General features: G+C 44.8%; 1 protein-coding gene across 2 annotated transcripts; it reads right to left on the bottom strand.

Moving 5' to 3' along the window:
* Nucleotides 1-8,442: 8,442 nt before the first annotated feature.
* On the bottom strand, nt 8,443-102,286 carry MAP3K14 (mitogen-activated protein kinase kinase kinase 14). Of its 2 annotated transcripts, none has more exons than XM_033919124.1 (16): nt 102,101-102,286; nt 89,412-89,682; nt 87,223-87,295; nt 76,208-76,427; nt 75,318-75,887; nt 72,071-72,205; nt 71,717-71,846; nt 69,983-70,114; nt 58,413-58,517; nt 57,874-58,037; nt 43,448-43,598; nt 36,130-36,390; nt 35,508-35,614; nt 25,346-25,481; nt 10,753-10,853; nt 8,443-8,797 (listed from the first exon to the last, which is right to left on the bottom strand). In XM_033919124.1, the coding sequence occupies exons 2-16, from the start codon at nt 89,656-89,658 to the stop codon at nt 8,609-8,611; spliced, it is 2,721 nt and encodes a 906-aa protein (XP_033775015.1). In that variant the 5' UTR covers nt 89,659-89,682; nt 102,101-102,286; the 3' UTR covers nt 8,443-8,608. The 2 variants fall into 2 exon arrangements, with proteins under 2 accessions (XP_033775015.1, XP_033775016.1); XM_033919125.1 differs by lacking the exon at nt 102,101-102,286 and adding an exon at nt 101,419-101,950.
* Nucleotides 102,287-103,437: the final 1,151 nt, after the last annotated feature.

Below are 103,437 nucleotides of genomic sequence, written 5' to 3'. Positions count from 1 at the left end.
GCATTTTAAATTAACCCTTTTACCAATAGCATATGTATTGTAAACCCGTTCTGGGCTCTCTTGGGAGGACGTAGGATCAGCCTGGCAGGAGTTAAAGCTATTTTTTGTTATAGTTGGAAATTTAAAGATATTTGGACCAAAAAAAAGGCTACATATGATTTGGTTTTGTATGGTATGGGTTATTTACTTTATGTAAAAAATTTGTAAGGTTAAGTGATCAGAAAACCTAGCTTGATAACGGACTGGGCTTCTAACATAAATTATCCCAGGACAAGCAGGCAACCTATTCTCACATATGGGTGACGTCACCAACGGAGCCCGGATGTGGAAACATCACAAGCAGACTTGCTTGAAGAAACTAGAAGTTTAGAGTAGACCGCACCGCTCATGTGCGAGTGCCTTCCGCCCAGTGTAGGGCGCGTCTCCTCAGTTCTCAGTTTTCCGCAGAGCCGAGAAGTCTGTCTTTGACTCTCTGAGTTTAATTTTGTTACTTTGTGCCTTTGCTGACCCGCGGTTTGTATTTTTTTCTTCACGAATCGCTGTTCTTACTTTATTTATTTTATTTCTAGTTTAAAAAAAAAAAAAAAAATTTTTCATTCTTCCGTCCATCTGCTGGGGCAGGCCGCTCGGCTACAGCCCAAGGACTTTGATCTTGCGGTGGCTATTTTTCCTTCTATGTCCCGGCCTGTCACGGGTTTCAAGAAGTGTAGCCTGTGCCAGCATGCGATTTCTCTTACGGACCCACACCGTCGGTGCCTCAAGTGCCTTGGACTGAAACATCAACCGAAGTTGTGTGAGCGCTGTGCTACTCTTCAACCTCGAGCCATTAAACGTCGTCATCTTTTGGTAGAGAAGCTGTTTGGCATGGATTCTTCCTCCGATCCCTCAACATCGAAGGCGTCCTCAGCCTCACCTTCGACTGAGACTCCTCCTGCTTCTACTGCTTCCACCTCGAACCTTATCAGACCTTCGTCATTTGCAGCGGCTCTTTTTTAGACGACACCTGCTGTATTTTCCCCTGTTTCCTCAGGTCAGATAGCTCAACAGAAAGTTCCAGCGGTGGTGCTTAAAGTGCCTAAGACTTCCAAGTCGAAGCACATTTACACTGCCTCGGTGGAACCTCCAGCCCCAGCAGGTGGTCCAGTTTCAGATGCAGATCCATCCTTGCTGGCTTCCTTCCAAACCATGTTGGAGAAACAATTCATTCAGTTCCTTACTAATATGGGACCGAAGCTGCTTCCTCTCATCCAGCCTGGGCATTCAGCAGACTCCCGCGAGATCGAGCCGCTTCCTCTGCCTCAGTCTGAGGTTACACACTCTTTGCAGGGAGCAGAGTCTTTGCAAGTGCCTCGGCAGGAATCCTCACACTCTATAAAAGGAGCAGAGTCTTTGGGAGTGCATCAAAGTTCCTCCATCAAGCCTCTGGAGCTTCGATCTACAGCCTCCAGCAGTCCTATCCATTCTTTGGTAGCATCGGCTGCTTCTGTCTCCGAGGCGAAGTCTCCTCGATCTTCGAGATCTGCTTCCAAGCACAGTTCTCACCGACGATCGAGGCCTTCATCGAGACATACTTCCAGGCATAGTTCTTCTTCTAAAGAACGACCCTCTTCAACTAAGCCTCGCTCTACTCCTACTTTGACTAGACCGCCGACTCCTCGTTCGAAGTCTCCACTTCCGAACCTCGAGGATGCAGCAATTTCGATTGCTTCGTCCAAGTCTCTTTTGATGCCTTTTTTCCTGCCGAAGCTTCATCTTCGACCCAGGCTGCCTCAACATCCTCGAGGCAAAGCATCTTTCTCATCTTTTCTTCATCACATGGCTGTTGACTTGGATCTTCAATTAGATCAGGAGTGCCCACACTTTTTTGACTCGCGAACTACTTTTAAAATGACCAAGTCAAAATGATCTACCAACAATAAAATTTTTAAAAAACACAACGCACACTATACGAATAGAATTGTTAATTATCATTCCTATTCCGGGGTTTTTTCAAAGAGGTCAAAGCAGATGACTCTATGCACTGTCACCTCAGTAACAACCATACAAAAATAGACAAATACCCACCCCTCCCTTTTTACTAAACCACAATAGCCTTTGTTATTGCAGGGAGCTGCGCTGAATGCTCAGCGCTGCTCTTGACGCTCATAGGCTCCCTGCACTAAAAACCACTATTGCGGTTTAGTAAAAGGGGACCATATTGTAAAATATAGACAGCAGATATAAATTCAGACACATTTTGATTACTAAATTTAAAATAAAATCATTTTTCCTACCTTGTCTGGTGATTTCATGAGTCTCTGGTTGCACTTTCTTCTTCTGACTGTGCATCCAATCTTTCTTTCAGCCTGTATGCTTCCTCTCCTCCACACCTCATTCCCTCCCCCAACTTTTTCTTCCTCTCTCCCTGACCTTCCTTTCTTTCTTTCTCTCTTCATGCCCCCTTTCTTTTTTTCTGTTTCTCTTCTTTCCTTCTGTCTCCCTGCCCTTCCCCAAGCCACTGCCATCGGGGAACAGGACCAAACGCCACCAATGGATAACAGACGCCGACGACGCCCCATGCTCTCTCTGCTTCGGGCCGATCAATCTTCCTCTCCCCGACGTCAATTCTGCCGTCGGAGAGGAAGTTCCGCCCAGCCAGGCAGCGATTGGCTGGCCCGAACTTCCTCTCCGACGGCAGAATTGATGTCGGGGAGAGGAAGATTGATCGGCCCGATAGATCGCCAAGGCAAAGTGAGTCCTGGATGATCGACTCACTTTGCCTTGGCGAGCTACCGGTCGATCGCGATCGACCTATTGGCACCCCTGAATTAGATGCTGGTTCCAAATACTCTAAGGAGTACCTCGAAGTCATGCATCTCCCTCAATCTCCTGCAAAGTCACTTAAGCTTCCTCTTCACAAGCTTTTGTCTCAGCCTTTTGGTCGATGCCTGGAGACACCTTATACCATACCGGCTGTTCCAGGAAAATTGGACTCTAGGTATAAAACTGTTCATCGCAAAGGGCTTGACAACTCACAGTTATCTCATCAGTCCCCATTAGTCGAGTCCATCCTTCCAAGGTTTATGCCACCGTTCCTCCTGGAAGGGAAGGAAACTATGGACAAATTCAACATCGCATCTATCAAAATGCCATGATGTCCTCTAAAGCACAGTTCTTCAACCGCCGGTCCGCAGACCGGTGCCGGTCTGCAAAAAAATCGTGCCAGTCCGCGAAGGATTCAGGACCCCGCCGCAGCAGCAAAAGGTGCCAGCATCAGCTGACGTGCAACTTCCTGTTGCCGTCGCTATGCCAGCACTCCTGCCTGCCACCACGGACTCCTGCCGCGTTTGTCTCCGCACCCCCAGAAAAGCAGCGGCAGGTCTGTGTGCTTTTAACTTCGGCACACAGCTGCCCCTAGGCAGTATTTTAGTGCGGTTCCATGAGGCAGCCTCGGGGCCTTTGGTAGGCCGGCCCACATCGCATCATCAAAGTGGGCCGACCTACCAAAGGCCCCGAGGCTGCCTCATGAAACCGCGCTAAAATACTGCTTAGGGGCAGCTGTGTGCCGAAGTTAAAAGCACACAGAGCTGCTGCTAGCCTACATAGAGGGAACATTTTCTGGAGAGGGAAGGGAGAAGGGGTACTCCTGGACAAGGTAGGGGAAGAGGCTACTGCTGACAGGGGAGAAGGGAAAGGGAAGGGATGAGAATTACTGTTGGATAAGGGGAGGAGGAAAGGGAGAAGGGGTACTCCTGGACAAGGGAGGAGAAGGGGCTACTGCTGACAGGGGAGAAGGGGAAGGGAAAGAGAAGAGAGTTACTGTTGGATAAGGGGAGGAAGAAAGGGAGAAGGGGTACTCCTGGACAAGGGAGGGGAAGGGGCTACTTCTGACAGGGGAGAAGGGAAAAGGTAGGGACGAGAATTACTGTTGGATAAGGGGAGGAAGAAAGGGAGAAGGTACTGCTGGACAGGGGAGGAGGAACATTGGAATGAAACAGCTGGCAGGGAGATTAGAGGAGGGGAAGGAGTCAGGATGGAATGGAGAGATCAGATGAGGGAAAGGAGAGAGACAGAGGAATGACAAGGTAGAGAGATATTGATGCTGGGAAGGGGAATCAGATGAAAAATAAGGAAAGAGGGACAAAGATGCTAGATCTGGTGTAGGAGAGAGGGGCATAGAAAGAATGCAGATACCATATGGGAGGGGGAGGGGTGAGGGCAGACAGTGGATGGAAGAGGCAGATGCTGGATTGAAGAGACAGAGGGCAGACACTGGATGGAAGAGAGTGAAAAGACGATGAAAGCAGAAACCAGAGATGACAAAAGGTAGAAAAAAATAATTTTATTTCTATCTTGTGATTAGAATATATCAGATTTAATGGATTTTAAGATTTATTCTCTAAATGTAAATGGCCTTAATCATCCGATAAAAAGGAAAAAAACATTACTTTATTTTAAACAGCAAAATGCGGATGTTTATTTCATACAGGAGACTCACCTTAATGGAGATGAATCAAAGAAATTAATTGGTAATTGGGTGAAGGACTGTTTTTTTGCACCTGCGGTGGGTAAGAAAAGTGGGGTAGCGATTTTGATTAACAAGAAGTGTTCTGCAGGATTTAATATGGGGTCTGCAGATTCATTAGGAAGATGGGTGTATGTGAACATGAGTATGGGCAATCATACTGTGGCGCTTTTTAATGTGTACGTTCCTAATTCGAATCAAATTGAATATTTTAAAACTCTACAACCAATAGTATTACCACCGGCTGCTAATAAATTGATAGTGGCAGGAGATTTTAATGCTGTTATGGACCCTTTTTGGATAAAAAACCTTGTAAAATTTTGAAATCATTAGGGTTGGATAATTTTGTAAATTCTTGTAATTTAAAGGATATTTGGCGCATTCTTCATTTTAATGATCGAGAATTTTCATTTTATTCGCATGTTCATAAATCTTTTTCTAGAATTGATTATATTTTTATTTCTGATGGATTAGTACAAGATGTTACTCATGCTTCTATAGATCCAATAATTTTATCAGATCATGGGGGTGTGTGGATTAATTTAAATCTGATCGACCAAGATAATGTTAGACCCGTATGGAGATTTAATAATGCATTGCTTGCATATCCAAAATTTTGTGAAGAATTTCAATCAAAAATTGATGAATATTTTCAAATTAATAATACAGAGGATGTATCTAAAGAAATATTATGGGATGCTTTTAAGGCAACAATGAGAGGACAGATTATATCATTCTCAGCCTATTCTAAAAAAAACAATTAATAAAGCAATTTATTGAGATAGAAAGAGAAATAAAATTTTTGGAGTCAAAGTTGATTAAAAAATGGGAGAATTCTACGTTACAAGCTTTGTTAAAAGTTAAATACAAATATGAGATTTCTTCTAATTTGGCTAGGAAAAATATTCTTTGTCAGCAAGCTTTGTATTATGGTAGTGCAAATAAGGCGGGAAGATTATTGGCTAATTATCTAAAGTGAAAAAAAGAAAGATGAAAATGAATACAATTAAAGATGACAACGGAGTTATTCACTTTCAAATTGGATCTATTTTAAAACAGTTTTTAACATATTATAAAAACCTGTATTCTTCTGAGTCTTATGAAGATAAAGAAAAGAATAGAATGGAGTTTTTAAATTTTATTGAAGGTCCGAAGGTTCCTGATCATATAAAAAGAAGTTTGGAAGATCCAATATCGCTAAAAGAATTACAAACAGCATTGAAATCTCTTAGAGTAGGGACCGCTCCAGGTGGTGATGGTTTTACGGTGGAGTTTTATAAAGCATTTCAAAATACCCTTTTACCTCATTTGTTAAATTTATATCAGAATCAACTTAAGAAAGGTTGCATATCAGGCACTATGGCAGAGTCATTGACCATTGTTTTGCCAAAGCCAAATAAAGATCCCATGTTGGTTTCAAATTACAGGCCTATTTCTTTGATAAATGTAGATGGTAAATTATTAGCCAAACATTTGGCCATGCGTTTGGCAAAAGCTCTTCCTTATATAATTGGTATGCACCAAACAGGGTTCGTTGCTCAGAGACACTCTTCTAATAATACTAGATTGGCCTTGCAAATGTTATATTTAACAAAAGAAATTGGAGATCCGGCTTTTTCTGTGTCCCTAGATGCAGAGAAAGCTTTTGATCGTGTGGAATGGACATTTATGTATCAAGCCATAGACCTGGGAGAGACACAGACACAAAGAATGACAGACAGACAGCGTCCAGGGAGAGAGACAAATAAAAAAAACAACAACACACCATACATACAGACATCTACTCTAGCACCCGTTAATGTAACGGGCTTAAAGACTAGTTAATAATAATTTTTCTGATTGTTTTAAGTTGCAAAGGGGAGTTAGACAGGGTTGTCCTCTGTCTCCTTTGCTTTTTGATATAGTGCTTGAACCCTTATTGTTAGCTATTCAACAAGTAAAGGAGATACAGGGTATACCGCGTTCTGGTAGAGAGTATAAAGTATCTGCATATGCGGATTATATATTACTCCATTTGAGAAATCCTGAAACAACCATTCCAAGTTTACTTGATTTGATTGAAAAATTTGGAAAGTTCTCAGGATATAAAATAAATTGGTCTAAATCAGAAGTTCTTCCTTTAAATGTGCATTGCACAAAAGGATTATTTGAATCATTTCCTTTTATATGGAAAGAAGGAGGAATAAAATATTTAGATATATGGATAAAAAACACACTTGATGAAACAATTATAATGAATGAAAAAAGTTTATTGCAAAAAGTAACAGAGTTATGTGAGCAATGGAATCCTTTACATTTATCTTGGTGGGGAAGAGTCCAAACTATCAAAATGATGATTTTGCCTGTTTGTTATCAAATGGGAATGATACCAGTTTTCTTTCAGGGGTCTTTTTATAAAAAATTGAATAGTATTCTTAGTAAATTTATTTGGCTGGGTAAAACTTCAAGAATTGCTTTAGTGACATTACAAAAGCCAATTGAGGAGGGAGGGGTAAATTTTCCAAATTTTTATAGGTTTTATCAATCCTATATCTTGCGCCAAGGTATGTATTGGGTCCTCCCAGATCTCATGGAGAAGCTTCCAGACTGGTTGTGGTTGGAATGGCAACTCATGTTCCCTATCAGGCTTCGTCATCTGCTTAGTATAAAAATGCCTAAAATAAGGAGAAGTAACAGGATGTAAAGTATCCATGTCTGTTTTATCATGTTCTCTGTGAGGAAGTCCCTAACTCCTATTTGTCCTGTTAGTCTGTTTTAGATTATAAGCTCTATCAAGCAGGCATCGTCTCTTACATGTTTAATGTGCAGCTCTATAGAAATGATAAGTAGTAGTGGCATAAAAGACTACAAAGAAGGGTTAAATGTTCTTGTGCTATAATTAACATAATATACCACTGAGCATGATTCACTGTTCCCAGATACTTGATTAAGAATATAAGAGTTGCCATACTGGGACAGACCAAAGGTCCACCAAGCCCAGTATCCTGTTTCTAACAGTGACCAAACCATGTCACAAATACTTGGCAAGACACCTTTGTACTTTTAACGTCTCATAAAGATTTCTCATTCAGTATTGATAGGGAGGGAGGAAGGGAGGGGAAATTATTATATTCAATAATAATTATATTAATTTAAATTTCTTACATAATATTATAACTTTATAAAATATTGATTTTCTAAAGAAATTTTAAATTTGATATTAATCTGTAAGTTAATCAAGTGTGATTATTCAAGTTTATAATGAATTTATTTAAAACACTTGTTGTAACATAAGAAAATGAATAAAGATTTATAAAACAAAAAAAATCATTTCTGGAGGGCATCCAGGTGCTTTTTGCTCAGTGCCTCCATGTCAGATGCATCTGAACTATTCCCAGTTAAGAGAAGACATGGCATTACACCATCAGCTGACCCACATACAGAAAGGCATTTGATTATCAGGCGGTGGCTGATTTATACTTTACAATATAAAACAGTTAAAAAAGCAGGTTTACAAAAAGAGAGAGCTTAAAATAAAGCAAGCAGACATCTTTCTTTGTGCTGATAAGAATAAACTAGCATGGTATTCCATTTACACTCCTGAAGCTCAAAATGCAAAACAATTGAATGCTACATTATTAAAAGATAACAATTAGTTTCTGTTACAAAGTCAAGGAGAGCCACCTCCAGGTTCTTAAAAACACATTGATGCGACACCTAGGTAAAAGGAAAGTAGACCAGCAACTATAGGGATGTGTATGTCAAAAGTCTAAATCCAGCAACTGAGCAAGTCATAGGTAATTATTAAGCTCCAGCACAGCCTCTCACCATGCATGCTATTTGCTATAACAGTGTGTCACGAGTGGGTTATCTCATGAAGCCTCCAGTGCAGAAGTGCTATTTTTAATATCTATTACATCATTAAGTATGCAGATATTCAAAATCAGTTGTTCTTCATCCCCCCCCCCCCCCAATCTTTCATTTTATCCTAGAGAAGATGATCAGTGTTTGTTTTATATTTTTAAAAGCTCTTTGCAAGACTTTGACCATCCTTCCTCTATTCAACATAGGCAGGAACTAAAATCTTGTATCCGGTTTACATGTAGATTACATTTTCACAAAATTTCATAAGTTGGACATGATAGAAGAAGGTGATCGCCGCTGCAGTCGACCATGCTTGACCCTCCAGGTCCAATCAGGACAGCTGTCAGTGGCCAGGATGCACTGTAGCTCAATCCCAGAGTCAGGGACTTCCATAGAGAATGGCACAAGCGGACCATCTTTCATTGCAAGGCTGAAAGCCGAGACTGGAACCTGCAAAATGAAAGAACACCAATCACGTCAATAGCAATAGCAAACTAGCACTTTAGGCCAGACCTTGACTGGTGTGGAAAAACAAAACTGTAGCTCTAGTATTAAGCTAAGATTCTTCTGGAACTAGTAAGATCATTAACTGTATGTACTACCGTGTTTCCCCGAAAATAAGACACTGTCATATTAATTTGGGCCCAAAAAAGGCACTAGGTCTTATTTTTGGGAAGGTCTTATTTTTTTTCATGTACAATAATCATCTCCCTTCCTCTCCTGCACCCTAATTCTTCCTATTTCCTTTCCCCCACATGTGCAGCATCTTTCTATCCCTCCCTCCCATCCCCCTGTGTAGCAGAACCCTTGCAGCTTCTATCCCCCATCCCTTGTGCAGCAGAACCCTTGAAGCTTCTATCCCTCCCCCTGCTGACCCTTCCATCTCTCCCTCCCATGTGAACCCCGACCGTGAGCTGAAATACCTGGAAACAAACGGCAGTGTCGGCAGCACAGGCTGGATTGCAGCCTGCCCTTCTCATGTCTGGGCGTTCCTCTGCCGCATCACTAATGATGTCATCAGCAACAAGGCACGGAATGGCCGGGTGTGAGAAGGGCAGGCCGCAATCCAGCCTGTGCTGCCGATACTGCTGTTTTTTTCCAGGTATTTCGGCTCGCGGTCGGGGTTTGCATGGGAGGGAACAATGGAAGGGTCGTCGGGACTGCTGATGGTGACTAGGGCTTATTTTCAGAGGTAGGTCTTATTTTCAGGGAAACACGGTATGTATGACCCTTTGGTGAGCATGCATTACCTTATTGCCATTCTGGAAAGGAAAACATTGCAATTTAATTATATTTGAATAGTGACCAAATTATGGCTCCAAATTCATATTAAGCATATCAAGGGGTAAAGGAAAGTATCATGGAAAAGTAAATTAACCTATTCTCCAGGGATTCAAGACAAAGTTAGACAAGTTCCTGCTGAACCAGAACGTATGCAGGTAAGGCAATTAGGGCACTGGTCTTTGACCTAAGGGCTGCTGCGGGAGCGGACTGCTGGGCACGATGGACTACTGATCTGGACCCAGCAGCGGCAATTCTTATGTTATTTTTATGTATCCAAGTGATCTTTGTGTTTAAGATACCAAATTCTCTATATAAGGACTGGCTTCTGACCAGAATTTAGAACATACCTCAATAATTAAGATGTTTATGTCCTCATATATCGATATATTAATAAACAATTGTTAATTTAGAGCACAAGCTAGCGGGTTTTTTTATTGCTTCCACACTGGGACCTTGGACTGGGCCGACTGACTTTATGCAGGGGTATTTATGAAGATGGAGCTCAAAAAAGGGGTCTCCAATTAAGTGGCACATAACTACTATACACTGCACTAGTGGACTGCTGCTGCTTGCCTTTTGTTCCTGCAACACCCTCTATATAAGTCAATGGTTAAGTAGTTTTCTTTGAGGCATTTTAAAGCCAAAGGCAATCTCCAATAAAAGCTGAAAGTCTCGTGAGTCTGATCAAATTCCTAGTTACCAATACTGTTGTGCTTACCAATCTGCACTACCACTAAGTCAATCCTGTGAAGCCACAAAGCAGTGTCAACACCTTCATTGCTCACATCCTAGACCAAGCTCACTGTCTGTATATCTTTGTTAGTACTAATGAGCCTTAAGAACACAACCTTAAAACACGCCTCAAGAACAGAGCAGTAAATAACTTATTTTAACTGAACAGGTAACTGGAAGAAATAGCCTAAGGCGTATGCCGATACTGCAATAGTACCTGCAGCCTGGTTTTAACATATTGAGTTAAAGAGGTACAACGTTTTATCTTACTAACACTGCAATTGTGTTTCATAAAAGGAAAAGACATGAAAAGTATATATAGATTGTATTTGCTGGTGCTGAAGCACCCTGTTGCATGAAGATGTCTTATTAGGTTTTCTGGTCCTCACCTGATTGCTGATGCCCTCGGCAACATTCTTCACCTTCACCTTGCGGAACTCACGAATATGCAGGCTTTCCCCATTAGGCAAACGCACCTGGATTTTCACTCCTGGAACAAAGATTGTTTAGGAATCAGGGCTGACTTCAGTCTCTCATCTTTCAGGATTTGGTTCACTTTTCTCAGCAGTGTCTATCCTACCCCCTACTTCTCTAGACTTTTCTGACCCTTGCAATATTATAACATGCAGTCCAGTCTTATGTACCTGCTTCATAAAAAGCTGTTGCCATATAGCAGCCAGGGTTTGGATCTATTTGAAAGTTAGGCTTTTAAACTTATGTAAACTGTTGGATAGAGAATGAAACAGGGAAAAAATTTGTCCCCGTCCCCACCAACCATCTGATCCCATCCACACAAGCCTTTAATAAAATAAGTTCAGTATAAAACTATTCCAAGTATAAAAAGAAACAATATTCTGTACAATTGTCATTTTATAAATCACAAATAATACAAAGCAAGGATCAACAAAACCCTTGTCTCCCATCTCCTCCCCTTCACAAATAATCCCTTCCACTATCGAGAAAACTGAAGTCAAATTACCGTATTTTCGCGGATATAACGCGCGCGTTATATGCGATTTTACCTACCGCGCATACCCCTCGCGCGTTATATGCCTGAGCGCAGTATAGAAAAGTTTTTAAACATAGTTCCCACCCCGCCCGACGCCCGATTCACCCCCCCAGCAGGACCGCTCGCACCCCCACCCCGAACGACCGCTCGCACGCGCTCGCACCCGCATCCACGATCGGAGCAAGAGGGAGCCCAAGCCCTCTTGCCCGGCCGACTCCCCGACGTCCGATACATCCCCCCCCCCCCCCCGAAGGACCGCCGACTTCCCGACAATATCGGGCCAGGAGGGAGCCCAAACCCTCCTGGCCACGGCGACCCCCTACCCCCACCCCGCACTACATTACGGGCAGGAGGGATCCCAGGCCCTCCTGCCCTCGACGCAAACCCCCTCCCCCCAACGACCGCCCCCCCCAAGAACCTCCGCCCGTCCCCCAGCCGACCCGCGACCCCCCTGGCCGACCCCCACGACACCCCCACCCGCCTTCCCCGTACCTTTGTGTAGTTGGGCCAGAAGGGAGCCCAAACCCTCCTGGCCACGGCGACCCCCTAACCCCACCCCGCACTACATTACGGGCAGGAGGGATCCCAGGCCCTCCTGCCCTCGACGCAAACCCCCCTCCCTCCAACGACCGCCCCCCCCCAAGAACCTCCGACCGCCCCCCCAGCCGACCCGCGACCCCCCTGGCCGACCCCCACGACCCCCCCACCCCCCTTCCCCGTACCTTTGGAAGTTGGCCGGACAGACGGGAGCCAAACCCGCCTGTCCGGCAGGCAGCCAACGAAGGAATGAGGCCGGATTGGCCCATCCGTCCTAAAGCTCCGCCTACTGGTGGGGCCTAAGGCGCGTGGGCCAATCAGAATAGGCCCTGGAGCCTTAGGTCCCACCTGGGGGCGCGGCCTGAGACACATGGTCGGGTTTGGCCCATGTGCCTCAGGCCGCGCCCCCAGGCGGGACCTAAGGCTCCAGGGCCTATTCTGATTGGCCCACGTGCCTTAGGCCCCACCAGTAGGCGGAGCTTTAGGACGGATGGGCCAATCCGGCCTCATTCCTTCGTTGGCTGCCTGCCGGACAGGCGGGTTTGGCTCCCGTCTGTCCGGCCAACTTCCAAAGGTACGGGGAAGGGGGGTGGGGGGGTCGTGGGGGTCGGCCAGGGGGGTCGCGGGTCGGCTGGGGGACGGGCGGAGGTTCTTGGGGGGGGGGCGGTCGTTGGGGGGGAGGGGGGTTTGCGTCGAGGGCAGGAGGGCCTGGGATCCCTCCTGCCCGTAATGTAGTGCGGGGTGGGGTTAGGGGGTCGCCGTGGCCAGGAGGGTTTGGGCTCCCTTCTGGCCCAACTACACAAAGGTACGGGAAAGGCGGGTGGGGGTGTCGTGGGGGTCGGCCAGGGGGGTCGCGGGTCGGCTGGGGGACGGGCGGAGGTTCTTGGGGGGGGCGGTCGTGGGGGGGGGGGGGGGGTTTGCGTCGAGGGCAGGAGGGCCTGGGATCCCTCCTGCCCGTAATGTAGTGCGGGGTGGGGTTAGGGGGTCGCCGTGGCCAGGAGGGTTTGGGCTCCCTCCTGGCCCGATATTGTTGGGGAGTCGGCGGTCCTTCGGGGTGAGGGTGCGAGTGGTCCTACCGGGGGGGGGGGGGATGTATCGGACGTCGGGGGGGGGCATCAGGCTTTCAGGATGGGGACAGACCTTCAAGGGGGGACAGGACTTCAAGGGGGGACAGTGCACGGAAAGTCAGGGGGGGTGAACGGAGAGTCAGGACAGCGCACGGAAAGTCAGGGCAGTGCACGGAAGTCAGGGGGGGTGAACGGAGAGTCGGGACAGCGCACGGAAAGTCAGGGCGGGCGAAAGGAGCGTCGGGCATCATGCGCGTTATATGCCTGAGCGCGGTATAGAAAAGTTTTGGTACATATCATCGTGATTTCTGCGCGCTATACCCCTGTGCGCGTTTTACACAGGTGCGCGTTATATCCGCGAAAATACGGTACTACAGAATGCTACATAGAAAAGGAGAAATTAAGTTCTTACCTGCTAATTTACTTTCTTTTAGCCTCTTCAGACCAGCATTGGGTTAATTTACAAGCGGGTATATATCTCATCAGGACCAGCAGGTGGAGACTGAGACAAAGCTTTGGAACTGTACATATCATGTGACCCCTCCCTAATTATCTCAGGCTGCCGAATAGCCAAGCAAAACTAAGAACTATATACAGAAAACAAACAGGACTCCAAACAGGAGTATCAACAAATAAAAACAGGAATGCTGAACATGGAAAGGAACAAATGCAAATAGCAAAGGTCCCCACAGCTCGCCAGCCAAGTCACAGCTGCTGTTCTTAATCTCCCCGGCCCTTGAAAAACACTAGAAACCAACTGAAAAATGAAAATCTGCACGCAAAAACACGACAATAGACAGGGCAGGGCCCTATGCTGATCTGGAGAGGCTAAAAGAAAGTAAATTAGAAAGTAAGAACCTAATTTCTCTTTCTTTACTCTCCAGACCAGCATAGGATTAATCTTACAAGCAGGACATACCAAAACAGTCCCCATCATGGGTAGGACCCGCGAAGGGCCGACATTAGAACACGTTCACCAAACACCGCGTCCTGGCGCATCTGAACGTCCACACGGTAGTGTCTGACAAAGGAATGTAGAGAAGACCAGACCGTCGCCTTACAAATATCCACAGGAGGCACCAGCGACGACTTAGCCCAAGAAGCTGCCTGACCCCAAGTAGAATGAGCATTGAGAAAATCTGGAACAGTCTTTCTGAAGAAGATAAGCGGATGCAATAAGAACATAAGAATTGCCCTGTTGGGTCAGACCAGTGGTCCATCGTGCCCAGCAGTCCCCTCACGTGGCAGCCCTTTGGTCAAAGACCAACGCCCTAACTGAGACTTACCCTACCTGTTCTGGTTCAGCAGGAACTTGTCTAACTTTGTCATGAATCCCTGGAGGGTGTTTCCCCCTACGACAGACTCCAGAAGAGCATTCCAGTTTTCTACCACTCTCAGATAAAACAGCAGGAGAGAGAAGCAGAGGCAGGAGACCAAGAGGGAAATCGGTGAGAGTTAGCTCCACCCCCCCCGACATCCACCACCGAAGCTCCGCCTTAAAAGGGGAGGGGCCAACGGAGCAGAGTTGATCTGAGCAGGAGAAGCCGCGTGGTGGGCAGCACAAGCCATGTGGTGGAGTTGGAGCAGGCAGCGGCGGAAGCTGAGAGGTAGCCGGGAGGAGGAAGGAGGGCAGAGATCGGAGGAAGGAGGGCAGAGATCGGAGAGGGAAGTGGTGGCAAGGGCAGGCAGCGGTGATAGTAAGATCCGCCCACCCGCACCGCGTCACCAGCAGAGTCAGCGGCCGTACTCCCCCTTAAGAGGAGGGGAGCCAACGGCACGCAGCCGTTCGCCGCGTGGCGAAGGCGAGCGGCAAAGGCAGTCGCCTTAGCGAGAGCGCCTTTGCGAAGGAGCCTTGAGAAGGAGCCTGGAGCCCCGGCCGCCCAGCAGATACATCTAAAACAGAGGCAAAGGGGAGAAAGCCGGGTCTGAAAGGAGAGACAGAGGGGCAGTGAGCCAGAGGGCGGAAGCCAGCAAGGAGGGGCGGAAGCCTGATCGGGCTGCCCAGCAGCAAATTCAATTCAAACTACTAAAAAAAAAAAAAAGGTACTTTTCTTCTGTTCTCATTCATTCATTCATTCTTTTCTTCTCTCTCTTCTCTTTCAAACTAGCTGCACGCAGGGCACACTCCAACACAGAGGAACTTTAGGTACGAGAAAAGAGAAATGGAGGCAGCAGAAACCCAACGAAGCTTCCCACTCGATGTGTGCATCGAGTGTCATATGCATGACTACCTCCCCTCCGGGAGGCAGGCGTATATATGCGGTCGATGTCAGGAACTGGATAGCCTGAAGAAGGAGGTCGGGAGACTGCAGGTCAGGATCCAGGAGCTGGAGGGACTCCGCACCATGGAGGAACCGTGGGCAATTGCGGCAACTGAGGATACCACCAAAGAGAGCCACATCAACGAGCAGGTTAGAGAGCTCGAGAGATTCATCGAGGAGGCCTGCAAGATGGTGGAGGCACAGGAGCACCAGCAATCCAGAAGGGAACCAACAGAGGGAGGACAGAATTCACCAGACCCCAGGGGGGAAGGACCGTGCGGAGGAACTGAGCGGGCAGAGGGGGCAGAGACCCATCTGAACCCGAGGAAGGATTGGAGGATCGAGTCACTGATACGGACCTGAGACCCAAGAAGAAGCTGAGGAAAGGCAAATCTGCAATCGTAGTGGGAGACTCAATCCTGAGAGAAGTGGACAGTCAAGTAGCAGGAGGCAGAGAGGACCGACTAGTGACATGTCTCTCGGGGGCGAGGACAAAGGACATCTCCGACAGAATCGAGAGAATCCTGGAGGGAGCTGAGACGGAGGAGACAGCAGTGATAATCCACGTTGGAACCAACGACGTCAGCAGAAGGAACTACAACAGGACTACACTGACCGAGTACTTTAAGATCTTGGGGAGGAAATTGAAGCTGAGGACAAGGAAGAAAGCCTTCTCAGAGATCCTGCCAGTACCGAGGGCGGATGCAAGGAGGCAGACCGAGCTGCAAGCAATAAACAGTTGGCTGAGGAGATGGTGTGATGAGGAGGGTTGCAGGCAAAAATTTATTGTACCAAAATTAAAATGCAAATAAGTAAAATAAAACCCTTTTACCAATCAAGGGACCCGACACGGTCCGTGTTTCGGACAAATCTTCGTTAGGGGTCCATGGTGAAAAAGGTTGGGACATACCATAAAAAATGAAGATAAGTAACAAAGTACCTGTATATTGTGTTCGCCGAACACTTTGTTACTTATCTTCATTTTTTATGGTATGTCCCAACCTTTTTCACCATGGACCCCTGACAAAGGTTTGTCCGAAACACGGACCGTGTCGGGTTCCTTGATTGGTAAAAGGGTTTTATTTTACTTATTTGCATTTTAATTTTGGTACAATAAATTTTTGCCTGCATCTTGTACACACACAGTCTGCAGTTTTGTTTGTTTCTCCTGCTTGGTTTTTTCTGCAGACAAAGTTGGACTTTCTCCTTTGTTTTGTTGCGATGAGGAGGGTTTCCACTTTGTACGGAACTGGACAACCTTCCTGGGGAAAAGCAAGTTCTACAGGAGAGACGGACTGCACCTGAGCACGGCTGGGACGAGGATGCTGGCACGCAACCTCCAGAATGGCATAGACATGGCTTTAAACTGAGGACAGGGGGAAAGCCGATAGTTGATCCGACATCGACACATCGGACTAGAGTATCAAACAAGGATACTGAATCGGGAAAAGGCGATAGAGGACTTGAGACGGAGTGGACATTTTTTTTTTTTTAAACCAAAGACGCGATGCAGGGGCCCAAGGAACTAATGAAACTAAAGAGCGCAAAAAGGAGGAAACAGCCGGAGCCAGAGGGACGTCCAAAAATGGGGAAGCAGGCTGAGGACGAGATAGACGCACCACAGGAGAGGGATGAGGACGAAACAGACACACCGCAGGAGGAGGATGGACGGAATGAGGCTCGGGGACTGGCAGCCCATGAAGGGGTCGGCAGGAGCACCAAACCACGAGGAAAACAAACAGAGAAGGTAAACAACAGGGACTTAAATTGCCTATACACTAATGCTAGGAGCCTAAGAACCAAAATGGGGGAGCTAGAAGTTATAGCCAGTAAGGAGGACCTAGACATAATTGGAGTCAAAGAGACATGGTGGTCCGAGGACAATAAATGGGATGTTGTCCTACCAGGGTACAAAATCTATAGGAGGGACAGGACACATAAGAAGGGTGGAGGAATAGCGCTATATATAAGGGAATCCATTCCTTCAACCAGGATGGAAACAACAGTAAGGGCAGACGGCTTGGAATCACTATGGGTAAAGCTGACAGGAGGAAATGGAGCAGACATAAAATTGGGGCTGTATTATCGCCCACCAGGACAACTGGAGGCAAACGACCAGGACCTGGAGGCTGAATTGAGGCAGGTATGTAAAAGCAGAAGTGTGGTGGTGATGGGGGATTTCAACTACCCTGGGATAGAGCAGCTGGTCACGGAACCAACAAGAGGAGATGCCACCCTTGACCTAATCCTCAACGGGCTAGGGGGACCCGCAAAGGAGGTGGTAGTACTACAGCCACTAGGAAACAGCGATCACAACATGATCCAGTGCAAGCTAGAAATGGGAACATCAAAAGTGAAAAGAACTACAACAACAGCACTCAATTTTAGAAAAGGAAATTACGAGGCCATGAGGAAAATTGTGGGAAAGAAACTCAGCAATAGCTCAGGGAAGATGGAGACCATAGAGGAAGCCTGGGCCCTATTTAAGGGCACGGTGCACGAAGCACAAAACCTTTATGTCCCCAGGTTAAGGAAAGGGTGCAAAAAAAAAAAAAAAAAATATATCGAACCAAAAACCTGGCGTGGATAACAAATGCAGTGAGAAAGGCGATAAGTGACAAGAAAACATCATTTAGAAAATGGAAAAAGGACCAAACTAAGGACAACCTGAAGGAGCACAAAAGGCACCAAAAGGACTGTCACCGAGTGGTTAGGAAAGCAAAAAGAAAATATGAGGAGAGACTGGCGGGGGAAGCAAAAAACTTCAAACCATTCTTCAGGTATGTGAAGGGGAAACAACCAGCCAGGGAGGAAGTGGGACCTTTGGACGATGGAGACAGGAAGAGAGTGGTTAAGGAGGAAAAAAATAGATAGCTGACAGGTTAAACAAGTTCTTCTCGTCAGTCTTTTTTTTTTTTTTTTTTCATTGAAATCCAAAATAGAGAGTTGCGCGGGGACAGAAATCCCACCCGTCCCCACCCGTCCCCGCCAAAATCCCACCCATCCCCACCCGTCCCCGTGAGGAATCCCTCCGTCCCCACCCGTCCCCGTGAGGAATCCCTCCGTCCCCACCCGTCCCCGCGAGGAATCCCCTCCGTCCCCACCCGTCCCCGCGAGGAATCCCCTCCGTCCCCACCCGTCCCCGCGAGGAATCCCCTCCGTCACCATCCTTCCCTATAAACTTCAGAAATAGTTATTTTATTTAATTATGCTACTGAATTAAAGGCTCTGGTAGAGACCCATTTACAAATAAGCAAAGAGACTATTAATTTGGAAATATTAATTGGGAAGAATACATACTTTGTAAATGGGTTTCTACCAGAACCTCTAATGTAAATATAAAATATAAATACTCAGCTGATGAGAACCCACAAACTGTCAGCTGAGGACTTCCTTTGCAGTTGGCCTGGGGTCCCTTTTGCCAAGCTTGGCAGGCAGCAGTAGCGTCCCTGAGTCACAGATGCTGGCACCTCAGTGGCTCATGGATGCTGCCAGCGACTGCTGCGCTTGGTGGAGGGGAGTTCTGACCATCTCTAGAGGAGGTCCTCTGCTGGCGGTGCTTGGGGATCCCCACCAGTCACAGCAAGGGCCAACAAGTACTTCAACACTGTAGAAATAAAACCAGAAATGCATTTCCTTTTCTTTTGAACACAAAACAAAGATATCTGCCATATACATTTCCCAAGGTAGATGACTCTATGCAATGTCACCTCGGTAACAAAATACAAAAATAGACAAATACACCCCCTCCCTTTTTACTAAACCACAATAGTAGGTTTTAGCACAGGGAGTTACGCTGAATGCCTCGCGCTGCTCTCAATGCTCATAGGCTCCCTGCGCTAAAAAACAATATTGCGGTTTAGTAAAAGGGAGCCATAGTGCAAAATATAGACAGCAGATATAAATTCTCAAAACAGACACATTTTGATCACTAAATTGAAAATAAAATCATTTTTCCTATCTTTGCTGTTTGGTGATTTCATGAGTCTCTGGTTGCACTTTCTTCTTCTGACTGTGCATCCAATCTTTCTTCCTTTCTTTCAGCCTCCTGTATGTTTCCTCTCCTCCAGACCTCATTCTCTCCCCCAACTTTTTCTTTCTGTCTCCCTGTTCCCCCTTCTTTCTGTCTCTCTGTCTGCCCCCTTTCTTTCTTTCTCCGTGCCCTCCCCCAAGCCACTCGGTTTGCTGCCACCGCCATCGGGGAATAGTCCCCAAGCCACCGCTGTCCCAAGCTTTCCCTGCAGAAGCGTCGCGCTGACCAGCATTCCGCTCCCTGACGTCAATTCTGACGTAGGAGAGGAAGTTCCGGGCCAACAAGGCATTTCTCCTCATTCCATCCAGCCTGAGCCCCATCTCTCCTTGATCCAGCATTTCCCTTCTGTGTCTGTCAGAATTACCATTCCACCTATTTTCCAGCATCACCCTTCTTTGTGTCCATCTCACCTATATCCCTATCTCACCACTTTTTCAGAATCTTCATTTGTCTCTGTCCTTATCTTTACGCCATGTTCACCATTTGCCCTTTCAATGTCTTTATCTCCCCCCCCACACACACACTTTTTCAGCATTACTTCTATGTCTCTATTTCACCTCCTCTTCATGTCCCCTCTGTATCTCTATCCTTATTCAGTAGGTCCTGCTTACCCTTTCTCTTCTTTGTGTCACAATCTCCATTTTCAGCTTTCCCCCCTTTTCCTTTGTTACTGCACCCTGTAGCCAGAATCTTTCCACCCTCTCTCCACTCCGGCCCAGCCCAGTATGAAATATTTCCTTTTGTTTCTCTCCCCTCTCTCTTCTCCTCCCTCACCCACGAGTCCTGCATCTGGCCCTCTCCCTTCTACCTGCACCTGGCAACACCCCCCTGCTCCGCGGCTCTCTTAAGCAACTCGTCAGCAGCGGTGATCAAGACAAGCTGCCGACATCGAGGCCTTCCCTCTACGAGTCCCGCCTTTGTGGAAAAAGGAAGTTGAAACAAGCGGGACTCGCAAAGGGTAGGCCCCGACGTCAGAAGCTGCTGCTGAGTTGCCGAAGAGAGCCGCAGGTAGAAGGGAGAGGGAGATAGGAAGGCTGTAGAAGCTCCGGAGCATGACACCGAACCCGGCCAGGATGATTTCTTTTTCAGGCTGCTGCTGCCGCTGCCATCCCCCACCCGAAATGACAAAAAACAGCCTAATGCCCGCGTCGGGAAATAGCCATGCTGAGCAGTGAGCTCAGCACGTACACAGATGAAAGCCTTGCTTGCTGATTGGTCCGGCGGCACGGTGGGGCGGGGCCGCCGGACCAATCAGCAAGCAAGGCTTTCATCTGTGTACGTGCTGAGCTCACTGCTCAACATGGCTATTTCCCGACGCGACGCCAGACTTGTAAGCTGCACGCCTGCATCGCCAGAATTTAGGTAGGTTGTTTTCATCCCCGTGGGAGTCCCGTGGGCAAGGGGGCGTCCCCGTGGGAGTCCCGTGGGTCAGGGGGGCATCCCCGTGGGAGTCCCGTGGGCCAGGGGGCGTCCCCGTGGGAGTCCCGTGGGCCAGGGGGGGAACCCGCGGGATCCCCGCGATCCCCGTTCCCGTGCAGACCTCTAATCCAAAAGCAGTTTTTTGTTTTTTTTTTCATCTTTATTCCTTTTTATTTCTTTCAACAAGTGTACAATATTATTACAAGTAATTCACATCACTCACTTGACATTCTTAAGCAATATTATTACACATGTTTTAATTCCCTCCACCCACCTCCCATCCCCTCCCCTATCAACAAAATATTTTATCCAAACATATACATATTTAGACTCTCCCTCCCCCCCATTTTTACAAATTATCCCCTAAGGAAAAAGAATAACCCTTAATCATTACAATATTCAATTAATGGCCTCCACACCTCCTTAAACCTTTTAAGATATCCCCTCTGTACTGCAAGAAATCTTTCCATCTTATATAAATGACAAACTGAGTTCCACCAAAAACTACAATTCAATCTAGAACAGTCTTTCCAATTAGTCGTTATTTGTTGAATTCCCACTCCAGTAAGAATCATCAATAATTTGTTGTTTGCTGCAGATATCTGACTTTTGGTCCTCATACACATTCCAAAAATCACTGTGTCGTAGGATAATGCTACATGATTTTCCATCAATATATTAACTTGATCCCATATTGATATCCAAAATGCCTGAATACATGGACAATAAAATAAAAGATGGTCTAAAGTTCCAATTTCAATTTTACAATGCCAGCATCTATTAGACTTAGAGCAATCTAATTTTTGTAATCTAGTAGGGGTCCAGAATGCTCTATGCAACAAAAAGAACCATGTTTGCCTAATAGATGCCGACATCGTACCTTTAATTCTCCAAGACCAAATACGTGGCCATTGAGATGCTTTAATTTGATGCTTAATCTCAATGCTCCAAATATCTCTTAATCCATTTTTTGGTTTCTTATTCAAATAATTAGATATCATTTTATACCACTTTGCGGCCTGGTGTCCCAGAAAATCTGCCTGGAAACATAAGAATTCTAAGCTGTAATGATCATTTAAAGATTTCCATTCAGGGAACCCCACCTGAATAGCCTGCTTCAATTGCAACCACTTATAACTTTGTTTTTTATTCAGACCATATTTATGTTGCAATTGTGAAAAATCAAGCAGCTTACCATTATCAATTACTTCCGTTAAGGATCTTATACCTGCTTTAATCCAATCCTTCCAGACAACCTTAAACCCGCCTATTTGTATCTTGGAGTTTACCCAAATAGTCTGCTGTTTCGATTTTAAAATAGAATCACTAGTTAATTTATCTACAAATCGTAATGTTTTCCAAGTATCCATTAATACTTTATTGTCTTTACGTATTCTAGGCACTTTTATACCAAGCAGAAGATCAAGCCTAAGTGGAAAAATAAGTGATCTCTCCACTCTTAACCACTCTGGTAATTGTTCCAAAAGCTCTGGGAGGACCCAATACATACCTTGGCGCATGATATAGGCCTGATGATACCTATAAAAATTGGGAAAATTTACCCCACCCTCCTCAATTGGTCTTTGCAAAGACACTAGAGCCACTCTTGCAATTTTACCCAGCCAAATAAATTTAACCAGAATACTATTTAATTTTTTATAAAAAGACCCCTGAAAAAACACTGGTATCATTCCCAATTGATAGCAAACTACAGGCAAAATCATCATTTTAACAGTTTGAACTCTTCCCCACCATGACAAATGTAAAGGATTCCATTGCTCACATAACTCTGTTACTTTTTGTAATAAAAATTTTTCGTTTATTCTCATTGTCTCTTCAAGTGTTTTATTCAACCAAATACCTAAGTATTTTATACCATCCTCTTTCCAAATAAAAGGGAAAGAATCAAGTATACCTTTTGTACAATGCACGTTTAAAGGTAAAATTTCTGATTTATTCCAATTTATTTTGTATCCTGAGAATTTTCCAAATGTATCTATTATCTTCAGTAGACATGGAATTGTTGTTTCCGGATTCCTCAAATGAAGCAATATATCATCTGCATAAGCGGATACTTTATATTCCACTCCAGCACATGGAATACCCTCTATGTCCTTTGCCTGTTGAATAGCTAACAACAAGGGTTCAAGAACTATATCAAAGAGCAAAGGAGATAATGGACAACCCTGTCTAACTCCCCTCTGCAATTTAAAAGCATCTGAAAAATTATTATTTATGTATAAACGAGCAGTTGGGGAGCTATACAGTGCTTGAATCATTTGTATAAATCCAGATCCAATACCAAACCATTCCATAGCTTGATACATGAAATTCCATTCTACACGATCAAAAGCCTTCTCAGCATCTAGTGATACTGAAAAAGCCGGATCATTAATTTGTCTTGTTAAATAATACATCTGAAATGCCAGTCTAGTATTATTTGAAGAGTGTCTTTGAGCAACAAATCCAGTTTGATTTATTCCTATTATATGCGGAAGAGCTTTAGCCAATCTTAATGCTAAAATCTTAGCTAATATTTTACCATCTACATTTATTAAAGATATAGGCCTGTAATTTGACACCAATGTTGGATCTTTATTTGGCTTTGGCAAAACAATAGTTAAAGATTCTGCCATAGTGCCTGATATACAACCTTTATTCAGTTGGTCCTGATATAGTTTTAATAAATATGGTAAAAGGGAAATTTGAAATTCTTTATAAAACTCCACTGTAAATCCATCTCCATCTGGAGCAGTCCCAACTCTAAGGGATTTCAATGCCATTTGTAACTCTTTTAATGATATAGGTTTATCTAAACTTCCTTTTATATGATCAGGAACCTTAGGTCCTTTAACTAAACTCAAAAAATCCAACCCATCTTTCTCTTTATCTAAATAAGACTCAGAAGAATACAGTGACTTATAATATTTTAAAAATTGTTTTAATATATTTCCAATTTGAGAATGAGAATGTCCTAATTCATCCTTAATTATGCTTATTTTCTCCTTTCTTTTCTTTGCTTTTAAATAATTTGCCAATAATCTTCCAGCCTTATTTGCACTACCATAATACATCGTTTGCTGAGCAAAAATATCTTTCCTTACTAATCCAGAGGAAATTTCATTATATTCACATTTTTTTTTTAACAATAATTGAAATGTCTCTTGTTCCCATTTATTAACCAATTTTAATTCCAAATTTTTAATTTCTTTTTCCAAATTTGCAAATTGCTTTCTTATCTGTTTCTTTTTATACGCAGAATATGATATAATTTGTCCTCTCATAGTTGCTTTGAAAGCATCCCATAATATTCCAATCGACATTTCCTCTAGGTCATTAAGTCTGAAATATTCATTCATTTTTATCTGAAATTCTGTGCAAAATTTAGAATCAGCAAGCAAAGTATTATCAAACCTCCATACAGGTTTGGAATTATCTTGATCTAATAAGTTAACTTCTATCCACACACCACCATGATCAGATATTACTATTGGTTCTATGTCAGCATCCAATGACACATCCAATATCCCAGAACCCGAGGAGAACATAAACGGAGACCATGATGAAAAGCTGATCCAACTAGAAGCAAAGAGGATGTTCTCAGACAGATAGACAGACTGAAGAGCGACAAATCACCAGATCCGGACAGTATCCACCCAAGGGTATTAAAGGAACTGAGAAACGAAATAGCGGAAACACTATGCCAAATTTGTAACCTATCCTTGAAAACTGGAGAGATCCCAGAGGACTGGAAAATAGCCAATGTTACGCCCATTTTTAAGAAGGGATCAAGGGGTGACCCGGGAAACTACAGGCCAGTGAGCTTGACCTCGGTTCCGGGAAAGATGATGGAAGCACTGGTCAAGGACACAATCTACGAATACATAGAAAACAATGGACAACTGAAGGCGAGCCAGCACGGCTTCTGCAAGTTAAGGTCATGCCTCACGAACTTACTGTATTTCTTTGAGGGAATAAACAGCCAGGTGGATAAAGGGGAATCCATAGACATCATTTACCTTGACTTTCAAAAGGCCTTCGACAAGGTACCTCACGAAAGACTGCTTAGGAAGCTGTGGAGCCATGGGGTGCAGGGGGATGTCCACCGATGGATCAAACACTTGCTGGCAGGCAGGAAAAAGGGGAACCAAGGAGTCCAAAACAAAATTCCAACAGTACTAAGAGGGGAGCTGAATTAGTCTTACCACCTGCTTTAACAGAGACTGAGGAAGACAGGATTGCTAGGGGGGAGGGGGGAGTCTATCCTGATATACAAGTTTGTTCCCAGTCTCCACCTGCTGTTAGTAGTGAGGTATATAACCCATTCGTAAGGACTATACCAGTCTACCAGGCGATAGATAAAATATAAAAAGAAATGAACAAATAAATATTTCTGTATCAGAGATGATTAAAATGATGGTAATCTACTCTAAACCATTGGGTAATATGCAGAATATGAGACTTTGTACTGTATTCAAGTACTGCTCAACAGCCTTTAAAAAAAAACAAAAAAAACAGTTGTAAAAGCAGCAAACTTTACACAGTTGGGCAAAAAAAAATATGGCAGGGTGCCCTGGCTACCCTTCTTCCCAGCACCCTTTCTGCTAACTCAGAACATAGAGATTAAGAAGGTGCTGAGCCAATGAATGCCCTTACCATTGAAGTAGCTTGGAGTGTCCGTGGCTTTGCTAAGACTCAACAAGCTGTTCCAGCTGGGGCTCTCACCCTCCTTTTGGCTGTTCCATGAGTGTATGCCTGAGCTCATTGTACTTGGAGAGGCTTTCAGAGAGTCCTAAAAGCAAAACAAGCTTGTTAATCACTTCCCCAATATAACAAGCAAGTAGGAGCCACATTACATTCTTCTCCACCATGCTAATCAATACACATTTCACAATATGTAGAAGATAGGCACACGAATTACAGCAATAAACTGAGAACCAGGGAAGCCAGAGTTGAAAATCTTACTTCTTTCACAGATGCTCCCAGTGTAAGCTGGGATAAAGCTGTTTCCCTCTATCGCTTCAGAGACTGTAAACTTGTTATAGGGGCCTACCTACTACAGCTGACAGTAACTGCCTTGAGCACAGAAAAATTGAAACCCATATCCAAGGAGAAAAAATATACAGTGAAAGTCACCAGTTCATGGCTTTCCCTACCATACTGTAAAATTCAGTTTAAAGATAAGAAACATTACTGCGAGTGAGAAAGCACAGTTACTTACTGTAACAGATATTATCCAGAGACAGCAGGCAGATATTCTCACATATGGGTGGTCATCCAAGGAGCCTGGTATGGATAGTGAAATGTCACTAAGTTTTTAAGAAACTTTGCGACTGCCCGCACCGTGCTTGCGTGACTGCCTTCCTGCCTGCTCACAGCAGTTCTGTTAGCAAGCTAAGAAGCCAACCAAGGGAGGTAGGAGGGTTATGAGAATATGACTGCTGTCTCTAGATAACACCTGTTATGGTAAGTAACTGTGCTTTATCCTAGGACAAGCAGGCAGCATATTCTCACATATGGGACTCCCTAGCTTACTACAGAGGGATGGAGGGAGAGTTGGCCTTTACAAAAATAAATTTTGTAAAGCTGCTTGGCCGAAGTGCCCATCTCGTCTGGAATATGATTCCAGAGAGTAGTGAAACGTGAATGTGTGCACTGAGGACCAAGTAGCTGCTTTGCAGATTTCATCAATGGGAGTGGAACGCAAGAATGCAACTGAAGCTGCCATAGCTCGGACTCTGTGTGTTGTTACATGCCCCCCCCCCCCAAGATGCTGCCCAGCCTGAGCATAGCGGAAGGAAATACAGGGCGCAAGCCATGTGGAAATAATTCTCTTGGTTACTGGGTGGCCCAATCAGTTGGGATCAAAGGAGATGAACAGTTGAGGAGATGTCCTGCGAGACTGAGTCCTTTGCAAGTAATAAGCTAATGCTCATTTGCAGTCCAAGGAATGAAGAGCTGCTTCTCCAGGGCGAGTATGAGGATTTGGAAAGAAAGCTGGAAGTACAATCGATTGATTCAAATGAAATTCCGTAACCACTTTTGGCAAGAATTTCGGATGGGTGCGGAAGACCACCTTGTCATGATGGAACACTGTAAAAGGTGGGTCCACTACTAATGCTTGAAGCTTATTCACTCAATATGCAGAAGTGATGGAGATTAAAAATACCACGTTCCAAGTGAGATATTTAAGATGAGCAAAAGGCATTGGTTCAAATAGAACATAAGCAATGCCTCTGCTGGGTCAGACCTGAGGTCCATCGTGCCCAACAGTCCGCTCACGCGGTGGCCCAAAAGGTTCAGGACCTGTGCAGTAATCTTTTATCTATACCCCTCTATCCCCTTTTCCAGCAGGAAATTGTCCAATCCTTTCTTAAACCCCAGTATCGTACTCTGTCCTATTACATCCTCTGGAAGCACATTCCAGGTGTCCACCACACGTTGGGTAAAGAAGAATTTCCTAGCATTCGTTTTGAAACTGTCCCCTTTCAACTTTTCCGAATGCCCTCTTGTTCTTTTATTTTTTGAAAGTTTGAAGAATCTGTCCCTCTCTACTCTCTCTATGCCCTTCATGATCTTGTAAGTCTCTATCATATCCCCTCTAAGTCTCCTCTTCTCCAGGGAAAAGAGACCCAGTTTCTCCAATCTCTCAGCGTATGAAAGGTTTTCCATCCCTTTTATCAGATGTGTCGCTCTCCTCTGAACCCTCTCGAGTAGCGCCATATCCTTCTTAAGGTATGGCGACCAGTACTGGATGCAGTACTCCAGATGCGGGCGCACCATCGCCCGATACAACGGCAGGATAACTTCTTTCGTTCTGGTTGTAATACCCTTCCTGATTATACCTAGCATTTTATTCGCTCTCTTAGCGGCCGCTGCGCACTGTGCCGTCGGCTTCATTGTCATGTCCACCATTACCCCCAAGTCCCTTTCTTGGGTACTCTCATTCAATAAGATCCTTCCCATCATGTAGTTGTGCCTTGGGTTTCTGCTTCCCACATGTAATACTTTACATTTCTCAACGTTGAAATTCATCTGCCATCTCATCGCCCATTCCTCTAGTTTGTTCAAGTCCCTTTGCAATTCTTCGCAGTCCTCTTTAGTCCAAGCTCCACTAAATAGTTTAGTGTCGTCCGCAAATTTTATTATCTCACTCTTCGTCCCTGCTTCTAGATCATTTATGAATATATTAAACAGCAGCGGCCTGAGCACCGAGCCCTGCGGAACACCACTCGTGACCCTCCTCCAGTCCAAGTAGTGGCCCTTCACTCCTACCCTCTGTTTCCTATCCGCCAACCAGTTTCTGATCCATCTATGTACATCTCATTCCACCCCATGGCTCTTCAGCTTCCAGAGTAGACGTTCATGAGGTACCTTGTCAAAGGCTTTTTGGAAATCTAGGTATATGATGTCTATGGGGTCTCCTCTGTCCATCCGTTTGTTAATTCCTTCGAAGAAGTGTAATAAGTTAGTTAGGCACGATCTACCCTTGCAGAAATCATATTAGCTGGTTATCAGAAGTTCGTTTCTTTCAAAATGTTCATTGATGTTTTCTTTTATCAGTGCTTCCGCCATTTTCCCTGAAACCGAGGTCAGACTCACCGATCTGTAGTTTCCCAGGTCACCTCTTGATCCCTTTTTAAAGATGGGCGTAACGTTGGCCATCTTCCAATCCTCCGGGATCACGCCTGTTTTCAGGGATAGGTTTCATTAATCTGGAGAGAATCACATTAAGATCCCAAACCACAGGACAGATAGTGTAGTTTTTCTCAAGTACCTAATTTCATTTTAGTTTGATACATTGTAAACCACCTAGGTCAGTAAAATGCAGGAGCGGTATATCAAATCTTAAATAAACAAACACTGGAGGCAATTTAAGAGGTTTGATGTTAAAAAGGCCTTTCATAAATCTGGAAACAAGAGGATGAACCGCAAGTGACTTATTGTTGACTTGAACATGAAAAGCACTGATAGCACTAAGGTGAACTCTGACTGAAGTGGTTTTAGGTGAACTCTGACTGAAGTGGTTTTAAGACCCGAGTTGGGTAAGTGTGGAAGGTATTCCAACACCGAACGTATGGAGAAGGATGACGAATCTTGATGACGAAGATCACACCACGCTGAAAACAGTGTCCACTTCTGTTGGTAGTACTGCTGTGTAGAAGGTTTTCTGGATGCTCATAAAATGAGCCTGACTGAATCAGAGATCAGCTTCTTCTGAAGTAAGACTGAGAGATACCAAGCTGTCAAGTGCAACGACTGCAGATTGGGATGTAAAAGAGACCCTTCACTCTGAGTTAGAAGAGATGGAAAGATCTGTAGGGTTATTGGATCTTTGACCTTGAAGTGAAGTAGAAGGGAGTACCATAGTTATCTGGACCACTGAGGGACTATGAGGATCATAGTAGCCGACTCTTGCTTGAGTTTGACCAGTGTTTTGAGAATAAGAGGAACTGGAGGGAAAGCATAAAGGAACTTGCTTGCCCAATCCAGGAGGAAGGCATCTGGCCTGGAACAAAACTGAGGCAGTTTGTGATTGCTGGGGGATGCAAATAGGTCTATCTGATGAGTTCCTCAAAGAGAAAATATCTGATGCAAGACTTTGGAGTGGAGCGTCCACTTGTGCGGTCAAAGAGATCTGCTGAGTTTGTTGGCAAGTGTATTTTGTGCTCCTTGAACATAGACAGCTTTGAGATATGTTTTGAGCAATTGCCCAGGTCCAAATTGTCTCGGCTTCTTGGCAGAGTCCGAGAACCCGTCCCTCCTTGCTTGTTTATGTAATACATTGTGACTTGATTGTCCGTGCGAACCAGGAGGATGTGATTGGATATATTGTGCTGAAAAGTCTTGAAAGCATTGAGAATCACTGAGTTCCAAGAGGTTTATGTGGAGACCGTCCAGGTGAACTCCGAAAGCATACATGGACGAATCTGTGGTCAGGACCTTCTGATGTTGAGGTGTTTGAAACAGTGACCCTTTAGAAAGATTTGAGGAATTCATCCACCACTGAAGAGATTGATGAAGTGATGATTGCATTACATTAGAGATTTCTATTCCACCAATGCCTTGCAGTTCAAGGTGGTTTAGAAAAAAATTACAAAAAAGGTATTACATGAAGAAGATATCTGGTAATTTTTAGAGAGAGTTTTGCTGCTTGTGTGGGTATGTTGCTCTGTGAGAATGTCTTGCCATCTGATGTTTGCAAAATAATATATCTTTAGTAAAAAAAAATATATAAGCATCACACAGAATAGTATATAGTGGAAATAAAAAATACTTTTAACAGAGGACAAAACCTGTTTCAGCGATTGTGAAAAAACATACGCAATGACAAATAGAGCTCCACTTCTCTGAGGAGAGTGAGAGTGAGAGAGAGAGATAGAGATATATATATATATACTGGTTTACAGATGTATGCAAGGCAGAAAGTGAAGAAGGAGAGAAAAACAGTCAATGGATAAGAAGGCACTGGAAACAATTAAAAGCAAAGAAAAATAAAGTCACCATACAACAAAGGTAGTGAAAATGATTTTATTTTCAATATAGTGATAGAAATGTGTTAGTTTTGAGAATTTATATCTGCTGTGTATATTGTGTGTATATGAAAAATGAATGGAAAAAAATTGCATTACAATTAGTAAAGGGGCGGGATCTGGGGAAGAGCTTGGGAGGTCTGTGGCTGGGGTACTCAGTTGATATTTGTTAAACTTCCCTGCTGGCACTCCCTATTGGCATTTCAGGGCCTGTCTGGAGAGCCTCTGCACGTGGATGTCGATGTGATGATGTCACACATATGTATGATGACATCACGGTGACGTCTGCGCACTTCCAGGTGCCTCGAGCCGTGGCCACCACCTTTAGTGTGTCCCGGCTCGAGAAACACTGGTCTAAGGTCTCCAAATACTCCGCACTGTGACCATTGTCAGCTTCAAATTTGACAGATAGGGTTTTGCCCAGCTGTCTAATGTATCTAGTAAAAGAAAGTCTCTCTGAAGGAGATTTTCCTCTAAGGCATTTTCTGTGGCAACTTTTCTGAAGGAATGCCAGAAGACTCAGGTGCAAATAAAGTAGGTGAACAGTCTGAGTCAGAACGTAAGTCTGAATAATATAGAAGGCTTGGAGACATTGTGTGTTGAGGAGAATGATGTCTACGAGAATATTTTTAACATCTTCGGTACTGATCTGATGAAGACGAGGAAGAGGACCAATACGCTGCAAGCATGAGATTGACTCGTCGAGGAGCAATGATATCTTGAAGTCGATCACCCTAAAGAAGAGTGTCGGTGCTTCGAAGTAGAGGATCGGTAAGCTTGACTTCAGTTCCAAGCAAGATGATGGAAGCACTGATAAAGGAGCACATAGAAAAAAATGGACAACTGAAAGCAAGCCAGCATGGCTTCTGCAAGGGAAGATCGTGCCAAACGAACTTACTGCACTTCTTTGAAGGGATAATCAGCCAGATAGACAAAGGGGAACCCATAGACATCATTTACCTCGACTTCCAAAAAGCCTTTGACAAGGTACCCCATGAGCGTTACTTAGGAAGTTGTGGAACCACGGGGTGGAAGAGGACGTATACAGATGGATTAAACATTGGTTGGCAGGCAGAAAGCAAAGGGTTGGAGTGAAGGGCCAATACTCGGACTGGCGAAGGGCCACGAGTGGTGTTCCGCAGGGGTCAGTGCTCGGACCGCTATTATTCAATGTATTTATAAACGACCTAGAAACAGGGACGAAGTGTGAAGTTATAAAATTTGCGGATGACACAAACTCTGCAGCAAGGTTAGAACCGCGGAAGAATGTGAAGACCTACAAAGGGACCTAAGCAAACTGGAAGAGTGGGCAAATAAATGGCAAATGCACTTTAATATAGAGAAATGCAAGGTCATGCATATGGGGAAAAAGAACTCGATGTTCAACTACAAAATGGGGGGATCAGTGCTAGGGAAAAGTAACCTTTTTTTTTAAATTTTTTATTTATAAATTTTCCATTCTTACAATATTTGAATCATACAATATATATTAATTATTACATATCCAAAATATTATCATTAATAATTCATAGTATTTAAAATGTAATATGATAAAGATTATACAATAACATATAAAATATAATTCCCACTCCCTTTTTATATAATATATTTCCATTAATTAATCAAATCCCACCCCATTCATATATAATTTTTATCATTGTGCTAAGAAACTAATCATTAGAATAATTTGTCAATGGTTGCCAAATTTTCTTGAAATTAAGAAGATTTCCCTGTTGTAACGCTATTATTTTTTCCATTTTATAAATATGACAGACAGAATTCCACCAGAATGTATAATTTAATTTGGTATAATCTTTCCAATTTTGAGTAATTTGTTGCATGGCGACTCCTGTTAGTATTAGTAATAGCTTATTATTATTTGCTGAAATCGGACTCTTAGTTCTCATTGCAGTACCAAATAATATGGTGTCATATGAGAGTCCTACATGATTCTCTAGTAACTTATTAATTTGGGGCCAAATTGAATTCCAAAATGCGTTTACATAGGGACAGAAAAAGATTAAATGATCTAACGTCCCTATTTCCAATTTACAATGCCAGCATCTATTAGATCTAGTACTATCTATTTTTTGCAGGCGCGTTGGGGTCCAGAATACTCTATGTAATAAGAATAACCATGTTTGATTCATAGATGCTGACCTTGTAGATCTTAATCTCCAGGACCAAAATCGTGGCCATTGAGATTCAGAAATTGTCTGACCAATCTCAATACTCCAAATATCCCTAAGACCTGTTTTCTTTTTTTTATTTAAAAATCCGTATATCAATTTGTACCATTTTGCGGCTTGGTGACCCAAAAAATCCGTCTGGAAACATAGAACCTGTAGACTATATTGATTATTTAGATTTTTCCATTCAGGGAACCCTACCTGAATGGCCTGCTTCAATTGCATCCATTTAAAATATTGTGTTTTATTTAATCCAAATTTATTTTGCAATTGTGAAAAACTAAGCAGTGATCCTTCTGATATGACATCATTCAGTGTTCTTATTCCTGCATTTATCCATTGTTTCCAGACGATTTTAAATCCGCCAATTCTGATCCTGGAGTTTATCCATATTGATTGATTTAGAGATTTAGCAATAGGTTCTGGTGATAGATTACTGATATATCTCAATGTTTTCCAAGTGTCAAATAAAATTCTGTGATCTTTGTATCTTTTAGGCATTGTTATAGTTATTAACTGTTCTGGATATAAAGGGAACAGGAGCCGCCATTCTAAATACAGCCAATCTGGTACATTTTCTAAAAGGTCTGGGAGGATCCAATACATACCCTGTCTTAAGATATAGGCTTGATGATACCTATAAAAATTTGGAAAATTTACCCCCCCTTCCACAATTGGTCTTTGTAATGATACTAATGCGATTCTTGGTCTTTTCCCACACCAAACAAATTTTGTAAGAACATTGTTAAGTTTTTTATAAAATGACCCCTGAAAAAATATTGGAATCATACTCATTTGGTAACAAACCACAGGCAATATCATCATTTTAATTGTTTGAATTCTTCCCCACCAAGAAAGATGTAATGGATTCCATTGCTCACACATTTCTGTTATTTTTTTCAATAAAAGTTTTTCATTCTCTTTGACTGTGTCTTCAATTGTATTTTTGATCATAATTCCTAAGTATTTTATACCATCATCTTTCCAAATAAATGAATATGGTTCAAATAACCTTGAAAAAGACTTGGGTGTGCTGGTGGATACAACAATGAAATCAACGGCACAATTTGCAGCAGCCTCAAAGAACGCAAACAGAATGTTGGGTATTATTAAGAAGGGTATTACAACCAGGACGAAGGAAGTCATCATGCCGCTGTATCGTGCGATGGTGCGCCCGCATCTGGAGTACTGTGTCCAGTATTGGTCACCGTACCTCAAAGAAGGACATGGCAATACCTGAAAGGGTCCAGAGAAGAGTGACGAAAATGATAAAAGGTATGGAAAACCTTTCATACGTAGAAAGTTAGAAAGGCTGGGCTCTTCTCTCTGGATAAACAGACTCAGAGGAGACATGATAGAGACTTTCAAGATCATGAAAGGCATAGAGAAGGTAGAAAGGGACAGATTCTTCAATTATTGGGAACCACAAGTACAAGGGGGCACTCTGAGAAACTGAAAGAGGACAGATTTAGAACCAATGCTAGGAAGTTCTTTTTCACTCAAGAGGGTGGTGGACACCTGGAATGCACTTCTGGAGGTTGTGATAGGACAGAGTACACTGCGGGGTTTTAAAGAAGGATTGGATAAATTCCTGAAGGATAGGGGGATTGAGGGATACAGATAGAGGTGGAGATAGGTTATAGAAAGAGTAAGGGGGATTAAAGGGTTTAGACAAGGATCACCTTACAGGTCATTGACCTGATGGGCCGCCGCGGGTGAGGACTGCTGGGCGCAATGGACCTCTGGTCTGACCCAGCAGAGGCAACTTCTTGTTCTTATGTTCTTAAGAGGAGCGTCGGTGAGATGAGCGAGAATTGATGTCTTGAACGTTGTCTAGAAGGGGAACGATAGTATCTCACAGGAGATCCCTGAGGAGTTCAATGCTCCAATTGATAGCTGACAGCGGTACCTTAAGACCTTGTATCACTATGTTCAAGCTGGGCCAGTACCGAGGGAGTCGATGCTAGCACCGGCATGCAGTGCAATTTGAATATAATACCGAACTCTCTCTGGAAGAGCTCATCGAGTTTCTTCCTGAAAGAAGGCATCGGTACTGATGGCTCAACATCTGGTACCATCAGTGCAGCAGGTTGTCTCGAAGTAGGTGACCTCGATGAAGATGCACACTGTGTAGCAGAGACAACCTATGAAGCTGGAGAGCGGTGGCATCATTATTTGGTCTGCATCAAGGAACTCGATGCTGTAGAGCCCTGCGATACTTGTTTGGAAGCGGGTGGCTTCTTAGCTGGCTTCCCCGATGATGGAATTTCTTGTGATGTTGCAGTCTTCAATGTCGACACCTGTGACAGGCTTTAAGAGAGCGGGACTTTAAAGTTGAACAGCGATAAGTTTCAATTCTGTGTTCAGGGCCTAGACATTGTAGACACCATTTATGAGGGTCTGCAGCAAAAATAGACTGCTGACACGTGCCACACTTTTTAAAACCTGTCAACAATCTTGACAGATGGAAAAATTACTTCAGCGACATAGAACTCAATTATCACTGAAATGTACGAGGGAAAAATAGATAAAAATACGTGAAAGCAGGAAGGCAAACTTAGGCTGAATGGAGTCCAGCCAAACAGTATTTCTTCACTCTGCAGAAAATGAAGAACTGAGTGCTGCAAGCCTCAGTGGGCGGGAAAGCAGTCACGCACGCGTGGTGCGGGCAGCCGCAAAGTTTCTTAAAACTTACAATGACAGTTTACTTTTCACACTGTCTGTACCGGGCTCCATGGATGACATCACCCATATGTGAAAATATGCTGCCTACTTGTCCTAGGATAAATAACTTTTCACCAAGACACAAATACCAGAAACGCAAAACCTTAAAAAAAAAGAAGAAAGAAAATGTGGGCATGGACACGCCCAGCTGCATTTACAACTTTGGTAAACCGAATCCTCTGGTAATGGGATCTGCAGACCAGAATGCTGAATCAGCTTAGCAAACAGGAAACCAAACAAGATATTTAAAATGGAGGGATTCTCTAAAAGGAAGAGCACCAGGGTAGACATGCCCAGAGAATGAAAGCCCATCCCTTGCCCCAGCAAATGAAAACCATATGCCAATCAAATAGAGGTGCACTGGAGTCTTACCTTCTCACTTGAGTCAGACATAAATGCACTATCAATTGAGAGCACTTGCTCCAGAGACAAAGGTGGCTGAGCCAGGTTGTTCAGAAAGAGTTCTCGTTGAAACAGCTCTATTAGACAAAAAAACCAGAATCGGTTCTTTTCTACTTAAACTTGAGTTTTATCTAAATTTCCTGAGTCTTCTCTAGAAGAAATTGCCATTTTAGGGACCCCATTTCTAATATGTAAACTAATTAACATATATTAAGATATGTTAATGTAATTTAATGCATGTTAAATCAATTGCCCCCATTAAAAATAAGATGATTTCTTTTCCTAACTATGCTGTTAACTCAAATTAAAACTCATTAATGCATTTTTATTCATTAACCACCCCCCTTTTATCAAGCCGTCTGCCAAGCAGTGCGAGCTAAATGCCAAGCTGCCCATAGGAATAGAATGGGGAGGGGGTAAGTTATTAAATGAGGCCTCAAGTCTCAAAGCAGCCACTCGTACACAAGAGCAGAATCTGTTTTGACTGTTCACCCATTTAACTCATTTAAAAACAAAAATGGATTTAGTTTAAAAAAAACAACACCGCTCTATATACAACCCAGGGATGTACCATGAAGATGTTTGGACTTACCTAGCTCCAGTTGCTGAAGTTCTTGCTCTGTGTTCCAGTCTTTCTTTGGGACCTCCTCAGAGAGTACAGATTCTTTCTGAATGCTGTTGATTTCTCGTGAAGATTTTTTTAGATGGAGAAAATGGGGATGTTCTGACACAGGTTCTGTAATGTAGTTTGCTGACATTCCAGTAGAGGACAGTATATTCTGGTTGGGTTCACTACCAGGAAATGAATGACTGGATGCTCTGTTTTTTTCTTGCCCAAACCTTTTCAAACTCACTAAATAGAAAAATAGAAATAATTGAAGAAAGTTAGTAGTTGAAGGATGGGATTTTTGGAAGTAATTGCAGTAGGCAAAAGCTGTCTAGAAAGTGTACACAACATGGGAAGGTTAGGTTCTTATCTCGATAATCTTCTTCTTGGTAGCAAGGCATACAACTCCTGACAACTGAGGTAGTCCTTTATTTGGCATTGTTGCTCAGAAGCAACATGTGTTGTCTATGGCTCTTATGGGAGATCTGCATCTCCAAATGCCTGTTACTTGGCACTGTTGCTCTCGTTCAACATAAAATTGCATAAAGCAGCAGTTTCACCATCTGCCAATTAAAGGGTTAATTTCACCTAAATGCGAGATGTGCACAATGAATTGTATACTGTTTCTTCAGCTCCACCTCCTTCCTCAGTGGGCTGTACTGTCTCTCTTCAGTTTGTATCAAAAGCAGTCAATAGCCACTAGAATAGGAAACATGGATAAGGGGGAACTATCTTGGTGCATTTATGGAATTTGTATACTCTCAATTGCATTTGTAATGATAATATGGCATTGTACTCATCACAAGACTGGCATGAGATGATATCAAGTTCTGGATAGATATACTCATCCTAGACATTACGTAGACAAATAATTATACTGACAGGACGGGGTGTCAGGACTCGTATGCCATGCTACCAGAAAGAAGATTATCAAGGTAAGAGACTAATCTTCCCTTCTGGTGCATATGGCATACGAGTCCTGATGATTGGAACGTATAAAAGCAGTCTTTTGAATCTAGGGTGGGACAGATGAACCTGCCTTAACACTGAGGACCCAAACATGGCATTCTTTTGCGCTACTACATCCACAATATAAAATTTTGTAAAGGTATGAAGTGTGGACCACGCAGCCGTTCTGCAAATCTCTTCATGGGGGATCGCCCAGGCCTCCACTCATGAAGCAGCTACACTTCTCGTGGAATGTGCTCTCAAAGATATTGATGGCTGTTTACCAGTCAATGTATGTTGACGAAATCACCATGTGAACTTAGATGATGGCTTGCCCAGTCTGGTCTTATTAGTTAGGACAAAAAGATGGATCGGAGAGCCGAAAATCATTAGTCACTTCGAGATAACGGAGAACCCTCCTCACATCCAGTAACTTCAACACTTTGTCCTGTTTATTCAAACCAGTGGGCTGATATGTGGGCAGTCAGACCTCTTGATTGATGTGAAAATCCAAAACTACCTTCAGCAAAAAGGGAGGAACCATGAGCAGAGTCCCCAGCTTCCATAACCTTGAGGCATGGCTCTCTGATGAAAGTGCCTGCAACTCCGAGACTCATCTTGCTGAAGTGAAAGCTACTAGAAAGACTGTCTTAACTGTAAGATCCTGCAGACGCATCTTGCAAAGGCTCATACAGTACTAAGACCCTGTAAAACAATGTTAAGGTTCCATGACGAACAGGTTGTCTTACCGGAGGATGTAACCTGAGCACCCTCTTCATGAATCTGGCTATATCTGAAGAATAATAATAATAATTTTATTCTTATATACCGCCAAAGCCATAATAGTTCGAGGTGGTTTACAACAAGAGGTGCTGGACAATCAGAGAAATAGTCACAATATAGAGTCTTCAGATACATGCATACAGAATAGAAGAAGTAAAAACTATAGAATTTTTAGATTACAAATCGATTGAACAATTTCATTTTTACCAATTTTCTAAAACTAAACTAGGATGAGGAATGCATGATAATGTTCCATTTACCTGCCTGGAAAGCGAGAGTTCTGTCCATGAATCTTTTATAACAGCAGGTCTTTATTGTTGGATAGGTGAACATATGAATTCTAATAGAGCTATCCAAATTAAGTTGAGAAACCAAGTACATAGGGGCCAGACCAAATATTGATTTAAAGCAAAGACAGAAAAATTTTAACAAAACTCTTGCTTCCAGGGGCAGCCAGTGAAGTTTTTGATTATAGGGACTTATGTGTTCCCATTTTTTTAAACCAAAAATCAGTCGAACTGCCGAATTTTGAATAACTCTGAGTCTTTGAAGGTTTTTTTTGAAGGTTCCCAAATAAATGATGTTACAATAGTCAAGCATGCTTAAAATGGAAGATTGAACCAGTAAGTGGAACGATACTGCATCAAAATATTTTCTGATGGTTCTGAGTTTCTATAATTATATAAGCATTTTCTAACCAATAAATCCGTGTGTACATCTAAAATTAGATGACGGTCCAAAGTCACTCCCAGAATTTTTATGACCATTCAGAGAAATCGCAGACAGACTGAATTCCTTCTTTGCGTCTGTCTTTACAAAGGAGAACACCGCAACAATACCTGAAACAGTGAAAGTGTTCAAGGGAGTCGTAGAGGACAGCCTCACCACAGTAGAAGTGGACTTGGACCAGATTTACCACCAGATCGACAAACTTAAGTGACAAATCTCCTGGACCAGACAGAATTCACCCGAGAGTCTTAAAAGAACTGAAAGTTGAAATCTGAGAACTACTGCAAAAACTTGCCAACCTCTCAATTATAACAGGGCAGATACCGGATGATTGGAAGATAGCGAATGTCACGCCGATATTTAAAAAAGGATCGTGAGGAGTGCCAGGAAACTACAGACCTGTGAGCCTTACATCTGTCCCTGGAAAGCGCTGATTAAAGATAGCATAGTCCGGCACTTAGACACACACGACTTGATGAGAGCCAGTCAACATGGATTCAGGAAAGAGAAATCACATTTGACGAATTTACTTCAATTTTTTGAGACAGTGAACAGACAAATTAATAGTGGATAACCGATGGATATTATATACTTGGACTTCCAGAAAGCGTTCGACAAGGTTCCACATGTAAGACTTCTCAGGAAACTACAAAGCCATGGAATAAAGGGCGATATACTAAGATGGATAGGCAAATGGTTGGAGAACAGAAAGCAGAGAGTGGGCATAAATGGGAAGTTCTCAGACTGGGAGAAAGTGACTAGCGGTGTACCCCAGGGCTCAGTACTTGGGCCCATATTATTTAATATTTTCATCAATGACCTAGAAGAGGAAACATCCAGTGAAATCATCCAGTTTGCAGATGACACAAAGCTATGCTGGGCAGATCGCAGAAGGATAGCGAGGAAGTCCAGAGCGACTTGAGTTGATTGGATAAATGGGCAGAGAAATGGCAGATGAAGTTTAATGTGGAAAAATGCAAAGTGATGCATTTAGGCAGAAAGAATAAGGAACACAAGTATAGAACGTCAGGTGCAACTCTGGGAAAGACTGAACAAGAAAGAGACCTGGGCGTACTGATAGATAGGACCCTGAAACCGTCAACGCAATGTGCGGCGGCGGCGAAAAAAGCAAATAGAATGCTAGGCATGATAAAGAAGGGAACCACAAGTAGATCAGAGAAAGTTATAATGCCGCTTTATAGAGCAATGGTCAGACTACACTTAGAATACTGCGTCCAGCATTGGTCTCCATACCTAAAGAAGGATATAAAACTGCTGGAGAGGGTGCAGAGATGAGCACCGAAGCTAGTGAAAGGTATGGAGAACCTGGATTATGAGGAATGACTTAGGAGACTGGGGCTGTTCTCCCTTGGGAAGAGCAGACTGCGACGGGATCTGATCGAGACTTTCACAATACTGAAAGGAATCGATAAAATAGAGCAGGAAAAACAGTTATTTACAATGTCCAATGTGACACGGACAAGAGGGCATGGACTAAAGCTGAGGGGGGACAAGTTCAGGACAAATATCAGAAAATTCTGTTTCACGCAGCGAGTGGTGGACACCTGGAATGTTCTCCCAGAGGAGGTAATTGCGGAATCCACCATTCTAGGATTTAAGGGTAAACTAGATGCACATCTCCTTATGAGTGGCATAGAGTGATATGGCGACTAAATCTATGCCAGGGTATACCTGGCGTGGCCTCCACATGTGTGGATCGCCGGACTTGATGGACCTAAGGTCTGATCCGGAGTTGGCAAATTCTTATGTTCGACAAGTCTTTAATTTTGTCATTCGGGCTTGCCAAAAAAAATTTGGTTTTATCCTAGTTTCAATTTTAATTTGGTCATCCATAATTCAATTTGCTTAAAAATAAATGACACATGATTCTTTGTCTCTGAGGTCAGAGTTTTAAGGGGAATAACTATAGATGTAAAATTTGACTTTTAAATTTTGTAATAAATTCCCCAATGAGGCAAGGTAAATGTTAAACAGTGTAGGGGATAGAGGAGAACCCTGCGGAACTCTGCAAGAGTTTACCCAGCTGCAGGATTGTTTATTATCACTATAGACTTGATATGATCGTTTACTCAAAAAACCCTGAAACCATTTTAACATATTACCAAAAAGTCCAATTGACTTCAAACAGTCAATCAGAATAACATGATCGACTAAATCGAAGGCACTACTTAAATCTAATTGCAGAACTAGTGCTCTTGTACCTTGACTAAATAAACTATGCAGGAAATCTAGCAATGACTGTTTCAGTACTAAACCCAGATCGAAAACCTGATTGATTGTCTTGTAGTATGCTGAATTTGTCCAAATACATTACTAAGTCCTGGTTAACCAAATCTTCCATCAGTTTTACGAATAAGGGAGTGCTCACAATAGGTCTGTAATTAGATGTCAACTTAATAGATTCCTTGGGATTTTTTACAATCGGTGTGAACAAGATCTGACCTAAATCCTCGGGAAATGTGCCAGTCTATAGTAAAGAAGAAAACCAATTATATAGCTTGGCTTTAAAGGTGACTGGAGCAATTTTCATGATATTTGGTGGGCAGCAATCTAATCTGCAATAAGAATCAGCATATTTCGTGTAAAATTTGCAGAATTTTTGCCAGGAAGGAGTAGTAAAATTATTTCAAGACATATCTACCCTAGGTTCATCTTTGTATTGCGCAACTGGGTAGTTCAAGTGGTTGGTTGTGGAGATCTTTAATTTGGATCTCAAATTGTTAATTTTGTTGTTAAAAAAATTCAGCCAGAGCATCTGCAGATGGTGTGGAGTCTAAGGTAGAACAGGAAAAGGCCCGTATGAGAAGCCAGTGAATTCTTTTCCACTGGGGCTCTAAAGCATGAAAGACCAGATAGACCCTTCTTGAGTCCGGCTTGCAGAAATGCCAGGACTACTGAAAATGGAGCCTTAAAGGGCTCCACATTGTCTAGCATAACGAAGTCAAAACATCTTCCAGGTCTTAGCACACAGGCCGTAACCACTGCTGGCTGCTTAGCTCTAAGAAGAGTAGTGATAACCACCTCCAAATACCCTTTCTGTGATAAAGCTGCATGCTCAAGAGCCATGCTGTAAACCTAAAGCATTCCAGATTTTCCATGGGCAGTGGGCCCTGTGACAACAGATCCAGATGTATCAGCAATTTGAGATATCTGTCTCTCTGCAGTCACACCAGATATACATACCAGGGCCAATGGAGCCTATCCAAGAGCCTCGAAACAATATGGTATGGCAAGCATGTGCCATGAACAAGGCCACTGCTGCTGCTTTAATTCCCAAGGCCAAGGCCTTGAATTGCCTTCTGAGGACATCTACTCTGCAGTCCTGCATATCCTTTAAAATGACATCTCCTTCACTAAGTAGGGAAGTACATTTGGTAACCTGCACTACCAACGAATCCACTTTAGGATGAACAAACTGCTGCTAAAATTCAAAAGCGATAGCATACATTGTCCTAGCCACCCGTAAGGAGCCCTCTGGGGTCTACCCATGCTTTGTGACTAGCACCGTAATGTCAGAATGTGTGTGAAAAAAATGTAGCCTGGGTCTTAGAGCTGCTCAAAACAGCACTGTGTAGCTAAGGTTTGTGGGGCTTCTAGATTTAATTCCTGTAGTGAATCTGCAATAATTTCCAGCAAGGCTGTCAGCTGGAAAAGCACAGTTACTTACTGTAACAGATGTTATCCAGGGACAGCAGGCAGATATTCTCACATGTGGGTGATGTCATCCACGGAGCCCAGATGAGGACATCCTCGCAAGCAGACTTGCTTGTAAAACTTTTAGAAAGTTTGCGACTGCCACACCGAGCATCCACAAGTGCCTTCCCACCAGACGTAGGGCGCATGTCTCCTCAGTGTCTCCTCAGTTCAGCTAGCTAAGAAGCCAACCAGGGGAAGTGGGTGGGTCGTGAGAATATCTGCCTGCTGTCCCTGGATAACACCTGTTATGGTAAGTAACTGTGCTTTATCCCAGGATAAGTAGGCAGTATATTCTCACATGTGGGTGACCTCCAAGCTAACCAGAATGGGTATGGTGAGAGTGTTGGCAATTTAGGAGAATAAATTTTGTAAAACTGCCTGGCCAAAATGGCCATCCCGTCTGGAAAAAGAATCCAGACAATAATGAGAGGTGAAAGTATGAACCGAGGACCAAGTGGAACGAACCTTAATACCCCCCTGCAAGACCTCTCACGAAAAAAAGGGGAGGGGGGAAGACAAAACGCAGCCAGCACCATAAGCACCCCGAAGCACCTCAACAGCCTGTGCTCCAGCCCCTGATCAAGTCAAAGGGGTGAGCAACCAGGGGAATAGATCCTGGGCACCACTAATCTTCAGCAGGCAGCATAGACCCTTATCAAAAGGGATCTCTGATTTCTCGAAAAAGACCACGACTAGAGTGAAAAACTGCACAACTATTGCAAAATAAACTGAGATCAGAAGACAACTTTCATGCTCGCCTGCAGAAAGGGAAACTGAACAGGGCAACAGACTCCAGGGAAGAGGAGGTTTCAAAAGCTGTTACTTAACATCTTTGTGCAGTATGTTTGCGAGAATGGATAGAGTACAGAGTACTAAGATTCAGAAAACAATTCTTATTGCATTAGAATTATGTTTATTTATTTTTGTATTTGCTATACAGCCCTTTCTGAACGAAACAGGTCAGAGTGGTGTACATATGACAATAAAAAAATAAAGCTCAGAAAAAGAACTCTATTTAGAATAAGAAAGATATTAATCAAAAGAAACACACATACAAAGTAGAAACTATAATATACAGTATAACCACATTTTCCCACTGCCGGTTGATAGTGTCAGAGACACTTACCTTTCCGTTGTGCTAGCTCAACCTTTCCTCTCAGTTCAGAAGCAGATGCCCTTCTAGATGGCTCCTTCTGAAGGCCAGCTCTTAAGACATCAGCTGTGAAGGAATTACAGGAGACTGGAATTTCCTTCCAAGGAGCCGCTTCACGGGCTATCTGTAAAAACAGAAGCAAAGTATTGCTGCTTTTTTAAAAAATAAAATCAGCAGAACTAAACAAAGATTAGGTTCTTACCTCAATAATCTTCCTTCTTGTAGATATGCACGTCTCCCTCCGTGTTCGCTGTGATAGGGGATTAACAGACCCGTGAATACAGAAAAACCGTGAATAACTTTTTCATATGTTATTTGCCGTTTTCTATTAAAAACCATCGTGAATATGGTGAAACCGCGAATAACATGGTGGGAGACCTGGCCTGTTCCTAAAGGAAAGGCAAAACGCGGCACAGAAAGTGTTGGGAATCAGCATTTTTCTCTCTAAACGCTTGGAATCAGCGATTTCTCTATTCAAACTGATGTAATTGAGGGGGAGGAGCCAGCAAGCTAAAAACCATGAATAATCAAAACCACAAATGCTGAAACCGCAAATACGGAGGGAGAAGTGTAGTCCTGAATTCTAAGCTTATGTATCTGAACCCACAAGTTGCTTGCAGAATGGTATTACTCATCTTTCAACTTCGCCTCCTTCCCAGGAGGCTTGCTCCTGCCCTCTCAGTTTGTACAAAAGCAATCAAGAACCATTGTAATGGAAGACATCACTGGAAGGAGGGCAACAGGGAAAACTTCTCAATACTATACTTTTGATCTGCTCTGAAACAAGTATAGCATTATCAAAATTATACAAAACTGCGTGCAACTGAAAACAACATTTATGGAGTTTGTAGCAACTCACACATCTAAGAAGCATGTCAGTTCCAGACCTCCCAAGTCATATCTAAACAAGAAAAGTAAAATAATATATATGCCCTTTAAAATTATGGGAAAAATATATGCAAGCACTGATTCTTTGGACAAGTTGAAAAAGTAAAACTGCAAATTAAATATTATAATAACTAAAAGGCCGTTGAGAACATTAACACATAAAGCTTGCTGCAGAAAATTTTTTTTTCAAGGGCAATAGAGTGGTGTTTCTGAGACCAAGTAGAGTTTTTGGTTACAGTGGCAGGACTGGTAATAATATCAATATTGTGTCAACCTAGCATGGGCCAAAGAGGAAACACGTACAAGAGCCCCTTCTCTAGACACGGCTGGACTATGGCCAACCCTGTACTTCTGGGCTCATATCTTTGACTGTAAATGTGATACACCTTTGTGTTTGCTACTGAGACCATGAGATCCATCAGTGGGTGCCTCTACTGCTGCACAATGGTGTTGAACACTTCTGGGGAGAGCAACAACTCACCTGGGTCAAGCATCTGCCGACTGAGAAAGTCGGCCTCAACATTCTCTACTCCTGCCAATGCATGTGGCTATAAGAGCCTACAGATGAGTTTCTGGCTAACGAAAAAGGGAGCTGAGCCTCTAGACCGGTGTATCACAAACTGTGTGCCGTGGTGAGATTCCAGGTGTGCCATGAGAGATAGGCCGTTACTAATGTCGCTACCAACATCTGTGTTAGTGCCTCTCTGCCCCTCAGCATACCGGAATTTTAGGTTTACCAGATAGAGGGATTTCCAAAACCCAGCAGTTTGTCCAGGTTTTGGAAGGCCCCCCGAGCTCAGAGCCACATCTGGAGGGCCTCTGAGCATGCATGGATTTTGACACAATGATGTCATGCACATGCATATGAGGTCATCGGTTGACGTCCACAAATGCTCTGATGCTTTCTAGATGCGGCCCCAAGTTTAGTGTGCTGGAAAAAAGGAAAAAAAAAAAAAAAAAAAACCTTCTGAAACACTGTTCTAGATGAACGGGGAAATCCTGGTGCCTCCTTATGACTTAGGCCACCATTGTAACATTGTCTGAGAATACTCAGACTGCCTTGCCTTCCAGGAGCTTCTTCAGGACCAGCAATGCCAGCCGAATGGCTCCAAGTTCCAGGCAATTTATGGACCACTTTTGCTGAGTCAGGGACCAATGACCCTGAACTGGGTGTCCATTGTAATGACCACCCCCAACTGTAAAGGCTGACATTGGTCATCAATATCTCCCAGGACGGTATATGGAGTGGCATGCCCTTTGAGAGGGAAGCTGTCAGCAGCTACCACGACAAGCTGTTCCTTGCATCCAGTGAACATGGAAGTGGTTGCTGAAGTGAATCTGAAGAGACCAGAGGGATAGGAGAGAGTCTTTAAGAGGTCTTATATGTGCCCTGGCCCAAGGAACCACTTCTATGGCTTCTGCCATCGAACCCAGTATCTTCAGATAAAACCACGCCATTGGAGCCGGACTCAATAGCAGATCCAATATCTGTTTCTGGTTTTCTGTCTACATGGCTCTAGAATAAAAACCCGGCCTATAGCCATGTCGAATCGAACTCCCAAGTACTCCAAGTGCTGGGTCGGCTCCAATTGTCTCTTCTTGAAGTTGACTCTCCATCCTAAATCCTGCAGGAGTTGATCCACTCTCGAGACTGCCAATTCACCCTCTTTCTTAGATCAGTCAATCATCCAAATATGGATGTACAAAGTCCCTCCTTGAGGGCCGCAATCCAGTTGGGTTTTCAGGATTTCCCCAATGAATATGCATTGAAAGCAGTGCATGCACATAGATCTCATGCATATTCATTGGGGAAATCCTGAAAACCCAACTGGATTGCGGCCCTCGAGGAGGGACTTGGAGATCCCTGGTGTACTTGGATCTGCTTTGCGTAGGTACGCTGCTACCACCACCCCACCTTGGTAAAAGGTGCAAGGTGCTGTGGCAAGGCCAAAAGGGGAGAGCAGAGAATTGGAAATGCTGCTCCAGTACATGGAAACACATGTACCTCTTGTGAGCCAGAAAAATGAGAATGTGGATATAGGTTAGAAATTCCCCAGGTACCACCACTGCAATGACCGAACGAAGGGTCTCCATGAGGAAGCGCAGTACAGTGGAACCTTGGTTTACGAGCATAATTCGTTCCAGAAGCATGCTCGTAAATCAAGTTACTCGTATATCAAAGCGAGTTTCCCCATAGGAATGAATGGAAACTCGCTTTGATTCGTTCCACCAAACCACCCCTCCAGAGGCTACCGGCGCTGCTCCATCAGCCCCTCCCCCCCGCACTAACCTGCATCGCAACCCTCCCCCCCCCCCCCCCGGTGAGAATCGCATCGCACCCTCGTGCTGAAAGCGGCATCTGCCCGCCCTTCCTCTCAAACACGCTCCTTACCCCTTCTGCTGGTTGTGAGAGTGAAAGCAAGCTCCCGCCTCTTGCCTGGGCCGGGCCTTGCGCATCTGCGCATGATCAAGAAGGCCTTGAGCATGCCCAGATGCTCAAGGCCTGGCCCAGGCAAAAGGTGGGATTATGTCCATCAACCAGCAGATGGCGATAGAGAGCACTGAGTTGTCCTCAGGTATATCTTGGATGCACATCCTCCTGGCCAACCAATATAGGTCTTCTCAAAACAGTTGAAATAAAGCACATAGCATGAGACATATGAAAAATATATGCAACTCCTTTCCCTCATATGTGCTACCCGAACCACTGATGGTTTAAACTTGAGAATGCAATTTCAGTCGAAAGGCATGCCCAAACTGCGCCTGAGAGGGACAAACCCCACACCAGGGTGGGGCTCTGGATTCATTTGCTGTGACTAAAGGAAAGAAAATTATCAGGTAAGGACATAATTTTACTTTCCTTGTCATCAACAGCAGATGAATCCAGAGACTATTGGGATAAGAACATAAGAATTGCCACTGCTGGGTCAGACCAGTGGTCCATCGTGCCCAGAAGTCCGCTCATGCGGCGGCCCTTAGGTCAAAGACCAGTGACCTAACTGATACTAGCCTTACCTGTGTATGTTCTGGCTCAGCAGGAAAGCACAGTTACTTACCGTAACAGGTGTTATCCAGGGACAGCAGGCAGATATTCTTGACTGATGGGTGACGGCACCGACAGAGCCCCAGTACGGACAATTTTAGAGTTATTGCACTCTAAGAACTTAGAAAGTTCTAGCTAGGCCGCACCGCGTGTGCGCGAGTGCCTTCCCACCTGACGAAGGCGCGCGGTCCCCAGTTAGTATAAGCCAGCTAAGAAGCCAACCCGGGGAGGTGGGAGGGACGCAAGAATATCTGCCTGCTGTCCCTGGATAACACCTGTTACGGTAAGTAACTGTGCTTTATCCCAGGACAAGCAGGCAGCATATTCTTGACTGATGGGTGACCTCCAAGCTAACAAAAAGAGGGGTGGAGGGAAGGTTGGCCATTAGGAAAATAAATTTTGTAAAACAGATTGGCCGAAGTGTCCATCCCGTCTGGAGAATGCATCCAGACAATAGTGAGATGTAAAAGTATGAACTGAGGACCAAGTAGCAGCCTTGCAGATTTCCTCAATGGAAGTGGAGCGGAGGAAAGCTACAGATTCTGCCATAGCTCTAACTTTGTGGCCCGTGACAGAACCTTCCAGTGTCAGGCCTGACTGAGCATAACAGAATGAAACGGAAGCAGCAAGCCAATTGGATAGAGTGTGTTTAGATACAGGATGACCCAACTTGTTAGGATCAAAGGACAAAAACAGTTGAGGAGATGATCTGTGAGGTTTAGTGCGTTCAAGATAGTAAGCCAAAGCACATTTACAGTCCAAGGTATGCAAAGCCTGTTCACCTGGATGAGAATGAGGCTTCAGAAAAAATACAGGTAGGACAATGGACTGATTAAGATGAAAGTCAGACACAACCTTAGGGAGAAACTTTGGATGTGTACGGAGAACCACCTTATCATGGTGAAAAACAGTGAAAGGTGGATCGGCCACTAATGCATGCAACTCACTGACCCTCCTGGCAGAAGTGAGAGCTATAAGGAAGACCACTTTCCAAGTAAGAAATTTGAAATGTGCTGTGGCCAAAGGTTCAAAAGGAGGCTTCATTAAAGCGGAAAGAACCACATTGAGATCCCAAACCACAGGAGGGGGCTTGAGAGGTGGCTTCACATTGAAAAGGCCCCTCATGAACCTAGAAATCAAAGGATGAGCCGAGAGGGGTTTTCCATGAATTGGCTCATGAAAGGCAGCAATGGCACTAAGATGAACTCTGATAGAAGTAGATTTGAGACCAGAGTCAGACAAGGAAAGAAGATAGTCCAACACCAGTCCCACTGCTAGAGACATGTGATTATGGTGATGTAAGAGGCACCAGAAAGAAAACCGAGACCACTTCTGTTGATAACACTGAAGCGTGGCCGGTTTCCTGGAGGCATCAATGATAGAACGGACAGGCTGAGAAAGGAGTGAGTGAGCTGAAGTCGATGGCGGTGGAACTTCCATAGCGGCACCGAAAAGAATCCGCTCTTGAATTTGGAGATTCTTCAAAGTTCTCTTTTGAAGAGAACTACAGCAGGTGCACGTTTCTGCCCTATGGTCCTGACCCAAACACTGAAGGCACCACTTGTGTGGGTCAGATAAAGAAATAGGGCGCTGACACTTTTTAAAACCCGGTGAAGGGGGCATGAAGGGAAAAACGGCCGTAGCAAAATCGAAGCCCGAGGCTTCGATGGTGCCAACAGGCCCCCCCGCTGGGGCCAACCGAAAAAAGTCGGAAAAAATAGACTTTTTTTTTTTTTTAAATTTTATCAAGAAATAAGAAAAAAAGAAAATGTGAAGAGTTTCACGAGAAAAAATACGCGAGCAGGAAGGCGAAAAAAAGAGTATCCAACAGCCGTTGGAAACATGCGTCTTCTTAGCTCCGCGGAAACTAAGAAACTGGGGACCGCGCGCCTTCGTCGGGCGGGAAGGCACTCACGCGGTGCGGCCTAGCTAGAACTTTGTAAGTTCTTAGAGGGCAATCACTGTAAAATTGTCCGTACCGGGGCTCTGTCGGTGCCGTCACCCATCAGTCAAGAATATGCTGCCTGCTTGTCCTGGGATAACTTGTCTAACTTTGTCTTGAATTCCTGGAGGGTGTTTTTCCCTATAACAGCCTCCGGAAGAGCGTTCCAGTTTTCTACCACGCTCTGGGTGAAGAAGAACTTCCTTACGTTTGTACAGAATCTATCACCATTTAACTTTAGAGAGTGCCCTCTCGTTCTCTCTATCTTGGAAAGGGTGAACAACCTGTCTTTATCTACTAAGTCTATTTCCTTCATTAACTTGAACGTTTTGATCATATCCCCTCTCAGTCTCTTCTTTTCAAGGGAGAAGAGGCCCAGTTTCTCTAATCTCTTACTGTACAGCAACTCCTCCAGCCCCTTAACCATTTTAGTCGCTCTTCTCTGGACCCTTTCGAGTAGCACTGTGTCCTTCTTCATGTACGGTGACCAGTGCTGGACACAGTATTCCAGGTGAGGGCGTACCATGGCCCAGTACAGCAGCATGATAACCTTCTCCGATCTGTTCATGATCCCCTTCTTAATCATTCCTAGCATTCGGTTCGCCCTTTTCGCCATTGCGCAGACAGCTTCATCAATTTGTCAACCAGTACTCCCAAGTCTCTTTCCTGAGGGGTCTCTCCAAGTACCGCACCGGACATCCTGTATGCGTGTATAAGGTTTTTGTTACCAATATGCATCACCTTACACTTATCCACGTTAAATCTCATTTGCCATGTCGCAGCCCATTTCTTGAGCGTGTTTATGTCCACATAGGGAGGAAAATAAACAAGCGAACGTGAAATTCTCTGTCCCCAAATCCTGCCCTGCAGCACACATCCAAGGAGATACGAAATTCCAGAAAGCAATGTTACTTACCGTAACAGTTGTTATCCAGGGACAGCAGGCAGCTATTCTCACTAGTGGGTGATGTCATCAGACAGAGCCCCGGTACGGACGTCTCACAAGCACGTGTTGCTTGTAGAAACTTAAAGTTTCTAGATGCCCGCACCGCGCATGCGCCGGTGCCTTCCTACCCGGAGATCCGGGCGTGTCTCCTCAGTTCAGGTAGCTAGCCTGAGAAGCCAACCCAGGGGAGGTGGGTGGGACGTGAGAATAGCTGCCTGCTGTCCCTGGATAACAACTGTTACGGTAAGTAACATTGCTTTATCCCAGGACAAGCAGGCAGGTATTCTCACTAGTGGGTGACCTCCAAGCTAACCTCAGTGGGATGGAGGGGGAGTTGGCGACTTAAGAGAATAAATTTTTCAATACTGTTTGGCCAAACTGTCCATCCCGTCTGGAGAGGGTATCCAGACAATAATGTGAGGTGAATGTGTGAACCGAGGGCCAGGTGGCAGCCTTGCAAATTTCCTCGATTGGTGTTGATCTGAGGAATGCTACTGAGGCTGCCATTGCTCTGACCTTATGGGCTGTAACCTTACAAGGAAGTGATAATCCAGCCTGGGCATAGCAGAAAGAGATACAAGCCGCCATCCAATTAGAGATGGTGCGTTTTGATACGGGTCTTCCCAACTTGTTAGGGTCGAAGGAGACAAAAAGTTGAGGAGTGGTTCTGTGTGGCTTGGTGCGATCCAGGTAGAAAGCCAAGGCACGTTTACAGTCTAGAGTGTGAAGGGCCGATTCTCCGTGGTGAGAATGAGGCTTAGGGAAGAATACTGGAAGTACAATGGATTGGTTGAGATGAAATTCGGAGACCACCTTAGGCAGGAATTTCGGGTGAGTGCGGAGGACCACCTTGTCATGGTGGAATACTGTGAATGGTGGGTCCGCCATCAGTGCCTGGAGTTCGCTGACTCTGCGAGCGGACGTAAGGGCTACAAGGAAAAGCACTTTCCAGGTGAGATACTTCAGAGGGGCCCTGTTGAGTGGTTCAAACGGGGGCTTCATGAGGTGGGAAAGGACTACATTGAGGTCCCAAACTACTGGGGGTGGTTTGAGAGGAGGGTTAACATGGAAGAGTCCTTTCATAAATCTGGCGACCACCGGATGGGCCGAGAGGGGTTTCCCTTGTAGAGGCTGGTGGAACGCCGCAATAGCGCTCAGGTGGACTCGTATGGATGTGGACTTGAGCCCAGATTGAGATAGGTGTAGGAGATAGTCCAGCACGGAGGATAAGGAAGCTCGTTGAGGTTCCTTTGACTTAGAAACGCACCATGAGGAGAATCTGGTCCATTTATGGGAGTAGCATTGTCGAGTGGCAGGCTTCCTGGAAGCTTCCAAGACCTCCCTCACTTCTTGTGAGAATTGGTGAGGGGTTACGTTGAGAGGAACCAAGCTGTCAGGTGGAGAGACTGCAGGTTGGGATGAAGTAGTGATCCTTGATGTTGAGTAAGTAGTGAAGGAAACACTGGAAGTGGTACTGGTTCCCTGCTGCTGAGTTGAAGTAGGAGGGAGAACCAAGGTTGTCTGGGCCACCGGGGAGCTATTAGAATCATGGTGGCCCGTTCGAGTTTCAGCTTGACCAGAGTCTTCTGGATCAGCGGGAATGGTGGGAACGCATATAGAAATCGTTTCCCCCAGTTTAGTAGAAAGGCATCTGCCTCGAGGCGATGAGGAGTGTAGATCCTGGAGCAAAACTGAGGCAGTTTGGCGTTGTGGGGAGCCGCGAAGAGGTCTATCTGAGGCGTCCCCCATTGCGTGAAGATTTGGTGAAGGGGGTTGGAATGGAGAGTCCATTCGTGCGGTTGTAGCAGACGGCTTAGTTTGTCTGCTAAGACGTTGTTCTCCCCCTGGATGTATACTGCTCTGAGTAGGGCGTTGTGGCGTACCGCCCAGTCCCAGACTCGTAGAGCTTCCTGGCAAAGGAGGGCCGAGCCCGTGCCTCCTTGCTTGTTGATATAATACATGGCGGCCTGATTGTCTGTGCGAATGAGGATTACCATGTCGTGGAGTAGATGTTGGAAAGCTTGGAGCGCATTGAAGATGGCTCTGAGTTCCAATAGATTGATTTGGTGTAGCCTTTCCGCACTGGTCCAGAATCCTTGGGTGCGGAGACCCTCCAGGTGGGCCCCCCATGCGTAATTCGACGAGTCGGTTGTGAGAACTTTCTGATGGGGGGGAGAGTGCATCAGCAAACCTCTGGATAGATTCGAAGAGGTCATCCACCAAAGTAGAGACTGCCGAAGAGCAGGTGTAACTACGATGCGTTTGGATAGTGGATCGGATGTCTGATTCCACTGTGATGCCAGGGTCCACTGGGGGATCCTGAGGTGGAGTCTGGCAAAGGGTGTCACGTGTACTGTGGAGGCCATATGGCCCAGGAGCACCATCAGTTGTCTCGCCGGTAGGGTTTGGCGAGTAGCCACCGACTGGCAGAGATGAAGAAGAGACTCCATGCGTTGCCGGGGCAGGAATGCTCGGAGTCGGGTGGTGTCCAGGACCGCTCCGATGAAGGGGAGGGACTGGGTGGGTTGTAGATGAGACTTGGAGAAGTTGATCTCGAAGCCCAAATTCTGGAGGAAGTAGGTTGTAGCCAAGGCCGCCGAAGTGACCTCTGGGGCTGACGGGGCCTTGATGAGCCAGTCGTCGAGGTATGGAAACACCTGTAGACCCCTGTCCCGGAGTGCTGCGGCCACTACCACCAGGCACTTTGTGAAGACTCTGGGGGACGAAGATAGGCCGAATGGTAGCACTCGATACTGTAGGTGCAGATTTCCCACTCGAAATCTGAGGAACTTTCGGGAGGCCGGGTGAATGGGGATGTGAGTGTAGGCCTCCTTGAGATCCAGGGAGCATAACCAGTCGTTCTGCTCGAGGAGGGGGTATAGAGAAGCCAAAGTCAACATGCGAAACTTCTCTTTGACCAGGAACTTGTTGAGGACCCGAAGGTCTAAAATGGGTCGCAGATCGCCCGTTTTCTTCGGGACGAGGAAGTACCGGGAGTAAAACCCTCGGTTCAATTGGTCCGACGGGACCGGCTCGACCGCCCGAAGCTGAAGTAAGGTTTGGACTTCCTGAAGAAGAAGGGCGGTCTGCGTCGAGCTTGAAGGATACTCTCTTGGAGGATGGTCCGGGGGGACCCGGTGGAATTGAAGAGAGTATCCCTCTCTTATGATGGAGAGGACCCATAGGTCCGTGGTTATGGCCTCCCATCGGTGGTAAAAAAGATGGAGGCGGCCCCCTATGGGAGAGGCCGAGGTTATGCTCCCGGGAGGGGCGTCAAAAGGGCTGGGGAGCCTTAGGTACAGCCGGTGGCTGAAGTTTTTGCTGAGACTTCTGGGGAGGTTGTCTCTTCGCAGGCTGTCTCGCAGCAGGCGTTTGTCTGGGCATGTAACGCCGCTGGTAAATCAGGGGTGGCCTGGAAGGTCGAGACTGTTGAGGTTTGGGTTTGGGCCGTAGGATGGATTGAAAGGATTTTTCATGATCCGACAGCTTTTTGGTAACAGTTTCGATAGACTTATCGAACAGGTCAGCTCCAGCACATGGTACGTTGGCGAGTCTGTCCTGTAGGTTGGGATCCATATCGATAGTACGGAGCCATGCCAGGCGACGCATAGCTACCGCGCTTGCGGCGGCGCGTGCCGAGAGTTCGAATGCATCGAAGGAGGATTGCATCAGCTGGAGGCGTAATTGGGAGAGGGAGGCTACCACTTCCTCGAACTCGAATCGAGCCTGGTTGTCTATGAACGGAGTGAACTTGCGGAGTACCGGCAAGAAGAACTCCAGATAGGAAGAGAAAAAGAAGTTGTAGTTTAGCACCCGTGACGCCATCATGGAGTTTTGGTAGAATTTTCTACCAAATTTGTCCATCGTTCTCCCCTCTCGGCCCGGCGGTACAGAGGCTTAGACCTGGGAGGGATGAGAGCGTTTAAGGGAGGACTCGACCAGTAGGGATTGGTGGGAGAGTTGGGGGCCCTCGAACCCTTTATGGTGCACGATGCGGTATCGAGCATCGAGTTTGCTGGGGATCGCCGGTATGGAGTACGGCGTTTCGAAGCACTGCATGAAGGTCTGGTCCAGTAATTTGTGCAGGGGGAGCCGAAGCGACTCCGTTGGAGGGTTAGGTAAATGCATGGTGTCCAGATACTCTTTGGAGTATCTGGAGCCCGTGTCAAGGGTCACATCCAGATCATCCGCCATTTGTCGGAGGAATGATGAGAAGGACAATTGTTCCGCCAGCGTCGGTCTGTGGGACGGGCTGGAGGATGATGAGGCCTCCAGGTCCGTGGACATCGGGGAGTGACAAGGAGAATCGGGCACCGGTGTCTCCTCGTACTCCGGGTCCCTCGGAGGGGACACCTCTGATGAGGAGTATCCCCTACGTTGCAGTTTTTTCTGCGGTGACACCTCCGAATGGCGTGAGGAGTGCCAGGATGAGTGTCTCGATCGGTGCCCGTCTCGGTGTCGGGACGGGGATCGGGATCGTATGTGCATCGCATGGTCTCCCGAGGCCCCCAAGTGGATAGGGCTGGAAGCGGTGGATCGTAACTGGGTTTGCGATGCGGGTTCTTGCGATGCTACCCAAGTCTGGTAAGGAGTACGGAGGAACTCTTCCTGACTATGCCCAGGGCTTCGAGTATCGATCGGAGGTCTGGTCCCATGTTGGCGCGGAGGCGTGATGGGTTCTAATGGCGGCATATCGGTAAGCGAGGCTTGCCGCATGGGCATCGCCGCCCTCCCCCGTTCGTCCTCGTCGGTTGTTGAGGTCGAACGGTGTGGGGGAGGGGGCGGACCGCCCCTTTGGATCGGTACCGGGAGGTCACCCTGTATGGCAGCGATGAGCCCGGGTCCGATGGTCTGCATGAGCTCAACGAATTGAGCTTCCAGCACGGACCGTAGCGAAGCCGATAAGGAGGGATCCGCACCGAAAGGGGGTCCTCCTGCACGGGCATCGCGCTCCTTCGAGGCCGAGTGCTTCTGCTTACTAGCTTTCGGCACTTTGATGACCATTGGTGGCACTGTGGAAGGAAGAGGTACCTGAACCGAGGAGACCGGGGCAGGCACCGACGTCGAGCTCGTGGATGGTGTCGGGGCGAGCGATGCCGGTTTCACCACGCTCGATGCAGGAGGGGTCGATGCCGGTTTTGTCCGAACCGGGGAGGTATCGGATGAAGTGGAGGCTGAGGGATCCTTAGCTGCGTCCATCTTGAACATCGATTCCCACAATAGGCAACGCCGCTTGAATGAGCGTGCCTTAAGGGTAGAGCAAGGCCTGCACGATTTCGGAATGTGGTCAGGGCCCAAACACTGCAAACAGCGCCAGTGAGGGTCCGTGAGTGAAATCGCGCGTTGGCACTTGCTGCACTTTTTAAACCCGGTGATTGGCCGGGACATAGGCCGGAAAATCTCCGCCGCGAGGTCGAAGCCAGTGGGCCTGAGCCACGTGGCCGGCCCGTTCGACCCGCCGGAGGAAATAATCTTCTTTTTTTTTTTTTTTTTTTTACGAAAATAAAAGAACTGTTAACTGTAATTAAAAGAAAGCGAAAACGCGGACAAGGAAGGCAAATTTAACTGAATTCAGCTAGCGCATGATGAAGTTGAACTTCTCAGCTCCGCGGAAAAGAAAGAACTGAGGAGACACGCCCGGATCTCCGGGTAGGAAGGCACCGGCGCATGCGCGGTGCGGGCATCTAGAAACTTTAAGTTTCTACAAGCAACACGTGCTTGTGAGACGTCCGTACCGGGGCTCTGTCTGATGACATCACCCACTAGTGAGAATACCTGCCTGCTTGTCCTGGGATAAAGTATGTATCCCACGATCATACAGAGGCTAAACCGCATAGCACGTGTGAGCAGGAGCAATCCTCGCTTGAGATCACCATGCTGCGGAATTCACAGCTACAGTGCCCCTCCACGAATATTATGTGCAAAGCAGCATCCTATCGTGACTCCCCATCTAACTGAAGCCCTCTCAAAGCACAAAGTCCACAGAAGGCAAACTGCTGACCAAAGTCAAGAATGCCAGAGGAGAAGCAAGGCATCCCCTTGTAGCCAGACACTATTCTATACCTGGGCCACGAAGTGTCAAGTGGCTTTCCCAGAGTCCCAAGGAGATACAGTGGCAACCTGAGGCACTCAGGTAGCTGATCCAACCTCTAGTCCACTCCTCCACATGTATGAACCAAGAAGGAGTGGAAAGAATAAACTCTAAGCAAGAGAGAAAGAGCTGTAAAATAACCCACAACTAGCCTAACCACAGTTCCGGCCATGACTAAACAAGGTACACTAGGCTGTAAGCGAAATTGAGCCCCGGCCAAGGCTAACACACTGCCTGTGTGGCGGCAACTGGGGCCGGCCGGTCAGTGGCGGCAAAGGCAGCACTGCCGGAGGCAGCGTCCCTCCTCCAAGAGGAAAAAGACTGACCGCGGTGGCGGCAGCAACTGCAGAGACCCCTCCCTTGAGCCACGGTGGGAGAGAAGGGCCTTGGCCAACCACCCTCAGGGCCTCCTACCGCCCGCTGCTTCCCAACCTAGGTACAACCATGACATCACACTCACCCATACTGTCACGGCCAACCCAGACCGGTGCAGGGAGCAGGAAGCAGCATCATGAACCCCCTCTCGTATCACTAACAGCAGCACTCCACTCCAAAACACAACCCCCACCCCCACCCAAAGACATGGATGAAGGGTACGTAGTAACCAACTGCACTCATGAAAGACGGGGAGGGTGAAAAATCAACTTCCAAACATGACCATGCGCAACTAAGGCCGAAACAGCGTCAGCTTCCCTACATGGGAAAGGAGTAAAAAAACTCCTCCTACCGGCGACCTCTGTAGCTGCACTTCCATAGAACAAGTGAGCTTATGGGATTCAGGTATCCAGGTTCTTCGGGGGGAGGAGGGGGGGAAGGAACCTGGGAGAGCCCAAGCATTGCCCCCCAAAGTTGGCACCGTACAGCCAACTTCCCGCAGCTTATCTGTGGCCTGAGCCACGGGAATATCTCTCATCTGAGGCCTAAGCCACGGGAATATTTCTCTTTTCTGATACAGGAAACTGAAGCCAGAAGCTGCAGCCAAGCCTGGTTCGAAATCCACTGCAGAATCCAGGAGCTGTGAGGAACCTATACATCAGCCTGCTGGTGATAAGAGTATACTGGTTGGCCAGGAGGCTGTGCATCCAAGATATACCTGAGGACAACTCGGTTCTTTATCTCCACCTGCTAGTTGATGGACACAATCCCATTAGTCTCCGGATTCATCTGCTGTTGATGACAAGGAACTAGATTTAAAATTAACTGTCAAAAGAGAGAAATACTACCTTATGTTTTGAAGATTGTAGCTAGTACTGCTGCTTTAAGATTTTGAGACCCAAGAATACACATAAAGGCTTAATTAGGTTCCTTAATCATAAACATTTTTCCCTTTAAGTCCAGTGCCACTCAGAAGCAAAAGCTAGCAGTACTCAGGGGATCTTAAGTCCCTGTTAGAGCTACCTGATTCATCATCAACCATGACTGATCAAGCATATAACCCCTTCTCTTCACTTTGTAGCCTGCACTACCTTGTTCTAAGACCAAAGCTCACCTTAAAACAGAGGGGCCCAGAAGAATAGCGGGTCCAGGGGTGACACCCATTCAGCATGTGCAGCATCATACAACAGATGCTCCAGATGTCCATCTTGGAGCTCCAGTGCTTTCCCATCATGATTTCTGGAGCCATGTGTGTCTGTGTGCCTGGCAAGTAATCATCTGAGAAGAAAAGCCTCAATGTAAAAACTCAAATATAAAAGAGCACAACCAAATAAAACCAACCAATATGACTATATGATGCTTAAGCAAAGGGAGATAGTGTGGTGCAGTGGTTAAAGCTACAGCCTCAGCACCCTGAGGTTGTGGGTTCAAACCCATTCTGCTCCTTATGACCCTTGGTAAGTCATTTTATCCCCCCATTGCCCCATGTACAGTACATTAGATAGATTGTGAGCCCATCGGGACAGACAGGGAAAAATGCTTGAGTACATGAATGAAAATTCATGCAAACCGCTCTGAACTCCCTTGGAAGAACAGTATAGAAAATGAAATTAATAAACAGGAACAAAATTTCAGGTAGCAAGTATATGTTACCTGGCATGTGTGACTTTCCCAAGTCTTCTGGAATTAAGTGTGCAGCATGGCCAAAATCACAGAGGAAGGCTTGGCTTCGATCCTTGGACAGAAGCACGTTATCAGCTGTGAGTGAAACAGAAGTCACATTTATTTCTCTTGGCCATAAAAGGCATCCACCACTTCTGTGGCTCCTCTTGCTATTCCACTTCATTTTTTCCCCTGTTGTGTCTGATTTAAAAGATAATAGCACAGACAAGTCTCTCATAGTAGTCCTGCAAATATCTGCTCTCTTCAAATTAACATTTTCAAAACCAGGGGAAAAAATGCACCAATCCTGAAAATAAGAGAAGTGTGAGCAGAGGTGTGTTGTGTGGACTGTTGAAGAATGAGTGGAGGATACAGAATAAGGGAGAAAAATGAAGTTACAATTCTTTAATGCATTTTTTTGGATGTGAGCAAATGTGTAGTGGTTAGGTGATGTTATGTACTTACCCTGGTAAGCTCTCTTCAAGTAGATAGGCGAGACATTCTAAACCAGTGGTCTCAAACTCATGGCCTGGAGGCCACATGCGGCCCACCAGGTACTACTTTGAGGCCCTCGGTATGTTTATCATAATCACAAAAGTAAAATAAAACAGTTTCTTGATCATGTCTCTTTAGCTATAAATTACAATATTATTATTAAGACTTGGAAAGATTTATAAACTATAAAGAGTTTTACCTCATGCAAAATTGTCATTTCTTTAATAAGATATTAACTTTTTTTTTTTTTTTTTCTGAGGCCCTCCAAGTACCTATAAATCCAAAATGTGGCCCTGCAAAGGGTTTGAGTTTGAGACCACTATTCTAGGCAGTAGGGTTATTTCCCCATAGCCTTGTGCTGCTGCAGAAGGAATCAACTCAGGATTTTTCACTCTGCCTCTGTTGTACTTCACTGAGCTCTCAAGCTCCACCTTCAGTTAGTACCCAAGCACGGAGAGCCATCCAAAACACGTTTATTAGAGGCACCTGTAGCAACAGGCTTAAAAATTGTTCTGTTCAAGAAATAACTAAACAGTACTGTTAACCGTAAACACAGGCTTCAAAAGAGCTCAGGAACTACTCTCCAATAAATTGAAACATATATACAAATTCTTCCCAGCCCCCAAGGGCTGACATGTATCCAAGAATCAGCTTGGAGAAGCATAAACAGGCTGAACAGTGTAACAGGCACAGGAAGGACAGGGCGGGGAGTCTAGAATGTCTCACCTATCTACTGTCTTGCCACCACATTCACTCTGAAGAGCTGGGCAAACGTGTGAAGAAAAGACCATGTTGTCACTCTGCAAATCTCCTCAGGAGAGACAGATCTAGCTTCGGCCCACAAAGAAGCCACACTCCTAGTAGAATGTTCCTTGATGGAAATGGGGGACTGTTTTCCAGCAAGAATGTAAGCTGACGCAATGACCCTACGTATCTATCTGGTAATTATGGGCTTAGAAGCGAGAGCGCCCCACTTAACTGAGTCAGGACAAACAAATGGTCAGAGACGAAACTCATTAGTGACCTCCAGATAACGCAAAAGAACCCTGCGCACATCCAGTTTCTTCAACAGGCGGTCCCGTGTCTTGGAATCAGTTGGTTGAAAGGCAGGCAAACACACTTCCTGATTAACATGGAAAACCGAAACTACTTTTGGCAGGAAGGAAGGAACCGTCCGAAGGGAAACCCCCGCCTCCAAATTATGGAGGAAAGGGTCTCTGCAAGACAAAGCCTGCAGTTCTGACACACAATGCGCCAAAGTAATGGTGACCAGAAAAACGGTCTTGAGTGTCAAGTCCAAGAGGGAAGCATCTTGAAGGGGCTCAAAAGAAGCCTGGTAAGGCTAGACAACACCAAACTAAGTTCCCAGGAAGGGAAAGGATGCTTAACCGGCAGTCTGATACGAAGAGCCTCCGTCAAGAATCTAACGACATAAGAATAAGATGGCAAGAACAAAAGTGGGGTGTAAAGTCACCCTTAGATGACAGAAGTACCAGCTATGCCGAGCCCCGAAAGCAACATCTGCCCCGCTGGGTTAGCTGAGCATTTGGTCACCTGCTTCAACAGGGGAGAAGCCAAGTTGGATACTGTAGCCCCCCCTCCCAGCTATGCCACACGTCATGTGGCGCAAGGATGGTATAAAAGCACTAAATTTGCGCAATCCTGGAAAGAATCCACATGAGGAGAGACTAAGGACTCAATCCCAGCAAATTTCCAGGCAAAATTTGCAGTTTTAAAGAAGTAGGGAACTTTAGTATATTTTAGTCATATATGAAATTTGGGAGGGGGGTGGGGGTTAAATCTTTCTTGGTGTATGATGTTGAAGATTTGTTGTTGTATGTATTATAATTGTTTGATACTTAATGTGCACTTGATGTAAGTTATAAAATGAATAAAGAATTAAAAAAAAAAAAATTGCTAAAAATCCAAGATGACTGCCATCAAAAAAATTCACACCAAAATTGCAGTATTTTTCACACTTCTCAAACTGTAAAAATGCCAATTTTAGGATTTTTCGGGAAAGGGAACACAGGGGAACATCCAGAAACACTCAAAACTCCACTTTCCAACCTCCCCCGATGTCTATCATAGGCTGTCAGCCTGTGTACTCACTGTAACCTGACAGGATCTGGTGCTGCTACCTGCTTTCACCCTCTCACAGTAGCTGGATGAAAAAATTCACTGCCACAACATTGGGAATGCTTCTGCAAAGCTGATCTTCAGGCTGCCAGTCAGACACCTATGTCTGACTACACCTCCATCCTTGTGGACCAATGGATGCGCGTCGAACCTCCTAAAGGCGTCCAACAGCCTGCACTCAACCCCTGATGAACAGTAGGTGAGAACACCTCAGGGACAGCCCTGAGCTCCAAAAAAAACTATGCAGGCTGGCTAACAGGTACCCAGTGGGATCGGCCTTGTCAGCTATAGACCGAAGTCTGTGAATTCTTAAGCAGGCAAATTTGCTTCAAATTTGCTTCAAATTTGCTCCAAGCACTAAATTACCTGAAAAGGGGAAGAAATTACATAGAGTTATAAATAATAAAATGGGGAGAGCAGAATAAACACTCCAGCAGGCACATATGCAGAAGGAAAGAACTGAAGGTGGAGCTAGAGAGCCCAGTGAAGTACAACAGAGGCAGAGTGAAAAATCCTGAGTGGATTCCTTCTGCAGGAGCTCGTGGCTATGGGGAAATAATCCTACTGTCTAGAACAGACATGGGCAAACTACAGCCTGCAGGGCCATATCCGGCCCGTTTAGTTTTTAATCCAGACCACGGCGTCAGAAGTAGCCATAGTTTGCTTATGTCTGCGCAGCTGAGACAGCAGAATCGTCCATCCCTCTGCTCTCTTACTGCGCTGGTGCCTGGCATCTCCGCAGCAGCAACTTTAGCCAGCCTCAGGACCAATTAGAAGAGAGTACTCAGCGACCAATAGCTAACCGCGTCCAGTGCGCTCCTCAGGAAGTGTATATTCCTCTGCTGCCCATGCTAGAGTCATACTTAGGATCCAGACAAAAAAAGTCAGTATGATGAGTCAACACAAGGGCTTCCCATTTTACTGAGAAGTGGATAAAAGAAAGGCTGAAAACTCCAAACACTGATATTTTTTAAACCTAAGTCCCAATAAATATTGCAGTTCTTGTCTTGGAAGTCTGTACAGATTGGCAAGACTAGCAACTCCGGAAAAAAAAAAATCTCACAATACCTGAAGGTATCACTATCTTGGCTACAGCCCCAATTCTATAGGTAACTAGCATAATCTTGGAGGAGAGTTCAGATCTGTAGAGAAATATGAGTAAACCCAGGATGAGTGCTCAGATCTGAAGTAGCTGAGTCAAAGGCCCAGATTCTCAAAACTAACATGGTCTTTAAACTGGTTTCAGCCGCCCAGTCTTTCAGGAAGAAAGCCAAATATGTTACAAACACTTCGTAAAAACATAAGTCTGCTACTATTTGGGTTTCTGCCAGGTACTTGTGACCTGGATTGTCCCGTTCCCACCCCCCCTTCCCCAGGTCACCCGGCTCCTCTGTCAAATTTAAGAACCCATACTGGCCCACAAGTCAAAAAGTTTGCCCACACCTGCTCTAGAATGTCTCACCTATTGAACTGGAATAAAAATAATAAAACGTATTGTGAAAAAACAAACAAGATGCTGTGGATGAAAACAGACAGAAATGGTGCTCCCACAGGTAGTTCAGCAAACTTACATAAGTCTAATATGCATATTAGGTCACTGCCGAAAAGAGTTGGTAGTCTTGCTGTGTACTATATACAAGGGAAGAAACAACTTTTTATTTTGCTCACTGATACAAAACTCTTCAAGAAAGAGGAAGTTGAAAGTTGTGTTTCCTCTCAAATATAGACATGGCAAGAGAAGAATTGCTGCTACTGCAGCAGCAAAAAACAGCTTCACTTCCATAAGCTGATCAAGAGGATCCAGTCAGATCAAGACAGTAAAAGGAAGTAGTATTTCTGTATGAAAAGATCTGGCCCCTTTCCATTCCATGAACTACTTCTGATATTTTTAGGGCTGCACATTGATTGACATTTTTAATTGCAAGACTAATCACATCCCCTCACTGTCTGTCCCCCACCACCCAGCATCACCCTTTTCTCTCTCTCCCTCACCATCCAATGTTGCTTCCTTGTCTCTTTTGCCACATCTCTTTTCCTTTTCCCAGGCCTCATGCCTCCTCTTCTTTCCCTGATCACTGCTTTTTGCTTCCAGTCCTTCCTCTTCTGCGCAACATAATATCTTTTTTCCCCTCAACATCCCTTTCTCTCCCTTCCATTATACAGTATCAAACCGTCTCTCCTTTACCCCCAAATCCTGCATTGCCCGACTCTTCCCCCTGCTCCCCTTTCACTACCGTTCAGTATTACCAGTCTCTTTCCCTATCCTCTCCCCCTCTCACTCAGTCCTGGCTCCTCTTCTAGATCAGTGTTCTTCAACCGCCAGTCCGTGGACTGTTGCCAGTCCACAGAAATTTTCTGCCGGTCCACAGGGCCGACACATCCATCAGGTCCAAGACAGTGTTCTTCAACTGCCGGTCCACGGTGCGATCAACATGGCATCTTCGGGCCGGCTCCCCGAGTGCTTCAGTACACAAAGCCATGGGAAAAGGCTCCTACGCAAGTCCTGCGCCTGAACCGGAAGCCTTCTAGCTGATGTCGCAACATCAGAGTGAAGGCTTTCAGATGACGCGTGGTACTCACGTGAGGACCCGCAGCCCACAGCTTTGTACACTGTAGTACACAGACGCCGCGTTGATCGCACCGTGGACCGGCCCAAAGATAACACCGGGGGGCAATCCAGAAGGCAAAGGCACAGCATGGAGGGAGAGACACAACAACGGTAGGGGGAATGCTTTTATTTTTTTAATTTAGTGATTGATTTACATCTGCTGTCTGTTCAGGAAGAAATGCATTTGTTTCTTTTCCTCTGGGGTTATACTTCTTGCAGAGTCTTGCATCTTAGGGTTTGTTTGTAAATATTAGTACTTTTAGATTTTGGTCCTGCATTTGCATGGGGTTATCTGTTTTCTGGTAGGAAAGAATGTTGAAAAGCATACAGTGTGCTTTGTGTATTTTAATTTTGTGGTTAGCCATTATGTGTTAAAACGATTATATTTTGCGTGTGTATATATGAAATGAATGGACAAAATGGCGTTAAAATTAGTACCATTATGGGGGCGGGGTCTGGGGCAGAGATTGGGTGGAGATGGGCACGACTTAGACCGGTTGGCCAATCTTCCGTGCTTGGGGAATGAGCTGTTCGATGATTCCATCGAGGCGGCCACGAAGCGCCTCTCCGATCACGAACGCTTCTTTGCTTCCTTGGTCCGTGCTAAAGGTGAAACCTGCTCCGCCCAAGACCTACTGGCTACCACCCCGGCAGTATCCGCAGAAGTCCACGCCGGCGTTTTCTCGCCTTCTGCCTCGTCGTCCTCAGCAGCAGAGGGCTCCTCCTAAGCCTCAGACCCCCGCTGCGCCTAAGATGCAGCTGTCCTTTTGACTGGCCCGGCGGGAGGGGGCTGGCCCCTTCCACCTTGGAGGCTCCCCCCTACCCATCGGGAGACGTCTCCGCGCCTTTTATCAGCACTGGGCGGAGATCACTGCGGACTCTTGGGTCCTCTCCATCATTCGGCCGGGATACTCCCTCAACTTCCGGGCTTTGCCTCCGGACAGACCTCCTGGAGAGTCTTTTTCCGACAGGGCGCAACTTCCTCTACTTCTTTTGGAAGCGCGGGCCCTCCTTCGCCTGCAGGCTGTGGATGAGGTTCCCCCTTGCCAACGGGGCTCCGGAGTTTATTCTCGGTACTTCCTGGTACCCAAAACGTCCGGGGACCTTCGTCCCATTCTGGATCTGCGGAACCTAAACAAGTTCCTGGTTCGGGAGAAGTTCCGCATGCTTTCGCTTCCCATTTTGTATCCCTTGATGGACGAGGGGGACTACACTCACATCCTGATACATTCGGCTTCTCGGTGGTTTCTCCGCTTTCAGGTGGGAGGCCTCCACTTGCAGTATCAAGTCCTCCCATTCGGGCTTGCTTCATCTCCACGAGTCTTCACGAAGTGCCTCGTGGTGGTCACGGCGGCCCTGCGGTCGCAGGGCCTTCAGATTTTCCCATACCGCGATGATTGGCTTATCAAAGCCCCGTCGAGGGAGGGATTTTTTTCAGCGACTCGTCAGACTATTATCTTCCTTCAGCGGCTGGGGTTCGAGATCAACTTCCCCAAGTCTCAGTTGTGCCCCTCTCAGTCACTGCAGTTTATCGGGGCTTTGCTCGACACGGTTCGCCTCCGGTCGTTTCTGCCCCCACCTCGACAAGTTGTCCTCCTGCGGCTGAGTCAGCTGGTGTCTCAGTGGTATTCGGTCTCGGCCCAGCAGATGATGATTCTCCTGGGACACATGACCTCCACCATTCACTTCACGCCATTTGCCCGGTTGCCTCTGGTGTCTCAGTGGCGGCAGGATCGGGATCCCGCTTCTCAGCACATTGCGGTGACTTCCTCCTTGAGACGCTCGCTCTGTTGATGGGCCAGCTCTGCCAATCTGTCCAGAGGTTTGCTCTTTCTCGTACCCCCGCATCAGAAGGTTATGACGACGGACTCCTCGGCGTACGCTTGGGGGGGCGCACCTCGACCCAGGGACTGTAGTCGAGTGCGGACCGTCGCTGTCACATCAACCTGCTGGAGCTCTGGGCCATTTATAACGCCTTGGTGGCTTTTCATCATTTGCTGCAGGATTCGGTTGTCCTGGTGCACATGGACAACCAGGTGGCGATGTATTATGTGAACAAGCGGGGGGGTATGGGTTCCCTGTCGCTTTGCAGGGAAATCCTTCATCTTTGCAGGGAAGCACTGCACCACAACAGCTTCCTTCGGGCGGTGTATATCCAGGGCGAACAGAATTGTCTGGCGGACAAGTTGAGCCGCCTTCTTCAGCCGCACGAATGGTCCCTCCATTCTCAAACCCCGCGGCAGGTCTTTGCTTGGTGGGGAACGCCACAGGTAGATCTGTTTGCTTCGCACCGCAATCACAAGTTGCCTCGATTCTGCTCGAGGATGTACTCCCCGGAACGTCTAGAGGCAGACGCTTTCCTGCTAGATTGGACGGACGGGTTCCTCTATGCGTTCCCTCCCTTTCCTCTGATTCTCAGGATGCTGGTACATCTCAAGTTGGTCCGCGCCACCATGATCTTAATAGCGCCTCGGTGGCCCCGGCAGCCGTGGTTCTCCCTGCTCCTCCAGCTCAGTGTCAGGGAGCCTCTGCTACTACCTGTGTTTCCTTCTCTGCTGTCGCAGAGTCAGGGTTCGCTGTTGCATCTCAATCTGCAGTCTCTACACTTAACAGCTTGGTTCCTCTCCACGTGCCTCCCTCCTTAGGTTTCTCCCAGTCGGTGAGGGATGTTCTCGAGGCCTCTAGGAAGTGCTCCACTCGACAATGCTATTCTCAGAAATGGACAAGATTTGCAGCGTGGTGTGCTGAACACCACATGGATCCACCTTCAGCCTCCTTGTCTTCTGTGCTGGATTATCTGTTCACTTGTCTCAATCTGGCCTCAAATCGACATCTATTCGAGTCCACCTCAGTGCGATTGCTGCCTTTCATCAGCTGCTTGATGGGAAACCGCTTTCTGTCCATCCAGCGGTTTCCCGCTTTATGAAGGGCCTTTTCAATATCCATCCTCCACTCAAGCTCAATTGATGAAACCTCCATTTGAACCCATTAATAAGACTCCTCTGAAGTTTCTCATTTGGAAGGTGGTGTTCTTAGTTGCTCTCATGTTTGCTCGCAGAGTCAGTGAGCTGCAAGCTCTGGTTGCGGAACCGTCTTTTACTGTTTTTCATCATGACAAGGTGGTCCTTCGCAATCATCCTAAGTTCTTACCTAAGGTGGTTTCGGATTTCCACCTCAACCAATCTATTGTTCTTCCTGTGTTTTTTCCGAAGCCCCACTCCCATCCTGTAAGAGGGCGTTAGCCTTTTACCTGCGACACACCGAGTCTTATTGGACGGCTCCTCAACTTTTCATCTCTTTTGATCCTAATCGGTTGGGCCGCCCTGTTTCCAAGCGCACCTTATCCAACTGGTTGGCTGCTTGTATTTCTTTTTGCTAAGCTCAGGCTGGTCTCTCGCTGCAAGGTCAGGTCACGGGACAGAGTCCGAGCAATGGCGGCGTCTGTCGCTTTCCTTAGGTCCACACCTATTGAGGAGAACTGCAAGGCTGCCACTTGGTCTTCGGTTCATACCTTCACCTCTCACTACTGTTTGGATGCCTTTTCCAGGCGTGACGGCCAGTTTGGCCAGTCAGTTTTGCGTAATCTGTTTTCTTAAATTGCCAACTTTCCCTCCGACCCTTTTTCGTTAGCTTGGAGGTCACCCACATGTAGAGAATATGCTGCCTGCTTGTCCTGGGATAAAGCACAGTTATTTACCGTAACAGATGTTATCCAGGGACAGCAGGCAGATATTCTCGCAACCCTCCCACCTCCCCGAGGTTGGCTTCTTTGCTAGCTATCCGAACTGAAGACCACGAGGAGGGGATGCGCCCTCTAGAGGAGCAGGAAGGCACGCATGCATGGGCAGCACTAGCAAACTTTGAGATCTTCAATGGATGACGTCACCCACATGTAGAGAATATCTGCCTGCTGTCCCTGGATAACACCCAATACGGTAAGTAACTGTGCTGTACTGCCCTGTGAATGCCATTTTAAGACACTCCCAGTCCCGTCCCCTCTGATGTAACTGTTTGAGAGCAGTGGAACCACTGGAAACAGCAACAGTGTGCGCAGGGCTATGCTCTACACCAGTGTCTCTCAAACGGTGTGCCCCAAAGAGATTCTGGGTGTGCCACAAGAGATTCCAGAATTTTACTTTATTTTTATAAATTCCCTTCACAAATATACACTAGAATAGATGACATGTATGTCGCATTCATAAGAGTCTGTCAATGTTATGAGCGTCTGTGTGCGTAAGGATACAACCGCCCAGACAAGCATCATTTTTTGATGTGATTGGTCCTTGAAAACTAACAGCAAGTAAGTTTAGTTTCATTTTTATACAGTAGTTATCCTAACCTGAACAGCAAAGAAATCAAGACTTTGTTACCATTTGGATCTTCTTATCTTTGCAAACTTGGATTTTCAGCTGACTGAAATTAAATTTTTTTTATAAAAAGAGAACAACCACAGATGGTGGATGATGAATTGCATGTTTGCTTGTTGCCTATCGAGCTACGTTTTAAGTTAATTTTCACTTAATAAACAAGCACACCTATCGCATTTATTAGTAATTCTATTCTGCAGTATCTACTTTAGTTTCACCATTGATACAATTGCCCACACATAGCTTAAAGAGCTTTAAATAAATAACTCTCAAATTAAATTTTTTGCAATTTTATAATTTCAACTATATGCCGCAAAAAACATTTGCTGTTTAAATGTACTGTGAAAAACATTTGCTCTGTTTAGTGTGCCGGAGCTAAAAAAGTTTGAGACACTGCTCTACACGCATACCTTCTATTTGCTGCTGTTACTACTACCTGCATACAGACCTAGAAGTGGATCCAAAAGAAAAGCCGGGATTGAGGTGGGAGGAAGAGAAGAAAGGGATAAAGACCAGCAATACCAGAAGTGCATATATGTGTGGGGGGGGGGGAGTGGAGAGAGAAGATATGAGCAATACTGAATAGCTGGGGGTTGAGAAATAAAGGTAAGAAAAGTGATGCAGACTCAGGGAGACAATGGGCCTGCAGAGAGCAGAAGGTTGGGGGCCTTTTTTTTCAAGTGATTAAAACAAGTTAAAAATTTGAACGCATTAAAATATACAGCCCTAATTAATCTACATTCAAATCAGTTCTTGATGGGGTTTCCTAAACCTGTCTTAGGGATCGCATTCTCACTCAACTTTTCAGAATAACCACATTGAATATGCAAGAGCTAAATTTGCATACATTGAAAACCCAGCATATGCCATTTTAACTTATGCATATCCGTTGTGATTATTCTGAAAATCTGATTGTGAGGTCCCCAGAGCAGGTTTGGGAATTCAACTCGATAGCTCACATTTGGAGTATTGTTTGTTTGCATTTTATAAATGTCATTGTAGCTATTCAATAGGGTTTTATTAATTTGAGACTACCAGTTACATATCAACCCCAATCCACCATATTTTATATAACTAGGAAGCATTTTGTAAAAGTGACAGATTATAAATTTAAATATACACATGGGGTAATTATTCTGTGAAGGCACCAAGAACAACCAGAATAGCAAATTGGCAGAAGATTGATGTGCACAGTTACACATATAAATTATAAAATACAATGAACCTTCGATTATCCAGACCTCGTTTATCAGGACTTCGGATTTAACGGACAAAATATTTGGCATAGGGCACTTATGAGAACTGAAGTTCAGGCATGCACACTGGCAGAAAATACACAAGCCTCTAAAACAGAAAGATCCATTTTCGGCAGCAAATTAAGCAAAGAGCAAAGTCATGGATAAAAACCCGAAAACGCTCAAACTTGAATATTAAACAAAAATTGGATCTCATTGAGAAACTGGAATCGGGTGTATCTGTGGCACGAGTTTGTGAAGAATATGGTGTCAAAACATTCCCTAAAGAAAAGCTGCATAAACAAAAAAATGTGCTTATATTGTTGTCATTTTCAGGACAGTTGGATTTTCCAGACAATCGCTTTTAATGTACACCCCTCCCCCCCAAAGCAGTCCGTTAAATCGAGGGTTTACTACTGTACTAAAATGTATGTGCATATTTGAGTTTTCTAGGTGCAACCATTTCTACCAGCTCTATGGCTGGTGTATGCATTATTGTTATCTATTATTCTGTTAAGTGAGAAGCTTGTACTTTCCTTTATCACCCTGACAATGTGTAAGCAATTTACTAATTAAAAAAATTTATGCCCTAGATCTCTTAGGTACACCCATTCTAGGATAACATTTAAAGCTGATGCATCTGAATGCCATTAGTGAGTTACAAAGAGAAGCAGGCAGAGAAGCACTTTCATATACAGAAGAAAATATATGCAGTACCTTTTACATCTCCATGGAGGATGTTGTGTTCATGGAGATATTCCAGTCCCTCCAGCACCTGATCCAGGTAATATAATGCCTTGTCCTCGGGCAGGAATCCACTCTCTTTAATCAACTGACCCAATGAGCCACCTAAAGACAAGGATTTAAAACCTATAGATTCATCTTGCACTTTGATATCATCACTGTAAAATGAATGCTTCCTCTTAAGTTTCAAGAGCTCTGTTGCATATGAGGAGAAAGAAGTTCTATATGTTCTCCTGTATTCTGATGATGTTTGCTTCAGTTAATCATTATATCTCCTTTTGATCCACTGACTAGCCTTATGTCTCACATGGCAACAGCTGTACAGTACTTTGGCTTTGATTCCTAAAGTCAGAGCTTCCACTCATCAGGACAGCCAGGGTTGGGGATACTGTAAAGGAAGCATTCACATCCCTCAACAGTTGTGGTTATCAAATGAGAGCGATGCCTACATGGTTGAGCTGGATCTTTAGAGCTCTGGGCCCTAGAGAAGTCAAGCCCTAGATGGTTGCCTCAGTGAATGACCTAACCCAGGCTGTAAGTCAATTTGGGTAGGGAAATAGCAAAGTATATACAGTAGGTTATATAAATCTCATGTATAGCAATTTTGGGACTAAAAATGAACAAAACAGGTGTGACCTGTGTATAAAAGCATTGTCACACACAGAGCTAAACTCGACTTCCCCCTCCCCCCCCACTCCAGCCAACAGGTCTTTTCTCCCTGATAGACAAACATACTTCTACATCCAGCATGTCTTTCTCCCTGTTTCACTCACATCCCACTACACAGATCTAGCATGCCCTGTCTGCTGTCGTGTCTCTCCCCCTACCACGCCTGCCCCCGAGCATGCTTTAGCTATAGATAAAAGGGTATTCCCTACAGTACCCTGAACCTATAATACCATTACTAGCATATCATAACATTGATAAGACAATTAGATTTTTTTTGCCCATTTAAAACACACATATTTTGTAAACAAGGTGTTATTACCAAGATTTTGTATCGTGCCTCCTCCTTAGACCACCATCTCCCACCCATCAAACCTTCAAATCTCAACTCTCTTGAAGAAACAGGAAATTGAGTCAGAGGGGGTGGGACACTGCATGCTGAAAACCGAAAACGCATGCCAAAAACCGAAAATGCTCAAACTTGAATATTAAACAAAAATTGGATCTCATTGAGAAACTGGAAACAAGAGTTGAGATCTGAAGGTACATGGTGGGTGGGTAAGCAAGGTGTTTTTTTTATATGCCTCTTATGCTGTCCTGGGGAAATGAGGGGGAGAGATTCTTGCTTACAACAGGTGTTATCTATAATTAACATGGCCCCATTTTTCCCCCCCCAAGGGATTTTTTGGTCTAAATTTCTCAACTTACATATTTACTATATAGACTTCATTGTAACTTATTTTTAGTTTGGATTTGGAAAGGGAGAATAAATCTAAACACCAAAATCCAATACAACTGAATATATGTGGGATGGCTGGGGAGAATTACAAAACATGTGGGGGGGGAGTCTTTGGGTAACAAGAATGAAGATTCATGGAGTTAAATCCTAGCCCTGGTTCAAACAAATTGGGGGTATTTAAAAACCAAAAACAAACCTCAAACACCCACCATCCCTCTTCAGTGCATACTGGGAAGGCTGTATGGGTATCTTTAGCCTTCACTCCCCAACCCAAAAGTCTGTTCTTTAAAGTTTTCCCTCACCTTCTATCAGCTTCATGAAGATCATGATCCAGGGACCTTCTCTTACTGCGCCATAGACTGGGACCACTCGAGGTGAAGTCAACCCAGTGCACGTGGTCAGTTCCTCAGGACGGAAACAACCAAAAGGCAACTATACGGCAGAAAAAGCAAGGCATTTATCCCAGACTTATGTACAATAAATCAGTGACAGTGAAATAAAACAATATGGCCAACAACCTACAATATAATCACTTGTAACTAGCTTGAGAATTACAGGTCATTTTTAAGTGTAGTTTATAATGAACTAAGGATAACAATTTCTATTCCTCCTCTCTCCAAGTTTAAGGGTTCAGAATTACACCTTTGCTTCTTTACCTTTTTCACAGCACACTGAAATTGTGTCTTTTTGTCCTGCACTTTGAACACTTCTCCATAGGAGCCACTACCCAGACGCTGAAGCTTGGTCCAGTGCATGCTCTCCCGGTACTCATAATCTACTGCTTTCAGTTTCTAAGAAGTGTAATGACAAAATGATGTATATACATCATTAAATTATTATCCGCAAAGGTATGACTAATGGATATACAACATTAAATTATTACCTGCAAAGGTTAAATAAATAAATAAATAAATAAATAAATAAAAAGACAAAGCTCTTTATTTGCATCTCTTGAATTAGTGTCAAGCCAGAATTGTTATCACACAGAAAAAGGCAGAATCAACATTTGCAGAAGGGGGATAAAAATACAAATTCAAGGACGAGGTTTTGGGTCAACAACCCACATTTTACGATCCTTATTAAGGGCACTAATGTTGGCTGTCTTGCCTTCACATTACTGTGGAATATATAACATGCAAAATATGCACATGCATATAAAAGAGTTCATTACTATGCACACAGATGGCAGTTCTATAGTCCAGAAGATATTTGATACGAATCTGGCCCCTGCGATCCACAGCCCAATTATAGTTTTGTAGAAAAGTCAGCATGTTCCTTTTTATATGAATAGGAAACACCTGTAGCTACATATTCCTTGATTCTGGGGTCCGCACCACAAGCCACAGTACAACAGGTAAAATAACCCCAATTTAGCTGGTGTTCTTTTGCCACCTGGGAGCACTGGGTCATCAAGCCATAGCCTGATGCTCTCAACTGTCACATCCTGCCCACCCCCCACGAGTCTCACTTCATGGTCATACTTCATTCATTTGTGGACCAGTGATTGCTTAAGCAGAAGCAATCCCCAGTCATTCTTGCCCTTCTGGCATCATTCTTCAAAATGGCACCCCTAATGGTAGCAACACAAAACTATGGCTAGGGGTGCCATTTTGAAGGTTTGTGCCAGAAGGGCAGGAGTAACTGGAGATTGCTTCTGCCCAAGGATCCACTGGATCATCAAGAAATAAGGTATGACCATGGGGGTAAGGGGCACTTGTGGGGATAGCAACAAGGCCCCATTCAGATGCAGCATGGGATTAATCGGGCTGTGACTTATGGCCTAAATGTTGCATGCAAGGTCTGTAGGCAGAATTACTGCTTTACTATGGGAATCAGCAATGTGTGGAATAGCGATACCATGGTCTGGCGATTCCTCTCATTAAAAAAAAAAAAAAAAATCAAGCCATAGTAATAGCTCTATAAATTATGCCCTAATGTTCTTACTTTGTGGTACGTGTAGGCAAGATCATTTGGTATGCTATATTAACCAACTCAGCACAACCAAAGAGAGGAAAGAAAGTTTTTTGATCTAATCAAGTCCTTGAATAGATTACTTCAGCCAAATTGTGCAGCTATGTACTCTAGGGTGTTCTATAAAACTATGATAAAAATTCAAACTTATCAGAACATGCTTCCACAAGTCTGAATATGTTCTACCTCATGAAGATAAGATATGGTTAAAATATGAAGCAGTTTGGGACAAATTTAGAGGTTGTTCATGGTCCTACAATATCCTCATAATGTGGCTGGCTATTCATAACAATATAGTAATGCGGTTTGAAACTTAACTTACTTAATACTTTCTGCAGAACATCCTTGAATGCATCACATCCAAGGGAAGACTATAAGGAGTTTCTTGAGCTCCGTTTAATTTTTCTTGGCAGCTGCCTAGATGCAGATATAAAGCAAAGCCATCATTTCAAGCACCTGGAGCCTTCCATCATGCATGGTGGAAGGCGAAGGTCATCTACAGTATTAAAAGATTTCTGTTCCAGCAGCAGTTCTTACTGCGAAAGAAAGGCAGGGCATCAAAAAATTGGTTTTCTTTGTTAGCCTCATCTATGTCTGCTACTGGCATGAAGTACCTCTTCCTGTAAAAGCATCACTCAACAACTTGCTTCTGCTTTCAGAACTCCAGAAATATCAAAACAAGGCTGTTGCCTAGGCTGCATCACCAACATCACCAGACATCTGTGGTACTTGTCAAAAATTTTGGCTGGCCTGGCCTTTTTTGATGACTAAGCAATGAAGTAAAATCAAAGATGGTGGCACACCTTCAGCTTCCACAATCCACAAGTTCTGTGAAACGTCTTGACTGCTCTTCTGAGTCTCACAGTCCCATCTGCCTGGCATTGTGCATAACAAAGAGAACTCATGTCTTCTTTGGTTTTCTCGACACAAATGGACAAGAAAAGGCTCAATAATTTCTGGTTAAAGATCCTGCAAACTGGAGAGATGATCCAAACTACAAGTGTTTGAAGCAGTCAGCATCATAAATGGCAGTAGTCAATGACTTCAATGAAAGAGCAATTGCCTTAATGCAGCAGTATACCATATTTTTCACTCTATAAGACGCACCTGACCATAAGATGCACCCACCTGTAGAGGAGGTAAAACCAAGAAAAAAAATTCTGAACCAAATGGTGTGCCCTGTACCCTGTCCCTCCTCTGGTGGTAGGCCGGGATAGGGTACAGGGCACATCTGGTGATGGGCATGTGTAGTGGCAGCCAGCCAGCCAGCTAGTCAGCCAGCCAACCCCAAGCCAAAGGCAAAGCCAGCCCCCCCTCCCCCGGCCACCTTTTTTCCCATCCCGGCGGTCCAGCGCACTTTCCATATTCCTGCCTCAGTTTCCTTGCTCTCTTCTGGCAGCGGCACAGCGGTGCACAAGGCAGGCATGCGTTTTGGTCCTGTGCTGCACTTTGAATGAGTGGAAAAAGTGCAACTTATGGAGCAAAAAATACAGTAATTCAAGTTTCACAAAGAATGAGGAGCAGAAGCAGCTCCTCCTTTGCTTGGTTGCTCAGCACAAAGACCTATCCAACTTGCTCCAAAGCCACACTGATAAATACTGACTGAATGTAGGACTACCGTTCAATATTCACACATAAACATTTTGTATTTACTGTGGAATAATGAGTCATCACTGAACATTGAACAATGCACAATAAATCATTAGGCCACCAAGTCTATTTCCATGTGCATTTGCTCACAATTCAGGTTTAGGTGGAAAATTAATATAAATTTGATACTTGCATATAAAAAATCATTAAGCAACCTCTAAATGTTCACCAAAAAGCTTATAATTAACAGTGACCAAATAAAGAACAAAAATAGACTAGTGGAGGTCATGTCCCATGAACTTGAGTTTTTTGGACCACCTTAATGTATTTGCTACAAATTACCTCTGTGAGGAGAATGCCTTCATTCTGTACAGAATCTTCAGAGTCTGGCATGCTTTTTTTCCACATCTTAGCTATAGCAATCAGGCTCCTTGGCTCCTCATTGCTTACACTTCCTTTTAGGGCATCCACCATACATTCTTCCACAGAACGGTTATCAGAGATGGCTCTGACAAATGGATTGCCAAAAGTTGGAAACCTGTCTTCCAGGCTCGGCCCAAACCTGCACATCAAACTCTCAGGAGACTTTTGGGACATGTTAGATTGCAAGACATGTTTGGGAAAGAAGTCCAGCCCTGGGAAATAAGCAGGTCCTCTGATGTATGTGTGGTGACTACAAGTCTCAGGCTTAGGAACCAACTCTCGCCTGTACAACTTTTCAGCCCCAACATGATAAAGGCTCTGATCTGGGCTGATCAATTTATACAGTTCTGGTTTGATAGTAGGGAGGTGCCCGACAGGATGGAGCTTTACTGTATCCCCACCATACGCTTGCATGAAGATAGGATCCTTGGGACAGTCAATTAGCAGATTGCTGCTTTTGGAAAAGATGTATTGATGACACTTATCTTCCTGCAAACCAAACATATAAAAGATAATTAAAACCACAGTGAAACACAAAAACCACTCAAAAGCAAGGATGCAGTAGTTTTAGGTTCTAAAAAGATTCTTCCCTCTCTACGGACTTACTTCCAAAAACTCACGTCTCTCAAATTAATAAAATCTAGTACATATATGTTTAAAAATTAACAAGATATATGACTTTTCTTCCCAAGAGCTCAAAAGTTGCAGATCCTACCTCTCATGCCTTTATATCAGAAGTCTTATACATAAATCATTTTAAAATGAAGGAAAAATAATAGACCTGGCAGGTTCAAAGAGATGGCTCTTACTTGAACAGGTACTGATGAACCACTTTCCTGTTCTGGAGCTCTGGATTTTTCTTCAGCAAATGCTTCAGCTGATGGTTTCACCACGGACCCACATCTTTTTTTCTTCTTTCTTTTCTTCTTGGCTTTCCCATACTTGTTTGGCTTTGAGGTGATAGGGGCCATTTTCCCCTCTCTTGCATTTGCCACATTATTGAGATTATGCTCAAATGTTTTCAACAGGCTTTCCAAAGAACAAAAGCAATAATTAAAAAGATTAAATAATGCAGGATTGCCAGTTCAGTAGCAGTGCTGTGCAGTATGCAGTGACAAGTTAAAATTCATGACTCTGGTTTTCTGCTCCCCAGGTATGCTGGGGCAGGGGGTACTATGGAGATAGTAGCATTCACAGGTCCTGGATTATGTGAAATAAAACATTATGCAAGGTAACACAGTGACCAAATTCAAAATCCATGACTATGGGGTTTCGCCCCAAATAAGGGCTGTCATTATAACGACTAAAGTATAGAGAACAAGGGGAGGGTGGGGGGAATCTCCAAATTAAGGCTCAGGGTACAAAATCATAGCCCTGGTTCTGACTGGGCTACAAGCCTAAAGCTGCAGAACTGATCTGCTACGTCAATATTTTTCAATTTTTTTAATCTAATAAAGTCTCAAGACCTGAGTTAACATAATAGACCTCCCCTCCCTCCTCTTCCTGCTGCTGCTTCTAAATCACAAAGGTAGCAACAACAGCAGTAATAGTGTTAACAGTGGCAGTAGTCTGCACAGAGTCTGTCTGTCAGTGTGTGCTCACAGACCCCTGAGGCCTACACAAAAGAAGTCAGCAATGCCTGCAAAACATTCACCAACTCTCAGGCTCCATGCTGCCACTACTGGACCTAGATCACAGAACAGAACCGGGGGCGGGGGGAGGAGGAACAACCTGTTTTCTGTTATCCTGTCTAATCTGAACATTTTTATTCCACTTTAATTGGCTCTAGGCAGATTACAATAAGAGCAATTCTTGTATAATAAACTCTGGAATCTTCACCAGCAGGTTTATGTATCCTCTCTAGTTCTGAGCTGCAGGTACTCTAAACCAAACCTTTAGCCCCTCCCTAGGTGCCTTAGAATTCCAGTCTGTTCCTGCAGCTTTAACTGCTGGTTTGCTCTTTCCTGCTTGTGCTTAATTTTACATTTCTAGTTCTTTTAATTCATCTTTTGGCGCGGGTTTTGCCCTTGTGCTATAGATTCACCCTTCAAAGACATCCTTCAGCGAGAGATCACAGACTATTATTCACATTGTCTGCTTATGGGGGGGGGGGCACTGTTAGCAGACCTGCAGTAAACCCCTCAGGCAGCATGCAGGTCAGATCAGGTCTCCGGGATCAGGAGCCACCTCACCCTAGGTTCGTCCGCTAAAGGGTAGAGCACAGGCTTCATGGTTCTGTGGAGGTACGCCAGGATTGGAACCAGACCGCGGGTCTTTCCTAATTTTCCGATGAGGTCCTGAGAGTCCCTGTCTGGGGTGTCTGGGAAGGTGAGGCAGTCAGAAGATCTGAAATCGAGTTTATCAGCTCCTGAGGTATGATCTCTCTGCTTGCTCTGTGTTAGCTGGTTGCCATTGATTTCTATTGCAACACATGTCTCTGTGTGTGTCTGTGTACCCACGAGTTTGGTGATTTTGGGGGGTCCTGGAAAGGGATATTTGGGTGGTTTCCCTGCATGCCCTAGCCCCCCCTCCCTGTAAAATTAAAAAAAAAAAAGAAAGAAAGAAACACGCCATTTTTACGGGTTCTCTATAATTTTCCCAGGCCATTTTAGGGCAAAATCGGCACCCGCGGCAGCCATCTTGGATTTTCTTTAAAACTTTTAAAAGTATATTTTTTACCCTTAGAAGCTTCGTTTTTGCTCCAAATTTCACAGATGGCCACCTCAGGACAGGATGGCATAGATTCATGCCTCAATTATGGTGGATAGCTGGCGGAATTGCAGCCACAATTCATGTACGCCGTGGCCCACGTGGGGGGCAACACATGCACAGATTCCACGTTTTCCTCCTTCAGAGAGTCCCCTTTTGCCTCCACTTCTACCAGAGATGCTTTTGGCGCGTCTAGTCCTCCTCAAATGGATGCGACACGCGCTGCAGCGAAACGCAAGTGCAGCTTCAGGGGAGAAAGTCTCATTCTTTAGCTAAGAGCACTAATACTGTGGCACACAGTGCGGCTTTCGCTGCCAGTGTCTATTTCCCACCTGCAAGTGTCAGATAATGTGTCAGGCTTTTCTGGTTGAAAAACGCTGTGCCTGCTTCTTCCTGGTTGAATCCAGTGCTGCAGATGGGATCTGCTCTCCCTCTGGATTCCAGCATGTCTTTGTTTCCTTTCAGTGACGCCGAAGAGCAGACTGGCAGTTTCCACTATCACTTCTGCCCCTGTCTCTGTCCCTTTGCTGCCGCAGGTTTTTGTTTTTGTGATTTTTTTTTGTTTTGGGTTTTTTTTTTTTTGGGGGGGGGGGGGGTTAACAGCATCCGCCTATGTGACTTTTCTGGCGGAGCTTCAGAATCCCACAGTGGGTCCCCAATACTTGAGGTTGTCCCGACTGTGCGCAGGTTCTTCCGGTCTGACCAGTGTCCTGCACTCCTTTCTGAATCCTCAGGTTCCTGAACCTGATTTCGGACCACCAGCTGCTGGCAGAATATTTCTCCATGAGTGATCAGTGCCCGCTTCTTTTCCGGACATTCCGGACTGGGATGGGATGTCTTTAGTGACTTGGTAGTCCAGGAGGATCCCCTTAAATGTGTCGGGATCATAGCACGCTTACATCCAATGGACCTGGAATTCTCCAAGTATATAGGCTTTGCCGAAGGTGGTTTCAGCTGTGGCACAAGTCACTAACTGCACTTTCTTGCCCTCTGTTGAAGGGGTTGTCCTGACAGAGGTTCAGAACAGGCGGCTGGATTTTGTCCTCAAATGCTTTTTAGATTCTGCTGTGGCAGAAGTTGAGCTACAGCGGCGTCCTCATTGTTGCCTATGCATGACGCTTCAGGCTCCACCGGGATCCCAAGGGGGTTGTCCTTCAGCACTTTGATTCCCTAGTCTCCATGGTGACTTGTTTGGCGCATACCCTCCTTGTTGTGGTTAAGGTTTTTTGCTAAACTTGGAGCTTCTTCGGTCTCTGCCCGACGGCTGATGTGGATTCACTGGTAGTCCAGTATTTCTTCTTCTATGGCTGCACTGAACCGGTTTCCTTTCAGAGGTTTGCTCTTGTTTGGTCCAAGTTTGGCTGACCTTCTAGCCAGTGTGCAGGGCCAGAGACCTATGGTGCTTCCCGGGTCGAAACTTGACTTGCCTGGGGATCTGGATGGCCAAGATTTTTTTATTTTTTTTTTAATCCTTATAGAAGATCTCTTCAGTACTCCGGGCCCCCAACAACAGGGTCCAGTTCAGAGTGCTTCCTAGATCTCGTTTTGGAGATCAGGTGCGACATCAGTCTTCCAATAACCGTCCTCCTGCCCATTCCAAGAAGGAGTTTTGACGCCAGGATTCTGGCTCCTCTTCCTCGCATTGGGGGATGCCTCTCAGCCTACCATATGGAGTGGCGGAGGGTGATTTTGGACCAGTGGGTCCTCGACGTACTCAGACAGGGTCTCCGCTTTAAGATTTTTCTTCCGTTGGATTTCTCCCTGTTCTCGCCCAAGGGAAATCCGGAACAGCCAGGGATTACTGGATCTGACAAGAATGACGGTGATCAATGATGCGGTCCTTTATCAGCGCCTCTACCATCTTTCCCAGTACCGAGGTCAGACTCACCAGTCTGCAGTTTCCTAGATCTTCCCTCGAACCTTTCTTGAAGATCAGCATAATATTCGCCACCTTCCAGTCTTCTGGAATCTTTCCCAATTCGATCGACAGACTGGCTATTAGTTGAAGCAGTTCAGCTATAGTTCCTTTCAGTTCCTTGATGACCCTTGTATGGATGCCATCTGGTCCCGGGGATTTAGCGCTCTTAAGCCTATCAATCTGCCTGCATAACTTTTCTAGACTGACCATCAACCCTGTCAGTTTCCCGTCTTCATTTCAAGCATATAGTCTGATGGGTTCCGGTATGCTGTGTATATCCCCTTCGGTAAATACAGACGCAAAAAATGTGTTCAGTTTGTCAGCGATTGCTTTGTCCTCCTTTAGCACTCCCTTTATTCCATGGTCATCCAACGGTCCGACCACTTCCTTCGCGGGTCTTTTCCCCTTAATATATCGAAAGAACGGCTTGAAGTTTTTCGCCTCCTTGGCTATTTTTTCCTCATAGTCTCTTTTGGCTATTTTTTCCTCGTAGTCTCTTTTGGCACCTGAGTTGATGTTGTTTGTGCTTATTGCAATTTTTGTCCGTTCTTGACCTTTTCCATTCCTTAAACAAAGTTTTCTTGTCTCTAATCGCTTCCTTCACCTCTACAGTAAGCCATGCCAATTCCTTGTACTTTTTCCTCTTGGATCCCTTGTTGATACGCGGTATATATAGATTTTGCGCCTCGGTGACTGTGTCCTTAAAAAGGAACCAAGCTCGTTCTAGCATTTTTACAGTGCTTATCCTCTTCCCCATCATAAGTCTCATCCCTTCGTAATTCCCTTTTCGTTAGTTCAGTGCCATGGCTGTCGTTCTGGATCGATGTTTCACCCCTGCATCCAAGTCGAAGCAGATATGTTGTGATCGCTGTTTCCCAGCATCCCTTCTACAAATCCTTCTTTAGGTATATCAGTGATAGGAAAAGGAATACAGACGGTATAGTATGCCTTAGACAACCGGACGGGAACTACACGGTGGCGGATTCAGAAAAAGCAGAACTACTAAATGAATATTTCTGCTCAGTCTTCACCTGCGAAGCACCGGGACACGGACCACAGTTGATGATAAAACAAGACGTGGATGACCCGTTTCAGAATTTTGAGTTCACACCTGAGGACGTTTACAACGAACTGGCAAGGCTAAAGGTAAACAAGGCCATGGGACCGGACAACTTACACCCAAGAGTGCTCAGAGAATTGAGAGACGTTCTGGCGGAACCGTTGGCAGTGCTCTTCAATCTCTCACTAAGTACGGGGAAAGTTCCGTTAGATTGGAAAACAGCCAACGTCGTTCCTCTACATAAAAAGGGTTGCAAGGCTGAGGCTGCAAACTATAGACCGGTAAGCCTCACCTCAATAGTGTGTAAACTCATGGAAACACTAATTAAGTATAAATTAGATACGATCCTGAACGAGGGAAATCTCCGGGATCCCAGCCAACATGGATTCACCAAGGGTAGGTCATGCCAGTCAAATCTAATCAACTTCTTTGACTGGGTAACAAGAAGACTGGACTCAGGAGAGTCCTTGGACGTCGTGTACCTGGACTTCAGCAAAGTGTTCGACAGCGTCCCACACCGCAGGCTGCTGAACAAGATGAAATCGATGGGATTAGGAGAGACTCTAACTGCATGGGTTAAAGATTGGCTTAATGGCAGACTTCAGAGGGTGGTAGTTAACGGTACCCTCTCTAAAATGTCGGAGGTGACTAGCGGAGTGCCACAGGGTTCGGTCCTGGGCCCACTCCTCTTCAACATATTCATTGGGGATCTGACTCAAGGGCTTCAAGGCAAAGTAACCTTATTCGCTGATGACGCCAAACTATGCAATATAGTAAACGGCCATAATCTACAAGATGCTATGGAGCAAGACCTGCGTACTTTAGAAAGTTGGTCCTTGACGTGGCAGCTGGGCTTTAACGCCAAGAAATGTAAGGTCATGCATCTCGGTAACGGAAATCCTTGCAGAACTTACACCCTGAATGGAGAAACTTTAACCAGGACTACGGCAGAACGAGACTTAGGAGTAATCATCAGTGCTGACATGAAAGCAGCCACTCAAGTGGAGAAAGCTTCATCTAAAGCACGGCAGATGATAGGTTGTATCAAGAGAAGCTTCGTCAACAGGAAACCTGAAGTCATGATGCCATTGTACAGAGCCATGGTGAGACCTCATCTGGAGTACTGTGTGCAATTCTGGAGGCCACATTACCGTAAGGATGTGCTCAGAATTGAGTCGGTTCAGCGGATGGCCACCAGGATGGTCTCGGGGATAAAGGGTCTCCCATACGAGGAAAGACTGAGCAAATTGCAGCTCTACACTCTTGAAGAGCGTAGGGAGAGGGGAGACATGATTGAGACATTTAAGTACATCACGGGACGGGTCGAGGTGGAAGAGGATATCTTTCTTCTCAGGGGACCCTCGACCACAAGAGGACATCCGCTCAAACTCAGGGGAGGGAAGTTTCGTGGAGACGCAAGGAAGTACTTCTTCACGGAGAGAGTGATCGAGCATTGGAACAAGCTTCCAGTGCAGGTGGTCGAGGCACGCAGCATCCCAGACTTCAAGAACAAATGGGATACCCATGTGGGATCCCTACGGGGTCATGCCAAGGAATAGGGTCACTAGGACTTAAATGAGCGGGTCAGTAGAGTGACAGTATAATTACAATTATACTTAAGGGGTCAGAAGACTTAAGAGGGTGGGTAAATGGTGTGGGCAGACTTGATGGGCTATAGCCTTTATCTGCCGTCATCTTTCTATGTTTCTATGTCCTTGCAGTCTATTTAGAATTAAGTCCTGAATTGCATTTCCTCTTGTATTTTCCTTGACATGTAGTTCCAGGAAGCAATCGCCTACAGCATCCAGGAACTTGGAGGTGTCTAGGTTTCAGTCTATCCCTGGATAGTTGAAGTCACCCATGATAACTGCGTTTCCTTTCTTGCAGTTGCGTTTAATCTCGTCCATCATTTCTCCTCAATTTCTTCGGATTGCCCTGGGAGTCGGTAGTAGATGCCGATCTTCGTTTCCAGTCCATTTTTTCCTGGAATTTTGACCCATAGAGACTAACTTATCAGTCTGTTGTGGCGTGTTCTCTCCAGTAGATTCAATTCCTCTTTGACATATATGGCAATGCCCTCACCTTTTTGAGCCACTCTGTCTCTACGGTATACTTTGTATCCCAGTAGCACAGTATCCCGGACTTTTCCTCAGTCCACCATGTTTCCGTGATGCCGATGATGTCCACGTTATCTTTTTGTGCCAAAGCTTCTAATTCACCCATTTTATTCCTTAGGCTCCTTGCGTTCGTGTACATACATTCGAGTTTGAGGCCTGTTCCTTTCTTGCATTTCCTTCCCTCTTGTGTCCCTTTCGATCTGTCTTGCCTGTGATCTGGTGAGTCTTCCCCTCTGTCTTCCTGCATGGTATCCTCCAGGTATACTGGTTCCCAAACCATCGACTCTCTCTCGGTCGACTGTCGGCCTTCCCCTTCTTCCTAGTTTAAAAACTTCTCAACTTCTCTTTTGATGTTGCTTACAAGTAGCCTCATTCCGTCTCTGCTGAGGTGGAGTCCGTCCTTCCTGAATAGCTTGCTCTTCCCCCAGAATGTCGTCCAGTTGCACACAAAGTGGAATACTTCTTCTTCACACCAGCGCCGCATCCACGTGTTGACTGCTTACAAGCTCCATCAGCCTCTTCTCATCGGCCCAGGGTACCAGCAAGATCTCCAAGAATGCTATCCTCTGCGTTCTGGTCTTCAGCTTCATTCCTAGCATCCAGAACTGGTCCTTGTTCATCCCCACATGCGTCACCACCGCTGTTATCTTCTTCTTCCACACTGTCGATGATCCTGTCGATGTGACTCACTATGTCTTCTACCTTGGCTCCCAATAGGCAGGCACCAGCCAATCCAGTCTTCTTCCCACTATGTGGCTGTCAACTTGTCTGATGATGGAGTCCCCCACGACGATTGCTGTTCTCTCTATCTTCTCTTGATTCTCCAGCCGCAGGTCTGTGTCCATCGTTCCCATCCATTTTCTCTCATCCTGGTGTTGGCTTGCACCAGGCTCATCTTCTTGTGGGTTCCCTCCGCTGTTTCCAGATCTCCCCTTTTTTTTCCTGGTGGTTGTCCATCAGATGGTCCACCCTCTCTGTAGGTGCATCTTGGCAGTTCAACTGTTGCTGGAGATTTTCCACAGCCACCCTGTATGCCTCCTCTATAAACTTCTCCAGCTCTCGGACTTCTTCCTCGATGGTGTCCTCTGTATTCATGTTCTCGTCATCCTCTGTCTTTGATGTTCTCGTCATCCTCTGTCTTGATGTTCTCGTCATCCTCTGTCTTCCTTCTCCACTGCTTGAAGTGTCTCCAGTTCCAGTATTCTGCCCTCCAGAAGTCTGACTTGTTTCTTCAGGCTCTCCAGTTCTCCGCATCGAGTGCATACATAAGACCGCCTCCCAGAGGATGCAGAAAACTAGGTAGCTCAATATCTTGCTTCTGTCTGCTGCTTTCATTGCTGCCTGCTTGCCCGTCTGCTGTGGCTGTCCTGTGTCTGCCTGGTTGTGTGTCCGTCCTCTGCGCCTGCTGTGGCCCTCCTCTGCGCCTGCTGTGTCTGCCTGGTTGTGTGTCCTCTGCACCTGCTGTGGTCTCCTTCTGCTCTCCTTTAGAGGTGGCTCGTCCCTCCGTGGCTCATGTCCTTGACTGCCAGCAGGCTCTAGGAGGGTCTGGCGGTATCTTTGCTCTGTATCCAGTTGCAGGACTCGCTGCTCTCGTAGGTTCTCTGGCGCCTCTTCTGGACGTTGTCTGTTTCTTGCGGGGGGCAGGGAGGCTGCAGTCTCGTTTCAGGAAGCCTTACGACTATGGGATTTGAACTTGGTTCTGCATTCACTGGCTAGTCTGCCCTCCAAACCCCTAGATTGATCTGACAGATCTTATCAGGACTGTGTTTCTTGTAGTGGTCCCATCCACATGTAGAGTGTCAGCATTTCAGGCTTTTTCGTGCCGAGATCTTTTCTCCACATCTAGGATCCTGCTGCTTTCTGGCGGTCAAATGTTTGCCTTTCTCCCGAAGGTAGTTTCCCTGTTCCTTGACAATCAAGAAATTTGGTTGCCCGCCTTCGCTACGTTGGGCTCCAAGACCTGGGTGTTGAGGTTTCTGGATGTCCGACGTCACCTTCTGAGATACCTGGAGGCCTCCAATGACTTCCGTCTTTCAGACCCTCTGTTTATCCTGGCGGGTCCGGCTCGGAAGCCAGCCTGCTTCCAGGGCTTCCATCTGTAAATGGATTCATGCGGCCATTTCTGCTGCTTATGTGCCAGCGGGGCAGAGGCCTCCCCTTGGGGTGAGGGCTCTCTCTACTAGAAGAGTGGCTTCCTCTTGGCCTCGTCTTCCGCTGTTTCTTCTGAGAAGATTTGCAGAGTGGCTACTTGGGCCTCGATTCATACCTTTGCCAAGTTTTATCGACTTGATATGGCAGCTCAGCAAGATGCTGCTTTTGGGGCTTCGGTCCTAGCGGGCCCCCCTGATGTATTGAGACTGCTTTGATACAGCTCGCTTGTGAAGATTCCAGAGTTTATTGTACAAGAACAAAAGATTAGGTTACTTACCTCTGCTAATCTTATTTCTTGTAAATACTCTGGAATCTTCACACCCGCCCATCTCTTCTGTCCAATTTGCAGATCGCCTGACAGTATTTAGTAATTGGATGTCTGTCTTGACCAACCTCCCTGAGACTCCCTTCTAGTCCCTTAAGAACATAAGAATTACTGCTGCTGGGTCAGACCAGTGGTCCATCATGCCCAGCAGTCCACTAATGCGGCGGCCCTTAGGTCAAAGACCAGTGCCCTGATTGAGTCTAGCCTTACCTGCGTACGTTCTGGTTCAGCAGGAACTTGTCTAACCTTGTCTTGAATCCCTTCTATGTAAGATTGGGGGGTTATAGGGATCCTGGGGTGGTAACCCCGTCTGCGCCCTCAGGCTGCGTTTCTTTTTCAATGTTATACTGTTCTTTAACATTGTTCCAATTTAAAGTTATGCATAGTTTGGCCTTTTGACACTAATTGTTCTGTTTTGTGTCCCCACACCCCTCTCTTTCCTTTTTAATGTTTCCTGTTTTTCTTAGGTCTACCTGGCTTGTGTACAGACTGGAATTCTAAGGCACATGACAGGATGTATATACCTAGGGAGGGGCTAAAGGTTTGGAGTACCTGTAGCTCAGAGCTAGAGGGGATACATAAACCTGCTGGTGAAGATTCCAGAGACTATTTACAAGAAAGAAGATTAGCAGAGGTAAGTAACCTAATCTTTCGATCTAAGACATTCCCCATATATTATAATGTAGCAGTAAACATCAACCCATCTCTCTAATCATTAAACTCCTGACTACTTTTTCATTAGATATTGTGCAAAAAATGTATGATAGCATTAATATGGAATAAGTTACCACACAAGATTTGAGATAAGTCAGGGCCACATTCTATAAGAACCTCCATCCAGAAGCAGTTTTTCAACACATTAATTTACTTCCTGTAGGAGTGGTGTGGATGAAGTAGCTTAGTGGTTAAAACAGCAGGCTAAGAGTCAAAGACAAGAGTTCAAACCCCGCTACTGCACCTTGTGACCTTGTACCTAATGCAGGGATAGGCAATTCCGGTCCTCAAGAGGCAGAGCCAGGTCAGGTTTTCAAGATATCCACAATGAATATGTATGAGATGGATTTGCATGCACTGCCTCCTTGAGATGCAACTTAATCTCATGCATATTTATTGTGGATATCTTGAAAACCAGACCTGGCTCCGGCTCTTGAGGACTGGAATTGCCTACCCGTGACCTAATGCAATGAAGTAACTTTGCACAACTTAGAGACTGAGTCCTCCAGGGACAGGAAGATATCTAGTGCTCCTGAATGGAGCTATCTTGAATTACTAAGGGAAAGCTGTAAGCTAACAACAAATGCCAGAGATGTAGGTCCAGCAACTTGCTATCTTTAAACTACTTCTGTTACCCTCCCAACTGTTGCTGCACTCAAATATTGAAAGCAAAAAAAAATCCCAACAACAAAAAAAGAGAAAACATAAGCAGATTGGTATGACAATTTGATAAAAATAACTGAAGACATTCATTTATCAGTGATACTGTAGCTGATTTACAGCATTAGCTCATGTCATAACTACCTAAGATTGGCAAGATATGGTTATACCTGTACTGCTTAGAATGAGCAATGTAAAGGGCCCTCTCTGAAGAGCTAGGACAGATCTGCTGATTGTTCTCACCTGTTTTGAGACACGAAAAGTAAAATAAATAAATAAATAAATAAATAAATAAAAGATGTTACAATACAAACATTTCAGGATAAATGTGCTCAGTGATTAATGATGCCCTGGTTATTACAGTCAAGAATAACCCAGGTGATAACGTTTTTTTTCACCCTTACTTCCCTGTGCACAAGAAAGAGCTTTTCAACAAGTTTATTTGCCCTCAGAGATGCCACCAGAAGATCAACATATCATATCTACTGGCTTTATGCACCTAATCGTCATAGGGTCAAAACATTTAGTGTGTGTCTTTTTTGTTTACTTTTTAGTTTTTAGTTATTTTAACCTTAAAACCATAAATATTTTAAAGAAGTTTTTGAATATTAGAATACTTAGCTGGCTGGTGGTAGATGACTAGTAAGGGATTAATGAGCCAACATGTTTCACCCTTCGGGGGGGTTTCCTCAGGGCTACTATCCCTACAGTAAGACAATAAAAATCTTATTTCAGTAGGAGAAACACTAAGTATAAACATAATAAACCACAAGCACACAATAAATAATACCCATGCTTGCCTACCTTATTTCTGCCAATAGTTCACGACATGACCACCCAGTAAAAGTTTTTTGGAAATGGCCGCGGCGTGTTTAACATCGTCTTTAAATCCTCCCAAAACCGGAAATGAGGTGTGACGGGGGAGGGACGAACGCCCGTTCCCTTACACCACCACTAATCCCGGAGGGACGTTGTATCAAATGTTAATCATAAATTTTCTGCCTCCTATGAAGTTATCGGGGGGGACATATCAGAACACACCTAAGGAGAAATCACAGAAGAGATGGCCATTCCAATTCTAGGTTTAACCCGTATGGCATCACCGTGTTCAGGCGGTAGATCCACCTCTGTTCGAGGTAATTCAATTTAGCCTCTAAATCCCCCTCCATCCCTTGGGTATTTAACTTTTCGATCACCCTCCACCTAATATGGGACACTTCATGTTTTTTCAGCTGCCAATGGTGGACTAGGGGAGCTGTCAGATTTCCCGTGAGTATTCTAGATTTATGTTCGTTTAATCTCACATGTGTATTCTAGATTTAACGAACATGTGAGATTAAACGAACATAAATCTAGAATACTCACGGGAAATCTGACAGCTCCCCTAGTCCACCATTGGCAGCTGAAAAAACATGAAGTGTCCCATATTAGGTGGAGGGTGATCGAAAAGTTAAATACCCAAGGGATGGAGGGGGATTTAGAGGCTAAATTGAATTACCTCGAACAGAGGTGGATCTACCGCCTGAACACGGTGATGCCATACGGGTTAAACCTAGAATTGGAATGGCCATCTCTTCTGTGATTTCTCCTTAGGTGTGTTCTGATATGTCCCCCCCGATAACTTCATAGGAGGCAGAAAATTTATGATTAACATTTGATACAACGTCCCTCCGGGATTAGTGGTGGTGTAAGGGAACGGGTGTTCGTCCCTCCCCCGTCACACCTCATTTCCGGTTTTGGGAGGATTTAAAGACGATGTTAAACACGCCGCGGCCATTTCCAAAAAACTTTTACTGGGTGGTCATGTCGTGAACTATTGGCAGAAATAAGGTAGGCAAGCATGGGTATTATTTATTGTGTGCTTGTGGTTTATTATGTTTATACTTAGTGTTTCTCCTACTGAAATAAGATTTTTATTGTCTTACTGTAGGGATAGTAGCCCTGAGGAAACCCCCCCGAAGGGTGAAACATGTTGGCTCATTAATCCCTTACTAGTCATCTACCACCAGCCAGCTAAGTATTCTAATATTCAAAAACTTCTTTAAAATATTTATGGTTTTAAGGTTAAAATAACTAAAAACTAAAAAGTAAACAAAAAAGACACACACTAAATGTTTTGACCCTATGACGATTAGGTGCATAAAGCCAGTAGATATGATATGTTGATCTTCTGGTGGCATCTCTGAGGGCAAATAAACTTGTTGAAAAGCTCTTTCTTGTGCACAGGGAAGTAAGGGTGAAAAAAAACGTTATCACCTGGGTTATTCTTGATTGATACCTGATCCTTGTGAAGAAATTTCATTGTATTATACACGGCCAGATACAACAACTGGTTATTACAGTGGCATTTTCTTCTTACATTCAGGATGACTGATGATGGAGATGGTTGCTGAGTTTCCCTCGGTCCCTTCCTTGGCTGTCCCTTTTGTGATTACATCATTTAAAATTTCCCAAGACTCTAAGAAAATCTTTTCTGGGGAGTCAAGTTTGCAGACTGTACTGTGCTTGTCTCCTATTGCCTTGCTTGTCCCCTTGTTAAAGAGCGTCTTCTGATGCTCAACAGTTGGATGGCAGGCTCCTTGGGATTCAACACCCAGAACAGCCATTCTTCACAATGATCTAAAATAAATCTGAAAGAAAACGTAATTTAGCAGAGAGCCAGGAAGTTTTCAAACAAGACAAGACAAAATGACTGCTAAAATGGCTTCTCAAAAGGAAAGGCTGAAATGGTAACAATTGTTAAAGACATCCAGAAAATGGATGAATTAACGGAGGTGACAATTCCACGTACAAAAACAAGGCTGTGTGTTTTAAATGTACGAGTACAGCTTGGTGTATTTGAAAGGCAAGCTTACCAAGTAGATTATCTCATATACATCACTGTAGTAGTGCTGAGAAGAAATGAATAGTCCAATGTGCTAAAAGGATAAAGGGGATGAAACTAGATATACCGCTTTTTCTATGTAGTTTATATGATCAAAGTGGTTTATATGGGGCAATGATGTTTTAAGTGGCTTGCCAAGAGTCACAAGGTGCTGCAGAGGGAATCAAACTCCCAACCTCAGGGTGTTGAGGCAGCTGCTCTAGATCAGTGTTTCTCAACACATGGTACCCTTGGGGGTATGCATGTTGGGGGTACGCAGCACTGGCCGCCACTGAGGATATTGCCTGCCTGCCCGCTGCCGAAGCCGATGGGGATCCCTCCTTCCTTCCCATCAGAGGAAAGCCTTCCAGGTCAGCCAGGGGGGGGGGGGGGGTTCCCAGCTACCTCCTTCAGCCATACTTGTTGGGAGGGATGCACAGGCAGTAGTTCACACGCTGCACATAGCTGACCCGGAAACCTTCTCTCCGAGCTGATGTCAGAGGGAAGGCTTCTGGGTCAGCCATGTGCAATGTGTGAATTGCTGCCTGTGCATCCCCCCCAACAAGTATGGCTGAAGGAGGTAGCTGGGAACACCCCCCCTCCCCCCCAGGGAGGTTCTGAGCAATTTTTTTTTTTTAATTATTATTCTTTGCCATTTGTAGAAATTTTGCACAGAATTTCCCCATCCTAAAGCCCAAAATTTCCTTTTTAAAAAAAAAAAAAAGTTTTATTTTCAATTTAACAAAAGCAAACAAAGGAAAAAATAAACAATATACACTTCACCAAGCAAACCTAACAAATCCCAAAGCCAAATAAAACAGTCAGGAAAATCAAAAATAAAAAACAAAATATTCTCCCTTTCCCCACCCACCCAACAAACCCAAACACTCCATGGACCAGGCCAAAGGAACTCCATTGCAGACACCCGGGTCAGAGGACATTTCAGCAGCAAAAGTGAAAAATATCTTAAAGAAGTGCCGCGATTAATACAATCCAAACACTGGAAATATTTATTTTAAGAGCAGGCCAGCATGGAGCTCTCTGTTTAAGTTGCCATCACTTCCTCCCCAAAATTTCCTTTTGTTTCCCTCAAGTTCCAACTTCCCCCATTGCACACTCACCTTTGTCCATCCCCTCACCCTCCCCAATGACATATTCACATTTCTCCATCACCTTCTTCATTGTACTCCTGGAGCTGGTTCTCCCCCTTAGAGATCATGTAACAGAAAGAGAAAGTAAACTGCTGATCATCGGGTCACTTCCTCCTCCTCTTGCCTCTTAGGGCAGGATGCACAATGCTCTGACAACATGGTAATAAATACCGTATTGGGAGCTATTTTAATTTACAGGGTGATAAGCACAATAGCATGCAAATTATATGCATGCTATTTGTGCGGAACAACCCCAATAAAAGGGGAGAACTACCGTATTTTTCGCTCCATAAGATGCACCCTAGATTTAGAGGCGGAAAACAAGAAAAAAACATTCTGAACCAAATTCTCCCTGCCAGGCTCTGTACCCAACCCCATACTCCTTGCCAGGCTTTGCACTTGTAAGTTTGTGCTGGCTGGGAACTTTTAAATCGGTTTTGCTAGAGTATTCATTAGTACCGTTACGTACGGGATTATTTTTTTAGACGTTCTCTGCTCAAAAACATTATCAAACAAGCAATACTTTTTCCAAGGACATGTATAACCATCACCATTTTCCTTCTGCTGTGGAAGTCGGGGTACGTTAAACAACGTCAGATACCTCTCTACTTAAAAGGGATAATCCTTTTTTTATTTTGTACTTTCCATCAACACATGGCGATGTAACAGTTTTTATTTCCAATCTGTCCTTGGAATCTGAATGCGTCATGTTGAACTCTCTCTCCTAAAGCCTGACAATTTCTACCATTTCTCCCAACTACAAAGGAGGGGCCCTTCAACCCTCGGCAGCTGCTTTTCTCATTGCTTGCGGAGGCCCGAGGGATCTCTGCAGCTATCTTCCAGCATCCACAATCTCCCTGTGACAGCGGTTACTCAAGTACAGCAACACTCCGGCAGGGCTTTCTTTGTTGTTTTTTCTGCGTTTTCAAGAAGCGCTTCGGATTGGTCACCTTTTCCCCTAACCTTCCTCCCTGGAAAAGGACGATTCAATTGGTCAGTGATGGGGGCGATGCTCTGGCCGGGCTCCCTTTCTTCGTTCGTTGATTTTGGGGAGTTTGTGTGTTTTCAAGAAGCGCTTACGATTGGTCACCTTTTCCTCTAGCCCTCCTGCCCAGTAAAGAACGATTTCATTGGTCAGGTTGTGACCAGAGGAATTAAAACAACACAACGGGTGGGTGGGTATTCGCTCCATAAGATGTACCCTTATTTCCACCCACTTTTGGAGGGAACTGTTGCTTCTGCTGTTGTGGTTTCTTGGGAGGTGCTCGAGTGTAAGGAGCAGCCCTTTGATTATAACGCCTCTGGAAAACTGGAGGAGGGCATGAAGATTTTGCAGGAGCTGGTTTTGGCTTTGATCTGACAATGGAAGCAAAAAGATTTTTCATGTTCAGACAATTTATTAGTGGCAGCCTCTATGGATTCATCAAAGAGGTCATTGCCCTCACAAGGAATGTTAGCTAGACGATCCTGAAGATTAGGGTCCATGTCAATGGTGCGAAGCCAGGCCAAGCGGTATATCACTACAGAGAAAGCAGTGGCCCTAGCAGACAGTTCAAAGGCATCATAAGATGACTGGAGAAGATGTAATCCGAGTTGTGACAGAGTAGAAGTGACTTCTTGGAATTCAAAATGCCTATGTTGATCCAGGTTCTTCAGAAAACCTGGAAGAATATCATTGAGGAACTTGAAATAAGTAATGAACACAAAATTGTAGTTGAGGACTTTGGAGGACATCATAGCATTCTGATAAAGACAACGTCCAAACTTGTCCATCGTCTTACCTTCTCTTCCAGGAGGAACTGCAGCATAGACCCTGGAAGGATGGATTCTTTTCAATGAGGACTCCACCAGGAGGGTTTGGTGAGATAACTGAATTCTCAAACCCTTTACAATGTAGAGTTCTATACCTCGAGTCCAACTTGCCTGGAACAGCAGATATAGCATAAGGAGTTTCCAGGAATCATTTGAAAGTTTGAGACAAAAGCCGGTTAAGAGGGAGCTTAAGTGGCTCTGCAGGAGGTTGAGGCAAATGACTCCTTAGAGCAGGGGTGTCCAACCTGCGGCCCTGTAAAGTATTTTGTGCAGCCCCAGTCGAGGGATATGTAGTGTTTTCATCTGCTGCCCCCAGGTGTTTACCGTCTTGCCGGCTCCCTCCTCCATCTTGCTGCAGCATTTGTGCGTTTGTGCAGGCCCAGAAAATTTTTTTCGGCCAATGCGGCCCAGGGAAGCCAAAAGGTTGGACACCCCTGCCTTAGAGTATTTAGAACCAGCATCTAATTTAATTTCCAGGTCATCAGCCATCTGACGAAGGAAGGAATAGAAAGACAGCTGATCCGCCAAGGCCCTGCCTCGAGAGGGTCTCGATGACCTCGAGGCATCTCAAGTGGAGAACGAAGGCGAAGCCTCTCTGGAGAAGTGGCAATCCAAAGAATATGGAGACTTGGAGGAGGCAATGGAAACAGCTGATTCCTCAGGGTCTGGAAGCGGTGACCTCAATCGAGGAGTTGGAGGCCTCGAAGAGCTGGAAGGTCTGGAATGAGGCCTAGACGAGGAAGGCTGCTCTTTGAAGAAGACCTGCACCTCGATGGATGTCTCTAAGGAAGGCCTCGATCGAAGACGAGAGTGGTGTCTGGAAGCAGGTCTCAAGCAGGATCGAGGAGACTTCGTCCTATGTATGGAAACAGGCAATGCTGCTGGTGAATGAATAGGGCTAGAAGCAGTACATCGAAACTCTGTAGGTGTAGGGAGGAGAAGACATGGCACCCTTTTGGTGAAGTTCACAGCAGTGCCCTGTAAGATACCCCACTATTTAGGTGGCATGTCTGGGTGTGCAGTCCATCACTTTACAGACCCCTCCCACGTCCAACAGGGCTTGTTCTAGGCGTTTTGGACTTGGACAGAAAGTTGGACGAAAATGTGGTATAAAGATAGACGATTTAGTGGCTTGGACGATCAGATCGGCAGGACGTATAATTAGACGATTTTCGAAACGAAAAAAAAGTTGGACGTCTCTTTCAAAAATGTGTCTTAAGCTGTTTTTTTTTACTTTGGATGACTTGCGAAGTGGACGTAAACGGACTTAGACATCCCTTTCGATTATGCCCCTCTAGGTGGCTATCCTAACATGCCCTAAACCTTTTTGAAGACACGGAACACTAAACTCGGGGCTGCAGTTGGAGGGCATCCAGAAATGCGTGGATGTCAATGTGATAACATCACATGCATGCGTGACATCATCACTTCGAAGTCCACACATGTGTGGACGCCCTCCAGACTGGGCCTTGAGCCTTCTATTACTACACTGGGGGGGGTGCTGGAGGAGGAGAGGTGCAGAGAGGAACCCACGCACTGCCTACAGGATGTGCTTCTTGCCATGAGAGGCACATCCTGTAAGCAGTCAGCCACCAACCAGCATCTCACGGCATACCAGGAATCTCGCCGAGACACACAGTTTGTGATACACCGAGGTAAACCTTCACTACATACATACCTTTAAATCTAAAATGTTAGAAAACAAACAAAAAAAAATACCAAATGAAAAAGAGAACAAAAACAAAACAGCCAAGCAACAACCGACAGTGGCACTTTGGGAAGTCCAGCTGTGTCTTAAAATTACTAGATCCGACGTGGACTGTCTTGGTGTGCAAATCTTTCCACTTCAGATGAAACAAACAGGAAGCATCCTAGAACAGATGCAGTATGACTGTGCCCTGTGCAGGAAATCATCTTCTACTTTAACTTGGCAAAGTTTAATACAATTCCAAAAGCTAACTTTTATACAACACAGCAAAAAAAATTTGAGGAAATAGTTTGCTAAATTAAGTGCAACAAGCTGGCCATGGGATTAGTTTAAGATTTAAAGTCTGGTTATTTCCTTGACTTTACCATTTTCAGTAGTTCTAAAATCTGTTATCCCCAGTTCTTTTTAATTTGTATCTTATATCTCTGGCCAAACTACTCAATACGTGGGGGATTAGTTTTCATCTCTTTGCGGATGACAAAGTTATCTCTCAGTTATCCAGCACACATGAGGATTGGTGGATGCCAGATAACTGAAGTTTCTGGTTGCTTGAGTTACTCTAATAGTTTTGTCTCCCCCCACCTCATTCTCTTCCTCTCTCTATCATCCACCTACCCCCACTTGAAGGTCTAGCATCTATCCCTCCCTCTGGTCTGGGTCACTTTCTTTTCCCCCTTCTCCCACTTATGGAGTCAGCAAACATCCATCTACCCTCTTCTGCACCCTGATGGACCTGCAGGACCCTGTCTGTCAAACACGTCTGGTCCACCTGCCCCCACCCACCCCCGTCTGCCCTCCCTATCTGAAGATCTGACCTCCTGGACCCCCTTCACTTACCGAAGCAGCAGCCGGTCAGCAAAGGCAGCGCTGTAAGCATGCTGCTCGCAGCCAGCCCCAGCAGGGCCTTTCCTAAGCCACATCAAAAGTGACACATCAAGGAAAGGCCCTGCCAGGGCTGGCCGCGAGCAGTCTGTTTTCAGCGCTGCCTCTGCTGGCACAACTACTTTGAGTAAGAAGGGGTGGAGGAGTTCACAGCTCAGGACCACTGCCACGGCTGCTGCTTTGGGGCTAGAGGGAGGAAGGGTAGGTTCACGGCTCAAGACTGCTTCTGCTGCGGAACTGGAGGAAAGAAGAGGCTTCACGGCTCAGGACCACTGCTGCTTCAGGGCTGGAAGGAGAGGAGGTTCGCAGTTCAGGACCGCTGCCACTGCTTCAGAGCGGAGGGAGGGAGGTAGTTTGTGGCTCAGGGCTGCTGCCACTGCTTCGAGACTAGAGGGAGGGAGGGGAAATTCATGGCTCAGGACTTTGGCCGGAACTGGAGGGAGAGAGTTTGCGGCTCAGGGCTGCTGCCGCTTCGGGGACTGGAGGGAGAACAATTTTTTTTTTTTTTTTAGCCAGCTGGGAGAGTGTGCCAGTTGCTTAAGTACCAGTTAATCAGGATTCTACTGTATTTTTTTTCTTATGCGATTATCAGAAAACAAAAATATCCAAAAAAATCAAGAAAAGGATGCCCAAAATAAATCACAAAAAATTGCACCCTCCAAAATACAGGACAAGAGAATCACCTTTCCTTACAAAAAGGGAGAAAAGACCTCAGTGTCTAATAGGGGCTCTTTAAGCTTCCCATATAGACAGGCTAGTTTTAAACAGAATTTAATCCTAGCAGACACATCCTTGGTCAGAAAAACTCCCAATTAGTGCGTGAACTTCTATTCTAATTTTCTTATAGTTTTATATATTTTCTTATAGTTTTATATATTTTTTTACTTTTCTTCAAACAGCAATTGTCAAAAATAGAAGTCACTTATCTGAGTACTTTGATATTCAGGTGTGGTCCTGGAGTAAAGAAAGCAGGAAAAACTGCTCTATGGAAAAAAGCTATCAATCAAACATTCTTCCAAAATATCCAACAGGGGCCCCTGTTTCGCAACAAGATGCTTCGTCAGGGATCTGAGCGATCACACACCCGCTTCCACTCCTGTGGAAGGAGTGGAAGCGGGTGTGTGATCGCTCAAATCCCTGACGAAGCATCTTGTTGCGAAACAGGGGCCCCTGTTGGATATTTTGGAAGATTTGACATTGATATGTGAACATTTCTTAAGAAACAACTGAATATTTCATGGGCTGGCCTAAATTTTTTACATGACTAACCTTTTATTAGGTATGACAGGCAGCGAGAAATGAAACTGAAACCTCAGATGTTATCACAGCAAATTCTAGCAAACGTTCACCTTGAAAATACTGTAAATACTAACAACATAACAGCAATGTAATAAAAGTGTAACGCCTACAAGCTTAAGTGGTTAATTGTTAAACATACCACACAGAACAAAACCCTTCACAATACTTGATCATTACAAATCAACCCGCTTTAACTCAATACAGGTTTCCTCCGCTGCAGGGGTAGAAACATGCAACACATTTCTTTGTTGATTCAGCCTTCTACCTCCAGCCTTTTTTTATGCCCCTCGGGCCTCTTCCTGGCAATTTACGGCAGTTCTTTCAATATCCCCTTTCCTCCATCAATGGCAGCTGTGGCTCACTGCCTAGCAATTCTTCCAGGCAAAGGCAGCAGTGCCTGAGCAACCTGAACTTTAAAATGGCAAAGCTAGGCTAGACAGATCCTTTCTTCTAGATATAGTACTGTACTTTTAAATTTTAATCTAGAGGAGAACACCAGGGGAGCAATTTTTTAACTGGACACCACAAGTTAGGCACCTAGATGCATTGCACTGAATGCTAATTCTATAATAGCATGTGGGCACACAGATTCTATTATAGAATACTAGCATAAGTTGGCATCTACATTTAGGAACACTGGCTTATCCCATGTCAATAGCAGGCATAAATGCGCACTCCCAATGCAGCACTTTAGTACATAAAACTTAAAGCATTCTGTAACTAATGTTCGTAGTGGGAGCCTTGAGCATGCTCCAGGAACATATACACACCAAGTGAGTTGCATGCATCAGTTATAGAATACTGCCTAGCATCTAACTAGCACTTACAGAATGAAGGGGGTTATTCAAAATACAGCAGTGCAATTGATTTTTAACTTGAGAAAATCAATCATGTGACTTCTTACTATCAGAAATTGCACCGGCTCCCTGAGGAGACTACAACAGTATTACCGGTATTTAAGTGTTCAGTAACTTCCTAAAATGCCTATGAGATTTGGAAATTAAAACCAGCGGACGAAACTCCAAATCCCAGTGAGTAGCCTGATAAGAAATTCATCTCTTGACAAATCTTCAATGTGAACAGCCCTTTACAGATGGAAAATCAAAAAATGAAGAATTGTGAAAAAAAGACCTGATGGAGCAAACAAAAATTGATCATTTAAATAATTTGGAGTCAAGCTATATAAAACTTTATATATATATAAAAAAATCCAAACTTATTTGTACTCTTAAGTTTTTGTAGATTTATATGTATTAGAATTGTTGATTTGTGTTATTGTTCAGCTTATTCTTTTGTAAACCACACTGAGCCAAAAGGTAAATTTTAATGTTATATTATGTTTTATAGTGGTGGCTTTTCCATCAAGAATCTCCTAATATTATCCCTTAGACCAGGGGTGTCCAACCTTTTGGCTTCCCTGGGCCGCATTGGCTGAAAAAAATGTTTCTGGGGCTGCACAAACGCACAAATGCTGCAGCAAGACAGAGGAGGGAGCCGGCAAGGCGGTAAACGCCCGGGGGCAGCAGAGGAAAACACTGCATCACCCTCAACCGGGGCCACACAAAATACTTCACAGGGCCGCAGGTTGGACACCCCTGCCTTAGACTGACTCATTAAGACCATCTTGGATACATGACTTTATGAACTGTCCATGTCTGGCCCTTGTTTTGCTTCCCAATACTGTCAGCATATAATGGATTTTTATTGTCATGCTATTCTCACCCACCCCCTCCTGTTATGACCATATGTGACCAACTGTTGTAATGTGTTATGCACTCCATCATTTTTTGTATTTGTTCACTTCCATGATAGTTTCCAAAGGCAGTATAAACAATTTTTTTCTAAATAAAATTACATTCCACAAACAGGTTCAAATTAGAGACATATCAGAATGCTGCATGCCTGAAAACACCAACTCACTTGGCAATGTGAAGTTGTTGGACTTAGACGGACAGAAATAAATAAATGGGTGGGCAGCTGTTAGCAACAGAGTGGGATCTGCACTCTAGAACTGACTCTTCCTGTTTCCAAGTGGTTGCATCCTTTCCCTCATTCTGGGAAGCCCAAACCAAACACTTAGCAAAGTACTTTAAAGCAGGTTTAATTCTGCATATTTTAATACTTTTAGCATTGTAAACCGGTCAGACACACTAAAACCAAACTATTATGGTTTGGTCCTACCCGAAATAATTTACCTTCATCTGTAAGATGGTCATTCTTTAAAAATTGAATTTTCATCTAGAATTCTTGGAGTTGTTTTAGATTCAGCCTTATCATTGACTAATCAAATTAATAACATATCTAAAAAGTGTTTTCTGAGTTTATGGATGCTAAGGAGAGTTCGCAGATTTTTTTAATCAGAATCACTTTGTTATTTTAGTCCAGGCTATAATTTTAGCATATCTGGACTATGTTAATTCTCTTTATATCGGTTTAAGCAAATGTAATATGAAGAGATTACAGCTTATTCAGAACACGGCTGCCAAACTGATTTTTAGTAAAAATAAATTTTACCATGTTACACCATTGTTGAGGGCATTACATTGGCTTCCGATGTATTGGAGAGTTCAGTTCACGTGTGCTAATGTTGTTTTTAAGAGTTTATATGGTATTTTCCCCCATTGTTTCTTCTTGCTTTTAACTCGCATTGTCTTCAGTCTACTAGGAATTTACAAAAATTTAAATTAAAATTTCTAACTGTTAGAGGGATTCTAACTTTGGGTAATTTCTCACATTCTTTGACATATACTATGGTGAAAGTCTGGAATGATCCGTTTTAGAAAAAGTTTGAAAACGTATCTGTTTAAGAAATTTTTAATGGATAGTTGAAAAAGGTTGCCTCCTAGGAAATCTCTCTAATCGATTGATGAATGTTAATATTTACTACTTTTGTAATTTCATCACTTTAACACTAATGTATTATTAACTTAACGTTTGTTAACTGGGTCGAATCCCCTAGGGGAATGATCCGGTATATAAGACTGAAGATTAGATTACATTATAAATAAACTTGGAAACTACACAATGCACGGCAGCGCCAATGAAAGCGAATAGAATGTTAGGCATGATAAAGAAGGGAATCACGAGCAGAGCGCTATATAGATGCCGCTATATAGAGCGATGGTCAGACTACACTTGGAATACTGTATCCAACAATGGTCTCCCAACCTAAGGAAGGATATAAAACTGCTGGAGAGGGTGCAGAAACGAGCAACGAAGCTAGTAAAAGATATGGAGAACTTGGAATACGAGGAACAACTTAAGAGACTGGGATTGTTCTCCCTTGAGGAGACTGCGAGGGGATATGATTGAGACTTTCAAAATAATAAAAGGAATCGACAAAATAGAGCAGGAAAAACAATTATTTACAATGTCCAATGTGACACAGACAAGAGGATATGGACTGAAGCTAAGGGGGGACAAGTCCAGGACAAATATCAGGAAGTTCTGCTTCACGCAACGAGTGGTGGACACCTGGAATGCTCTCCCAGAGGAGGTTATTGCAGAATCCACCGTTCTAGGATTTAAAAGCAAACTAGATGCACATCTCCTTATGAGAGGCATAGAGGGGTATGGGTGACTTAATTTACGCCAGGTGTACACCTGGCAGGGCCTCCATGTGAGCGGATCGCTGGACTTGATGGACCAAAGTCTGATCCGGTGATGGCAATCGTTCTTATGTTCAACCCCTTTTTTATATTTGTATATATTCCATAAACCCAGTGGAAATAAAGTCCATTTATTAAATTAGAACCAGGCCTTTAATTCAGAAAAAAAACTGTGTAGTAAGAAATGTTTAAAGGCTCCAAAAAATAAATACTATCAAATTAACCTTTTTTGTTTGTTTGAAATTTTTAAGCAGAACCAATTCTTTCAAATTGGAAATATATAAAAAAAAATTGTCTTGGCATTTGTATGTAATGAAAACAAGAACCTTTCAAACAAGGGATAGAGCACCATCCCCAGATTCAACATTTGACTTTCATGCAAGCCCCTTTGTCTTGCAATAGCCCAGAATGCTTTTGAGCCAAGAGAAAAAAAAAATAGTGTGTTCTGCATTTTCTGCAAAGTCAGATCCAATCTTTCTCTTTATGATAGTGTGGTTGCCTTATTAACCCACTTGACTACATTAAAAAAGTTTAATAAATACAATTCTAGTAAAATTACTAACTTTCATGAACTAAACCCTTATCCTGACCTGATGGAGAATAAGAAAAATATAGAAATGCTAGAAAATGTGATTCATGACAAGGTAGTAATTTTATGGCTAATATTACATTATAAACCCAGATCTTAAAATGATATTTTGAAACAAAAGGGTTAAACTTAGGAAGTCTTACACCCATGGACTATTTTTAAAAGTTTATATCATGAGGACGTTAAAAAGAAAGTCTTTAGTGCAGTATTCTGATACTGAAAATTCACATAACTACACTTTGGTTTATGTCTGTGAATGCAATATTGTAAAAACAAGTCAGACAAGAATCAATTTACATAGACATAAGATCAGACAGCACAAAACTCAAGTAAACACTTTAATAAGGGACAACTTTTCAGGACCAAATTACTACAGCATGACTTTATAATAAGATAAAGAAAAGGGAATTGCAAAATATTCCAGGGGTAGAAAGTCCATAGTTTTGTTAAGCACCTTCTAATAACAATGAACACGGTGCCATCCCTCTTTCCACTTCAAGCAACCACTGGTATGTTTATAAGATTCACCTATATTGCTTAGCATTGTCATCTTTCACAACAGGGGGCAAAAGTGAACAAAAATAGGTAATCCTTATGCTTCAATTCCTATAAGACAAGCAGGTGTATTTATGGCCGAGGGGAAATTATGGAACCCCCAACAACCTCGAAAGATTCATACCCCAGTTTCGTTTTCCCCTTCCCCCCCGGGTCTGGTGTTGATCACGTCAAGACGTTTATTCCCCACAACATGATCTGCATTCTAGACGTTAAAGAGAATTTGCAGACGGAAGGGGGGGAAGGTTTAAAAACAGGACTAGAAAAGAAGGACCGGCGTAAGTTTTTAACCCACAGAACTCGGAGGTGCGCAGCCTCCTAAAGCCTTACAAGCGCCGGGTGTACCTTGCGCCAGGCAAACACTAAACCGTCGGACCTAAACACTAAACCGTGGGCGAATCCGAATCGGAACTAGAACCAGTACCGGCCGGACAGTGAGAGCACAACGACGGCAAAGAGCAGGACACGCCCCTCACCGAGACAGCTTGCGGAATGTCGCCCCTCCCTTCAGCCCCCCCAACGGCGAAGGGAAGATGACACAAACTAAAAACTCTCCCAAGTGCGGCCGGTTCGCTCCTTACCGACTGCTTCTACTCTGGACCGGCTACTCTCCAGCCAGCTCCGTTCCCAGCTCACTCGCACCTTGGCTCCCGCTACTGCCTGCAAGGAATCCACGGCGCGAGCCCTCAAACCCCGCCCCACTTCCCTTCCACCAACTGCCCCAAACAGACTCCACCTCCCGGCGAAGACGGCCGTCGCTTTCTTTTGATTGGTTCTAAGCCTTGGCCTACGGGGAGAAGGAGGGGCGCCCGGGGATGCATTTACGGGAAAAGCTGCTACTTCCGCAAAGACTGCAAAGCCATGGGCGAACAGCGCATGCGCATAAAGGCAACCATGGGTCGCAGCCTATGAGCCCACCCACGTGCCTGGATGCTGGGGATGTCATCGTCGTAATGCCGAGTGGGTGGCGCGCGTGCGTGCACCAGAGGCAGTGAAAACGAGAAGACTACCGGGCCCGGACATGCGGCAAACAGACTGGAAAACGGGGGCGAGGGGCGTAGATAAACTGCCGATACAGAAAATGCATAACTCAAATCCTGCCAGGCTTAATCCAAAACATTAGAAAGGTCCTCAACACCCCAGACATTTTAGTGCCTAGCCTGCCCGGAGCGGAAGGGTTAATGGCAGCTTGCCCTAGCCTTCCGCGCTGTGTGGGCTGGAAGGTTTCTGTAAATACTCCTTTACTTCCTTCTCACATGTTTTTTTCGGCCTGATAATATTTTGTCCTATGATTGGGAGAAGTCTTTTTGTATGCATGTGTGTTTATGGATTGGGGCAGTATAAACGAACTGGTCCAGCCAGTTTAAGCAGTTGCCTCCTTAGACCTACACCATCATCAGTTCTTTCCCCCAACCACCACTCTTTTTGCCTAAATTTCCAGCCCTTTTCCTAGTACAGTAGTCCTTTCTCCGTCCCAATTCTATTTAAATCCATACATGGAAACAAAACAATATCCACGGTTTATTAAGACAGCCAGAGCTGCAACTGCCACTCTGCAGGCTACAGTTCTTACTGATTAAACACTAGCACCACAAACAGAGCAGGCAATTTACCACAAAGCTAGCCACAGAAAGGCAGTTTATAGATGATGCAATCTTGGAAGAATGGTTTTATGTTTTATCCATAGCAGAGTCATATTTATTGGCAATTCATAATTACATAAGAATTGCCGCTGCTGGGTCAGACCAATGGTCCATCAGGCGGCGGCCCCTAGGTCAAGACCAGTGCTCCAGTGTTGCTAACTAATTTTACCCTTAAGATGTCATACCCTACCACTGAGATACCCTCAGCATATGATATGAACGTGATATTAACCACACATACTTGATCCTGATTCATCATTGCAATTTTCACATCA

The sequence above is a fragment of the Geotrypetes seraphini genome, chromosome 13 (genome assembly GCF_902459505.1).
Source record: "Geotrypetes seraphini chromosome 13, aGeoSer1.1, whole genome shotgun sequence".
Lineage (NCBI taxonomy): Eukaryota > Metazoa > Chordata > Amphibia > Gymnophiona > Dermophiidae > Geotrypetes > Geotrypetes seraphini.
This window is presented reverse-complemented; position numbering and strand designations above follow the sequence as displayed.

Bases quoted from the DNA above. Each gene is read 5' to 3' on its own strand.
- MAP3K14 (XM_033919124.1), bottom strand. From the start codon at position 89,658: ATGGCTGTTCTGGGTGTTGAATCCCAAGGAGCCTGCCATCCAACTGTT. The intron at 58,038-58,412 runs GTAACATATACT...TTTTCTTCTCAG, and splicing joins GGGAAAGTCACACATGCCAG to ATGATTACTTGCCAGGCACA. The intron at 8,798-10,752 runs GTGAGGACCAGA...TTCATTTTGCAG, and splicing joins CCGAGGGCATCAGCAATCAG to GTTCCAGTCTCGGCTTTCAG.